The sequence below is a fragment of the Nothobranchius furzeri genome, unplaced genomic scaffold (assembly GCF_043380555.1).
Source record: "Nothobranchius furzeri strain GRZ-AD unplaced genomic scaffold, NfurGRZ-RIMD1 Scf054, whole genome shotgun sequence".
In the NCBI taxonomy this organism is placed as follows: Eukaryota; Metazoa; Chordata; class Actinopteri; order Cyprinodontiformes; family Nothobranchiidae; genus Nothobranchius; species Nothobranchius furzeri.
In genome coordinates, this window is record NW_027223071.1 from 169424 (window position 1) to 294382 (window position 124959).

The 124959-nt window shown below is 40.7% G+C and overlaps 5 protein-coding genes, 2 long non-coding RNA genes and 1 pseudogene across 16 annotated transcripts in view; 3 read left to right on the forward strand and 5 right to left on the reverse strand.

The window, feature by feature from the left end:
- The window catches only part of LOC139064852 (collagen alpha-1(XI) chain-like), a gene marked incomplete at its 5' end in the record, with an annotated part of 1749 nt that extends 1573 nt beyond the window's left edge, over positions 1-176 (forward strand). The window contains one exon of the mRNA XM_070547838.1: positions 150-176. Coding sequence (XP_070403939.1) covers positions 150-176 — 27 coding nt within the window. The remainder of the gene's footprint in view (positions 1-149) is intronic.
- Positions 57-23729, reverse strand: LOC139064853 (collagen alpha-1(V) chain-like; annotated as a pseudogene).
- A 16736-nt stretch (positions 23730-40465) lies between these two features.
- Positions 40466-44760, reverse strand: LOC139064855 (E3 SUMO-protein ligase ZBED1-like). Of its 4 annotated transcripts, none has more exons than XM_070547847.1 (6): positions 44620-44760; positions 44399-44521; positions 43757-43828; positions 43059-43169; positions 41853-41930; positions 40466-40794 (listed from the first exon to the last, which is right to left on the reverse strand). In XM_070547847.1, the coding sequence occupies exons 2-6, from the start codon at positions 44438-44440 to the stop codon at positions 40705-40707; spliced, it is 393 nt and encodes a 130-aa protein (XP_070403948.1). In that variant the 5' UTR covers positions 44441-44521; positions 44620-44760; the 3' UTR covers positions 40466-40704. The 4 variants fall into 4 exon arrangements, with proteins under 4 accessions (XP_070403948.1, XP_070403947.1, XP_070403945.1 ...); XM_070547846.1 differs by having other exon boundaries at positions 41658-41930; XM_070547844.1 differs by having other exon boundaries at positions 40713-41930.
- A 2384-nt stretch (positions 44761-47144) lies between these two features.
- On the reverse strand, positions 47145-91205 carry LOC129164608 (collagen alpha-2(XI) chain). Its single transcript, XM_070547839.1, is given in 67 exon segments — positions 47145-47448; positions 47530-47766; positions 47837-47905; positions 47985-48091; positions 50519-50804; positions 50870-50923; positions 51006-51041; positions 51113-51166; positions 51235-51396; positions 51487-51540; positions 51620-51727; positions 52604-52657; positions 52751-52804; positions 52880-52933; positions 53011-53064; positions 53144-53251; positions 53327-53380; positions 53466-53519; positions 53625-53678; positions 53747-53800; positions 53908-54015; positions 54096-54149; positions 54239-54292; positions 55200-55307; positions 55413-55520; positions 56436-56489; positions 56599-56796; positions 56880-56933; positions 57005-57058; positions 57161-57214; positions 57309-57353; positions 57512-57565; positions 58252-58296; positions 58420-58473; positions 58547-58600; positions 59657-59764; positions 59878-59931; positions 60016-60060; positions 64577-64630; positions 64763-64807; positions 64891-64944; positions 66276-66320; positions 66579-66632; positions 67253-67297; positions 67735-67788; positions 68504-68548; positions 68654-68707; positions 68832-68885; positions 69019-69072; positions 71044-71097; positions 71182-71235; positions 71465-71521; positions 71845-71918; positions 71921-71930; positions 72182-72256; positions 72391-72453; positions 72586-72627; positions 72930-72983; positions 74939-75154; positions 76507-76626; positions 77705-78712; positions 80581-80676; positions 88459-88581; positions 88713-88875; positions 89044-89254; positions 90775-90936; positions 91163-91205. Coding segments are annotated over 67 exon segments (6342 nt in total). The 3' UTR covers positions 47145-47301.
- A 16714-nt stretch (positions 91206-107919) lies between these two features.
- LOC139064856 (E3 SUMO-protein ligase ZBED1-like) lies at positions 107920-112220 on the reverse strand. Of its 4 annotated transcripts, none has more exons than XM_070547851.1 (6): positions 112080-112220; positions 111859-111981; positions 111217-111288; positions 110519-110629; positions 109307-109384; positions 107920-108248 (listed from the first exon to the last, which is right to left on the reverse strand). In XM_070547851.1, the coding sequence occupies exons 2-6, from the start codon at positions 111898-111900 to the stop codon at positions 108159-108161; spliced, it is 393 nt and encodes a 130-aa protein (XP_070403952.1). In that variant the 5' UTR covers positions 111901-111981; positions 112080-112220; the 3' UTR covers positions 107920-108158. The 4 variants fall into 4 exon arrangements, with proteins under 4 accessions (XP_070403952.1, XP_070403951.1, XP_070403949.1 ...); XM_070547850.1 differs by having other exon boundaries at positions 109112-109384; XM_070547848.1 differs by having other exon boundaries at positions 108167-109384.
- Positions 112221-114604: 2384 nt separating this feature from the next.
- Positions 114605-124918, reverse strand: LOC107394850 (collagen alpha-2(XI) chain-like). 4 transcript variants are annotated; one of them, XM_070547842.1, is made up of 30 exons: positions 124621-124918; positions 124465-124518; positions 124340-124393; positions 124059-124256; positions 123896-123949; positions 122873-122980; positions 122660-122767; positions 121699-121752; positions 121556-121609; positions 121368-121475; positions 121207-121260; positions 121085-121138; positions 120926-120979; positions 120787-120840; positions 120604-120711; positions 120471-120524; positions 120340-120393; positions 120211-120264; positions 120064-120117; positions 119080-119187; positions 118947-119000; positions 118695-118856; positions 118573-118626; positions 118466-118501; positions 118330-118383; positions 117979-118264; positions 115445-115551; positions 115297-115365; positions 114990-115226; positions 114605-114908 (listed from the first exon to the last, which is right to left on the reverse strand). In XM_070547842.1, exons 1-30 carry the CDS (start codon positions 124690-124692, stop codon positions 114762-114764), a joined length of 2718 nt encoding a protein of 905 aa, XP_070403943.1. In that variant the 5' UTR covers positions 124693-124918; the 3' UTR covers positions 114605-114761. The 4 variants fall into 4 exon arrangements, with proteins under 4 accessions (XP_070403943.1, XP_070403942.1, XP_070403944.1 ...); XM_070547841.1 differs by having other exon boundaries at positions 120926-121138; XM_070547843.1 differs by having other exon boundaries at positions 120787-120979; positions 121085-121260; positions 124621-124674; positions 124769-124835.
- Positions 118741-119193, forward strand: LOC139064857 (uncharacterized). The gene is made up of 2 exons (XR_011517855.1): positions 118741-118878; positions 118952-119193. It is a non-coding gene; the product is annotated as an uncharacterized lncRNA (long non-coding RNA).
- On the forward strand, positions 120637-122818 carry LOC129164612 (uncharacterized). Its single transcript, XR_008564150.2, has 3 exons — positions 120637-120778; positions 121374-121501; positions 122680-122818. It is a non-coding gene; the product is annotated as an uncharacterized lncRNA (long non-coding RNA).
- Positions 124919-124959: the final 41 nt, after the last annotated feature.

A 124959-nucleotide genomic window follows, 5' to 3' on the forward strand; every position in this document is an offset into this window, starting at 1 on the left:
ATCAATATCTATAAAGTTCTGCTGTATTATTCTGATTCATGAAAACAAGATAAAAACAAAACAAAAAAGTCACACTACACTAAACAGCTCTGTTAGATATAAATATATGGCGTAGATGTCAAAAATGGCTGCCAGAATCCTCCCTTCAGCAGAAACTGAAGAACATCACATCCTAATTTCTGGATCAGTAGCTTTCCCGGCCGTCATATCAGGATACAGACTGTTGCTTCAGGCATGGCTGTGGGTGTTGTGTGGTTTACTTACAGGAGGTCCAGAGATTCCTGGAGGACCTTTAGGCCCGAGCAGACCACGGGGTCCCTAAAGACAAAGACAGAAACACATCTAGGGTAAGATAAAACTCAGTAACAGGGAAAACTCAAGGTCTAAAACAATACTCTCAAATTCAACTACCGTATTTTCCGCAGTATAAGTCGCACCAGCCATAAAATGTATAATGAAGAAAAAAACATATATAAGTCGCACTATAAGTCGCATTTTGGGGGGAAACTTTATTACTTTTCTTACAAAATCTGAGACCAAGCGTTTCACATTGCAAGACAAGTACCGGTAATAATAACAGAATAAACAATCAGGGCGCAGCAGCGCGCCACGGTCTCCAGCAGAAGATGGCGGTGTTTCAAACCCTCCCAGTGGGTGGGGAGAGCGCCCGCAGTACCCCGCACGCCACAGGCTGCAGCAGGTGATGGCGGTGTTTGAAACCCTCCCAGCGGGGCAGAGGAGCTGAAACCTGGACCGGAGCCGGCCCGCAGCAGCGCGCAACGGTCTCCAGCAGGTGATGGCGGGGCAGGGGAGCTCATTCCTGGTCTGGAGCCGGCCCGCAGCAGCACGGTATACATAATTTGGTACATAAGTCACTTTGGTATATAAGTCGCAGGACCAGCCAGACTATGAAAAAAAGTGCAACTTATAGTCTGGAAAATACGGTATGTGAATAAATTATGTGTAAATATGCACAGCCAATAAAAATCAAAATGAGCTGTTAAATCTCTTTGGTTGCCATGGAAACACTCACGGGTTCACCTGGGAGACCCCTGGGTCCGACGTCTCCATCGTCTCCCTACAAACAGAAACAAGAGTGAATAAATGCTGACAAAACTGATATAAAGTAACACAAAGTAAGATTACTGAAGTATTTTAGATGTTTTTCTGTTTCAGTGCATACCCTCTCTCCATCTTCTCCTTGAGATCCTGGTGGTCCCATTGGTCCCGGGTCACCCTGACAAGATCCAAAGCAGAAGAAATCAGAACACAGAAAACTTCATCTACTTCCAAAAAACCCAAACAGTTATTCAAGCGTCGATGATATCACATGGATACATTACACATTACCAAGAACTTACCCTGTGTCCTTTGTCACCAGGCAAACCAGGAAGACCATCAAAGCCACGATCGCCCTGAGACGAACACACAAACCATAAGGCACAACGACTACACCAAACAGAATAGATAAAAAACACAAATAATTATTATTTAGGGAATAACCTGTGTTTTTATTTGACAAATATGATAACAGAGTGAATACTTTACTTTAGATCCGGGCTCTCCGGGCATTCCCCGAGGCCCATCAGCACCAGCGCGACCCTGAGAGCACAAGCAGACAATATTAAAATGTTTTAAAACAAACTTTAAATGTAAAGTTTGTTTTTACCAACTAAAACAACCCAAATAAGATTCTGTTTGGTCGTGTTTGCAAAAAAAGATTACAGGACCAAAACGACCTTATAAAAAAAAACACAGAGCTATCCTGGACCTCTGAAAAAACACAAGTGTTTGTTACAAATTATAATCTCTGTGTTAGCATGTGTAGAATCTGTGATAACAACTAGGGCTGCAACAAACGATTATTTGGATAATCGATTAATCGGATGGGGTCTCGACACGATTAATCGGATTACATAGGGACATTTTTAAAAACTGCTAGGGAAACGTTATTTTTCTCTTTCCTTCACTTTATTAAACACAACATTATTAGAAAACAGTTCAATAGCAGAAAAACAACATGCCATCACCTAAATTGTCTTATAAGGTGTATAGACAGAGACCCTAAGCTACACCTATCTGTGACCTAAAATGCTTGGTCCAAGTTAAACAGCTTAAAGAGCAAGTCAACCCCTACCAGAGTCTAACTCCACTCCCACTTCATGTTTGAAAAATGCAACACATGCTGTTGCCTGGCAGACCGAGAGGGCGGAGCCGCTAACAAATACACACACACTAAGGCTCACGACAGCATTGTGACATCATAATGTACCAGTTTACATCATAGCATACTTCTTAGCCAATAGCGGTGGCTGATTTAAATTAAAATACAGTGCAGAGTTTTTACCTGACAACGGCACAACACTGCCAGTTTTAGGCAGAATATTTAAATTTTAACTAAGATGCACTGAAGTGCCAAATTATTGACGATACGTGTCTGCAGCACGATTAGACACTCGTTTATTTAGTTTATCAGCAAAAAAAAAAGTTTATTTGGGGGTGACTTGCTCTTTAAGGGCAATTCTCATCTGTTTTGTTTGATCTCATCTGTAGACATTTATTATAATTGGGGATGTCAAACAACTAATTTTTAAATGTAATTAAACATAGGCTGTGAATTAATCAAAATTAATCACTATTTCCAAAAATGACTGAAAAAAACCCCAAATAAAACAAAAGTAAATGAATGCCATCCTCCTTGTGATGATGCCCTGGGCAACTGCCATAAAGTCACATCAAGAAATGCTGCTGATCATTCCAATGATCCCAAATAGACTCACATTAGGCCACATGAAAGCAACTGAACCCAAAAATATATTAACCAGTATATAACTGCACTCTCACACAACACGCCTGCAGCAACAGTTAGGACTCCTCCCTCCCTTTTAAAAGCGTTTTCGCTTCTGAGGACATTGTGAAGCCACATGTTAGTAGTCTGGCCCCGGTGTGATCAACCAGTTTCTGCGGGAATGTGACGGCGGAACCGGTTCGCAGCGGCGCGAGTCCAGTCCGTCCCCCCCCCCCCGCCTATCTAATAGCGTCGCGCTTACAATTTTATAGACTTTTTTTAACGAGCTTAGAGCATGTCTAGCCTGTGTAATAATCCGGGGCTTGGGTGAATCACTTTTGAAAAGTTTTTAACTTACCCGGACACCGAGCTCTCGCCTTCCTCGCTGATGATTCTGACATGCTTGCGTTTAAGACGCTGCATCATCACCGTTGTATCCCCGTGCCATGCTAAGTCTGACCTACAAACGTTGCATGTCTTCGCCTGATTTAACTGAAAATGCTCCCAAACTTTAGAAATTTTTACTTTTTGGGGGTCTCGCTGCTTCTGCCATGTTCCTCTTACAAACACCTGCCGGCTCTGCACCGGTCTGCGCGCAACGGCGGGCAGGAGGGGAGGGGGCTTTTGGAAGAGTTGCGCAACACAACGAATCGATGACGCAATTCGTTGCCAACGCTTTTAGTAATCGATTTTCATCGAATTTATCGATTCGTTGTTGCAGCCCTAATAACAACAAATACAACAAATAAAAACTAAACAGAAACAAAGTGGCTGTTTCTACTCACTCTTCTTCCTGATTTACCCGGAGGACCCAGCAACCCCTGTGATCCTCTGGGGCCCTAAAAACAAACAAACAAACAAATGTCTGTGATTGGTGGCCGGTATAAATGATCAACACCAGTTTGGAGAAGCGACTGGTTTACCTGAGGACCAGGATCTCCACTTTCTCCCTTCAGCCCAGAGCTTCCTGGACTTCCCTACAACAAATGAAACAATTAATTTGTTGACATCCATATTTAAATGAAAACAATTACATTTGCAACACAAAACAAAATCATAAAAAAATATATGTGTCTGAAATCTTTGGGCGGGCGCAGTTCAATGAAACATAACAATAAAGAGTTCATGAATAATCTGTTGAGTAAAACATTGTTAACAATAAAAAAAAACCTCTTGGTATAAACAACAAAACAAAGGGAAACATACCACAGGTCCAGGGCGCCCGGTGAATCCCATTGGTCCAGGAGGTCCTTTCAGTGCCATCTAAAGAAAGTTACATCTCTAAATCAATAGTGATGATGTGGCTGTTTATCAGGAATCTGTGGCAGAAATCTTCTTTCTAAATCAGAAATATTTTCTGTAGGTTTTACGTTAGCAGCCTGTATTAAACTTTCAGCCCAAGTTTCAATTGTCACAAATTTAATTTGTATTTTGGTGCATTTTTCTAATTAAAATGGCTTTTTCTATGCAAGGAAAAATAAAACCTGCCCAAAATGGTATAAATCTATTTCTAACTGGGTAACAGTAAAGCATCAGACATCCCCTAAGTGCACAGTGAACAGGTGACATAAAAGTTTCTGACTGACCCTAGCCTGAGACAAGATGGCGGCTGCCTGGGCCTCCTGTGCAGAGACAACGGGACCCTTATCGCCGCCGCCCTGCCAAAACGGAACTGCAAAGAAAGGAAGAAAAACAGAAGATATGAAGCAGATCCGTGTGTCGAATCGGAGAAAATATAACTGAACAACAAAAACTAACAAACAGAACCCAAAATGTCTTTGTAAGATGTAGCTGATTGACCAAATTGTTTGGTTGAGCGACCATAATGAAAATTCCATATATCAGTCCGAGTTAAACACAAAACGACTAAATCTAGTGAAAATGCAGAATCACACCCATGATCAAAAGGTACAAGTGACTCACAGGAAGCATGACTGAGGTTCCAGGAGGTCCAGGGACTCCATCAGCCCCAGGCAGACCAGCTTTACCAGGAGGACCCTGCAGGGTGAAGAGGATTGATGAAGCTGACAGAAGTGCAGAAAAAGCTCTAAAATAGCAGTAATTACACATTCCTCAGAACTACTGATGCACAAATCTGCCCTGAATAGAATAAAGAAGAAAATATTACTTACCCTCTCTCCAGGGTCTCCCACAGAACCAGGAGGTCCAGATGATCCAGGTGGTCCAGACGGTCCCTTGAAAAGGAAATGTAGGATTTTTATATTTTTCAGCAGAGTAGAAGTGCAACTTAAAAATACCAGTTGAAATGAGGAAAATCATAAGGTCTAATAATTTTCATAAAGACTAAATAAATATGACGGACTTACTGCAGGCCCTTCAGGCCCTGGGGGACCTTCTATTAACATGCCCTAAAATGGACAAAATAAATAAAACAACTGAGAATTAAAAAAAGAAAGAAAACAGAATGCACCTTGCAGAAATCTAATAATAGGAAATAATTTAAAATATAAACACAATAAAACAGAATACTTCTCAAATATGAGCTGAATAAATAACTGGCCAAAAACCTTGGAGTCTTTCTCCAATTTTAACTTCTAATTATTGGCTCCTTTAAAAACCCAGAATTCATATCTTATGATGGAGTAAAGTTTTCATCATTTAACAAAATCAGACCCTCTAAATAAAAAGCTCAAGAGAATTTGCGACTCACAGGCTCCAAAACAGCAGGTTCTCCCTTTTCTCCTTTCTGGCCTCTAAAGGCGGCCTGAGGGAAAACACAAGTACCCAGGAACATAGTTCTGTCATTATAAACATACTTACACAGGAAACTGCAAAGCAAAACAAAAGTCTAGTTCATTCAAATATACGACAGGCACCAAGAAAATAAACTAAAACGTTTCCTGTATTATAGTAAAAGAACAAATTTACAACCTGTGTTGTTGTGAAAGGCATGAAAGCCTTCCTTCAAACATCATTGACTATTATGTTTTCCACCGAGCGGGTCCATTACTTTTCAACACTTATTGCATGAAAAAGCTTAGCAATAACAATAAAAAGCCATACACTGAGAAAATGACATTATTGACAGTTTTACTTAAAAATGCCTTTTTTTCAGTGTATGTGAGAGCTACTGCTTACATTTATTAGTATTCCCAACAGCTTTTACTTTGGTAACAGCTAAAGCATTATTGTCATTGAAAAAGTCAGTTTCAACCACTAACACACCTTCAAGGTCTTGAATTGCATTCAAATATGTGTTCCTCTTTGACTGATTGAGCTTGCCGTAGAAACAACTGAAATTTAAAGTTGAACATTTTTAGCTTAAAAAACAAATTTTATTTAGTAAAATTTAACTAGAGCAATATCGTATGGACATCGGGGACAGTTCAACTGGATTGGCAGACCGGGGTGGTGGTCCCTCTATTTAACCCTCCCACTGTCCTAATGGGTATGACCCCGCGAGGAAAGTTGACCATTGAGCAGGGTTGATGGTTTATCCCTTGAGGTCCACGTGACGGGGGTGAGGAGTGAGCACCACCTCACCCCCGTCACGTGGACCTCAAGGGATAAACCATCAATCCTGCCCAATGGTCAACTTTCCTCGCGAGGTCACCCATAAAGACAGTGGGAGGGTTTAAAAGGGGGACCGCAGAATGTGTTCCAACTACAGAGGGAGGAGCAATATGGTTTCCATTCTAGCTTTGGAACACTGGACCGGCTCTTTACCCTTAGGGCATCCTGGAGGGTGTGTGGGAGTTTTCCCAACTAATCTACAAGTGTTTTGTGGATTTGAAGGTGTTCGACCGCGTACCTTGGGGGGGCCCTGTGGGGGGTACTTTCGGAGTATGGGGTACAAGACCCTCTGATACGAGCGGTTAGGTCCCTGCATGACCGGTGTCAGAGCTTGGTACGCATTTCCCACAGTGTCAGGCTCGTTTTCCGTGAGAGTTGGACTCCGCCAAGGCTGCCCTTTGTCACCGATTCTGAAGCTCTTGATTTACTAGTTGATCTACGTTCCTACCCTCATCTATGGTCACAAGCTTTGGGTAGTGACCTAAAGAATGAGACTGCAGATACGAGCGGCCAAAATGAGTTATTTCCACAGTGTCTGGGCTCTCCCATAGAGATGGGGCGAGAAGCTCGGTCATCCGGAAGGGGCTCAGCGGTGTAGACCCGCTGCTCCTCCACATCACGAGTAGCCAGTTGAGGTGGCTCGGGCATCTGGTTAGGATACCCTCTGGTGAGGTATTCTGGGTAAGTCCAACTGGGAGAAGATTCAAGGGAACACCCAGGACACGCTTGAGGGACTATGTCTCTCAGCTGGTCAGGGAAGTCCTTGGGATTCCCTCGGAGCAGCTGGCCGAAGTTGCTAGGGAGGGGAAAGTCGGGGCCTCCCTGCTTAGGCTACTGCCCCCGCGACCCAACCCCGGATAAGTGGACGATAGTGAACGATTAAACAAAGCTTGTTGACATTATCGCTACTATGGCAGGTTTTGGAAAGAGGGGGTGGGGGAACACAATTTAAAGGCAAGTGTGGTGTTGTTAACCACTACAAATAAGAATTTCTGTCTCATTAAAAAAAACTTAGTAAATTTAAAAAATATTTTCCTGTATTGAACTGTGACAGGTAAAAAACTCAATATCATCTTGGAGGACACTGAAAACAATTTGTTGGTTGAAACTGATTTTTCTTTTTGCCTCAGCAGCAAAATGACTTACGCCTCCCTCATCCGTCACAGCGGACAAGGCGGGCCCCATGTAGGCATCGACCTCTCCGGTCTCTGGTAAGGGCTCATTGTAGTCTCTGTAGGCATAGTCGTATTCCTTAAGGCCCACATCTCCAGTCACATACTCCTCAGTGAAGACTTCTTCACCAACATCGCCCGCTTTGGTGGCATCTACCTCCTCTCCCACCAAGGCTGGTTCGACCTGGGGCTACGATGGGTTCAGTAAAGCCGCAATAGGAAGGATACAGAGGTCCGAAAAGGAAGAATTAAACAAGGGAAGAAAAGGATGGAAGAAGCAGTAAGGAGATGAGCAGGATGGAAAGATGTTAGTAAAAGAAGATGAACAGCAACAACAAGAAGGTATGAAAGAAAGGAGCACATTCAAATAAATTAATCTTACCTTTTGCAAATATAATGTGACATTAGGACAAAAAAAGACATGTAGAGCTCAGAGATAGTGCCTAATGTTGATCCAGGCTGACTTTTTCAGATGTGTCCTGTCACTTTAAGTCTTATGTCAATTACTTAATATTCTCTAACAGCAGCAGGTTTTCACCAAAGCCTTTCATTATCGATCCATGAGTATTCATATTTATTTATGAGTTTGAAAATAAAAGTACATTCTAATCAACTTAACTTAGGTTCAAGATATCACAGAAGAGATAAGAACAAACTTTGTGAAAACGGGCTTCTTCTATCTGCTGTACCATGCAAAGCCAAAAACGGTATCTTGCGTCTGTACTTACCATACATGGTATACTACAAATAAAAATCCATTGGGAATATATATTACATTTTCTCAAAAATAAACAGGCAGAATGTAGCACATTCAAAGCCTTTTGAACACAAACATGTTAGATTTTTCTTTTTGTTGTTTTTACCCGAGTAAACATAGCTAAACATTGTAGCATTAAAACGTAATATCAAAATAAATCCAACAAACTAAAAAAATACAAACGTGCTTTATGTTGCAAATGAGCTGTCAGATACCCATCTTATTTCTAAACATAAATACAACGAAGTAACTCATTAACAACTGTGTTCTGTTAAGTACTTTCAAACAAGAATGCATTATATTCATCTGCTTTTGTTTCTGTGGTTAAATATGAACATCAAATACTCACATGTGGACCTGTTTTCCACAAGATTTTTGTTCTCATCTCAAGATGCCAACAATATCAACCAAGATTCTTGAGATGAGAACAAACAGCAAATCTTGTTAGAGAAAAAGAGAACCACATAAAAATATCTGATGATAAACGCAGATGAATGTGGTACATTCTTTTTTAAAACACGTTTTCTCTCACATCTTGTTACAAGGCATCGGTGCCTTTAATAGATTAGTGTGTGTTAGAAGAGTAAAGAGGAACAGAGGTATTACTACTTTGTTAATCTACTTAAGACTGGGCTCACAGTCATACAGGTACACCGTTTTCATTTGATTCAGTTGGTTCAGTTGTATTGGTTAACTTTAGAGATCCTGGATTTTACTAACCTAATCCTATCTTATTCTCTAAGATATGTAAAAGCTAGATTTGATGTGTGTCCGTTTCTTTTTACCTGTACAGGTATTTCTTCTTGTCCAACCACCTCACCGTCTGGCTGTGGGACCATCTCTTCATAGTAATAATCAGTCTCTGTAGGGGTGTGGCCAGCCTCAGAATATTCTGTGTCTACATCCTGATTGGTCAGGTAGACAGGAAGTGGTGAGCAGGGAGGAAGTAAGCAGATTTGATTGAGAGCAGGGTTAGTTTATAATCTGCTTGTAAATCATGAGTAAAAAAGAAGAAATTGGAAAGCAAAATAAAATTGTGATTGCCAGACAGACACATTTTTGTTTCACTGGCAACTCACAATTTTAAACCTGTAAAAATTAATTTTAGAAAAGAAATTTCAATTAGGCTTGGATTGAATTATCAATGACTTTAAAATTTGCCAGATGCAGAATTTTAACAGTTATTGACTTTTCTCATCTGAAATTTCTTTTCATGCTTTTGTTAAACCATTTTCACTGTTTTAAGCTCACAAGCCAAGTTTCCAAAAAGGGTAAATATCCATCCCTTAAGATGGAAACATTACAGCTTGATGCTTCAGCATGTTTAGTTTCATCCATTGAAGACCAAATAACACAGAAACCAACAGCCTCACAGAACATTAACCAGCAACACATTTAACTTGATCAACTCCTGAACATACACATTTTTCACCTTAAAAAAAGAGGTCAAACTATGTAGTGTCATAAAGTTAAGACTCAAAAGTTCTCTAGATTCTGTGAAGCTGTTTTTAAGAAAGACGTTTCTTAACCATAGAAATCCATGCTCATTTGTTTGACCATTACTTTAACTGTTTCCATAAAGAAGAAAAACAGAGTCCTCTAGCTGCTCAGGTTTTAAGATCCAGTTTTAGTATGAGATCAAGTAAAGAACAGTGAAGCCATGCTTCAATGTGCACCGCTGGATCATATCATACAAAGAAGTTGGGAAGGTTGTCAGAATGATAGGATATATGGAAAGATGAGAACGCAGTCAGCTTGTTAGCCTGATTTGAACCAACTTCCAATCTGACATCCAACTTGTGCATCATCAAAATGTGCATGGCTGTCGACCTAAAGCAGGATCGACTAGTCATGAAACACGACAAAAATAAAGAGGCATATAAAGATTTTACTTTGATGATGGTCAAGGCTGATAAACAGACTGGGAAGACGGGACAAACATCTCTGGACATGTTGACCCAAACATGAATCTTCATGTTGTACCTGTTGGGGAATGTCGGTTCTCTTAGCTGGGACCGAAGCTCCCCGCAGTGCAGTCTCACCAAACGGTGGGAAAGGTCTGTGGTGGGACTTAACGTTGTTGTCCATGTCCTTGAACTTTGTGGGTCTGAGCAGCGTAGGTCGAACAGGGGCACGTGTTGGAGCTTCTTTTGTTGGGACAGAAAACTTTTTGGTTGTTGGTTTGATCGGAGGGACTTTGTTGAACACACTTTTAGCTATTGTCTTCTCTTTCAGCTCTGCTTTTTCTTCGATGTTTGCTTTTGGAGATTTGGTGGCAGAAACCTTTGTAGGTTCTGGTTTTGTTATTTTTGTGGGTTTCGGTGCTTTAGTAGCGACTACATTAACAGCTGACTTGGCCGTGCTATCTACAGAGTTCATTTTTGTAGTGGTTTCACTTTTTGCCTTATTTCCAGCCACTTTGCTAACATCTTTCTTTTTGGCTTCTGAAGAAACTTTGTTGTTCCCATTTGCTTTTGCTGCACCATTGACTTTATTTTCAGCTTTGCCATTGACTTCAGTGGTAGTTTTGCCATTTCCATTGGCTTTCTTTGTTGTAGTTTTACCTCCGCCATTTCCATTCACCTTAGACCCAACCGTAGCTTTTCCATTTCCATTGGTTTTCTTCTCGGCAGAGGCTTTTCCATTAACTTTTGTTTCACCTACAAGCTTCCCATTTTTGGCCTCAGTTTTGGCATTGCCATTACCTTTAGATGCACCACTGGGTTTCTTTGGAGAAGCTGTTTTACCATTGCCATTCTTAACTGGGACAGCTGTGGTTTTGGCTTTAGTTGCTGTTGTTGGTTTGATCTTTGACAAGAAGATGCCTGCAGCAGTGGGTTTAGCTTTGGATGGCTTAGCTGTAGAGGACTTGACAGCTTTGGTGGGCATGGGTGGCTTGACGACCAGTTTGTAAGGTCCAGACTTGGCTGACTTAGCTGGAGTGGGTTTAGTTGATTTAGTGGGAGCTGCTTTCCCACTGGGTGCCTTCTTCTAATATCCACGATTATAATGTTTAGTATGAAGAAGTGCATAGACAAAAAACATAGAGAGGGTAGAAAATGACAAAGATACACAGAGGGATTGGGAGGGAGATGAAAAGCACAAACAAGGGATTGACAGAAAGAGAAAAAGACAAGAGTGGATGTTTTGAGACACAGTGACATAAAGATGGCTAAGGCTTGGACGATTTGCTGAGACTGTGCAGGCATTACTGGATACAGCAGACGATCAGGTTTTAAAATACATCTAAAATAAACAATATTATGAAAAACAAACCTATAATGCACAATAAACAATACAATTTCATTACTTTGACTTAAGTTCTAAACTGGTATTTTTGCTGTTCTCTCCAGTAATGCCATTCCCACTGTCACATGATAAAGCAGCATCTTTGTTCAGTTAGGAACTGGGCACCATGGTTTAGTAGAGGCACTGAGGATGTGAATGGTCAGGTAAAGGTGGCTGTTTAACACACACACACACACACACTAGTCACACAACACAAAAAGCTCACAAATTATTCACCTGTTGGGTAATAAAGCATGAAACAGTTGAACTGGAAAACAGAAAAGGTTCCAGCTGTTCAGCCATGCAAAAGAAACAACTCAGAAGACATGCAAACACGTGCTTTATAAAATGATAAAATGTGGGAAAAAAGACCATACACAGGTATTTTTTGTAAATCATGCCACTACTAATAAAAAGATAATATAGTTTAAGATCTAAACAAGCTTTCAAGGTGAAATGACAACCCATAGATGTAATACAGCACCAATGGATTTTTAAACTAGTATATAAGCATTCACAGTCCATCATACAAACCTTTGATGTAAAACTAGGCATTGAATATATCTCTATTTTGAAATCTATAAAAAAGATAATCAGATGATGCAAAACTAAAGTAAGTGCATGCGGTGTTCTTAAATCTCCGTCACAAACATGCAAGTAGCAGGACAATAAGGATCCTTCATTAAACAATCGTGCAAAATTAAGAACCCAAACAGAATAAGTTTATTTTAAAATAACATGCAAGGAAAGCAAGTAAAATGTGTGAAACACCAGAAAGAATCAGAAAACCAAAAGTATTAGTGTCTTCTTGTGTGGTTATGAAATGGTATTTATGTATAATGTAAAAAGGAAGATCAAATAACTCAGGTTTTCTAAACTTAGTTGTATTTGCATATTCTCTTTTTATATTACATTATATGATGGAAACTGTAATTATATTTTCTCAGAAATTTAATTTCAAAGACTTTTAGTTTAGGTCTAAATTGTAAAAGAACAAAATAAAATAGTTGGACAAATTACTTCTACAAGAGGGAGTAATAAAAAAACATAGAAAGTGTGTGTGTGTGTGTGTGTGTGTGTGTGTGTGTGTGTGTGTGTGTGTGTGTGTGTGTGTGTGTGTGTGTGTGTGTGTGTGTGTGTGTGTGTGTGTGTGTGTGTGTGTGTGTGTGAGACACAGCTGGACCTTCAGTTCCCCAGTGCCCTCACATGGCCACGTGTGAACACACATACTTAAAAGACAACATGTGGATGACATAAGGACAAAAATATCACAAGGTGCAAAAGTAATCCTGTGTGACACAAGTAGATGAAATAAGGCGAATGTGTAGGAGATCATTCTTAATGAGGAAATGAGACATTAAATAAAAGGGAAGTATGAAGTGATGAGAGGCTTTCAGAAGTTAAATTTAAACAACTTTTATAAACATTTCCAAAGAATTTTTTTCAGCAATTATGATAATTTGAATTATATTTAAATGATCAGAATGTGTTTTTGTTTGAATGCTCCTCTCATTCTCTCATTGCCCTTCCCTTCCACAAACCCAACTAGTGTCTTCCCTCTCTCTTGCTCCCACTTTACCTGCTGCTTGTGGTCCCCTGGTTGGGGAGAGGGGGATGAAGATGAGGAGGGAAGGCCTGTGGTTTCCTCATAATAATATGGATATTCATGGTCATCCTGCTCCTCATCAAAGTACCAAAAAGAAAGAAAAGGTGGAGGTTTTGTTTGGTTGTAAGCAAACAACCAAAGCAGTGGGTTGAATGGGGCAGGAGGATTCATGAAAGCAGGTGAAAAGCAGAAAGAATGAGAGACTGCAAAGGCCAAAGGTGAAAGACCAAAGTCATGTGTTGAAAGACTGCACCAGACAGCAAAATAGACAGACACAAATTAAAGCTGTAATTTCTCAGTTCATCAGAGTCTGCACAAGTAGCTTATAGGTGTTGACAAAAAGATGTCAGCAGAAAATCAACCCTGATGAAAGAGAAAATCATAAACAAACAAAGCCAATGAATATAACCACACTAACTTATATCCATTCAAGAAGCAGTCATCTCAACAGATTCAACATGACAGAGTAAGAGTCCTCTAGCAACCAAACGTTTATACTGGGTGTTTCTCAATGTCAAGGCGCCTGGCCTTGCGAGGCGATGTCTTGCGAGGGCAGGCGCCTTACTTACGAGGACGCTGCCCTTCCTTGGTCAACGAAAACGGTTAAATGGAACACAGTGTTTCCCTTACATAGGCATAGCCGTGGCAGCCTGCCATGGCTGAAATCCCAGCGCCACTCCTACAAGATCCTAAGTTTTATTGAAATTTTTTTGCGCTGTTTCCCAAAGAAGCAGCGGGAACTACTCTGTTGTTGCTTGTGATCACAGCCGGCAGGCAGCAAGGAGGAGGAGGCAGGGCAGGGTGGTTACAGCTAGGGATGAGCCGGATCCGGTATGCTCTAAGTGTTTTTCTCCCCAGAAGAAGCTACAGTGATGTTCTACTGAGCTGTGGTGGCCTCATGGAGGGGGCCATCGACTAGCACACTGCTGCTAACCACTTAAACATTCTCCCTCTCCTGATGATAACTTTTTGCTTTCCTTGACGTTGGATGTGCTACTACTAGTTTACCCGTTTAATTATAGATTCACTAGGATAAATACAATAAAGTTTATCTCTCACCAAGTAGAATATTTACTAAGAAATCACAATGTAACCACAGACACATTGTTTGGTGTGTGTGTGTGTGTGTGTGTGTGTGTGTGTGCGCGCGCGCTCTGTCTTCTCGATCCCCAGTGAGTCGTGGTGGATGGCTGCTTATACTGAGCCAGGATTCTCTGGAGATTTCTTCCTGTTAAAAGGGAGTTTTCCTCTCCACTGTCGCTATATGCTTGCTTAGTATGAGGATTGCTGTGAAGTCACTGACCCTAGTCAGTGACTTGATGCAATTTGCTGGGTTCCTTATATAGGAAACATTTTTTCTGATTGGCTTAATGAACTGACCTGGATTGGAATGTTTATTATGTGAAGAGCCTTGAGACGACTCTTGTCGTGATTTGGCGCTTTATAAATAAAATTGAATTGAATTGAATAAAGCATTTTTGACGAATACGAGCATTAAACAAGTAAAACTCGTAAAAATCTGTAACCGTGCTGAAGGAAAATCCTGATTGGGTAACTGACTGTCTTCACGCTCTGTGATTGGCCAGTCACATCGAGCGCCCGCCACGCACGCACACAGACAACGGATCTCTCTGCGCTTGCTTCACTGTTGCACATGTTTCTTCTGAACTCCCTAGGTTTTCTTCAGCTCGCCTCTTTTTCGGTTGAATATTTAAAGCTACTTTTTTTTTTGTAACGTATGTGGTGCATTTGACAAGACAGAGCTAAAAACGGATTGCGTCGCGTCAGTCACTGCCTCCGCTCCGGTCGGGTTTTTTAAATTTTAACTCTCTCTCTATCTCTCTTACACACACACACGCACGCGCGCACACAAACACACACACACCTTAATAAACATTGTTTTGTTTAACTGTGTGTGGGAAAAATGCCAACAACGTTAGGAAAAACTTCTGTTTAATCAAATTAAAATAAAAACAAAATTAAAAAGTTGTGTCTGGTTCTAGTATTTCATATTTCCTAGTTCCTACTGCATGAGTTCAGATGTATTAATTCATGCACTTAAATATTAATGTTCTTATTTAATTGAAAAACTTGTTCTGTAATAGTTCCTTTACTATTGTGATAAAAATGTTTAATCTCAATTCTGAGGCTGCTCTGTAAACTCTGTAAATAGTTTTCAAATAAACAATAGCTTATAAATAAACAACTTCTGATCAATCCATATCAATTTCAGATTTAAAATAATGTATTGATGTATACCACACCCACTAATTTCCAAATTATAAATAGGAGGTGCATTCATCGATGTCCTTTGATCCGCATTAGTGATGTTTTCAGCACCAGAACAATGAAGCAAAGAAACAGATTCCTGAGTTTGTTAGTTGTTAGTAATTTTATTTATTAGGTGCATCTGACCTGTTCTATTTTTCTCTGAAATGAGAACAAATCAGTGCTTCTATGGGTTGTTTCCTCTCGGCACTAGAAAAATGTACTTTATTATAATGTTCACTGTTATGTATCTTGATGTTCTTAACAAATAAATTAAATCAAAGGTATTGGTCAATAATGCCTAGGGCTGTAGCGAAGCCTTGACGAAGTCGACGGCTCGATTCTAAAAATTTGTCGACGTCAGATCCGGAAGTCGACGCACCGCGCTCACTTGTTGCATCCCCAGGAGTTTGTAAATAGAGGAGGAATCTGCCTGTTTTTCCTCTAGTTCGCCCTCTTCTCCACCTTCACTAACATCTCCGCCAAATACAGAAGACCCGGAACAACGTCCGTCCACTACTAGATTATTTTCCTGTTTTGCCCCTTCGTCTCCCAGCAACGGACAACTTCCGGGGTCAGATGCGCTGCTTCGTGTCTACCGCAGATGTAGAAAATCACCGGGAGTGCTTCTCCCTTCATTAAGGAGCTTCTTTCAGACACGAGGAGAGCTGTTTTGGTGGTAGCAGTCTCTCCTCCGTGCTGGTCTGTTTGCTGCCGGGTGTTTTTGGTTTATTTAAACTTGGTAACTTGAACTTAATGTTGGTAAAGCTACTGTTAGCATCTTCGCTAACAGCTTCTTGCGTTGGGATAAGCTGTTACGTTTTGGTTTAGAGTTCATCTTTTTTGTGGTGTAGATCTCCCTTTTATTACATTTAGAGTGTTGTGGGTTTTCGGTTTAGTGTAAAATATCACCTGAGTTTGGTTTAACCCGTAAGACCACTCGCCTCACGCACATAAGTGACCAAAACAAAGCAGCATGGAGACACTATATCTTCTACCACCTCTCAGGCAGCAGCCTGCACTCCCAAGTTCTACACGTCATCAGAACATAACCAACCAACACAAAAAAAGCAGTGTTATACAAAATGGAAGGCCTGTAGTGTTTATTCTCTTACAGTAAGAATTTATCAATTTTTTTGAGGAATTTATTTGAGATTTTCTGGTTTTTGTTAATTGTGCAATAGAAAAATAATCATTAGATTAATTTTCTAAATAGTCATTAGAATAGTCGACTATTCGATAAAATAATCGTCAGAATAATCGTTTTAAAAATAATCGTTTACCCCCAGCCCTAATAATGCCAAACATGTACATTTGTGTTTCAGTCATTTTTATACTGGCTTAAAAATACTTCATTAAGTCTACTAAGCATGGGTGTAGAAGGTTTTTAAGAGGGCCAGCCCAGTAATGATCTTGGACCAAAATAAAGGGGGCAGAAAGTCAAATAAAGGGGGCAGAAGGAGATGTTTTTCCCGACACCAAGAAAAATTAAACGCCAAATCCCCCTGCAAAGTGTGTCACAGAGTTTAAAACAAAAATTATTCTTGTGCAAATATTGGTGTAATCACCTTTAATACTAGTTATTAAAATGCAGCAGTTGCTGGATTGGTGCAGTTCAAAGTGGAGTGCATCAAATAAAACAATATTAACATAAAGGTGAGACGTGTCATAATTTCACCCCTCCCACCACCACCACCACAGCTGGAAAAATTCCTAGGGGAAAGACTAGAAAAGACTTGCATCACGTGACCGCAGCTTCCACAGCGGTCACGTAAAGTCATGTGGCACAGGAGATTACATTATATTTTATACGTATTAGTTTCAATATAAATATATAACGACTCGAGCCTTTTACTTTTTAAATTGTGTATATATTTGTTAAATAAAAAATATAAGTGAGTTACTAACTGCTAGCCACCGAAGCTGCAACTACTAAGCAACTAACCAACCATAGATAACTTCTTTGTAGGGCTGCTCGATTATGGCAAAAATAATAATCACGATTATGGTGACTGAAATTGAGATCACGATTATTTAGGACGATTTTTCAATTTATGTTGATTTTATTTGTTTTTATTCAGTCATAAAATTGCTCAGGGCACAATCAGGACAAAAATAAGAAACAAGATGATCACTAAAATAACTCCTGATTCCCAGTATAAAAAGACCAATATACTTATAGCTCATAGTTTATGACCCAAGGTCTATAGACCTTGGTTTAACTCATTTAAGTCTAACCAGTACAGACCCAAATACCAATATCTTGCAAATACTGACAGCAAGAATTATACAGTGGCATTTATAACAAATAAACACAAATAAATTGATGTTCACAAAATGTTGCATAATACGTTTTTAGTCGTGTCAAGGTGCTGCTGGAGAGTGCACTAGCACCGTGTCCTCAGAGAGATTAGTTATTATTTATCAGCGTGAGGAACTTATTTCTATCTATTTCTACCTTATTTATAAACTATTTATTTACAAGTCCATCAATTAATGTAATAATTGTCCCAACCACAGCTGCACCCCCCACCCCCCAACCCGGTCTCACAGCAATCAGGGCAAGCTGCTCGTGTGTTTAGCACGCCGCACGCGCACATTTAGCCGTTTTAGTGGCTCAGGAGTCCGCAGGTGCGGTGTGTGTGTCACTCGCTCTGGTTACTCCAACAGGGAGCCGGCTCTGAGAGCCGTCTCTTTAGCGACCGACACATCACTACATCATTCCCTTTCCTAATGTCCTGAAGAACGGTCCGGAGAGCAGGCGGAGTGTTTAGCTAACCTGCAGGAAATGTCGACGACAGTTATCCAGAAAGTAGCTAAGGGTTACCAGAGATGTTTCTGAGGTTTTCGCTAGGTACTTTTAAGTTAAAAAGTCAAGAAGGGGGTCTGAAAAGCTGCTAGAAATAGCGTCAAAGTCACAAAGTTGGCAACACTGTGGGAGGAGCGCTTAATTTGCAACTCGGCGCAGCGCAGGCGGGAGGAGCAAATAATCGGCTTGTTTTGTTTTTTATAATCGTTCAAAACTCAGATCGTAATCGTGATTAAAATTCGATTTATTGAGCAGCCCTACTTCTTTGGATCTAAAAAAAACATTTAAATTAGCGGACTTACTTTTAAATTTGAAAATTGTCCCTGAAGTAGCTGCCGGCTTCTGGTCCGCCGTCTTTTTGAAAATGCAGAGGTGTATTGTGGGCAATTTTTGACCAAGGCTAGGCTACAAGACACCTCCCGTGTATCCTGCTCAACTAGCGGCTAACAAACGGAGAACACACGCCTCGGTAGAACATGAACATTGGAACACGTCTTGGCGGCCGTTGATCAAATCAAATCAGATACTTTATTAATCCCAGAGGGAAATTAGAGTTTCAGTACACACAGTTCAAAGAGTTGGTGACTGTGGTCATTCGCAACCCTGAGTCGCGCTACCTTTCTATCTCCTAGGCAACCGGGGCGGGGCCAAGACATCAAGGCAAGGTTCCTTGGCATTGAGAAACACCCACTGATTCAGACCAGGCATGCAAGCTTGGAAACATGTATTTTGAATGAATGAATGCAGATGAAATTTATTTGTTTACATAAATCTGTGATAATGACGATGAGGAATGTCGACTCTGGGAAAAGCTTGCAAAGCCTATTATGCATGTGATGTGCACAACCAGTCTCAGAAGACCCCTCCTACATCAAACTTTAGCCAAATTTTATGTCACAACTTTACCAGAATAATCATCTGAATTTAATTTCCATAAATTATGTGTTCAGCTGGTTCTCTTCATTTCAATCTATCAGAATAAAACAAGGAGGGGTTCATGTTTTATTGTATCATCCTTTTCCCCTACCTTTCTGTGTTCCATTGCAGTAGAGCGGGAAACAGTGACAGCTAGTCCACTACTGAAAGTGTGTATCGTGATTAAAATGTCCATTATAGTGGGAAAAGTTTTGTAAGGAACATGACTATCCGGCTTTTCTAAATATCAGGAGCAAGCTTGTTTATGTGCAATATTTCAGTGATTACAATCTCAGATGATGTAATCACTGAAATATTGCACATAAATTCCCACTGCATGTTGGCAGTGTGCAGGAGTACTGTTCTGCCTCTTTGGATCTAGCTCGATCTGCATCTATTTGAAGTAAACGATGAGCAACATAAGTTTATTCTAAATACCACAGGACACACAGATTGTGATGGTGAGGGGAAAATCGGATGGATACAACCTGTTGCTGCTGATGAGACGAGGATGCACGAGGAAGACAGAAAGGGTGAGCAGGACTTTGATGATGTTATCAGATGACCCAATCTGAGCCTGAGGACCTTTTAACCAGCCTGTCCATCTGCTGAAGCTTTGTTACTAAATATAGTTAATGATAAATAAAAAATCTAAACAATTTTCCTTTAAAAAGGTAAAAGGAAAATGGCAAAATTACAAATATTTTTTTTTGTAATGGGAAACGTGAGTAAAAACCACTGGACCACACCACCAGTGGCAAAAAAGTGAATAGAAATGTCTACGCTGTTGGGTGGCCTCTGGTATTTTGTTGGACTTTTAACTTATTGTAAATATTTCTCTTCTTTTTTTTCCCCTGATCTTCCCTGGGGCCACACTGGGGGCATCAGTGGCGCTGAACAGCATCAGAACGTTGCAAATTCAAATATAATCCATACAGTCTATGGGTTTGATCCAAACTGGCAATGGCACCCAACTTTTCAGGTGGTGGTGTGCTGCTAAATGCATGACAGGGTTATATTTTAGCCGTGGGCCGCTTTTTGGGATGCGTCAATTTCAGCAAATAACACAGGGCTAGACAGGAATTCACACTTGGTATCAGTGTAATACGTCCGGTAATTTTCAAAATAAAAGCCTATTGCAGAGATGTGCTTTCTTATCTATGTAGATAAGATAACATCTATACGTGTGATCTCACGGCTTATTTAGTCCCAGTATCTTTCAAGAAGCGCAACAGCGTGTTTTTCTTCATGGATGTGATGTCCTTTTTCCTCTTCCTGCTTTAATGGTGAATTAAGTCTTAAGGGATTTGATGACTTCACAAGCCCAGCAAGGAGGACGTTAGAGATGCCGCATCGCTTGCAGTGTGGATTAACGCACCTAGTAAAAAAAAACGTCTTGCTGCAGTTTTGTGCCGCTGATGCCCCCGGTGTGGACCCAGGGTTACGCTACAAAAGCAGCCATTTATTTTCAAGGGAAAAAGGTTTAATAAAAAAATCCAATCTAGATGCAGTTAATTTTTGTCCTTACATTACTTTGTCATTCAAGTCTATGGAGAACATGACCCTCGTAAATAAAGTCCCCAGACTCTTATTGGGTCAGCTTTACTGGAGCTATAAATGAGCCTAAAATTAAAAGTGTACAGCGTACAATATCCGTCTGAGGATTTTTACTTTAGGTCAAATTACTCATTTGTCTTGCTAGTTCTAATTAGATTTCCATGTGGCTGTGTGACATTTTGTAACTACATAAATGTCGATCGAATTTGGGAAGAATAATGGTTATTCGAGCTATTCTACCTTGGTGAAACTTATATTTGCATGGACTTGTTCTGTGGTGTTACTCACGTATGTGTTTGGGTCCTGAGCCTGGGTCTTGGGAAGAGGGGAGTCACAGTCAGGACTGTAGTGTTCACAGAAGTCATAGGCCGCCTGAGGGTTGGAGGCAATTAACAGCTGCTGGATGTCTCCCTGTAAAACAAACAAAAACAATTATAATTTATTGATGATCTCAGACTCAACAGAAATGTTTAAACTTTGTAGAACCAGTGGAAGTGCTTTCAGTCACCTAACAATAAGGTTTACTTTCTCAAGATTCTGACCTGGAAAACCTCCTCATCAAGCAGACGAGCTCCAAACACTGTGATGCCATTGGTGTCAATCACAGCATTGTTGCCCCGGGGAAGAGGACGGGTCATCTTCTTCTTGCAGTCCAACAGCAGAGTCACGTTTTTCTTGGAAACGGAGAAGGCAATGCGATGCCACCTAGTGACAGAAGAAGAATCCGTGAGCAAACATTTATGTCAAATAAAGAATAAAGAAACCAACCATCTCCTACATCATGCAGATCATACTATTCCTAACCACCACCACCCACATAACCACAAATAACTCATCTCAATCAGTCACAAACTGGTGTTGCTGGTTACTGACTTGCCATCAGCCAGGTTGATGCCTTTGAAAAGCGGGTAGTCCTCAGGAGCTGGCTTTCCATTCTGGTCTTCGTACAGAAAAACAGGCGAGCGTCCCATTTCAATGCCCAGTTGCTGAATGCCCTGCTCACTGTAGATAGAGAGGAGGAAAGCTTGGAGACCAGCCTGGGCCTTTATCAGAGCCATGATGGAGAAGTTCTCTGGGAAACGCCCTAAAGGTGGAAGGAAAGATAAAAAACTTAATAAATATTAGCAGAAAAGGTAGAAATGCCCCAATAAAAAGATTTAATAAATCATATAAATGTGCCCTTTAGAAAAAAGTGTGTTTAGATTACCCATACCCTGTGTATAAAATATAGTGGCTCTCTGGTGCTGTGAATAAGTGACTATACTGAATACTTGAATAAGGGAAATAAAATAGAAAGAACTGATCAAAGATACAGGTAACATCTAAATGAGAAGTGATAGTTCACAAAAAAGTAGACAAGACACTAGGAGCTGTGTTTGGTGGCACCGCTGAAAATAAAGCAATGAGAGAAATTCACCCACACTAAAATGCATCAGAACGAATCAAGATGTGAGCTAATAATAACAGGCTGTACAAAAAAATAACAAACATAAAAAGAGCTGGAAATCATTTTGTACTTAAGAAGATTTTACTTAACATAAGTGAGGCTTTTTATTTTCTATTCACAAGTGCAGAATCACATAATTATCAAATTAACAAATCAGAACAAAGCACAAACTTTCTCTCTGAAATTTAAAAGGCTTCAAAATTAATTCAAAGCTAAGCTAGTTAGCAAGCTGCAATAATTACGTTTCACATTATAAAACAATCCAAATCAAATGTACGTTATTAATCCCAGAGGGAAATTAAGAGTATTCAAAATACTCTAGCCTCGAATTTATAAGCAAACCTTTGCTTCACAAAACAAACGTTCATCGTATCTTTCATCTAAATATATCATCATCATCAAAACTTACATGAATATATTAATGGGAGAAATCAGGACAAAGAAGGCGGAAAGTCGTTTAGCGATAGATAGCTAACATTAGCTGCTCGTTAGCTAGCTAGAAAGCATAAATGTTTGTATTCGCTACTATTTCCTGTCCTTTACTTAATATTACGCAGTTACTCACGGTAAAACAACAAAATAAATGTTAAAAAACCGCCAACTATCTATTATGACAAATATCTTGGCTTGTATCCGTGCCCATAAAAGCTAGCTTAGCCCTAGCCTGAAGTTGTCCTGAAGGTCACGTGCGCTTCCTCTGAAGTTCAACCAACGAATGAATGATTGAATGAATGAGGCGTTTTGATAAGATGTTTTTCATAATTCTTCTTACAAAAAAGTAAAGCATTACTGCACGTCTTAATGTTTATAAATATTAAATAACTTTTATTTTGACTCAAAAATTTTTTACTTAACAAAATTTCACATTTAAACTGGAATAGCCAGGTAATTTATGTTTTTCTATTTGTCATCCGTTCATATAAAGCATAAAGATTTGTTTCTATGACATTTAATGAGATTCACTACTTTGTCCACTACAAAAATAAAAATTCCATAAAAATTTTTACCATTAGAAAATATGAAGAAAAAACCATCAATTTAGTATCTCTTTATGTGAAATCATGAAACCTATATTAAAACATGACTTAGTATATACAAATAAATATCTTTATTGTGAAGCAGTCACCTTAAATACTATGCATCAGTCTGAGAACTACCTGAGAAGAGCTGCTTGGTGGGGGCAGAGATCTGGGCCTTCTTGGTGATGCGGTAAGCATGATCAGGGCTGCTGGAGCGACGGGATGTGCAGAAGCCAGGGACTTTCTTCACACCCTCGGGGAGAGAGGGAACCTGCAGAGCCCGCAGCACATCAACTGGATCTGATAAAAGAGAAACAAGTGAAGAAATTAATTTTATTGCTAAATAAACAAACAATGAACACTTAATCAAATGTTATGTAGCTTAAACTTGACGTACAATTACAATTTCATACATACCATTAAGCAAGCTATAGTTTGATGAATAATGCAGCTATTGTTTCCAACAACTTTACAGCTCTACTGACCCTGCTTTTAATAAAGTTGATGTTAAATGTTTCAGCTGTACTAATGTGATACGGGATGTAGTATGGGAGGTGTTCACTGAACATTTAGGTAAACTATAAGAAAGGATGCTCTGTGCTGGAGGAGATGGGCAACAGTCCAACCACCATTTATGAGCGAGTGCACGGTGGGCACAGCAAAGCTCAGCTTCCATCTGAATGAAGACGATCTCGTCTGTTAGCAGCTGGGACGAGTGGCTGTTGATGTGATAAAGTACTGAGTCAAATTAATATTTATTTGGTATCACAGTCATGTTACTATTCATATGACATAAATATGGGATCTAAAATGTTGAAATCCACACAAACTCCTGTGATGCTCTAATATAACACTAATACAGAGTTAGACAGTGAGCCAGTCTATCATCCTGTCACACTCTAAACTAGTTTGCTTACCCACCTCCAGTCTGAGCTGCAGCCTCCTGACACACTTCAAATAAACAATACCGACTCTTTAAAAAAGACAAATTTTATTTACACACAAGTGCTGACATAAAACAAAACATGCATCTCAGAACTAACTTGAACACACATTCCCATATTAACGCTGTTTTTTAAATAATTGCTCATTCTAACATGAATAGTTTCATCAGTATCTCTTCATGGCTACTCTGCCCTGCTGTCTAGGAACATCACTAATAACTAAAGCAAAATCAACAAAGGTTTAAAAACCAAACACTGGCATGCATTACAAAAGTATAACTTAGGTCGTCGTCGTCTTCCTCCGCTTATCCGGGTCCGGGTCGCGGGGGCAGCATCCCAACTAGGGAGCTCCAGACCGTCCTCTCCCCGGCCTTCTCCACCAGCTCCTCCGGCAGGACCCCAAGGCGTTCCCGGACCAGATTGGAGATGTAACCTCTCCAACGTGTCCTGGGTCGACCCAGGGGCCTCCTGCCGGCAGGACATGCCCGAAAAACTTCCCCAGGGAGGCATCCAGAAGGCATCCTGACCAGATACCCAAACCACCTCAACTGACTCCTTTCGATCCGGAGGAGCAGCGGTTCTACTCCGAGTCCCTCCCGAATGTCCAAGCTCCTCACCCTATCTCTAAGGCTGAGCCCGGCCACCCTACGGAGGAAACTCATTTTGGCCGCTTGTATTCGCGATCTCGTTCTTTCGGTCATTACCCAAAGCTCATGACCATAGGTGAGGATTGGGACGTAGATCGACCGGTAAATCGAGAGCCTGGCTTTCTGGCTCAGCTCCCTCTTCACCACGACAGATCGGCTCAGCGTCCGCATCACTGCAGACGCCGAACCAATCCGCCTGTCGATCTCCTGATCCCTCCTACCCTCACTCGTGAACAAGACCCCGAGATACTTAAACTCCTCCACTTGAGGTAGGACCTCTCCCCCGACCCGGAGGTGGCAAGCCACCCTTTTCCGGTCGAGAACCATGGTCTCAGATTTGGAGGTGCTGATCCTCATCCCAGCCGCTTCACATTCGGCCGCAAACCTACCCAGCAAGAGCTGAAGGTCAGAGCTGGATGAAGCTAGGAGGACCACATCATCCGCAAAAAGCAGAGACGAGATTCTCCTGCCACCAAACTCGACACACTCCACACCACGGCTGCGCCTAGAAATTCTGTCCATAAAGGTAATGAACAGAACCGGTGAAAAAGGGCAGCCCTGGCGGAGTCCAACCCTCACCGGGAACAGGTCCGACTTACTACCGGCTATGCGGACCAAACTCACGCTCCTCTGGTAAAGGGACTGAATGGCCCTTAACAGAAAGCCACCCACCCCATACTCCTGGAGCGTCCCCCACAGGGTGCCCCTGGGGACACGGTCATAAGCCTTCTCCAAATCCACAAAGCACATGTGGATTGGTTGGGCAAACTCCCATGCCCCCTCCATCACCCTTGCAAGGGTGTAGAGCTGGTCCACAGTTCCACGGCCAGGACGAAAACCACATTGCTCCTCCTCAATCTGAAATTCAACTATCGATCGGACCCTCCTCTCCAGTACCTTGGAGTAGACCTTTCCAGGGAGGCTGAGGAGTGCGATCCCCCTATAGTTGGAACACACCCTCAGGTCACCCGTCTTAAAGATGGGGACCACCACCCCGGTCTGCCACTCCACAGGAACTGCTCCCGATGACCACGCAATGTTGTAGAGACGTGTCAACCATGACAGCCCTACAACATCCATAGCCTTGAGATACCCAGGACGGACCTCATCCGCCCCCGGGGCTCCGCCGCTGTGTAGTTGTTTGACTACCTCAGCAACTTCTGCCCCCGAGAATGGACAGTCCATCCCCAGGTCTCCCGGCTCTGGTTCCTCCTCGGAATGCGCGTAGGTGGGATTGAGGAGCTCCTCAAAGTATTCCTTCTATCGTCCGACCATAGCCCCAGTTGACGTCAGCAGCTCCCCATCCCCACTGTAAACAGTGTGAGCGAGTTGCTGCCTTCCTCTCCTGACAGTTTGCCAGAACCTCTTTGGAGCCGATCGATAGACTTTCTCCATGGCCTCACCAAACTCCTCCCACGCCCGAGATTTTTCCTCGGCAACTGCCACTACTGCACCCCGCTTGGCTATCCGGTACCTGTCTGCTGCCTCAGGAGATCCACAGACCAGCCACGCCCTGTAGGCCTCCTTCTTCAGCCTGACGGCTCCCCGAACCTCTGGTGTCCACCAGCGAGCACGGGGGTTGCCACCACGACTGACACCGGCCACCTTGCAACCACAGCTAGCAACAGCCGCCTCAACAATCGCAGAGTGGAACAAGGCCCACTCGGATTCGATGACCCCCACTGCTCTTGGGACGCGGTCAACGCTCTGCCGGAGGTGGGAGTTGAAGACCGTCTTAACAGGTTCTTCTGCCAGGCGTTCCCAGCAGACCCTCACTATGCGTTTGGGTCTGCCAGGTCTACGCAGCATCTTCCCCTGCCATCTGATCCAACTCACCACCAGGTGGTCAGTTGACAGCTCCTCTCTTCACTTGAGTGTCCAAAACATACGGCCACAGGTCAGATGATACGACTACAAAGTCTATCATCAACCTGCGACCTAGGCTGCCCTGGTACCAAGTGTACCGATGGGCATCCTTATGTTCGAACATGGTGTTCGTTATGGGAAAACTGCAGCTTGCACAGAAATCCAATAACGAAACACCACTTGAGTTCAGATCAGGCGGGCTGTTCCTCCCAATCACACCCCTCCAGGTCATGCTGTCATTGCCCACGTGAGCATTGAAGTCCCCCAGCAGCTCTAACCACTGTGCCACTGCGCAGCCACTAAATCTAATTATCCCAGTTAAACCAGTTACGGACAGGTTTAAAGTGAGGCAGCCATAGAACTAAAACAGGAACCTGTATTCACATTTTCCCAGTTTTCCTCCCTCGGTCTGTGTTCGAGCTGCAGCAGAGAGCCAGTTTAGTTTTTAACAGTCAATTAAATCCATTTGCAGCCAGCCCTGCTGCGGCACTCCCCATAATAAACTTACAGGGTCACTGATGCTTTTCTCTGGTTAAATCAATGCAAGATCTAAAGCCACAATAATAAACTCTAGTGCCCCAAAAAGCTAAATATTTATATAGAAATGAAGTAATTTGACCTTGAGATGTGTAAAATCACAGCTAGCACAGCTGTTAGGGACCCCCTTTACCACCGAGGACACCGCTGGGTTAAGTATAACAAACTCTTGTAGAAAGTCAGAAAGTTAAAAGTGAAAATCCACCAAACTTATTTTAGCTACAAAACTTAACTCAGGATTTCTTCAAAGCAGATTCTGAAAAAAAGAGTTGAATCCACCTGCAACCCTGACAATAAAAGATGGATGAACGTAGTAATGCTATAACATCGGATGGAGTGAACATTTTACAGGAAAATAGGATAAAATTTGATGCGATGTTTCCTTGTTTTTGTTCTCATTTCCTGCAAATCCCTTCAGAGGTGCTTATGTTTGGGTAACCCCCAGTGTTTCAGAGCTAACAGTTATTCAGATGGGTCTGCAGATGATAATATTTACCCAGAGAGGCCAAATGGTGCATTCATATGGGTGCCTAGACCTCCGCCAAATGTAACTCTACACCAGAGAGAAAAGGGGAGAGAAGCATCAGCGAGGGGAAGCAGGTAGGGGGAAAGGGGAGGGTGCAAGATGAAGAAATTAAAATTATGCAGGTAAAATGGGTAATGTGAGTTTAAATGAACAAGCTCACGCAGAAATGTGAGAAAAGGTTATCTGAATGGGTTTTTTAACAGAAGACTTGGTAGAGAGTGTGGAGTTATGATCAATGGAGATTTTATGTCGATTTAAGATCTGTTTTGAAACAGAATTTTTAAGAATTTTGCAGATTTAGAAGAGAACATTATGTCTGAAGCATGGAAGGAAGTGTGTGTGCGTGCGTGTGTGTGTGTGTGCTTGCGTGCGCGCGTGCGTGTGTGTGTGCTGGGGTGGGAAGGTTTGTGGAAGGTTTCAGAAATATCTGAATAAAGCCATTAAATAAATGAAATGTGCTCACATTTAATTTAAACAGATTCTAACATTTCATTTGTTCATTAAGGTTTATTCTCATTCAGCTGAGCTATTAATAAAAATAGCTTTAAAAGGTAAAGCTAAATTATGATGTGTTGGTGAATAATAGAACACTAAACTATGGGATTAGCTTAATGAACTGACCTGTACCGGAATGTTTGCAGTGTGAAGTGCCTTGAGACGACTCTTGTCGTGATTTGGCGCAATAGAAATAAACTTGGATTGAATTGGGGTCAGTGAGACTTTAAACAATGTTTTAATGACTGAAGTTATCTCAGAGCTGTTCTCCAGACAACACCAGCCACATAACAACATTTACACATGGAGGCAGGTTCCTTATAAAAGGAGAAACTACTAAAGTTTGATGTTTATTTAACTGAAATTCGTCAAAATGACCGCTATATGGCAGTAAAACTGATTTAATTAACCCTTGTTGCATGGAAGGTTGCAGCCACACACACACACACACACACACACACACACACACACACACACGATGCTTCCGGTTAAATGACAAAAGTGTAAATTTAATAGCAAGAACATGTCAATAATTGAGATTAGCGCTCCATCTAGAGAAAGGTTTGATCGATTATGTAAAAATGATCAGAGATCATCAATTAAATCAGAAAATAGTCATACCACTTTATTTGTCGAGCACATTTCAGTACAACATGAGAGACAACCAAAGCTCCTTACGTACAGAAGTACTAAAACATGGATCATATCAAAAACAGAGCAAAGGATAAAACAAGTAAAACTGCCAGAATGGCCATTCTAAAAAATGAGTTAAACCTAATAAAAATATGAATGAAAACAACTAAAAGTAATACTTTAACAAGGAACAAGTCAAGATGTAAATAAAAGTGGGTTTTTAGTCATGACTTTAAGGCTTCAATAGAAGCTGACTGGCGGATCGTAAGGTAAGGCGTTCTAAAGAACAGGCGCCGCATGTAGAAACAAAAGGGGATGTGGCTATCCATCAGCTAACATCTCAACATTCCTAAAATTATGAATAGAAGAATGTAAAGAGGCTAATTTCATTGTTCAAATTATAATAATGATAATGTCAATCTGCAAATCTTAATATCTTAGAGAACTTTTTCCGGCTCTTGGAGAGCACATATGCTTTTTTCCTCCTCTCCTCCCTATCTTATCTTACAAGGCTCTTTGTCTGTCTTTGGGTGGACGGCGCTTCTGCATTCTTTCTGGAAACTGGAAATTATTAAAAATGGATCTGGTCAGTTGGTCTCTCAACGCGAATGACAAGATTTTTTCAACGATGAGAACGGGAGAAGGGGCTCCCAGATGCCCCTCTGGGACAGAGCCAGCTGGGCATATCATGGACTCCTGGAAACAGTGGAACCTGATCTGCCTTTCTCAACTGTCTGTAGAGGATTCTGAAGACGTCTGGATATTCGTGGTGTTGGCCTCAGGTTTCCTGCTTTTTGGCCTGAGTGGTTACCTGGCTTACCGGAAAATTAACGAGCTGTTGAGAATTGGCTCAATCCTGGAGCTCAGGGATGGATTGCACCGCGCTGTGAATGCACAAACTCATATAATTGTCAAGATGAGTCGTAAGCTTGGAACTTTGGCTGAGATTCAGGCTCTGGCACAGAAGGTGAATTCGATCAAGGAGAAAGTGGATGGATCAACACGGATTGGGATAGATTAATTACGCCCTTATTGGATTTAGAGGGGTTGAGGACCAACGGAACTTTAAGACAGAGAGGAAATTATGTCTGGCCCCAAAACAATTTCTATCTGAATCTGGTGTCCTTGAGCCTGCGAAGCTGAAGTGATTACTCCCCCTCAGAAGAAATGTGGAATGCTGCCGTCGCCATGGCAACTCTGTCTCCCTATCCCAGCCTGGGCGGGACTGCGACCGGTGAAGGCCGTTGAATCGTTCCAGGAGTCACTGTGCTCTCTAAACCTAACGACCTCCCTCCCCTGTCCAAACGGAGGTGACGAGCGCTGCTCACCGCGGCTGCATGCACTGATGTGTGGAGAGTCCACAACCCTACCTCCCCACCTAGTGGACACTTATTTTGTGTGATGTCTGAAGTCTGTTGCATTTCTGTCTGAGGTGTTTTTTTCATAGCAAAGCTGCCCTCCCTGTGGAGGGTAACTCTGAAGTGCCTTTTTTTCCTCCACCTGACCCAATCCTCCTGTAAACCCCTCTGATCTCTATTAAGGTAGTGCGACTCGGGTTGCGAATGACCACAGTCACCAATTCTTGTCATGTGTCTTTGCCTATGTATGTATGTCTGATCTCAGACTTGTGTGTACTGAAACTCTAATTTCCCTCTGGGATTAATAAAGCATCTTTGAATTGAATTGAACAACTGGCCTGATGTCAAAAAGACAAACAAAAAACAAACCTGGCAAATTCATGAATAAATATTCTTGTTCATGACTTCAATAATTAGAGTTTAGTTTAAAAATTTCTTTAAAAATGTTTTATGCTTTCCAGTTTTAACATTAAACTGAGGTGTGTGTGTGTGTGTGTGTGTGTGTGTGTGTGTAGCGTTGTTGTAAATATAACACGTTCTTCCTGCTCTGTGTGAATAACAATATGGTTGTTGTGTAAAGGTGAGAGGTGACGAGGTCAACGTGTCAGCTGGAGTGTGTGTCTGGTATTTGGCAAAGTTCTGCCAAGAAAAGACGTGTGAGTACACACAAGCACACACACACACAAACACACACACAAGCACACACACACAAGCATACATACACAAGCGCACACACACACATGCACACACACATTCAAGCACCCACACACAAACACACACACAAGCACACACACATGCACAAGCACACATGCACATGCACACACACACGCACGCACACATACACACACACAAGCACACACACTCGTACATTTGCAGGTGCACAACGACCTCCCTAAGCTGTAGCACGGAGCATCTCAGGCCCATCAGAGAATGCAGAGTTTTTTCTAAGTGAACTTTGATCTCAGCTCTGCCTTCATCCTCCCAGCCGACCACAGCGGTAAAAGTATGAGCAGCTCTCAAACTGCAGGTTATAATTTTCTAAACGGATTCTATAGTTATGACTTATTTATAAAGCCTCATACACACAGACAGCAAAGCTATTATGAGTGTCCACGCTGGACAGAAGGAGTTATTAAAACTTACACGACTTAAACCAGGGTTTGGTTTGTCGTTGTGGCTTTAATTATCATGCAGACGTTCCACCATGTGACAAAAGCTTCAGATTTAAGCAGGAGTTTGTCAGAAAGCCTCTGTTGTTTCATCTGTATATAAATAAAGGTTGATCTGACTAATTTACATATTATTGCTTTTCATCAGTTACATTAATGTTTAAAGAAAATACATTTGTAATTTTTTTTAATCTAAAAAAAACGTATTTAGTTACTAACTGTGTTTGCGGAATTATTTGTCACTTATCTTCCTCGGGGTTTTTTTTTTGCACAAAATATAATGTACAACAATTATAACAATCTCTACAAAGAATCAGTTTTACCAACATGAGATAGTACCAGAACAGGCTGAATTCCAACATATAGAAGAAGGATAATGAACAGGAAGTACTAACAACAACATATAAATAAACAAAATAAAAACAAACCCCAAACAGAACAAATAAGCAAACAAATGAACAAAAAGACTGATAATTAATTAAATCTTCCTCGGGTTTCATCGTGTCAAGTTAAATGTGTTACTTCCTGCCAGTAGTTTCAAAATAAAACTGGCAGACCGGGCCGGTGGTCGCCTTGGGCGCCCTCTGCTGGAGGGAAGCTGTCAGTCATCCTTTGTGACGTTGCTCTCTTCCTTCAGGTTAAAATAATAAATAATATAAATGACAGCTGAGACACGTGAGATTTAAAATATGTATTTTTAAATTATTGATTTTCTAAAAGGATATTAAATAGAAATGAATGGTGAAACTGATTTATTATTACCCTCTGGCGGGCCGAATTAAAAGCTAACGTTTATGTTTTATTAGCTAAATAAAACAGGTGAAATGTTTTACAAAAATCCGTGTTTGTTCAGCCAAAATGTATTTGTTTAACTAAAACAAATATAATTTTATTTATCAGTCTGCTTTTCCCGGTTGAGCCTCAAATTACCAAAACGTATTAAAATTACTTTACCAATAATTGAAAAACCTTTAGGATGGGAGTGTTTAAAGATGAAACCATTTCCATCTAGTTTGCGCTGCCCACATTAACGACACAGGACTCCGAATATGAACATTCGTGTGGGGATCAGGGGTTTTCTGCCCTCTTGTGGCGAGAAAGGAGAACTGCAGCATTGATGTCAAGTTGGCCAAGACATGTAGAAGGTTCGCTTCCTGTTGGTGCCTTCCAAATAAAACAGATTTGACGCGAGAGTTGAGACATTTTGTTGACTTTAACGTTGTTTATTTCACTTAGTAAGCGGTAAAATATGCACACATTAAATAAATTACGATGACTAGCCTTCACCAACCTAGAAAACCGTCGTACCAGACTCATAGGAAGGTTGACAAGGATTACACAGGTTAGTTTGTAATGTTTAATAATTTTATAAATGCTTGTTGCCTGGTTTTATATCCACTCAGACCACAGTAAAAATACCAGAGAAACTACCGGCATGGTCCATCAAACTTGCAGAAAAAAATCTTTTCTTGTTTCCAAAAAGCCTTCAGTATTTTATAAAACTGAAATTAAAAGTTTATAAAAGTGTCAAATGTTTGTACTTATTAGATCTACAGAAAGTTGAGTTAACACGATTTCTTTTTCTCCACAGCTGAAGGACGAAGAGGAGTACTACCAAAAAACGTCCGCTAGATGGCGCCAATCCGCTGGATATTAAAGGTGAGCAGTAACGATTTCGTACATTTTTACATAAACATGAGTGACTAATTTATTTACTTTCCTTCTGACATAAAACGTTGTTTCTCTGACTGAAGTAAAGAATCTTTTATTGTCATTTTTACAGCTGGGTTAACTTTAGTTGTGGGTTTGTTTAGCTCTACCTGTGTAAATGGTACAGTCTAAGGGAGCCCACCTGGGTCATTAGGATAATTACTTGAACCTGTGCAGGAAGGAGGAAAAGCAGGTTGGTGTAGCTTTGTGCTTTTCATATTCGTATTTGTTATTTTAACTTTATTTGTGTCGAATGAACATTTAAATTAGGATCTTTCTCATTTTTGAACATAGTTTGTTGGTTTAGTTGTAAAACTGAACACTTGATTCACTCCTGCTAATTCTCCACCACTTAAGTCGAGTTGCTACCCTCCATGATCACAGTTAGACCAAAAACAGGAAAAATAAATGATTTGAAGTTACACTAGATATACAGAACAGCAAACATGTCTATTCCTAACATCTGTGAGTTGATTTGAGCAATGATGATAAAATATAGATAGATAGATAGATAGATAGATAGATAGATAGATCATCTTTATTGACAGACTCTTAGGTCCAGATAAAATGTATATAAAACAACAGATCAATGAAACAAAATAGATAAAATAGAAATAAAAAGATAACAGCATAAAACTGAATAAAAATCTAAATGTAATTTAAAAACTTTACTATAAACTGTTCCACACAAGGTTAACCACACAAACACTTCAACCAGTATTTCCTTATACTGGACAAATAGAGACAACTGCTCACAGTAGGATCAGTGATTGCTAAAATTATACTGTTGGCAGAGCTATCCAGTCGGCCTGTAAAAGTGAATATGAGTTTTCTTAAAAGTGCTTTAAAAGTACAAACGCCTGCTGTTACAAACATCTGACTGGCACTGCCCCCTCTGGGTATTTTAAGTATGATTCTTAAGGCATCGTTGTGTGCAACTTGCAGCTTATTCATGCTGCTTTGATTGTAGGATGACCACAGTTGGGCTGTGTAGAGCGGAGTACAATATGCTTTAAATAAAGCCACCTTAACTGGAGGTGAACAAAAACTAAACTTACGTGCTATAGTGTTAGCTTGTGCATACAGCTTACAGCACTGTCTGTGGATGTCAGCATCATCACGCATTTGATCGGTTATAAAGTGGCCAAGGTATTTCACATTCTCACACACATTAATATCACTATTAGACAGTCTGAACACAGGAAAGTTTAACTTTTTATCTGCTTAGTTCTACATATCAAGATAGCACTTTTAACAGCATTATACTGAATATCGTACTGCACACCATATTCAGAGCAGATATTTAGGAGCTGCTGTAAACCAGTATATATATATACTGTATATATATAATAATAATAATGATAATGATAATATTGCACATATTCAGTAACTGAATGCAGAACATAAACAAACCCAGAGGAGTTCATGTTGTCTGCAGACCACAGAATAAAAGTAACCTGGTTAAACAGGAACTAGTTAGTTAAATGAGATTAAACTGGTGACTGTTCTCACCCACTTTATGACATGGTCTGACCCCCAGTCTGAAGTCTGAAACACATCACATGTTTAACAGGAAAAGTGGAAGTTTGGGGTTTACAATAAAATATGTGTTTAAATATATTCTGGATTATTCATTTCCAGTATGTAGATGTAAAAAAACTGTCTTGGGGCAGCAGCAGCTCAGCAGGTAGAGTGGATTGTTCAGTAATCGGAAGGTTGCAGGTTCGATCCTGACTCTGGACAGAGATTTCTGCTTTTGTGTCCTTGGGCAAGACACTTAACCCGCCTTACCTGCTGGTGGTGGTCTGAGGGACCGGTGGCGCCTCTGTCAATGCGCCCCAGGGCAGCCGCTCTACAACGTAGCTCATCACCACCGAGGTGTGAATGGATGAATGATACTCTGTGTAAAGCGCTTTGGTGTCCTCATTCTAGATATTGTGTGTGTGTGTGTGTGTGTGTGTGTGTGTGTGTGTGTGTGTGTGTGTGTGTGTGTGTGTACACCAGATATCCCTCAGGATGACTTCCTGCTCAACACGACAAGGAGCAAAGGGTCAACCTGAAGATAGGAGAGCTTTGAGACGCTCCACTGAGTGTCTAAAAAAACAGACTCAGAATTCAGGATAAAAGAAATTTAACATCAAAACACAGATTTAGATTTAACATCAAATCTAAAAGTACAACCAGTGATTAGAAACAACACATTCATTTCCTCATCTTTCCTTTCAGGGTTCATTCTTGGTGGCTCCGGCTCTGGTGGCCCGTGGAGCTCCTAAAGCATCCATCATTACTTTGGGAAGCGTCGTTGCACAGGCGAGGAACCAGCAGGTGTGGCGAGTCTCGTGTCTTTACTCCACATTCAGTCATAATTAGATGTGTTTCTGGTTATGGTTCAGAGGAAAAACAAAACGAGTTCTGATCCGTAGTAGTGCTGGAGCTCAGTAGGGCAATAAAAATGTCATCATGAAGTTTATAATAAAAATTCAAATAAGTTATTTCTTTATTTGTCCAGATTTAGGATTTGTTCAAACTGAGCTGTGTGAAGTTTCAGCATGGTCCAACAGATGTAGAAAAATAACTGTTTATAATAATAATATTAATAAAAATAAAACAATACTATTATTATTATTGTTATTATTATTATTGAGTTATTTTTCTACATATGTTTGTTGGACCATGCTAACGACTTTACAATAATTGTATTTTTTTATTATTATTATTATTATTACTGATTAAAACTGTAAAATGGTTTAATCGGTTCACAGGACATTGTTTTGATAGATTTTTAATCAATCAAATCTAAAAATGTGGTACAAATATTGTACTTTAGGTCTGGTTTCACTAAACTTGTCATAAAACCAGACAAGAGGAGAAAGATCAGTTTAGCAAGCTTCGGTGCAAACAGAAAACAAGTGTTACTCTGCCTCCTTGTGGCCACGATGGAAATATCAAGTTACCAAGAAAGTAAAGGGCTCGTTTCCTGTTAGTAACTTAAGCATGTTTGGTTGGAGTTGAGACCTTTTGTTGATTTAAGACTTGTTTGGATCTCTTTATAACTAGCAAACTATAAACATATTAAAGTAAAAAATAAACAATAAAAAATGGTCGTAAAGGTAACAGACGCCCTCTAGCGGACAACTGAATATTACATAAACCACAAAAAACTGTCATGGCGGCTACCGCCAGGCTGACTGGTCGCCGGTTAGTTTAAATTTAACAGAGGTGCTTTTATCAGATCAAGAGCGAAATGGCTTGAGGAAGGTGAACGCAATACCGCATACTTTTGTGGACTTGAAAAAAGACGACAGGAGAGGAATTTAATTAATTCACTTATCATCAACAATGTAGAATGCACGGATACCAAAATTATTGCTGAAGAAGTTTATACATTTTATAAAGACCTCTATTCATCATCTAGTGGCAATGAATAAAACCTATTGGATAATATTACACATCTCATCCCAAAAATCAGTCAGGAATTTAAAATGATATGTGATGCAGAGATTGAGATTTTTGAAGTAGAGGCAGCAGTCAAACAACTTTCCGTTGGGAAATCCCCTGGTCAAGATGGTCTGACATCTGACTTTTATAAACATTTTTGGAATAATATTAAAGATCAAACAAGGACTCATCTCTTTGATTCTGAAGAATGGCAAAGATAAAAAAAATTCTAAGCAATCTAAGACCAATTACGCTCCTTAATGTGGACTACAAAATACTCGCTCATGTTGTGGCTAATAGGCTCAAAGAAGGTATTTTACAAATCATCAGCGATTCCCAATCTGGGTTTATCAGGGGTCGCTCCATACATAACAACATTAGGTTGGTCCTAGATTTGTTAGATTACAGGGACACAATTGAGGATGATGGCTTTGTTCTTTTTTTGGATTTCTGCAAAGCCTTTGACCGAGTCAACCATTCCTTCATGTTAGACACGTTACACCATTTTGGCTTTGGAACAAAGTTGTGTGAAATTGTTCAAACCTTATACAGGGATATTAATAGTACTGTACTGTTGCCATCTGGAACCTGCAAACATTTTAACATTGAAAGAGGCATCCGACAGGGGTGTCCAGCCTCCCCTCTTCTTTTTATCATGGTCGTGGAAATTCTCAGCATCATGATTAAGAATAGTCAGATAGAGAAATTAGATGTTTTTGGTAATTCATTAGCTATAATTCAACTGGCAGACGATACTACGCTCTTCCTTAAAAATAAGGAACAGATCCCAATTGCTTTACAAGTAGTTAGTTGTTTTTCAGAAGCCTCAGACCTTTATTTAAACATAGATAAATGTGAATTAATGGCCATTCATAATCATCCTCAAATAACTGCATGGCATACCTGTTAAAGATCAAGTCAAGTATTTGGGCATTACAATCTCAAAAAACTTAGAAATGAGAGAAAAATGTAATTTTGAGAGCTTAATTAAAAAGAGTAAAAGTATTTTAAACATATGGCTACAAAGAGATCTCTCAATTTTTGGTAGATTACTTCTATCCAAGATGGAAGGATTGTCAAGAATTATCTATCCGGTTTATTCTCTAAGAATTCCTCAAAATATTATTAAAGAAATTAACCAAAACAATTTTAACTTTATATGGAAAAACAGACATCATTATATAAGAAGGAATGACATCATCAAATCAATAGAGGAAGGGGGTCTCAATGCAATCGATTTTGATATAATCAATGGTGCACTTAAGTTAAAATGGCTACAAAATTTTATAAAGAATATACATATGTTGTGGTTTAATCTTCCTGCTAAAATTTTCTCCAGTGTAGGCGGAATCCAATTGCTTCTTCAATGTGACTTTGAATTATCCAAACTCCCTATTAAGTTATCCAAATTTCACGAGCAAGTTCTACAATATTGGAAATTAATGTATACACATAACTTCACACCGCACAACACGCCAGTATGGAACAACCGTTATATCCTGATTAAAAGGAAATCTTTTTTTTTAATGATTGACATCTCCATGGAGTATGGTCCATTTTGCATTTGATGGACCAGAATGGAGAATTTCTTAATTTTACGGCTTTCAATCGCAAATTTAACCTAACTTGTTCTTCTAAGCAATATGCCGAGGTAATCAAGGCAATCCCACCAGCTATATATGCTAATTTGAAAGGCACTTTGTTGTACTCTCGCCTTATTCCAATAATGCCTCCTTTAACAATTAAGAACTGTTCTTTTGTGGACAGGAACTGCAATAATAAAATCCTTAGATGTTGGCTCACTGACGTCCTCTTTCCCTTACCTCTTAGAAGACAGGAATTAGTACGTCAATTTAGTAATTCTGATGTTAAAAACATTAGAGGCAACTATCTCAAATTCTCAATCCCTCCTAAAGCCAAGGAAGTTCATTTTAAAACTATAAACAGTATTTATCCTTGCAAAGATTTCTTGCAGTCTAAATTTAATATTGGAGAGAACGACTGTGCCTTTTGCACTTCTAATATAGAAACTGAGATACATTTATTCTTCACATGCATCTTTACCAAATGTTTCTGGGATAGTTTTCACTCGTGGTTAACGCATAACAATTTCATTATACGCTCCTTATCTTTTTCTGACATCAAGTATGGTATTATTTTGGAAAATAAAATGCAGCAATTCACTGTCAATGATTTGATTATTTTCGCTAAATTCTTAATACACAAATGTAAATTTGGCAATATCAAACCGATCTTTATTGTTTTTTTAAAAGAACTTGCATACTTTATGGATTCTCTTAAATTATGTAGTTCCAAGAAATCCATTTGGCTCTATAACAATTTGGTGAATGTTTCCTTTACCCCTAATGTTGTTTGATGTAATATATAATTTTTTTTTGGTTATGATTTCTGCAGGTTGATATTGAGCTAGGTTAATATTATTGTTTCTGTTTGTACACCTGCTTTTTTTTTTTGTTTTGTCATGCTCAGAATTCAACTGTAAATACTGATTCTTATGTAAGCCTGTAAGCTTCATTGGTTAAATAAAACTTGTTTAAAAAAAAAGTTTATATTTAACTATATTTAAACAGCTTGTTTCCTGGTTTAATATCGAGTCCAATTACGGAAAGAACAGCGAAAGTAATCAGCAAGGTCTAAAAAAAACAAGTAGAAAAATATTTATTTGTTGTGTTCAAAAAGCTTTTGGTTTTTATTAAGTTTTGAAATCGCTAATTGTAAAATATGTAAACTACCATATGTATTTACATCTTAAAGATTAACAGAAATATATTTGATCGTTTTCCACTGTTTTTACAATTTTTTTTTTATCAGCTCCAACAAATTGAAACAAGGAGCTGTGCCGCTGAATGTCCACCAGATGGCGCCGTTTCACCGTCTAGTAAAGAAAAGCAGACCCTTTCAGCCAGTGGAGACAAAAAATCCCTTCAGGACAATGAAGAGCAGTAGAAACTAATGTCGAGGAAAAAGCTAAAGCTAGCTTCTGTGTGACGAAGATGAGTCTAACACTCTAGGCTCGTGATTTAAGACTTGTTTGGGTAACTTAAAACTAGTAAACTATAAACATTAAAGTAAAATATAAACAATAAAAAATGGTCGTAAAGGTAACAGACGCCCTCTAGCGGACAACTGAATATTACATAAACAACAAAAAAACTGTCATGGCGGCTACCTCCAGGCTGACTGGTCACCGGTTAGTTTATATTTAACTACTTTATTTAAACAGCTTGTTTCATGGTTTAATATCGAGTCCAATTACGGAAAAAACAGCGAAAGTAATCAACAAGGTCTAAAAAAAACAAGTAGAAAAATATTAGTTTATTTGTTGTGTTCAAAAAGCTTTTGGTTTTTATTACGTTTTGAAATCGCTAATTGTAAAATATGTAAACTACCATATGTATTTACATCTTAAAGATTAACAGAAATATATTTGATCGTTTTCCACTGTTTTTACAATTTATTTATTTATTTATCAGCTCCAACAAATTGAAACGAGGAGGAGCAGTGCCGCTGGATGTCCACCAGATGGCGCCTTTTCACCGTCTAGTAAAGGTAAGCAGACCCTTTCAGCCAGTGGAGACATAAAAATCCCTTCAGGACAATGAAGAGCAGTAGAAACTAGTGATGGGTAGATGAAGCCTCATGAAGCGTTTCAGCACATTCCCCAAATAGTATTGATACTGTGTCGACACAGTGCTGCTGTTGTGCTCTATAATGACACCTACTGGACTTTAAATATCATTGCAGGCAACATACTGGAGACACAACAGACGCTGATTCAATGACCTAATCATACTTGTATACACTGTGAGCTATTGTAGGCCTACTTCATATGGTATTATTTTAAACTTCTAAATTTAAAATATATACACCTCAAAATATTCTGTGAATGATACCAAGTGACAATTAAAGTGACAGTGTTGTGAATGTGATATTACCCATTTCAGTGTCATTGACTCAAAAGTTTTTTTTATTTTTATAAATTTTTATTAAGAAAAATAAGTTTATCCAATGTTTTGGCATTTAGTCTATTACGTTTTTTGGACACTATTTCACCAGCTTTCGAAAACACACGTTCACAGGGCACAGAAGAAGCTGGGGTACACAAAAACTGTAAAGCCAGGTGGAAAAGGTGTGGGTAGGATGTCTTCCGGTTCCCCCAGTATGTTAATGGATCTTCTTGTCTTGAGATGTTTCCCTCTGCTAAGTAGCGCTGGACCTCAATGATCGAGTCAGCTGTTGCATTGGTGGTTTGTCTGCCAACCTCTTGATCAAGCTGCTGCCACAGATTATCTGAAATAATAAAAAATACATAGAAGTTTTAGTTTTTGTTAGCAACAAAACAAAATGTGAAAATAAACTGATAATACTGAACATCTTGCCTGAACTGGGTATCTGCTCTAATGAAGGTCCAGGCTGTGGCTCAGATGTTGTGTGACCAATTACTGCAGCACACTCCTTTTTCAGGCGATTGACAGCCTCACTACACTTGGAGGAACTACGAAATCCGAGTGTTTTAAATCTGGGGTCTAAAAGTGTTGATAGGGTCAACACGCTTAATGACTCCAGATTAGAAGCAGTGTCTGTGACGCGACGTCTAAGTTGGTCATGGAGACGTGTGGCTGCTTGTGTGTGTAGATGCAAAGAGTTCCGCTCAAGTGCACAATTTAGCATTTTCATCATCAGGATGACCTTTGATCCTGAAACTCTCCTCAGACAACTCCACTGTGGCCTGATGGAAAGGGGCCAGCACAAGAAGTGCTTCCCTTAAGATGTTGAGCTCATCAGCTGTGAGTGGAGTTAAATCTGTTTGGAGAGGCAAGAGACACCCACACTGGTTCTCTCTCATCATGTAGCCGTGACAGCATCTGATATGTGCTGTTCCAACGTGTTGGTACCTCATTGACAAGTTTCAAGGTGGGCCGTCCCATCTGTTGCTGCACTTGAGCTAGCTTCTCTTTTGCTGTGGTGCTGGATCTGAAGAATGATACAATTTGCCTAGATTTGTGTCTTATGGATGGAAGTTCAGGGATCTGATCACAGGATTTTTTGACTATTAAATTTAGTTTGTGTGCAATGCAGATTGAATGTCGAATTTGAAGAGTTCGTGTTGCTGCCATCATGTTTGGTGCTGCATCGGTCACAAGACACCTTACCTTGTTTGTTATGGCCCAGTCGTCCTTCATGCCCCTTTTGACTTGGGTCAGATTGTCAGCAGTGTGACTTTGTGGAAAGTGTTTGACTCCCAACACAGATGTACACAACTGCATATTATCATTGATGTAGTGACAGGTAAGAGCTAAGTAAGCCTCCATGTTCAAGGAGGTCCACATGTCAGCTGTTATACTCACTGCCACAGCTTGCTGTACTCCCCTTTTTACTCGTTCGAGTTCCTCCGCATGCTTTTTGGCCATCATTTCCTTAACCGTCTGAAAATGAATCAAAATCAAATCAGTCTAGTACTCAACACATTAATTAGACCACCTGTCATTAAAGCAAGAAAAACATCCAGCTATGAAGTTCTCTGTGTTTTGCCCTGCTGAATAGAAGGTAGGAATTTAAAACTGAATCCAGTTTTATACCCAAATGTGAGCTGACACACCGGACAGAAATTATTCAAGCATGCATGATATTTGAATCACAAGTGTTTATTTTTGTTTGCCGTGTCATAAACCTTAAATCAGACGATGGTCTAATACATTTGTTAAGCACTGTATTTATTACATGAGTAACAGCAGCTATCTGAGACATTGTGTATACAAACCTTTCTGGTTGGCAAAGCGTAAGATGGATCAAGGACCTGAATCAAGCCCCTGAACCAGGGACGAAATTTTGATTTCAGAAGTGGGGGGGACACACCAGGCTTGTGCGGATTTGGGGTGGGGGTGTTATGTAAAGACCCTTTGACACGTCACATGCCCATCTCAATAATTTTTCCATCCTCTATATATATATATATATATATATATATATATATATATATCAAAGTTAAAAAATGTACAACTCTATTATCATTAATATTTATTATCATTATTGAAGTGCAGTTTTGGCTGTTGACAATGGATAGGCCATTGTATTTATTGTTTTGGGTCTTTTTTTATTGTTTTTGGTGCAACATTTTCTAACAGGGAGTGAGATTCTTTTTTTTATTTAATTTTTGTTTGTTATTTTTATTCATTTAGAAGTTCTGGTTCTGGACATTTCAATGTTAAATGAAGGTTTATTTGTTGCATTTTAAAGGGTGTACTTGCATTATTATGACATATTAACATTATATTAGTGGTTATTTTGGTCTAGATAATGTTGACAATGATATTGTTTATCATCAACAATTTTTTTGGACAAAATATCATCCAGCAAAATTTGTTACTTTCCCAGGCCTAGTCAAAAGTATAAAAAGTATTTATACATAAACGGTCCCTCCTGAGATCTGGCCGTTATTTCATTTGCTGTGTTAGAGGACATGCTGAACTAATGTTTTACACATGATCATCACCCTAACATTTGTCACAATGATCAATTTTATGTCTATCGTATCTTCATTATTTCAACCTCACCTGTGAGCCTCCAGCCTCTGCTCCATCTCCTCCAGGCTCTCGTCCTCCATCTCCTACAGCCTCTCCTGCTGTACCTTCACCGGTCTCTCCTCCTGCATCTCTGTCAGTCACCTGAAAAAAAGATGCATGAACTATAAACAGTGGGAGATTTTGGAATGGAACAAACAGGAATATTTACAGGATGGTTCTAGTATGATTCACAATTATTATTAATATAATGTGTAAATTATTCATTACCAATTTGAGTGTATAAAAACATATTAAATATGTTTTTTCCCTTAAAAGTGTTTAAACAGTTGTTGCATTTCAACACACAAAAAATAAATGGAAAAAATAAGATAAATCTAATGAAAAGTGTACATCTTTGACATTAAGCTTAAAAAAATCTGTTGACGATGATACTGTTCATTTTTCAGAGCTTTTTAATGTGAAAATATGCATTGCAATAGATAAGTTTACAATAAAGTTAAATGATAAAAGTTTTGAAGTTACACTTCTACTACTACTACTACTAGTAATAATAATTATGATGATAATAGTAATAATAAAAACATAATAATTATAATAATACGAATAAATTGTGTCTGAGGAGTCAGTTATGTGGAGGAGATGAGTTTGTAAAAGTTAGTTTTGAGTATGTTTGTGAAGGAGGAGGTGAGTCTGAGCTTAATGCAGGGGTGTCACATGTTCCAACTTACGTTTTGACTTTGAAAGAAGTCTCTTATATCCACTTTCGTTTTCTTGACATGCTGCCGCCTGGCTGTGCATAACTACCAAAGACTCACAAATGAACACTTATTCAAATGTTATATAATGGAAGCTGAGCTGAGCTCTGATATTACACAGCGTCTAGTTGACGATGTGACTCAGTACCGGTGTTCCCTAGCGGCTCCAAACTAGCAAAACAACGTGAGCACGTTCTGTTTACTACTTGGAGTGACAGCAGCAACAGCCAATAATACGTTAGCAAGTATCAGCAGAGCCAATAGATTAGCTTTTGGGTGGGTCTAATAGGAAACCGGTTTCCGTTTCGGTCCTAGTGCTCAATCAAATCCATTTAATGGAGCGTAACATTGTTTTTGGACGGAAAAAAGTGAAGGGGACCGAAACTGCCTTTTGAAAAAGTGGGGGGGACATGTCCCACCCGTCCCCCCCCAAAATTACGTCCCAGCCCTGAACCCCTCACTCTCCACAATACTCAGGGGTTGGCAGTCCTTTATAATAAAATTCAGGACTGCTTGGTCCAGAGCAATCTTCCTAGATTCTAGATTTCAAAATAATAAAACATATATTAGTAAAACAAATGAGACAAAGCACGCCCAGTGTCTATATAGGTCTACCTGTGTTCGTTCTTGGTGTATTTGCTTCCTCTTCGTTTTCATGCTTGACTCTTAATGTCTCAGCATTGAGGAAGTGCTCTTATTTGTATAAGACAACTCGGCTGAGCAGATCCGACATTTAACCTAATAAAATTAAATAAATAATTTACACTGAGAGTCAGTCACATTGCTGTTTTCAACTCTTGACAGATGCGCAGAAACAAGGAAAGACAAACACGTACCTTATTTGCTGTTCAAAGATCAAAATGATCCCACACAGCAGAAACTTTTCTTTTCCTCTCTGGCTCCATTTTCTTGATGTGAAGAGGGATGTCTTGTTTTATCTTGGAAATGGTATTTTTTTCGCGACGACTCATCCCGTTGACAGATGCAGAGTCGATACCATAAACACAGTTTGGCGCCTTGGCAATGAGCGACACAGCAGCAGTGTTGGTCACGTGACTTTTTCTTAAAGCAACACACGCGTCGACACCGATATATGTATATGTACAGTCTATGGTCGACACAGGTTTCGCTCCATGAGCCTGACACATGCGCCGGTGTGTCGGTGTTGCTGGACCCATCACTAGTAGAAACTAATGTCGAGGAAAAAGCTAAAGCTAGCTTCTGTGTGATGAAGGTGAGTTTAACACTCTAGGCTCGTGATTTAAGACTTGTTTGGGTAACTTAAAACTAGTTAACTATAAACATTAAAGTAAAAAATAAACAATAAAAAATTGTCGTAAAGGTAACAGACGCCCTCTAGCGGACAACTGAATATTACATAAACAACAAAAAACTGTCATGGCGGCTACCGCCAGGCTGACTCTGGTCACCGGTTAGTTTATATTTAACTACTTTATTTAAACAGCTTGTTTCATTGTTTAATATCGAGTCCAATTACGGAAAAAACAGCGAAAGTAATCAACAAGGTCTAAAAAAACCAAGTAGAAAAATATTAGTTTTTTTGTTGTTGTGTTCAAAAAGCTTTTGGTTTTTATTAAGTTTTGAAATCGCTAATTGTAAAATATGTAAACTACCATATGTATTTACATCTTAAAGATTAACAGAAATATATTTGATCGTTTTCCACTGTTTTTATCATTTTTTTTATTTATCAGCTCCGACAAATTGAAACGAGGAGCAGTGCCGCGGATGTCCACCAGATGGCGCCGTTTCACCGTCTAGTAAAGGTAAGCAGACCCTTTCAGCCAGTGGAGACATAAAAATCCCTTCAGGACAATGAAGAGCAGTAGAAACTAATGTCGAGGAAAAAGCTAAAGCTAGCTTCTGTGTGATGTGAGTCTAACACTCTAGGCTCATGGAAATTACACATTACAAATTCTTTAAAGTACATTTTCTTAAATTGACCCAAATTTAGTCAGAAGTTTTGATAAACTCAAAATAGCAACACTTAAAATTTTATCACTTCCACATTAAGTGTTAATAAAAACAAGAGTCAAGCAGCTCTTTTTAAAAAGATGATATATTACAGAAACACGATTTTAAAATTACTTACAGACGTAAAATACTTTTTTCTTCAGCACCATGTTTGTGTTGAAATGTCTTCAACACAATGAAAACAAATAGTTGAGGTCATTTTCTTTAAGGGACAGATTCTTTATGTTCTAACTGTCCCACCAGTTAATTATATAAAAAATTAAAACAAATAAAACTAAAACGGCCCCGTAGAACCAGAAATCACTTTTCACTCAGTCCCTGCTGACGGATGTTCATCTCCACCGTGTCACTGCCCTTCTCTCACCCTCACTCCTCTCTAAATATTAAAATAATTAAGATTTTATTTAATAAATGTAGTTCGGTTTCACTAAACACAGGAACAAACCTGTTGAGTCAAACTGCAGCAAGAAAACAGGAATGTGAGAAGTGGAGTCACCGTTTAATCATGGCAGTGGAAACAGCACAGTACAGATGAAACTAGATAAGGGAGGGATTACAGTTTTAGTCACGGCCAGATTCTTTGGTTGGTGGAGGTGTGAACAGAAGCATCACAGCTGTGCAGTCGAGCTGCATCAAATAAATACAACTGAAAGTCACGTCTGCTAGAAATAATCCTCGGTTCTTATTTTAATCTCAAAGCACCCAGTTGGTTTTAAATAAATACAATAGAATATCACTATTTCTGTACAAATGTAATGCACATTTCCCTAGAAGAGACTAAAATGGAGGACTTTATTTTATAGAATTAGCACCTTTCCACAGTTTCACTCAGTAACGTGTGCATTTTTATTCTCTGCTGCAGGAACAGAAAACATCGGGTCGGGATCAGCACCGGAATACTGAAGTGGTGTCTGGAGGCCACTCAGGTACGTGATGGCTTTAGTCTCGCTTCACCGTCTCTCTGGTCTCACTAATCTTTAAAAAGCACCACATATATATATTCTAATGATCCGTTTGAGCTCTGAGGCACACTGTTAGATAATAAAGCTTTTAGAGCAGAAAGACGACTCCGATCAGAGCCTGATGGTGGTATGTGGTCCGTTCCTTGCTTGCTTTATTAGAAGTGACAGGATGTGACGTAACCGATGCTTAGATTAGGACAAATCTGGCTTTAGAAGAATAGATTCGGGTGTGAAACTGTTGGTCCTGTTGCTGCATGTGGGAATTACAGAAGTTGGATAACGTCTGATCGTGGACCTTTTCTTAAAGAGGAGGGGAGGTGGAGCAGGAAGTGGATGAAGGTGTCAGCAGGGAGGAGTAAGCCTGGGTCCAGGCCCGTTGAAGAACACTTTGTTTGATTCCCAGGAACGTCGTTCTTCCTGTTTATTTTCCTCCCAGTCGATGTTTCCTCTGTTTGGTCCATGTTTTGCTGGGAGGGCTCCAGAGGCACGTAGGCGAGTGTGTGTGTGTGTTTATATCATTTACAAGTTAATTTACAAATTACTGGGCCTGTGTGTGTGTGTTCAGCCTTGGAAACAGACAGGTCCAACTTCAAACCCAAACTGCTGGTTGCTCTCCCCAAAGTCTGACACCTTGATGTCCAGCAGAGGGAGGTGCTCCACCTGAGGCGTGTTGATCTCCAGGACCGTCCTGTCGAAGCCTTTCCGGTACTGTGGAGAGAGACGGGGACACGCGTCAGATTTCCAGGTAACCCGCCCAGAACACGCACTCAGAATCAGCTGTGAACTCACGGAGCAGCCGTCCACCAATGCTTTGATGTAAGGGCTGGTCTCGTAGCTCAGCTCTTCCTCGTTGGCGCCTCTGAAGTGCAGCGCCCTCTTGTGGTTGTTCTTGGCGCTTCGGTCGGCCCAGGCCACGGAGCGGTGGCAGTGGTAGGTGAGGTTCTGACGGGCCTGGACGCTCAGGAGGTGCAGGAAGCCCAGCTGGACCACGCCCACGGGCTCGCCGTTCAAATCCACGTAAGAGAACTGAGATCAGGAAGTAAACGAGTGAAGGTCATGGCGGCGGCCATTTTTAACCTCTCCGAGTGTTACTGACCTTGCTACCAGTGGTGAACTGACTGTACCACGACCCTGGAGTCTCTTTGTCCCAGGAGCTCATCTTCACCTGCAGTCAGAAAGGTTCCCGTGGCATCAGTTAAACCAGTTTAGTTTGATGTTTCTATGATGATTTAGGTCTGACTGACCGTGTCGACGTCTCTGGGGTACAGGCACGTCTCTCCTTTAGTGAAATTACAGAAGACCTTGAAGGAGTCTCTGGAGCAGCCTTGGTTTGGGTCAATCCAGTACTCTCCTGCAGAAAGGTGAGAAGTTACAGAAGCTCTGGTGGTGTTTGTGTTGGTGGCTTTTACTCTAAAGGAAACCGAAAACAACCCGAACTAGAACTGCAAGCAGTTATCAACGGGTTCCAAGCCCCCAGCGCCAGTTGCCCACCCGGCCCCGCCCTCACCTTCGCCAGTCCTCACGCGGTCCCGCCCCAAAAACACGTTCTCCCGCCGGCGTCCCGTCAGCTCACTTCAACCGGCGCAATGAAAGTAACACTCAGGATACGTCATTAAACCTGCAAATCCTATACACATCTTTCAGAGGCATGGCTGACTTCTCAATCGTGATTACAATGGAATTCCACTGTTTCCTTATTAAAGAACGTGAAGATTTAATGAGTGAGATTATCAAACAATAATCTATACATCAACAGAATGTTACAAATAACATAAATACTTGATAATAACTTTAGATTTAATAGATTTTCAACAAAAACTATGAGTTTCATTTTGTGACTTACTGACCAAATGTTTTAAAAAATCATGAAAAATACAAAAATCATCATAAAATTACCAAAATATTCTCACAAGGCAGAGTTAACATGCGGAATATTATGATGTTGTTTTTAAATCAGTAGACTCAAAGCTTTTTTGAAGAAAAATCGGTAAATATAACTGTAAGGGTCACAGGCAAAATTAAAATATTCATTAAAAAATAGTGCTACTTTCTAAAATTAGGAGAAAAATCTCAGATCACCATAGGTACATGTTGAATGTTGTAATTGGTTTATATTTACTGTATAGCTAAAAAAAACTTTCTAACAAAAATTAATTACGTTGTTGTCCAACTATACAGAAAAACTGGCAAAAAGTTAAAAATTCATTAAAAATCTATGCTTTTGTACAAAAATCTCAAAATATTCCCAGCTTGCCTCTGTGATGTGAGAATTCTTCTTATATTTTTGTTGGGGTCATAAATCTAAAACTGTACCTACAATAAAATAATATTTGCGTTAGTTGCTGTAGACAAATATATGTCCTATAATTAAACACAAGGGGAGCTCAAATCAAGACGACATTTTTTTTGTTTCATAAACCACCTAAGAGTGAACTTTGTGGCAAATGTCAAGAAGATTAGGAAAACAGAATTTGCGCTACAATTGCTAGCCTAAAAATGTATTTTCGTAAATTTAAAGCGCAAACCTCTTTGTGGAGCTGCGGTTTTCATTATCTAAGCTCATGGCTATCCAGTTAACACAATCTGGGAAATGTAGCTTCTTACATGAAAATAATGATTTTTAGGAAATTTTTCAAATTTGAAATTTTAAATGACCATAAACCACGCCCACTTTGACAAATCATTACCATATTGATATTGTAGTCTAAAGGGTCTATAAAGATGACAACCACTAAGTTTCGTGTAGATCCATTTAGCCAGTTCAGCAGTATAATTTCTTCCTAGTTATAGCGCCCCCTGTTGTCGAATCAAGCTTAAAATCAAGATATACACTTGAATTGACCTTATGTATGGTGGTTAAGAACAGCTTTGAAAAAAGTCTAAATTTTTTGAAGTTATGCTAAAAAAACTTTTTCATTCCAAAAAAATTATTTAAAAAAATCATATAAAAACAAAGAAGCAAATTATCCAAAATCCCTTCACAACTTTTGGTCAGCCGCTCCTCCTCTCTTGTCAGGCCATGTTTGGATTTGATTGTGTTTGACGGCCGGGAGGAGTTAACGAAAGTACGTTTGACTTACTATACAAATTTCTACTAATTAGCATAAGTTTAAATTATTTTTTTAAATACTCTTCTAAATTTGACTGACTCAATGAACATACTGGATGAGACCATTTGTTTTTTTACGAAAGAAATGGGGAAAAACATGCCAAAAACATTTTTGGGGTACAACAGCGCCACCTATTGGTCAAAATTCAAAGTTTTTTCTGCGATTGTAGATGTCGATATGACTGATATGAATTGTAATTTTCTGTATAGAATATGTATTTTTCATGAGTAAAAGGGCGAAAAATTTTAAAGCCTATAAGCCACGCCCACTTTTTAATCATTTTCAAAATATAGCTTAAGGGTCCGATGATTAACATATGTGCCAAGTTCTGTGGAAATCCATCAAGCCGTTTAGCTGAAACAAACTTTTTGACTCTTTAGCGCCCCCTATTGGTGAATCCAAACAAAATGGGGTAGATAGGGCTTACCACTCATACTTCATAAGATTCTAGAGTCTCATCAATTTATCCTGAGAAATGGTGAAGATATCATCAATTACCACATGTGCTAGCTAGCACACTGATTTTGACATGGTGTCATTAGAAGAAGAATAATAATAATAATAAATAATAATAAATAATAATAAATAATGAAAAATCCGTAGAAAAACAATAGGGTTCCCTGCCCTTTGGGCTTGGAACCCTAATAAGCAGCATGTGATCCTCTCACCATCCTGGAGGTCCGGCTGGCTGAGCTGCAGGTCCTGGCAGGTGCGAGCCGGACTGTCCCGAGTCCCCAGAGGGAAACGCATCGTCTCGATCTCCTGCCTTAGTGAGTTCAGGGATCCGAAGATCTCCTCCATGCCTTCACTGCCCATCAGGAACTCTGTACCAGCGGTGTCGGAGGCTGGCGCGTCGGGGTCGAACTCAGGCAGCAGCTGGCTGGCATCGATGGAGCGTTTAGTCTTGGGACTCCTCAGAATGGGCAGAGGCTGAATGGCCTCGCCTGGGGGACCCTGCCACAGAAGAATCTAATTTAACTCCGATTTTTATGAAGTATTTAAACAAGTATTAAACTTACAGGAGGCCCAGGAGGTCCTTGCACACCCTTCTCTCCCTTTGGACCTGCTCCTCCCTAAAGCAGAAAGATTTTAGAATCAGCCATTTAAACAGTTTGTTAACACGCCTCAACTAAAGCCGTGCAAACACCAACTCACACTGGAGCCCTTTGCTCCTTTGACACCTTGCGGACCCTGAAAAACAGAGCAGACGTCAGTTTTCCAACAATGACAAGAAGATCTGAATAAGATGGTAAAAAACTCACAGGAAGCCCAGGAGGACCAGCAGGACCCAGAGGTCCAGTACCTCCAGCCATCCCCTGTAGGGAGACACGTTTTATAATAAATGATAACCGGCGTGGAGCTGCTGCTCATGACTTTAACTCACAGGTTCTCCTTTAGGTCCGGTGGATCCATGAGGCCCAGGCATGCCCCGGTCTCCTTTCTCTCCCTGCTCTCCTGAAGGTCCGATCAGACCGATGAGACCCTGGTGACCCTTCTCACCCTTTGCACCAGGATCTCCACGCAGGCCAGGTAGACCGGGAGGTCCCTGCAGCACATCAGAGGAGGAGGTGAGGAAAAGGTAAACTCACATTTAACCAACCAGCTTTAGTGAATAGTGATGATGTCATTGACTTACGATAGGTCCAGGTGGGCCCGTCTGTCCAGCAGATCCTGGAGATCCTTGCTCTCCCTGAAACATCAAACAGGATCAGCTGCTGGATTCTAACTAAATACAAACGCTGCTGATTCTGACTCCCAGGAAAACCCACCACTGATCCTGGAAGTCCTCTGAGACCTTCTGTTCCCGGTTTTCCCGGCTGACCCTGAGGACCAACAGGGCCGGTCTTCCCTGGGGGCCCGACGGCACCTGGATCCCCCTAAAGGTGACGAGAACCATCAGCGTGTTAATTTTCCACTTCTGCATGAGAAACTCTGTAGGCTTAAAGTGTGTTTTATGTTGTAATCCAGGTCCTCCACTACCCAGCATGTTTTAGTTGTTTCTCTGCTCCAACATCTGATTTTAGTCAGCAGGGAAACACCTGAAACACGCTGGTTAGCAGACCTCCAGGAGCAGGAATAGCCATCACTGCTTTGGAGGCTGATCTGAATCTAAATGTGCTGAAATGTATAATTTTATTTTGACGTTAGTTTGAGTAATAAAATCACAAAATTAATGTAATTTATTAATTTGACTGAAGCTTAGAACAATGAAGCTGTTTAAACAAAGCTCATAATTCCCAGCTTTACTTTTGTAAATGTAAAATTACTATTTTTATGGATGGAAATGATTTACTTAACGGGATCAGGAGACTTGTCCTCTTTAACTCATTCACTGCATGTTTTTACTGTGTGGGCGTCGGACGAGCCCCCGCTCCGTGAGAACAAACATCTCAGCTCTAAAGCCGATCTTCATCCGCGTACGTCACACGTCACGTGATCAGGAAGCAGAACATCCATGCGTTAGATCGTTTTGGGCCGCTGATGTAAAAAAAGTGAGGCACGAACCGGAAAAGCTTCTGCCGATCACAATTCAACAACGGATTATGAAAGAAAGGATAACGCTCGAAACGCGCGGACTCTTCCTGATGTAAGAGGCGGGTCTCCGCTTTGTTTTGGTAGCTTTGGCGTTGACATCATCCTAGCGCGCAACGTCCTGTGACTCTTAAAAAACGGTGAGAAACGCTGGCAGCGAATGAGTTAAGGGTTTTCTAGTGTTTAAATCTGCATGTTGATCATCTGTAAAAACGACTCACTTTGGTTCCCTTCTCTCCTTGTCGGCCCTCCGGTCCTCTGGTCCCAGCAGGTCCCTGATGAATAAAATAGTTTAGGAATAATTTATCTATCGGATGCTTATTTAAAAGCGATAGGCGGATCCATCCATCTGGGCTATCAAACTTTACCCTTTTTCCTGGAGGACCAGGTGGTCCGTTCTCACCGGGAGGTCCTGGAGAACCCTGTAACAGGAAATGGATCCATGAGATTTAGGGGACAAACCGTGTTTGATGTTCCTGTTGCATCGTTTTACTCACCGACTCTCCTGCTTCACCGTCCTCTCCTCTCTCTCCTTTGGCGCCATCTTGACCCTGAAGTCAAAGCCGATCAGGATTAGATGAGATGTTCGGTGGTGCAGAAGATGGTCTGTAAAACTAAAGACACTTACTCTGGGTCCAACCTCACCAGGAGCACCAGGATCTCCAGGGGAACCAACTGGGCCCTGAAATTACAAAACCAGTCACGATAAGTGACAGGTCTGGGTGTCTGGATGGTAGAAGAACTGCTTCACTGCGTCTTACTGGGTTTCCTTTGGGTCCATCATCTCCAGGTCGTCCTCGTCCTCCAGCAGGTCCAGCAGTTCCAGGTTGTCCAGCTTCTCCCTTCTCTCCGCGTTCTCCACGAAGACCCTGACAACGAGAACACGGCTGTTAGCTAACCGGTCAGCGGGGCATCAGAAGACTTTGGCTCACTCAGGTACTCACCTTCTTTCCTGGTTCTCCAACAACTCCAGGTGCTCCCGCCTCACCAGGCTCTCCCTGTGGAGCAAACACTGAATGTCTTATAGCAGCTATTTTATGAGAGACCATTAAAGTCATGCAGGAAAATCCTCCAATGCTGCACCTTCTCTCCAAGAGGTCCAGGATTACCCAAACCACCAGGAGGACCTTGAGGTCCCTGAAACGCAACCATGAAACAAATGTAATGAGAGACAAAGTTCCTACTAACAGACCTGACTTGGTAAAAATTACAGAAGCAACTAGAAGAGCTCCAAGCACTCACGTCGGCTCCGTTGGGTCCAGCAGGTCCGCGGGGTCCCGGAGGTCCAGGAGGACCCTGGAGACATAAAAAAGTTGTATTGCTGTAGAAGAAAGAAGCCACATCTCCAGTTGTTTTAAGCTCACCAATGGCCCAACGTCTCCAGTCTCTCCCTTCTCACCCGATGGTCCAGGCAGGCCCTGTAGACCAGAAGAAGTTTAACCAAAAACTGGTTAGCAGCTTAGCTCAGGAACCTAAACACGAGCGACTCCAACAGAAAACTGTTTATTGGTTTTTCTTCTTTCACCTGAAGTCCGATAGGTCCTGGAGCTCCCGGGAATCCTCGAGTTCCTTCGTCACCTTTAGCTCCAAAAGGTCCCTGCTGCCCCCTTGGTCCCAGCTCTCCATCTGCCCCCTGCCCCACAGAGGAGATAAGAAATGGTATGCAGCCCACATCCAAGCACCAAATCAGCATTTTGATCTGTTTCTACTCACAGCAGGACCGGGTTGGCCAACTGGACCGTTTGGGCCAGGTGGACCAGGAGGACCCTAACATGAAAACACGCATTTTAGCTTTAAAACATGAATATTATTAATAATAATAATACGACACACGAGGGCTTCACTAAGTCACTCACATGCTCTCCTTTCCCCCCCTTGGCTCCCTTCTGACCGTGTTCTCCAACTTCACCCTGAAGACACGTTTTATCAAAGTTTGAGCACATACGACTATTATTGGTCAGGATAATAGATGCACGTTCATTTAGAATATTTAATGAGGAATATTAGAGGAGGTTCTTTTTGCTTCGGACATGAAGGTGTTTCTAGTTTCGACCGTTGTCTGCGGTCTTCTTCAGAAGTCTCACAGATGTTTGTGTGACGCGTCTTTATCAGCTGTTCTTCCGGTGGGCGTGGCCAACCCGGAGCGGGCTGGTCTTTGGAGAAGGGAATCCCAGGTGCGAGACAGCTGATAGGCTCCCTCGTCTCTGTTCATGCTCCCGTTTCCTTATTTCTATTGCCTCCCTGACCCAACGTTTGAACCGGTTGTTCTCGGTGTTGATAATTTTCCCTTGATCCCAGTCCATGATGTGATTATTTCGTTTGCAACAATCTGACATGGCTGACTTGAGGGTTTGCTCCTCTGCTTTTTTTTTGTTGTCCTTGTGAGGCAACAGAAATAAGGAAACGGGAACATGAACAGAGACGAGGGGGCCTATCAGCTGTCTCGCACATGGGATTGCCTTCTCCAAAGACCAGCCAGCGGAGGTGGGCGTGACCGACCCGGCGGATCTGACAGATCCGGGTTGGCCACGCCCACCGGAAGAACAGCTGATAGACGCGTCACACAAACACCTGTGACACTTCTGAAGACCGCAGACGACGGTCGAAACATGTAAAGGTAACTAGAAACACCTTCATGTCCGAAGCAAAAGGAACCTCGTTTAATATTTAAAAAGAGGACATAATGAACACTGTAAAGGATTTAATAAGGAATATCTATAATTAGGATCTAAAATGTCCCATAACTAAAATAATGTAGAAGTCGGTTTTGTGTCGACTGTGACTAAAGTCTTGGGACGGTCATGTGGAGTTACTCACCTTATCTCCATCCTCTCCAGGTACTCCGGGTGATCCAGCAGGGCCGGGCAGACCCACTGGACCCTGGACTCCATCCCGCCCTGCTGGGCCAATGGGGCCTTTCTCGCCCTGTAAAGGAGAACGTCTGAAGTTATTCTGTCTTTAGCTCGCCACGCCGAGTTAAAGGATATATTTTAGGTTTGTGTTACTGATAAAAACGTCCTGATAACTCACTGGAACGCCCTTCTCTCCAGCTTGTCCTGGTGGTCCTTGAGGACCTGGTCTGCCAGGAGGTCCCACAGGTCCAGCGGTTCCAGCAGAACCTCTCTCACCAGGAGAACCCTAGAAAGTACACATGTTGGTACACTTAACAGTGAGCGAGTACTTCTACCTTTGATTGGGTCTTCTGACATCAACATCAGCCTGACTGACAGAAACGACCTTAACCCTCAGGCTTCACTTTAACTTTCATACAAAAGAGTCATTAGAGGGCAAAAACGTCCGCTTGTAAGGGTTTTTAGCTTTCTCGCCTGGGCAACGTATGGAGAAATGACAGAATTTGGTGGTGAACAGTAAAAATCATAAATTTGACTACTTTTGTCCAAAATGAAACCATAACATCACAGAAAGCATGATTACTTGCTGCAGATGATGCAGGATCAAAAACTGTGGTTTGCATTGAAGTCATTGGGACGTTTTTGCCTCTAATGGCTCGAGTGTATAGTGAATTTTAAATCTGTTGCTATGTAAAAACTATAAATGCAAAAAATTCAAAATTTTAGATATTTCATAACATAATCAAGACTGATTGGAACTAAACACCCCCAGGCAAAAAAAATGTCTTTTAGAAAATAACTCAGTTTTAGTGTTTTTTTCTTCTTCATAAATTACATCAATGACTGAGTATTTAAACTGGCATTTCAAGGGTTAAAAGCCTCAAAATGACTGAATTTTTTTTAATGTTTGAGCAGGGCTGAAGTTGTTCAACAGATGTGTGAAAAAAAAGTAATTCTTTTTATAGCCACTATTACAAGCAGCTGTTTTTGTCCTCTAAAGTCTCAAGTGTTTCTTTCATAGTGTTCCCTTGGTCTATTTTAAAAATTCCAAATTTGTCCAGAGAGCGGTTTTGCGACAACATTTTTTACCGTATGCACAAACGGTGGTGAAATGGTGTCAAAACGAAAAACAAAAAACTGCCCAAATGGACAAAAAAGTCCCTAACGAAGCCTAAGTTTCATAAGATTGTTCAAAACATACAGCAGGTCCAGGAGGTCCAGCAGGTCCTTCGCTTCCCTTCAGTCCTCCACCACCCTGGAAGGAAACATCAAAAGATCTCATCACGGTTTCACCTGAGCTCCACTAAACCCTCTAGAGAAACATAAAGCATCAAACTCTGATGGTCTGAACTCGTTTCACTCACAGGGGTTCCAGGAAGTCCTCTCTCTCCAGGGAATCCTCTCAGACCAGGAGGCCCATCTTTACCAGGGCCTCCTGGAGGTCCGGGGTCTCCCTTGGTGCCCTCTTTTCCTGACGGACCAGAAAGTCCCTGCTCTCCTGGAGGACCTGGAGGTCCAGGGTGCCCACGCTCACCCATGGGGCCCGTTTCACCTGATGGACCCTAGGAGGATGGAGGGAAAAGACTAAATATGACTGAGTTGTTGCAAAAGCTGTGAAATGATGGAACCGGATGGATTAACCCACCTGAGGTCCTACAACTCCAGGAGGCCCAGGTGGACCCACTTTACCTTGGAACCCCTGTAGAAGAAGACTTGGTGAACCTAAAGATGCAGCAGAACACCTTAAACTAAGTTTATCTACAAACTTACGACTTCTCCTCTCTGTCCAGGATGTCCAGGCAGTCCGTCCTTTCCTGGTGGTCCCTGTGAAGTATTAGTTTACCTTAATTCCCCAAAAACTTCAGCTCCCATTTCAAAACAATAACCTAAAAGTCTTCAGCAGCAAAAAGCAGAAACCAGACTTACTGGAGGTCCCTTTGGTCCGGGGAAGCCGTTGGCTCCTTGAGGTCCGGGTAATCCCTGATCAGACCATGACATCGTATAAAATTAGAACATAAATTATAACCTAATTAAAACGTTTCATGATTTCCTGTAGCAGCAAATAAGAACTCACCCTCTCTCCAGGAGGACCAGGAGGGCCGTCACTTCCAGACGTTCCCTATGAGGAAATATAATATTTTAGGTCTGTCTGACACACAAAAATACTTTTAGATTATTGTATAAATAAGAAATTATTCATATGAAGATTTGATAAAAGGGAAAAGCGTACATTTGGAGAACGTTGCTAAGCCTGGGTGTTTCGATGTTTAGACAAACCTTTGCTCCTAGTTTTCCTGTTGATCCCCTCGGTCCTCTCTGCCCTCGAGGACCCTGGTGATCACAGACAAGAGTTAAAATAGATTTCCTGATCCAGAAAAAAATATATATTAATGCAACCAAATTAACACGTTAAACCATGATGTGCTACTACTAGTTTGCCCGCTTTATTATAGATTCACTAGGAGAAATACAATAAAGTTTATCCCTCACCAAATAGAATATTTACTAAGAAACCACAATGTAACCATTGTGTGTGTGTCTGCTCTGTCTTCTCGATCCCCAGTGAGTCGTGGAGGATGGCTGCTTACACTGAGCCAGGATCCTCTGGAGGTTTCTTCCTGTTAAAAGGGAGTTTTCCTCTCCACTGTCGTTGCATGCTTGCTTAGTATGAGGATTGCTGTAAAGTCACTGACACTAGTCACTAGAACCTGCTGGGTTCCTTATATAGGAAACTTTTTTCTGATTGGCTTAATGAACTGACCTGGATTGGAATGTTTACTGTGTGAAGGTCCTTGAGACGACTCTGGTCGTGATTTGGCGCTTTATAAATAAACTTGAATTGAATCATTATAAGCACAGTGCAACACCACCTAAACTGTTACTGACCAAAGGTAGTCTCTGCTGACCCCCAGTGGTTATAATTGTAACTGCACTGGTGCTAAATGATGTCGACACAAATCAGCTTCTGTTTAGTTCCTCTGGTCTGACTAGGAGCTCTGAGTAAATGAGAACTTTACCGTTGGTCCTCTTTGTCCTCTTGGTCCTTGTTTTCCAGAAACACCCTGATTTAAAAAAGAAAACATGTTATAAACTAATAAAGCACGACTACGTCTGGGTAAAATCATCACTCGTTTTAATGTTTCAGGAAGGTAACTCCTGCTTTGATAACAAGTATAACAGCTCACCCGCGTTCCCTTCTCTCCATTAGAACCAGGAAATCCAGGGAATCCAAGAGATCCCTAAAAACAAACATCTTTATATCAGTAATTATAGAAACATTAACTAACTTCTGATGTACAAGTGTTTATTTACCTTGGGTCCTTGTCTTCCAGGGTATCCAGGAAGTCCAGGTACACCAAGTTTACCCTGGAAAAATGTCAACGATGTCATAAAATGCACAAAAAGTATATTAGCGGGTTTCAGGTAAATGTTTAGGTAGAAAAGGAGACAAGCAGCTAGTTTTACTCTCAGAAGCTGTAGTTGTGTTATTGTGTCCTGCAGTAAATTTAGAGGAAACATGTTTAGTTTAATAAAGCTAAAATAAAACATTTAGAACAGGGGTGGGCGACATATTCTTATCTTATTTTCCACATCTGTTGATACTGATATACATCACCATATAAAACTAATCAATATTTATCTACCTTTAATGTTCCTGTTTAACCTGTTAAACCCTAACACCCCCCAACTGGGGGCCTCTACAGTTTCATGTCCCAGACATCTACAACTGTCCACATTCTCCAAACAACTACAACCACAATCAAACAGCTCAGATGGGAAGCATGGCCATTTTAAATTGTAATAAATTAAGAAACAATGATGTTTGAACTTTATTTTAGAAGAGCATCTGGCCTTCTCTGGTCTCTGCTGAAAAAAAAAACTTGAACAAATGTAGTTGAGGATCCCTGGAATAAATAAAACAATTGACTAAATTTTCTAAATGGAATTTGAACTCACAACCTCCATCCTGTCAGCACGTTCACACAGGGCAGCTCTTCTAAAATAAAGTTCAAGTATTATTTTATCTTAATGTATCAGAAACCAAAAAGAGCTTTGTTTACAATCTAAACTGTTTTGATTGTAGCTGTGCTCGGGTAATGCAAACAACCACTGACACTTGGGACATGAAACTCCAAAGGCCCCTGATTGGGAGGCGCCAGGGCCCAAAGAAAAAAGGCCTAGGGCCTAAAGTTATTTTTGATTTAAAGCTGCAGCGCGCACGTGTGGTCGTTAGAGGAACTGCAGTCAGCACAACGCACGCCCGTGACATTAAACCAGAAGTCCTGTATTATGTAACATCCTCTTTTAAAACTAATTAAAATGCCACAAAGTAAAAAATGTCACCCTTTTTTCCATAAACCACAAAAGGAAGTACAACAATGAGCTCATCTTTATATTCTTCTCTGATTTAAACGGTCGTACCTTCTCTCCAGCAAGCCCAATTGGTCCGAGTTCTCCAGGAGGTCCAACACGACCCTTTGGTCCCTCTGGGCCATCTTCTCCTCTGGGCCCTGAAACTCCAATCTCACCCTACCAGTGAGGAACATCAGATAACAACAGTCACAATAAAGCAAACATGAAACAGGACTGAAACATCATCTAATCTTATCCACCACAAACTTATTAGCCATCATTTATTTTACCCTCTCTCCCTTGATGCCAAAATCTCCCTTAATTCCTGGGAAGCCATCTTCTCCCTACAAACAAAAACAGTTATCTGTCAATCGAGGATATTTAGGACATTTCACATGACTGATTTTAGGCGGTAACGGAGGAGTTACCTTCTCTCCTTTGTGACCCTTTAGACCGCGGATTCCTTGCACTCCCTGCAATCAAAACAAAATGTTTGGTGGTTTAATCTTTTCAAATATGACATGAAAAAAACTTTAAAATATATCATTAACTCATTCGCTGACAGCGTTTCTCGCCATTTTTTAAGAGTCACAGAACGTTGCGCGCTAGGATGATGTCGACGCCAAAACAAAGCGGAGACCCACCTCTTACATCAGGAAGAGTCCGCGCGTTTCGACCGTTATCCGTTCTTTCATAATCCGTTGTTGAATTGTGATCGGCAGAAGCTTTTCCAGTTCGCTCCTCACTTTTTGTTTTTTTACAGCAGCGGCCCAAAACGATCTCCTAACACCTGGATGTTCTGCTTCCTGATCACGTGACGTACGCGGATGAAGATCGGCTTTAGAGCCGAGATGTTTGTTCTCACGGTGCGGGGGCTCGTCCGACGCCCACACAGTAAAAACATGCAAATGGCAGTGAACGGTTGGATTTAAAATGTTGACTTTTGTCATCATTGGCAGTATATGAGTTAATACACTGCTCAAAAAATAAAGGTAACACAAAAATAAGACTAGATCTGAATGTTCTTTAGCTGAACGTGCCGACAACAAACACAAAAATTATCAATGGAAATCAAACGTAACCCACGGAGGTCTGGATTTGGAGTCGTACTCAAAATAAAAGTGGAAAAACAACAGGCTGGTCCAGCTTTGATGTCACGTCCTTAAAACAAAAGAAAATGAGGCTCAGTAGTGGGTGTGGCCTCCACGTTTGTACGATCTCTACAACTCTTGGGCATGCTCCTGATGAGGTGGAGGATGGTCTCTTGAGGGATCTCCTCACAGGGTTCTACAACCTCACAACATAATCGGTCATTCACTCATTCACACGCTGGTGATGATGAGCTATATTGTAGCCACAGCTGCCCTGGGGCGCATTGACGGCAGAGACTGCCACACACTGGCACCACCAGTCTCTCCAACCACCACCATCAAGCAAGGCGGGTTAGGAGTTTTGCCCAGGGACACAACAGCAGCATTCTCTGGTGGGAGCCAGGATTGAACCTTGTAACTTACCAAAAGGTCAAATATTTCATCAAAAATTACCAGAAATTTACTTGTAGACACAAACTGCATCCCACATCCAGGAATGCATCACATCTGTCTGGCAACGCCTTTAAACGTGTCAAATTCTGATTTGTTAACATTTGATATAGACAAGGATCACTTCCTGATCTAGTTAGTTCTTCAGAGTTCACTCGGTTTAGGCCGACCAGTGAGCAGATGTAACCCAGAAGCTAGAACCTTAATGAGGTATTAACTAATTGGCTTACTAATATGATCCATCCTCAATTTAGATAAAATATAAAATATAAATTAAGGAAATTAACAATACTAATTAATAGATATCTAATTAACTAATAGATAATTTCATAATGAATTATTGGAAGAGTGAATAACTAAAATAACGAGTTTAATATTAAACATCGGTTAAAACAAGAATCTTGAACATCACTAACAGAAACAGAAGAGGAAAGCTGTATACTATTGGTCCAGGTGGGAATCTGAAATTTCATTGGCTGAGAGAAATAAGTCCCGCCTCCGCGAAATAAAACCGTGCAACGCAGCTGAGCGAGAGGAGAGACAAACGGCTGTGCAGCACGCAGATACAGAAAGCAAAGACTGAGCGGTTAGAGAGAGAGAGAGAGAAAAAAAAAAAACAACGGTCGAGGCCGTGAAGAACCCTGATTTGGGTGCCGCATAGATAGAGGGAGAGGCGGACTTGACTCCTTCTAATAAGAGCTAGGAACTTGGAACCAACGCGATTTGTGTGGAGACGACAGAGTGAACCAATCCTCTGTAGGAGGGAACCGTTGGAGCGCGTTGGCTGGGTTTTTTTTTCCTTGGGTTTGATCCCGACTCCTATGATCACTCACTTGGAACGAGAACTGGATTTCTTCCTGACGAGGGAGATGGCGAGCCTTAACCACTGAACGAACCAGGACATCTCAAGTAACTGAAGAGCAGACTGCTCTCTTCTGTGAACAATCTCAACGGTGCGGTAGGAAAAAATCGCACCACCGGACTCTGACTTTCACCCCAAGCGTGGGGATTTGACTTGACGCCGGCTGACTTGTGACTCATATGATCAAATCTCATACCGAGCATTTTACTATTGTCGATTGTTTTCATCTGTTTTTGTGTGTTATCTTTATGTGTTATATTTCCCATTATTATTAAAATTTAGTATATAAACCGTTTCATGCTATACCCGTGACTCCAGTCATTCTTAAACAACCTCCAATTCTCCCCGAACCTAATTATTGGCCCATTTGTTTATTTTTTCTTTTAATTATCTTATTGTATCCTGTAATCCGGTTACACAAGCATTTGGGACCACCCTCTTATCTGACCTCAGGTCAAAACATTGCTCTGCAAAGCTTGCAAGTGACATCAGACACAACAGCCTCAGATGCAAAATAGACACTCCAGCTTCCTGCCGTCATCTGAAGGTATCTCAGACTAGATGGGTCATGCTTGGAGGTAGGGCTGCTCGATTATGACAAAAATAATAATCACGATTATTGTGACTGAAATAGAGATCTCGATTATTTAAGATGATTTTTCAATTTATGTTGATTTTATTTGTTTTTATTCTGTCATAAAATTGCTCAGGGCACAATCGGACAAAAATAAATAACAAGATGATCACTAAAATAACTCCTGATTCCCAGTATAAAAAGACCAATATACTTATAGCTCATAGTTTATGACCCAAGGGCTATAGACCTTGGTTTAACTCATTTAAGTCTAACCAGTACAGACCCAAATACCAATATCTTGCAAATACTGACAGCAAGAATTATACAGTGGCATTTATAATAAATACATGCAAATAAATTGATGTTCATAAAATGTTGTATAACATTTATTTAGTCATGTCAAGGTGCTGTAGGAGCGTGCACTAGCACCGTGTCCTCAGAGAGGTTAGTAATTATTTATCAAGAGTGAGGAACTTATTTCTACCTTATTTATAAACTATGTATTTACAGGTCCATCAGTTAATGTAATAATTGTCCCAACCACAGCTGCACCCCCCCAACCCGGTTTCACAGCAATCATGGGCAAGCTGTACGTGTGTTTAGCACGCAGCACGCGCACATTTAGCTGTTTTTAGCAGCTCAGGAGCCCGCAGTTACGGTGTGTGTCACTCACTCTGTTTAATCCAACAGGGAACCGGCTCTGAGAGCTGTTTCTTTAGCGACTGACACATCACTACATCATTCCCTTTCCTAATGTCCTGAAGAACGGTCCGGAGCGCAGGCGGAGTGTTTAGCTAACCTGCAAGAAATGTCAACGACAGTTATCCAGAAAGTAGCTAAGGGTTACCAGAGATGTTTCTGAGGTGTTCGCTAGGTATTTTTACGATTTAAAAAGTCAAGAAGGGGGTCTGAAAAGCTGTTAGAAATAGCGTTTAAGTCGCTAAGTTGGCAACACTGTGGGAGGAGCGCTTCATTTGCAACTCAGGGCAGCGCAAGTGGGAGGAGCAAATAATCGGCTTGTTTTGTTTTTATAATCGTTCAAAACTCAGATCGTAATTGGGATAAAAATTTGATTAATTGAGCAGCCCTACTCGGAGGTCTCCATCCTGACCTCTTGACCCCCTGGATCTCACGTGGACCTTCATACAAGGGTGCGTAGACTCAGCACAAATGGCATCGGATGGTTTTATGAACAATCTAGCTTATTAAACCATACAGCCAAACTGATTTTAAAACTCAGACATCTGAAACATGTAGCTCACATTCCACCATCTCATTCATCATCTGTTATCCTGTACAACCATCATCCATACTTTGTCATGTTTAATCATTAGTTTAGAAAATACAATTAAACTCATTTTTATAAACTATATCCTTGACTCTGTCTGAATGAATATGAAGTGTGTGTTCCCTGAAGAGTCAAAGAACCTAAAGGAACGTTAGTTCAAATATTCAAAGATCAATCAGATTGATATTTCATATTTATATGAAACACCACATCTTATTGATCATTTAATAAATACGAAGTCAATCCACACCGCTACAACCTTCTGATAACTGGACAACCCCCTCAACCTCCTGAGCTACTGCTGCTACCTGGACTAAAACATCTGCCAGCTCCTGGACTGTCTGTGGTGCAACGTGGTGTTGGTGGATGGAGCGAGACATGATGTCCTAGAAGTGTTCAACTGGACTCGGGTCTGGGAAACGGGCGGAGCAGTCTATAGCATCAATGCCTTGCTCTTGCAGAAACTGCTGACACACTTTAGCCATGGGGTCCAACATTGTCTCACATTAGGAGGAACCCAGGGCCAACCGCATCAGCATGTGGTCTCACGGCAGTCTGACCACCTCTGGTGAGCACAACTCAGGTGTGTTCCCCCGTTTTCTTATTTGAATGCATTTTTAAAGTATTGGATATCGGCAGCCACTCATAATTAAGTGACATGAACAGAAAATGTGTTGGTATCTATGAACATTTTGATAAAATATTAAATAAATGTTCCGACCTTGATGCCACGAGGGCCAGGATAGCCGATGGCTCCTTGAGGACCGTTGGGACCCTGGAGATGATCAGGAAGATGAGTTAAAAGCATAAGACAACTAAAACCACAAAGATCTACTCTAATTATTCTAAATACACACAGAAAAAAGTTTAGGATGAAACAGATTAGGTGGTTTAAATCGACACCTACCTGGTTTCCTTTAGTGCCTGATGGACCCTCCTTTCCTGGGTGACCCTGAGAACAGAAAATGGGGCTCAAGTCTCTGGACAAATAAAAATACATAAAATCATATTTAATATTTTAAAAGGGAAACTTACAGGAGGGCCGTCCGCTCCAGGCATTCCTGGTAAACCCGGTTTTCCAGTGGGACCCTAGAAAGAAACACAAAGTGGTCATGAGCTTAATCCGAGTACCGTATTTTCTGGACTATAAGCCGCTACTTTTTTCCCACGCTTTGAACCCTGCGGCTTATAATGAGGTGCGGCTTTACTGCAGATTTTCCTTCACCTGCCACTAGGGGGCGCTTTAGCAGAAAGTGAAACAGGTGGAAGTCAAAAGTGGAAATCGAAGAAAGTGCTCATTTTAATTTAGCACATGCAAGCAGCCGGCACGATCCATACCCCCTCATCATGGTAACTACACGTATGAGTTCATATGATGCCGCATTTAAGCTGAAGGCCATTGATCTGGCAGTAAAGGAGGGAAACAGTGCTGCCGTACGTAAGCTTGGCATGAATGAATCCATGGTTCGGCGCTGGAGACGGCAGCGGGAAGAACTCATTCAAGCCAGCTTCACCCGGGGATGATGACAGCAACACGGACAGCGACACTGACATCGCCACAGAAAAGGTATGTGACGAAGCTCTTCTGAGGCTGTCCAACTCCGACACTGAAGAAGAGGACTTTAATGGCTTTAGTGCGCAAGAGGAAGATGAGAGCGAATTACTTCTTCTGGTAGGCAAGTGTGTTTTATTTACTAACCAGGCATGTTTTGTGTGCAGTTTTTATTTTCTAATCATCCAGGCCTTATTAATGCTGAGTCAGCGCTGTTCTTTTCTTCTAAACATGCAAATTACGGTAATAACGTGTCAGTGCTGTTTTTATTTTATAACCATCCAGAAATATGAATGCTATCAGTGCTGTTCTCTTTTCTAAACTTGCAGGCACGTTCACCCGTGTTTAAAATTCGTTTTGTTGAATTAAAACAACGATGAAAAACCTCCGTGTAGCGACTTTCTGTCTAATTATCTCATGTTATGGCCGTACATGCGCTGTGCGCCAGAGACCTGCATGTGGCTGCTGTGCCGCAGCTTGTATTTGAGTGCGGTGTGTGTAGAAAACCTTTTTTTTTGTTGGTGGGCTCTATAGTCCGGAAATTACACTAACTATATAATCCAAGACTAATCCTAATTTCTAGCATTCCCAGACCCAGTGGATATAGAGTCTCACATTCCTTAGTGGATATCAGTATTTCTATTCTTTTTGTGAAACCAGTTTAACATCTATACTGCTGCTGGTTTGTCCAAAATACAAGCTGAAAAATAAGGTTCATGGATATTTTAGATTTTTGTTATTGGGGCCTCTGGTTTATGAAGACAATAGTTAAACATGAGGAAGATCTGGAACTAGCAGCAGGGTCGTTGAGGATTTCACCATTTTAATGTAATTCTAGTATCTAGGACACAAATTCTGGGTTACTTACTTTCTCTCCTGGAGGTCCAATAGCTCCCTGAGGTCCTGGCATTCCCTGCAAAAACAACAAATATAAAACCAATTATGTATTCTTTACTCTAAACGTCGTATGCAAATGCAGAAAAGACACACTGCTCTCCCCAAAGGGGATGCAGCCTGTAAATTACTATAGAGCACACTAGAGCTGGGGATTCTTCAGCAACACAGGAACAATAAAACTGCAGAAACGTCGGTCTGTCACATAAAGGCAATGATACCAGTGATGCAGCTTCTTACTCCTAAAAAACATCAAATGGCAGGTAGGTTGTCTCACCTGAGTTCCTGGAGTTCCCTGCTGGCCTGGAGGTCCGGGCTCACCTTGAGGACCCTGAGAGATAAAATAAAAAGTGACTGGAAGGTACAAAAGGAGTAGTAAAATGTATGAAATTACTGGTTGTACAGTTCAGATCCTACTTGTAAATAATCTGATAATTTCATGATGACATGTTAAAGTTGCTTTCCGGAGTTTTCCCGTTTCAGAAATGATGTATAACTTGTCAGAAATCCGTAAAAGTGATTGTCTCATCCTGTGATAAAATGTAAGCGATACATCTTGTTTTTTGTTTTTTTTTGCTAACCACGCCCCCTGCCCTGCAGAGCGCCGTGCAATAGGAAACTGAGCGCCAACCAGAACTAACCAATAGCGTTAGACTACCGCGTACGTGCTTCAAATTTAAGGAATACCTCGGCTGATGCAGAGTTGAGGAACTTTTCACGGACAAGAAAGTCTCTAAAATATAAATATGTGAGACCACAAAGGAGAATAATACTCGTAAAACAACGTGTTTTTGCTGTTTGTCGCTACAGAAGCACATTTATAAACAGAAATGTGAAGTCGCCATCTTAAAAAAACAGGAACAGCGTTCTTGAGTGATATGCTTGTCAGCCACTAGATGGTGCCATCGGATAAGAGAAATACTCCGGAAAGAAGCTTTAACCATTACTGACCAAATTTCCTTTGGGACCATGAGGGCCATCATTTCCTCGTACACCCTGGAAGGAGAGAGAGAGAGCATACAGTAAAAAACATTTGCTGCCCATGTGAACAACTTCCTCACTGGTTTATATCAGAGCACTTTTTTGCAGGTAGAAAGTGAAAATGCCCTTTTTATTCTTTAATCGCAGCAAATCAGACACTGGTGATGAGAAAGTCCATCATTTTGAACATCAATATCTATAAAGTTCTGCTGTATTATTCTGATTCATGAAAACAAGATAAAAACAAAACAAAAAAGTCACACTACACTAAACAGCTCTGTTAGATATAAATATATGGCGTAGATGTCAAAAATGGCTGCCAGAATCCTCCCTTCAGCAGAAACTGAAGAACATCACATCCTAATTTCTGGATCAGTAGCTTTCCCGGCCGTCATATCAGGATACAGACTGTTGCTTCAGGCATGGCTGTGGGTGTTGTGTGGTTTACTTACAGGAGGTCCAGAGATTCCTGGAGGACCTTTAGGCCCGAGCAGACCACGGGGTCCCTAAAGACAAAGACAGAAACACATCTAGGGTAAGATAAAACTCAGTAACAGGGAAAACTCAAGGTCTAAAACAATACTCTCAAATTCAACTACCGTATTTTCCGCAGTATAAGTCGCACCAGCCATAAAATGTATAATGAAGAAAAAAACATATATAAGTCGCACTATAAGTCGCATTTTGGGGGGAAACTTTATTACTTTTCTTACAAAATCTGAGACCAAGCGTTTCACATTGCAAGACAAGTACCGGTAATAATAACAGAATAAACAATCAGGGCGCAGCAGCGCGCCACGGTCTCCAGCAGAAGATGGCGGTGTTTCAAACCCTCCCAGTGGGTGGGGAGAGCGCCCGCAGTACCCCGCACGCCACAGGCTGCAGCAGGTGATGGCGGTGTTTGAAACCCTCCCAGCGGGGCAGAGGAGCTGAAACCTGGACCGGAGCCGGCCCGCAGCAGCGCGCAACGGTCTCCAGCAGGTGATGGCGGGGCAGGGGAGCTCATTCCTGGTCTGGAGCCGGCCCGCAGCAGCACGGTATACATAATTTGGTACATAAGTCACTTTGGTATATAAGTCGCAGGACCAGCCAGACTATGAAAAAAAGTGCAACTTATAGTCTGGAAAATACGGTATGTGAATAAATTATGTGTAAATATGCACAGCCAATAAAAATCAAAATGAGCTGTTAAATCTCTTTGGTTGCCATGGAAACACTCACGGGTTCACCTGGGAGACCCCTGGGTCCGACGTCTCCATCGTCTCCCTACAAACAGAAACAAGAGTGAATAAATGCTGACAAAACTGATATAAAGTAACACAAAGTAAGATTACTGAAGTATTTTAGATGTTTTTCTGTTTCAGTGCATACCCTCTCTCCATCTTCTCCTTGAGATCCTGGTGGTCCCATTGGTCCCGGGTCACCCTGACAAGATCCAAAGCAGAAGAAATCAGAACACAGAAAACTTCATCTACTTCCAAAAAACCCAAACAGTTATTCAAGCGTCGATGATATCACATGGATACATTACACATTACCAAGAACTTACCCTGTGTCCTTTGTCACCAGGCAAACCAGGAAGACCATCAAAGCCACGATCGCCCTGAGACGAACACACAAACCATAAGGCACAACGACTACACCAAACAGAATAGATAAAAAACACAAATAATTATTATTTAGGGAATAACCTGTGTTTTTATTTGACAAATATGATAACAGAGTGAATACTTTACTTTAGATCCGGGCTCTCCGGGCATTCCCCGAGGCCCATCAGCACCAGCGCGACCCTGAGAGCACAAGCAGACAATATTAAAATGTTTTAAAACAAACTTTAAATGTAAAGTTTGTTTTTACCAACTAAAACAACCCAAATAAGATTCTGTTTGGTCGTGTTTGCAAAAAAAGATTACAGGACCAAAACGACCTTATAAAAAAAAACACAGAGCTATCCTGGACCTCTGAAAAAACACAAGTGTTTGTTACAAATTATAATCTCTGTGTTAGCATGTGTAGAATCTGTGATAACAACTAGGGCTGCAACAAACGATTATTTGGATAATCGATTAATCGGATGGGGTCTCGACACGATTAATCGGATTACATAGGGACATTTTTAAAAACTGCTAGGGAAACGTTATTTTTCTCTTTCCTTCACTTTATTAAACACAACATTATTAGAAAACAGTTCAATAGCAGAAAAACAACATGCCATCACCTAAATTGTCTTATAAGGTGTATAGACAGAGACCCTAAGCTACACCTATCTGTGACCTAAAATGCTTGGTCCAAGTTAAACAGCTTAAAGAGCAAGTCAACCCCTACCAGAGTCTAACTCCACTCCCACTTCATGTTTGAAAAATGCAACACATGCTGTTGCCTGGCAGACCGAGAGGGCGGAGCCGCTAACAAATACACACACACTAAGGCTCACGACAGCATTGTGACATCATAATGTACCAGTTTACATCATAGCATACTTCTTAGCCAATAGCGGTGGCTGATTTAAATTAAAATACAGTGCAGAGTTTTTACCTGACAACGGCACAACACTGCCAGTTTTAGGCAGAATATTTAAATTTTAACTAAGATGCACTGAAGTGCCAAATTATTGACGATACGTGTCTGCAGCACGATTAGACACTCGTTTATTTAGTTTATCAGCAAAAAAAAAAGTTTATTTGGGGGTGACTTGCTCTTTAAGGGCAATTCTCATCTGTTTTGTTTGATCTCATCTGTAGACATTTATTATAATTGGGGATGTCAAACAACTAATTTTTAAATGTAATTAAACATAGGCTGTGAATTAATCAAAATTAATCACTATTTCCAAAAATGACTGAAAAAAACCCCAAATAAAACAAAAGTAAATGAATGCCATCCTCCTTGTGATGATGCCCTGGGCAACTGCCATAAAGTCACATCAAGAAATGCTGCTGATCATTCCAATGATCCCAAATAGACTCACATTAGGCCACATGAAAGCAACTGAACCCAAAAATATATTAACCAGTATATAACTGCACTCTCACACAACACGCCTGCAGCAACAGTTAGGACTCCTCCCTCCCTTTTAAAAGCGTTTTCGCTTCTGAGGACATTGTGAAGCCACATGTTAGTAGTCTGGCCCCGGTGTGATCAACCAGTTTCTGCGGGAATGTGACGGCGGAACCGGTTCGCAGCGGCGCGAGTCCAGTCCGTCCCCCCCCCCCCGCCTATCTAATAGCGTCGCGCTTACAATTTTATAGACTTTTTTTAACGAGCTTAGAGCATGTCTAGCCTGTGTAATAATCCGGGGCTTGGGTGAATCACTTTTGAAAAGTTTTTAACTTACCCGGACACCGAGCTCTCGCCTTCCTCGCTGATGATTCTGACATGCTTGCGTTTAAGACGCTGCATCATCACCGTTGTATCCCCGTGCCATGCTAAGTCTGACCTACAAACGTTGCATGTCTTCGCCTGATTTAACTGAAAATGCTCCCAAACTTTAGAAATTTTTACTTTTTGGGGGTCTCGCTGCTTCTGCCATGTTCCTCTTACAAACACCTGCCGGCTCTGCACCGGTCTGCGCGCAACGGCGGGCAGGAGGGGAGGGGGCTTTTGGAAGAGTTGCGCAACACAACGAATCGATGACGCAATTCGTTGCCAACGCTTTTAGTAATCGATTTTCATCGAATTTATCGATTCGTTGCTGCAGCCCTAATAACAACAAATACAACAAATAAAAACTAAACAGAAACAAAGTGGCTGTTTCTACTCACTCTTCTTCCTGATTTACCCGGAGGACCCAGCAACCCCTGTGATCCTCTGGGGCCCTAAAAACAAACAAACAAACAAATGTCTGTGATTGGTGGCCGGTATAAATGATCAACACCAGTTTGGAGAAGCGACTGGTTTACCTGAGGACCAGGATCTCCACTTTCTCCCTTCAGCCCAGAGCTTCCTGGACTTCCCTACAACAAATGAAACAATTAATTTGTTGACATCCATATTTAAATGAAAACAATTACATTTGCAACACAAAACAAAATCATAAAAAAATATATGTGTCTGAAATCTTTGGGCGGGCGCAGTTCAATGAAACATAACAATAAAGAGTTCATGAATAATCTGTTGAGTAAAACATTGTTAACAATAAAAAAAAACCTCTTGGTATAAACAACAAAACAAAGGGAAACATACCACAGGTCCAGGGCGCCCGGTGAATCCCATTGGTCCAGGAGGTCCTTTCAGTGCCATCTAAAGAAAGTTACATCTCTAAATCAATAGTGATGATGTGGCTGTTTATCAGGAATCTGTGGCAGAAATCTTCTTTCTAAATCAGAAATATTTTCTGTAGGTTTTACGTTAGCAGCCTGTATTAAACTTTCAGCCCAAGTTTCAATTGTCACAAATTTAATTTGTATTTTGGTGCATTTTTCTAATTAAAATGGCTTTTTCTATGCAAGGAAAAATAAAACCTGCCCAAAATGGTATAAATCTATTTCTAACTGGGTAACAGTAAAGCATCAGACATCCCCTAAGTGCACAGTGAACAGGTGACATAAAAGTTTCTGACTGACCCTAGCCTGAGACAAGATGGCGGCTGCCTGGGCCTCCTGTGCAGAGACAACGGGACCCTTATCGCCGCCGCCCTGCCAAAACGGAACTGCAAAGAAAGGAAGAAAAACAGAAGATATGAAGCAGATCCGTGTGTCGAATCGGAGAAAATATAACTGAACAACAAAAACTAACAAACAGAACCCAAAATGTCTTTGTAAGATGTAGCTGATTGACCAAATTGTTTGGTTGAGCGACCATAATGAAAATTCCATATATCAGTCCGAGTTAAACACAAAACGACTAAATCTAGTGAAAATGCAGAATCACACCCATGATCAAAAGGTACAAGTGACTCACAGGAAGCATGACTGAGGTTCCAGGAGGTCCAGGGACTCCATCAGCCCCAGGCAGACCAGCTTTACCAGGAGGACCCTGCAGGGTGAAGAGGATTGATGAAGCTGACAGAAGTGCAGAAAAAGCTCTAAAATAGCAGTAATTACACATTCCTCAGAACTACTGATGCACAAATCTGCCCTGAATAGAATAAAGAAGAAAATATTACTTACCCTCTCTCCAGGGTCTCCCACAGAACCAGGAGGTCCAGATGATCCAGGTGGTCCAGACGGTCCCTTGAAAAGGAAATGTAGGATTTTTATATTTTTCAGCAGAGTAGAAGTGCAACTTAAAAATACCAGTTGAAATGAGGAAAATCATAAGGTCTAATAATTTTCATAAAGACTAAATAAATATGACGGACTTACTGCAGGCCCTTCAGGCCCTGGGGGACCTTCTATTAACATGCCCTAAAATGGACAAAATAAATAAAACAACTGAGAATTAAAAAAAGAAAGAAAACAGAATGCACCTTGCAGAAATCTAATAATAGGAAATAATTTAAAATATAAACACAATAAAACAGAATACTTCTCAAATATGAGCTGAATAAATAACTGGCCAAAAACCTTGGAGTCTTTCTCCAATTTTAACTTCTAATTATTGGCTCCTTTAAAAACCCAGAATTCATATCTTATGATGGAGTAAAGTTTTCATCATTTAACAAAATCAGACCCTCTAAATAAAAAGCTCAAGAGAATTTGCGACTCACAGGCTCCAAAACAGCAGGTTCTCCCTTTTCTCCTTTCTGGCCTCTAAAGGCGGCCTGAGGGAAAACACAAGTACCCAGGAACATAGTTCTGTCATTATAAACATACTTACACAGGAAACTGCAAAGCAAAACAAAAGTCTAGTTCATTCAAATATACGACAGGCACCAAGAAAATAAACTAAAACGTTTCCTGTATTATAGTAAAAGAACAAATTTACAACCTGTGTTGTTGTGAAAGGCATGAAAGCCTTCCTTCAAACATCATTGACTATTATGTTTTCCACCGAGCGGGTCCATTACTTTTCAACACTTATTGCATGAAAAAGCTTAGCAATAACAATAAAAAGCCATACACTGAGAAAATGACATTATTGACAGTTTTACTTAAAAATGCCTTTTTTTCAGTGTATGTGAGAGCTACTGCTTACATTTATTAGTATTCCCAACAGCTTTTACTTTGGTAACAGCTAAAGCATTATTGTCATTGAAAAAGTCAGTTTCAACCACTAACACACCTTCAAGGTCTTGAATTGCATTCAAATATGTGTTCCTCTTTGACTGATTGAGCTTGCCGTAGAAACAACTGAAATTTAAAGTTGAACATTTTTAGCTTAAAAAACAAATTTTATTTAGTAAAATTTAACTAGAGCAATATCGTATGGACATCGGGGACAGTTCAACTGGATTGGCAGACCGGGGTGGTGGTCCCTCTATTTAACCCTCCCACTGTCCTAATGGGTATGACCCCGCGAGGAAAGTTGACCATTGAGCAGGGTTGATGGTTTATCCCTTGAGGTCCACGTGACGGGGGTGAGGAGTGAGCACCACCTCACCCCCGTCACGTGGACCTCAAGGGATAAACCATCAATCCTGCCCAATGGTCAACTTTCCTCGCGAGGTCACCCATAAAGACAGTGGGAGGGTTTAAAAGGGGGACCGCAGAATGTGTTCCAACTACAGAGGGAGGAGCAATATGGTTTCCATTCTAGCTTTGGAACACTGGACCGGCTCTTTACCCTTAGGGCATCCTGGAGGGTGTGTGGGAGTTTTCCCAACTAATCTACAAGTGTTTTGTGGATTTGAAGGTGTTCGACCGCGTACCTTGGGGGGGCCCTGTGGGGGGTACTTTCGGAGTATGGGGTACAAGACCCTCTGATACGAGCGGTTAGGTCCCTGCATGACCGGTGTCAGAGCTTGGTACGCATTTCCCACAGTGTCAGGCTCGTTTTCCGTGAGAGTTGGACTCCGCCAAGGCTGCCCTTTGTCACCGATTCTGAAGCTCTTGATTTACTAGTTGATCTACGTTCCTACCCTCATCTATGGTCACAAGCTTTGGGTAGTGACCTAAAGAATGAGACTGCAGATACGAGCGGCCAAAATGAGTTATTTCCACAGTGTCTGGGCTCTCCCATAGAGATGGGGCGAGAAGCTCGGTCATCCGGAAGGGGCTCAGCGGTGTAGACCCGCTGCTCCTCCACATCACGAGTAGCCAGTTGAGGTGGCTCGGGCATCTGGTTAGGATACCCTCTGGTGAGGTATTCTGGGTAAGTCCAACTGGGAGAAGATTCAAGGGAACACCCAGGACACGCTTGAGGGACTATGTCTCTCAGCTGGTCAGGGAAGTCCTTGGGATTCCCTCGGAGCAGCTGGCCGAAGTTGCTAGGGAGGGGAAAGTCGGGGCCTCCCTGCTTAGGCTACTGCCCCCGCGACCCAACCCCGGATAAGTGGACGATAGTGAACGATTAAACAAAGCTTGTTGACATTATCGCTACTATGGCAGGTTTTGGAAAGAGGGGGTGGGGGAACACAATTTAAAGGCAAGTGTGGTGTTGTTAACCACTACAAATAAGAATTTCTGTCTCATTAAAAAAAACTTAGTAAATTTAAAAAATATTTTCCTGTATTGAACTGTGACAGGTAAAAAACTCAATATCATCTTGGAGGACACTGAAAACAATTTGTTGGTTGAAACTGATTTTTCTTTTTGCCTCAGCAGCAAAATGACTTACGCCTCCCTCATCCGTCACAGCGGACAAGGCGGGCCCCATGTAGGCATCGACCTCTCCGGTCTCTGGTAAGGGCTCATTGTAGTCTCTGTAGGCATAGTCGTATTCCTTAAGGCCCACATCTCCAGTCACATACTCCTCAGTGAAGACTTCTTCACCAACATCGCCCGCTTTGGTGGCATCTACCTCCTCTCCCACCAAGGCTGGTTCGACCTGGGGCTACGATGGGTTCAGTAAAGCCGCAATAGGAAGGATACAGAGGTCCGAAAAGGAAGAATTAAACAAGGGAAGAAAAGGATGGAAGAAGCAGTAAGGAGATGAGCAGGATGGAAAGATGTTAGTAAAAGAAGATGAACAGCAACAACAAGAAGGTATGAAAGAAAGGAGCACATTCAAATAAATTAATCTTACCTTTTGCAAATATAATGTGACATTAGGACAAAAAAAGACATGTAGAGCTCAGAGATAGTGCCTAATGTTGATCCAGGCTGACTTTTTCAGATGTGTCCTGTCACTTTAAGTCTTATGTCAATTACTTAATATTCTCTAACAGCAGCAGGTTTTCACCAAAGCCTTTCATTATCGATCCATGAGTATTCATATTTATTTATGAGTTTGAAAATAAAAGTACATTCTAATCAACTTAACTTAGGTTCAAGATATCACAGAAGAGATAAGAACAAACTTTGTGAAAACGGGCTTCTTCTATCTGCTGTACCATGCAAAGCCAAAAACGGTATCTTGCGTCTGTACTTACCATACATGGTATACTACAAATAAAAATCCATTGGGAATATATATTACATTTTCTCAAAAATAAACAGGCAGAATGTAGCACATTCAAAGCCTTTTGAACACAAACATGTTAGATTTTTCTTTTTGTTGTTTTTACCCGAGTAAACATAGCTAAACATTGTAGCATTAAAACGTAATATCAAAATAAATCCAACAAACTAAAAAAATACAAACGTGCTTTATGTTGCAAATGAGCTGTCAGATACCCATCTTATTTCTAAACATAAATACAACGAAGTAACTCATTAACAACTGTGTTCTGTTAAGTACTTTCAAACAAGAATGCATTATATTCATCTGCTTTTGTTTCTGTGGTTAAATATGAACATCAAATACTCACATGTGGACCTGTTTTCCACAAGATTTTTGTTCTCATCTCAAGATGCCAACAATATCAACCAAGATTCTTGAGATGAGAACAAACAGCAAATCTTGTTAGAGAAAAAGAGAACCACATAAAAATATCTGATGATAAACGCAGATGAATGTGGTACATTCTTTTTTAAAACACGTTTTCTCTCACATCTTGTTACAAGGCATCGGTGCCTTTAATAGATTAGTGTGTGTTAGAAGAGTAAAGAGGAACAGAGGTATTACTACTTTGTTAATCTACTTAAGACTGGGCTCACAGTCATACAGGTACACCGTTTTCATTTGATTCAGTTGGTTCAGTTGTATTGGTTAACTTTAGAGATCCTGGATTTTACTAACCTAATCCTATCTTATTCTCTAAGATATGTAAAAGCTAGATTTGATGTGTGTCCGTTTCTTTTTACCTGTACAGGTATTTCTTCTTGTCCAACCACCTCACCGTCTGGCTGTGGGACCATCTCTTCATAGTAATAATCAGTCTCTGTAGGGGTGTGGCCAGCCTCAGAATATTCTGTGTCTACATCCTGATTGGTCAGGTAGACAGGAAGTGGTGAGCAGGGAGGAAGTAAGCAGATTTGATTGAGAGCAGGGTTAGTTTATAATCTGCTTGTAGGTCATGAGTAAAAAAGAAGAAATTGGAAAGCAAAATAAAATTGTGATTGCCAGACAGACACATTTTTGTTTCACTGGCAACTCACAATTTTAAACCTGTAAAAATTAATTTTAGAAAAGAAATTTCAATTAGGCTTGGATTGAATTATCAATGACTTTAAAATTTGCCAGATGCAGAATTTTAACAGTTATTGACTTTTCTCATCTGAAATTTCTTTTCATGCTTTTGTTAAACCATTTTCACTGTTTTAAGCTCACAAGCCAAGTTTCCAAAAAGGGTAAATATCCATCCCTTAAGATGGAAACATTACAGCTTGATGCTTCAGCATGTTTAGTTTCATCCATTGAAGACCAAATAACACAGAAACCAACAGCCTCACAGAACATTAACCAGCAACACATTTAACTTGATCAACTCCTGAACATACACATTTTTCACCTTAAAAAAAGAGGTCAAACTATGTAGTGTCATAAAGTTAAGACTCAAAAGTTCTCTAGATTCTGTGAAGCTGTTTTTAAGAAAGACGTTTCTTAACCATAGAAATCCATGCTCATTTGTTTGACCATTACTTTAACTGTTTCCATAAAGAAGAAAAACAGAGTCCTCTAGCTGCTCAGGTTTTAAGATCCAGTTTTAGTATGAGATCAAGTAAAGAACAGTGAAGCCATGCTTCAATGTGCACCGCTGGATCATATCATACAAAGAAGTTGGGAAGGTTGTCAGAATGATAGGATATATGGAAAGATGAGAACGCAGTCAGCTTGTTAGCCTGATTTGAACCAACTTCCAATCTGACATCCAACTTGTGCATCATCAAAATGTGCATGGCTGTCGACCTAAAGCAGGATCGACTAGTCATGAAACACGACAAAAATAAAGAGGCATATAAAGATTTTACTTTGATGATGGTCAAGGCTGATAAACAGACTGGGAAGACGGGACAAACATCTCTGGACATGTTGACCCAAACATGAATCTTCATGTTGTACCTGTTGGGGAATGTCGGTTCTCTTAGCTGGGACCGAAGCTCCCCGCAGTGCAGTCTCACCAAACGGTGGGAAAGGTCTGTGGTGGGACTTAACGTTGTTGTCCATGTCCTTGAACTTTGTGGGTCTGAGCAGCGTAGGTCGAACAGGGGCACGTGTTGGAGCTTCTTTTGTTGGGACAGAAAACTTTTTGGTTGTTGGTTTGATCGGAGGGACTTTGTTGAACACACTTTTAGCTATTGTCTTCTCTTTCAGCTCTGCTTTTTCTTCGATGTTTGCTTTTGGAGATTTGGTGGCAGAAACCTTTGTAGGTTCTGGTTTTGTTATTTTTGTGGGTTTCGGTGCTTTAGTAGCGACTACATTAACAGCTGACTTGGCCGTGCTATCTACAGAGTTCATTTTTGTAGTGGTTTCACTTTTTGCCTTATTTCCAGCCACTTTGCTAACATCTTTCTTTTTGGCTTCTGAAGAAACTTTGTTGTTCCCATTTGCTTTTGCTGCACCATTGACTTTATTTTCAGCTTTGCCATTGACTTCAGTGGTAGTTTTGCCATTTCCATTGGCTTTCTTTGTTGTAGTTTTACCTCCGCCATTTCCATTCACCTTAGACCCAACCGTAGCTTTTCCATTTCCATTGGTTTTCTTCTCGGCAGAGGCTTTTCCATTAACTTTTGTTTCACCTACAAGCTTCCCATTTTTGGCCTCAGTTTTGGCATTGCCATTACCTTTAGATGCACCACTGGGTTTCTTTGGAGAAGCTGTTTTACCATTGCCATTCTTAACTGGGACAGCTGTGGTTTTGGCTTTAGTTGCTGTTGTTGGTTTGATCTTTGACAAGAAGATGCCTGCAGCAGTGGGTTTAGCTTTGGATGGCTTAGCTGTAGAGGACTTGACAGCTTTGGTGGGCATGGGTGGCTTGACGACCAGTTTGTAAGGTCCAGACTTGGCTGACTTAGCTGGAGTGGGTTTAGTTGATTTAGTGGGAGCTGCTTTCCCACTGGGTGCCTTCTTCTAATATCCACGATTATAATGTTTAGTATGAAGAAGTGCATAGACAAAAAACATAGAGAGGGTAGAAAATGACAAAGATACACAGAGGGATTGGGAGGGAGATGAAAAGCACAAACAAGGGATTGACAGAAAGAGAAAAAGACAAGAGTGGATGTTTTGAGACACAGTGACATAAAGATGGCTAAGGCTTGGACGATTTGCTGAGACTGTGCAGGCATTACTGGATACAGCAGACGATCAGGTTTTAAAATACATCTAAAATAAACAATATTATGAAAAACAAACCTATAATGCACAATAAACAATACAATTTCATTACTTTGACTTAAGTTCTAAACTGGTATTTTTGCTGTTCTCTCCAGTAATGCCATTCCCACTGTCACATGATAAAGCAGCATCTTTGTTCAGTTAGGAACTGGGCACCATGGTTTAGTAGAGGCACTGAGGATGTGAATGGTCAGGTAAAGGTGGCTGTTTAACACACACACACACACACACTAGTCACACAACACAAAAAGCTCACAAATTATTCACCTGTTGGGTAATAAAGCATGAAACAGTTGAACTGGAAAACAGAAAAGGTTCCAGCTGTTCAGCCATGCAAAAGAAACAACTCAGAAGACATGCAAACACGTGCTTTATAAAATGATAAAATGTGGGAAAAAAGACCATACACAGGTATTTTTTGTAAATCATGCCACTACTAATAAAAAGATAATATAGTTTAAGATCTAAACAAGCTTTCAAGGTGAAATGACAACCCATAGATGTAATACAGCACCAATGGATTTTTAAACTAGTATATAAGCATTCACAGTCCATCATACAAACCTTTGATGTAAAACTAGGCATTGAATATATCTCTATTTTGAAATCTATAAAAAAGATAATCAGATGATGCAAAACTAAAGTAAGTGCATGCGGTGTTCTTAAATCTCCGTCACAAACATGCAAGTAGCAGGACAATAAGGATCCTTCATTAAACAATCGTGCAAAATTAAGAACCCAAACAGAATAAGTTTATTTTAAAATAACATGCAAGGAAAGCAAGTAAAATGTGTGAAACACCAGAAAGAATCAGAAAACCAAAAGTATTAGTGTCTTCTTGTGTGGTTATGAAATGGTATTTATGTATAATGTAAAAAGGAAGATCAAATAACTCAGGTTTTCTAAACTTAGTTGTATTTGCATATTCTCTTTTTATATTACATTATATGATGGAAACTGTAATTATATTTTCTCAGAAATTTAATTTCAAAGACTTTTAGTTTAGGTCTAAATTGTAAAAGAACAAAATAAAATAGTTGGACAAATTACTTCTACAAGAGGGAGTAATAAAAAAACATAGAAAGTGTGTGTGTGTGTGTGTGTGTGTGTGTGTGTGTGTGTGTGTGTGTGTGTGTGTGTGTGTGTGTGTGTGTGTGTGTGTGTGTGTGTGTGTGTGTGTGTGTGTGTGTGAGACACAGCTGGACCTTCAGTTCCCCAGTGCCCTCACATGGCCACGTGTGAACACACATACTTAAAAGACAACATGTGGATGACATAAGGACAAAAATATCACAAGGTGCAAAAGTAATCCTGTGTGACACAAGTAGATGAAATAAGGCGAATGTGTAGGAGATCATTCTTAATGAGGAAATGAGACATTAAATAAAAGGGAAGTATGAAGTGATGAGAGGCTTTCAGAAGTTAAATTTAAACAACTTTTATAAACATTTCCAAAGAATTTTTTTCAGCAATTATGATAATTTGAATTATATTTAAATGATCAGAATGTGTTTTTGTTTGAATGCTCCTCTCATTCTCTCATTGCCCTTCCCTTCCACAAACCCAACTAGTGTCTTCCCTCTCTCTTGCTCCCACTTTACCTGCTGCTTGTGGTCCCCTGGTTGGGGAGAGGGGGATGAAGATGAGGAGGGAAGGCCTGTGGTTTCCTCATAATAATATGGATATTCATGGTCATCCTGCTCCTCATCAAAGTACCAAAAAGAAAGAAAAGGTGGAGGTTTTGTTTGGTTGTAAGCAAACAACCAAAGCAGTGGGTTGAATGGGGCAGGAGGATTCATGAAAGCAGGTGAAAAGCAGAAAGAATGAGAGACTGCAAAGGCCAAAGGTGAAAGACCAAAGTCATGTGTTGAAAGACTGCACCAGACAGCAAAATAGACAGACACAAATTAAAGCTGTAATTTCTCAGTTCATCAGAGTCTGCACAAGTAGCTTATAGGTGTTGACAAAAAGATGTCAGCAGAAAATCAACCCTGATGAAAGAGAAAATCATAAACAAACAAAGCCAATGAATATAACCACACTAACTTATATCCATTCAAGAAGCAGTCATCTCAACAGATTCAACATGACAGAGTAAGAGTCCTCTAGCAACCAAACGTTTATACTGGGTGTTTCTCAATGTCAAGGCGCCTGGCCTTGCGAGGCGATGTCTTGCGAGGGCAGGCGCCTTACTTACGAGGACGCTGCCCTTCCTTGGTCAACGAAAACGGTTAAATGGAACACAGTGTTTCCCTTACATAGGCATAGCCGTGGCAGCCTGCCATGGCTGAAATCCCAGCGCCACTCCTACAAGATCCTAAGTTTTATTGAAATTTTTTTGCGCTGTTTCCCAAAGAAGCAGCGGGAACTACTCTGTTGTTGCTTGTGATCACAGCCGGCAGGCAGCAAGGAGGAGGAGGCAGGGCAGGGTGGTTACAGCTAGGGATGAGCCGGATCCGGTATGCTCTAAGTGTTTTTCTCCCCAGAAGAAGCTACAGTGATGTTCTACTGAGCTGTGGTGGCCTCATGGAGGGGGCCATCGACTAGCACACTGCTGCTAACCACTTAAACATTCTCCCTCTCCTGATGATAACTTTTTGCTTTCCTTGACGTTGGATGTGCTACTACTAGTTTACCCGTTTAATTATAGATTCACTAGGATAAATACAATAAAGTTTATCTCTCACCAAGTAGAATATTTACTAAGAAATCACAATGTAACCACAGACACATTGTTTGGTGTGTGTGTGTGTGTGTGTGTGTGTGTGTGTGTGCGCGCGCGCTCTGTCTTCTCGATCCCCAGTGAGTCGTGGTGGATGGCTGCTTATACTGAGCCAGGATTCTCTGGAGATTTCTTCCTGTTAAAAGGGAGTTTTCCTCTCCACTGTCGCTATATGCTTGCTTAGTATGAGGATTGCTGTGAAGTCACTGACCCTAGTCAGTGACTTGATGCAATTTGCTGGGTTCCTTATATAGGAAACATTTTTTCTGATTGGCTTAATGAACTGACCTGGATTGGAATGTTTATTATGTGAAGAGCCTTGAGACGACTCTTGTCGTGATTTGGCGCTTTATAAATAAAATTGAATTGAATTGAATAAAGCATTTTTGACGAATACGAGCATTAAACAAGTAAAACTCGTAAAAATCTGTAACCGTGCTGAAGGAAAATCCTGATTGGGTAACTGACTGTCTTCACGCTCTGTGATTGGCCAGTCACATCGAGCGCCCGCCACGCACGCACACAGACAACGGATCTCTCTGCGCTTGCTTCACTGTTGCACATGTTTCTTCTGAACTCCCTAGGTTTTCTTCAGCTCGCCTCTTTTTCGGTTGAATATTTAAAGCTACTTTTTTTTTTGTAACGTACGTGGTGCATTTGACAAGACAGAGCTAAAAACGGATTGCGTCGCGTCAGTCACTGCCTCCGCTCCGGTCGGGTTTTTTAAATTTTAACTCTCTCTCTCTCTATCTCTCTTACACACACACACGCACGCGCGCACGCGCGCACACAAACACACACACACCTTAATAAACATTGTTTTGTTTAACTGTGTGTGGGAAAAATGCCAACAACGTTAGGAAAAACTTCTGTTTAATCAAATTAAAATAAAAACAAAATTAAAAAGTTGTGTCTGGTTCTAGTATTTCATATTTCCTAGTTCCTACTGCATGAGTTCAGATGTATTAATTCATGCACTTAAATATTAATGTTCTTATTTAATTGAAAAACTTGTTCTGTAATAGTTCCTTTACTATTGTGATAAAAATGTTTAATCTCAATTCTGAGGCTGCTCTGTAAACTCTGTAAATAGTTTTCAAATAAACAATAGCTTATAAATAAACAACTTCTGATCAATCCATATCAATTTCAGATTTAAAATAATGTATTGATGTATACCACACCCACTAATTTCCAAATTATAAATAGGAGGTGCATTCATCGATGTCCTTTGATCCGCATTAGTGATGTTTTCAGCACCAGAACAATGAAGCAAAGAAACAGATTCCTGAGTTTGTTAGTTGTTAGTAATTTTATTTATTAGGTGCATCTGACCTGTTCTATTTTTCTCTGAAATGAGAACAAATCAGTGCTTCTATGGGTTGTTTCCTCTCGGCACTAGAAAAATGTACTTTATTATAATGTTCACTGTTATGTATCTTGATGTTCTTAACAAATAAATTAAATCAAAGGTATTGGTCAATAATGCCTAGGGCTGTAGCGAAGCCTTGACGAAGTCGACGGCTCGATTCTAAAAATTTGTCGACGTCAGATCCGGAAGTCGACGCACCGCGCTCACTTGTTGCATCCCCAGGAGTTTGTAAATAGAGGAGGAATCTGCCTGTTTTTCCTCTAGTTCGCCCTCTTCTCCACCTTCACTAACATCTCCGCCAAATACAGAAGACCCGGAACAACGTCCGTCCACTACTAGATTATTTTCCTGTTTTGCCCCTTCGTCTCCCAGCAACGGACAACTTCCGGGGTCAGATGCGCTGCTTCGTGTCTACCGCAGATGTAGAAAATCACCGGGAGTGCTTCTCCCTTCATTAAGGAGCTTCTTTCAGACACGAGGAGAGCTGTTTTGGTGGTAGCAGTCTCTCCTCCGTGCTGGTCTGTTTGCTGCCGGGTGTTTTTGGTTTATTTAAACTTGGTAACTTGAACTTAATGTTGGTAAAGCTACTGTTAGCATCTTCGCTAACAGCTTCTTGCGTTGGGATAAGCTGTTACGTTTTGGTTTAGAGTTCATCTTTTTTGTGGTGTAGATCTCCCTTTTATTACATTTAGAGTGTTGTGGGTTTTCGGTTTAGTGTAAAATATCACCTGAGTTTGGTTTAACCCGTAAGACCACTCGCCTCACGCACATAAGTGACCAAAACAAAGCAGCATGGAGACACTATATCTTCTACCACCTCTCAGGCAGCAGCCTGCACTCCCAAGTTCTACACGTCATCAGAACATAACCAACCAACACAAAAAAAGCAGTGTTATACAAAATGGAAGGCCTGTAGTGTTTATTCTCTTACAGTAAGAATTTATCAATTTTTTTGAGGAATTTATTTGAGATTTTCTGGTTTTTGTTAATTGTGCAATAGAAAAATAATCATTAGATTAATTTTCTAAATAGTCATTAGAATAGTCGACTATTCGATAAAATAATCGTCAGAATAATCGTTTTAAAAATAATCGTTTACCCCCAGCCCTAATAATGCCAAACATGTACATTTGTGTTTCAGTCATTTTTATACTGGCTTAAAAATACTTCATTAAGTCTACTAAGCATGGGTGTAGAAGGTTTTTAAGAGGGCCAGCCCAGTAATGATCTTGGACCAAAATAAAGGGGGCAGAAAGTCAAATAAAGGGGGCAGAAGGAGATGTTTTTCCCGACACCAAGAAAAATTAAACGCCAAATCCCCCTGCAAAGTGTGTCACAGAGTTTAAAACAAAAATTATTCTTGTGCAAATATTGGTGTAATCACCTTTAATACTAGTTATTAAAATGCAGCAGTTGCTGGATTGGTGCAGTTCAAAGTGGAGTGCATCAAATAAAACAATATTAACATAAAGGTGAGACGTGTCATAATTTCACCCCTCCCACCACCACCACCACAGCTGGAAAAATTCCTAGGGGAAAGACTAGAAAAGACTTGCATCACGTGACCGCAGCTTCCACAGCGGTCACGTAAAGTCATGTGGCACAGGAGATTACATTATATTTTATACGTATTAGTTTCAATATAAATATATAACGACTCGAGCCTTTTACTTTTTAAATTGTGTATATATTTGTTAAATAAAAAATATAAGTGAGTTACTAACTGCTAGCCACCGAAGCTGCAACTACTAAGCAACTAACCAACCATAGATAACTTCTTTGTAGGGCTGCTCGATTATGGCAAAAATAATAATCACGATTATGGTGACTGAAATTGAGATCACGATTATTTAGGACGATTTTTCAATTTATGTTGATTTTATTTGTTTTTATTCAGTCATAAAATTGCTCAGGGCACAATCAGGACAAAAATAAGAAACAAGATGATCACTAAAATAACTCCTGATTCCCAGTATAAAAAGACCAATATACTTATAGCTCATAGTTTATGACCCAAGGTCTATAGACCTTGGTTTAACTCATTTAAGTCTAACCAGTACAGACCCAAATACCAATATCTTGCAAATACTGACAGCAAGAATTATACAGTGGCATTTATAACAAATAAACACAAATAAATTGATGTTCACAAAATGTTGCATAATACGTTTTTAGTCGTGTCAAGGTGCTGCTGGAGAGTGCACTAGCACCGTGTCCTCAGAGAGATTAGTTATTATTTATCAGCGTGAGGAACTTATTTCTATCTATTTCTACCTTATTTATAAACTATTTATTTACAAGTCCATCAATTAATGTAATAATTGTCCCAACCACAGCTGCACCCCCCACCCCCCAACCCGGTCTCACAGCAATCAGGGCAAGCTGCTCGTGTGTTTAGCACGCCGCACGCGCACATTTAGCCGTTTTAGTGGCTCAGGAGTCCGCAGGTGCGGTGTGTGTGTCACTCGCTCTGGTTACTCCAACAGGGAGCCGGCTCTGAGAGCCGTCTCTTTAGCGACCGACACATCACTACATCATTCCCTTTCCTAATGTCCTGAAGAACGGTCCGGAGAGCAGGCGGAGTGTTTAGCTAACCTGCAGGAAATGTCGACGACAGTTATCCAGAAAGTAGCTAAGGGTTACCAGAGATGTTTCTGAGGTTTTCGCTAGGTACTTTTAAGTTAAAAAGTCAAGAAGGGGGTCTGAAAAGCTGCTAGAAATAGCGTCAAAGTCACAAAGTTGGCAACACTGTGGGAGGAGCGCTTAATTTGCAACTCGGCGCAGCGCAGGCGGGAGGAGCAAATAATCGGCTTGTTTTGTTTTTTATAATCGTTCAAAACTCAGATCGTAATCGTGATTAAAATTCGATTTATTGAGCAGCCCTACTTCTTTGGATCTAAAAAAAACATTTAAATTAGCGGACTTACTTTTAAATTTGAAAATTGTCCCTGAAGTAGCTGCCGGCTTCTGGTCCGCCGTCTTTTTGAAAATGCAGAGGTGTATTGTGGGCAATTTTTGACCAAGGCTAGGCTACAAGACACCTCCCGTGTATCCTGCTCAACTAGCGGCTAACAAACGGAGAACACACGCCTCGGTAGAACATGAACATTGGAACACGTCTTGGCGGCCGTTGATCAAATCAAATCAGATACTTTATTAATCCCAGAGGGAAATTAGAGTTTCAGTACACACAGTTCAAAGAGTTGGTGACTGTGGTCATTCGCAACCCTGAGTCGCGCTACCTTTCTATCTCCTAGGCAACCGGGGCGGGGCCAAGACATCAAGGCAAGGTTCCTTGGCATTGAGAAACACCCACTGATTCAGACCAGGCATGCAAGCTTGGAAACATGTATTTTGAATGAATGAATGCAGATGAAATTTATTTGTTTACATAAATCTGTGATAATGACGATGAGGAATGTCGACTCTGGGAAAAGCTTGCAAAGCCTATTATGCATGTGATGTGCACAACCAGTCTCAGAAGACCCCTCCTACATCAAACTTTAGCCAAATTTTATGTCACAACTTTACCAGAATAATCATCTGAATTTAATTTCCATAAATTATGTGTTCAGCTGGTTCTCTTCATTTCAATCTATCAGAATAAAACAAGGAGGGGTTCATGTTTTATTGTATCATCCTTTTCCCCTACCTTTCTGTGTTCCATTGCAGTAGAGCGGGAAACAGTGACAGCTAGTCCACTACTGAAAGTGTGTATCGTGATTAAAATGTCCATTATAGTGGGAAAAGTTTTGTAAGGAACATGACTATCCGGCTTTTCTAAATATCAGGAGCAAGCTTGTTTATGTGCAATATTTCAGTGATTACAATCTCAGATGATGTAATCACTGAAATATTGCACATAAATTCCCACTGCATGTTGGCAGTGTGCAGGAGTACTGTTCTGCCTCTTTGGATCTAGCTCGATCTGCATCTATTTGAAGTAAACGATGAGCAACATAAGTTTATTCTAAATACCACAGGACACACAGATTGTGATGGTGAGGGGAAAATCGGATGGATACAACCTGTTGCTGCTGATGAGACGAGGATGCACGAGGAAGACAGAAAGGGTGAGCAGGACTTTGATGATGTTATCAGATGACCCAATCTGAGCCTGAGGACCTTTTAACCAGCCTGTCCATCTGCTGAAGCTTTGTTACTAAATATAGTTAATGATAAATAAAAAATCTAAACAATTTTCCTTTAAAAAGGTAAAAGGAAAATGGCAAAATTACAAATATTTTTTTTTGTAATGGGAAACGTGAGTAAAAACCACTGGACCACACCACCAGTGGCAAAAAAGTGAATAGAAATGTCTACGCTGTTGGGTGGCCTCTGGTATTTTGTTGGACTTTTAACTTATTGTAAATATTTCTCTTCTTTTTTTTCCCCTGATCTTCCCTGGGGCCACACTGGGGGCATCAGTGGCGCTGAACAGCATCAGAACGTTGCAAATTCAAATATAATCCATACAGTCTATGGGTTTGATCCAAACTGGCAATGGCACCCAACTTTTCAGGTGGTGGTGTGCTGCTAAATGCATGACAGGGTTATATTTTAGCCGTGGGCCGCTTTTTGGGATGCGTCAATTTCAGCAAATAACACAGGGCTAGACAGGAATTCACACTTGGTATCAGTGTAATACGTCCGGTAATTTTCAAAATAAAAGCCTATTGCAGAGATGTGCTTTCTTATCTATGTAGATAAGATAACATCTATACGTGTGATCTCACGGCTTATTTAGTCCCAGTATCTTTCAAGAAGCGCAACAGCGTGTTTTTCTTCATGGATGTGATGTCCTTTTTCCTCTTCCTGCTTTAATGGTGAATTAAGTCTTAAGGGATTTGATGACTTCACAAGCCCAGCAAGGAGGACGTTAGAGATGCCGCATCGCTTGCAGTGTGGATTAACGCACCTAGTAAAAAAAAACGTCTTGCTGCAGTTTTGTGCCGCTGATGCCCCCGGTGTGGACCCAGGGTTACGCTACAAAAGCAGCCATTTATTTTCAAGGGAAAAAGGTTTAATAAAAAAATCCAATCTAGATGCAGTTAATTTTTGTCCTTACATTACTTTGTCATTCAAGTCTATGGAGAACATGACCCTCGTAAATAAAGTCCCCAGACTCTTATTGGGTCAGCTTTACTGGAGCTATAAATGAGCCTAAAATTAAAAGTGTACAGCGTACAATATCCGTCTGAGGATTTTTACTTTAGGTCAAATTACTCATTTGTCTTGCTAGTTCTAATTAGATTTCCATGTGGCTGTGTGACATTTTGTAACTACATAAATGTCGATCGAATTTGGGAAGAATAATGGTTATTCGAGCTATTCTACCTTGGTGAAACTTATATTTGCATGGACTTGTTCTGTGGTGTTACTCACGTATGTGTTTGGGTCCTGAGCCTGGGTCTTGGGAAGAGGGGAGTCACAGTCAGGACTGTAGTGTTCACAGAAGTCATAGGCCGCCTGAGGGTTGGAGGCAATTAACAGCTGCTGGATGTCTCCCTGTAAAACAAACAAAAACAATTATAATTTATTGATGATCTCAGACTCAACAGAAATGTTTAAACTTTGTAGAACCAGTGGAAGTGCTTTCAGTCACCTAACAATAAGGTTTACTTTCTCAAGATTCTGACCTGGAAAACCTCCTCATCAAGCAGACGAGCTCCAAACACTGTGATGCCATTGGTGTCAATCACAGCATTGTTGCCCCGGGGAAGAGGACGGGTCATCTTCTTCTTGCAGTCCAACAGCAGAGTCACGTTTTTCTTGGAAACGGAGAAGGCAATGCGATGCCACCTAGTGACAGAAGAAGAATCCGTGAGCAAACATTTATGTCAAATAAAGAATAAAGAAACCAACCATCTCCTACATCATGCAGATCATACTATTCCTAACCACCACCACCCACATAACCACAAATAACTCATCTCAATCAGTCACAAACTGGTGTTGCTGGTTACTGACTTGCCATCAGCCAGGTTGATGCCTTTGAAAAGCGGGTAGTCCTCAGGAGCTGGCTTTCCATTCTGGTCTTCGTACAGAAAAACAGGCGAGCGTCCCATTTCAATGCCCAGTTGCTGAATGCCCTGCTCACTGTAGATAGAGAGGAGGAAAGCTTGGAGACCAGCCTGGGCCTTTATCAGAGCCATGATGGAGAAGTTCTCTGGGAAACGCCCTAAAGGTGGAAGGAAAGATAAAAAACTTAATAAATATTAGCAGAAAAGGTAGAAATGCCCCAATAAAAAGATTTAATAAATCATATAAATGTGCCCTTTAGAAAAAAGTGTGTTTAGATTACCCATACCCTGTGTATAAAATATAGTGGCTCTCTGGTGCTGTGAATAAGTGACTATACTGAATACTTGAATAAGGGAAATAAAATAGAAAGAACTGATCAAAGATACAGGTAACATCTAAATGAGAAGTGATAGTTCACAAAAAAGTAGACAAGACACTAGGAGCTGTGTTTGGTGGCACCGCTGAAAATAAAGCAATGAGAGAAATTCACCCACACTAAAATGCATCAGAACGAATCAAGATGTGAGCTAATAATAACAGGCTGTACAAAAAAATAACAAACATAAAAAGAGCTGGAAATCATTTTGTACTTAAGAAGATTTTACTTAACATAAGTGAGGCTTTTTATTTTCTATTCACAAGTGCAGAATCACATAATTATCAAATTAACAAATCAGAACAAAGCACAAACTTTCTCTCTGAAATTTAAAAGGCTTCAAAATTAATTCAAAGCTAAGCTAGTTAGCAAGCTGCAATAATTACGTTTCACATTATAAAACAATCCAAATCAAATGTACGTTATTAATCCCAGAGGGAAATTAAGAGTATTCAAAATACTCTAGCCTCGAATTTATAAGCAAACCTTTGCTTCACAAAACAAACGTTCATCGTATCTTTCATCTAAATATATCATCATCATCAAAACTTACATGAATATATTAATGGGAGAAATCAGGACAAAGAAGGCGGAAAGTCGTTTAGCGATAGATAGCTAACATTAGCTGCTCGTTAGCTAGCTAGAAAGCATAAATGTTTGTATTCGCTACTATTTCCTGTCCTTTACTTAATATTACGCAGTTACTCACGGTAAAACAACAAAATAAATGTTAAAAAACCGCCAACTATCTATTATGACAAATATCTTGGCTTGTATCCGTGCCCATAAAAGCTAGCTTAGCCCTAGCCTGAAGTTGTCCTGAAGGTCACGTGCGCTTCCTCTGAAGTTCAACCAACGAATGAATGATTGAATGAATGAGGCGTTTTGATAAGATGTTTTTCATAATTCTTCTTACAAAAAAGTAAAGCATTACTGCACGTCTTAATGTTTATAAATATTAAATAACTTTTATTTTGACTCAAAAATTTTTTACTTAACAAAATTTCACATTTAAACTGGAATAGCCAGGTAATTTATGTTTTTCTATTTGTCATCCGTTCATATAAAGCATAAAGATTTGTTTCTATGACATTTAATGAGATTCACTACTTTGTCCACTACAAAAATAAAAATTCCATAAAAATTTTTACCATTAGAAAATATGAAGAAAAAACCATCAATTTAGTATCTCTTTATGTGAAATCATGAAACCTATATTAAAACATGACTTAGTATATACAAATAAATATCTTTATTGTGAAGCAGTCACCTTAAATACTATGCATCAGTCTGAGAACTACCTGAGAAGAGCTGCTTGGTGGGGGCAGAGATCTGGGCCTTCTTGGTGATGCGGTAAGCATGATCAGGGCTGCTGGAGCGACGGGATGTGCAGAAGCCAGGGACTTTCTTCACACCCTCGGGGAGAGAGGGAACCTGCAGAGCCCGCAGCACATCAACTGGATCTGATAAAAGAGAAACAAGTGAAGAAATTAATTTTATTGCTAAATAAACAAACAATGAACACTTAATCAAATGTTATGTAGCTTAAACTTGACGTACAATTACAATTTCATACATACCATTAAGCAAGCTATAGTTTGATGAATAATGCAGCTATTGTTTCCAACAACTTTACAGCTCTACTGACCCTGCTTTTAATAAAGTTGATGTTAAATGTTTCAGCTGTACTAATGTGATACGGGATGTAGTATGGGAGGTGTTCACTGAACATTTAGGTAAACTATAAGAAAGGATGCTCTGTGCTGGAGGAGATGGGCAACAGTCCAACCACCATTTATGAGCGAGTGCACGGTGGGCACAGCAAAGCTCAGCTTCCATCTGAATGAAGACGATCTCGTCTGTTAGCAGCTGGGACGAGTGGCTGTTGATGTGATAAAGTACTGAGTCAAATTAATATTTATTTGGTATCACAGTCATGTTACTATTCATATGACATAAATATGGGATCTAAAATGTTGAAATCCACACAAACTCCTGTGATGCTCTAATATAACACTAATACAGAGTTAGACAGTGAGCCAGTCTATCATCCTGTCACACTCTAAACTAGTTTGCTTACCCACCTCCAGTCTGAGCTGCAGCCTCCTGACACACTTCAAATAAACAATACCGACTCTTTAAAAAAGACAAATTTTATTTACACACAAGTGCTGACATAAAACAAAACATGCATCTCAGAACTAACTTGAACACACATTCCCATATTAACGCTGTTTTTTAAATAATTGCTCATTCTAACATGAATAGTTTCATCAGTATCTCTTCATGGCTACTCTGCCCTGCTGTCTAGGAACATCACTAATAACTAAAGCAAAATCAACAAAGGTTTAAAAACCAAACACTGGCATGCATTACAAAAGTATAACTTAGGTCGTCGTCGTCTTCCTCCGCTTATCCGGGTCCGGGTCGCGGGGGCAGCATCCCAACTAGGGAGCTCCAGACCGTCCTCTCCCCGGCCTTCTCCACCAGCTCCTCCGGCAGGACCCCAAGGCGTTCCCGGACCAGATTGGAGATGTAACCTCTCCAACGTGTCCTGGGTCGACCCAGGGGCCTCCTGCCGGCAGGACATGCCCGAAAAACTTCCCCAGGGAGGCATCCAGAAGGCATCCTGACCAGATACCCAAACCACCTCAACTGACTCCTTTCGATCCGGAGGAGCAGCGGTTCTACTCCGAGTCCCTCCCGAATGTCCAAGCTCCTCACCCTATCTCTAAGGCTGAGCCCGGCCACCCTACGGAGGAAACTCATTTTGGCCGCTTGTATTCGCGATCTCGTTCTTTCGGTCATTACCCAAAGCTCATGACCATAGGTGAGGATTGGGACGTAGATCGACCGGTAAATCGAGAGCCTGGCTTTCTGGCTCAGCTCCCTCTTCACCACGACAGATCGGCTCAGCGTCCGCATCACTGCAGACGCCGAACCAATCCGCCTGTCGATCTCCTGATCCCTCCTACCCTCACTCGTGAACAAGACCCCGAGATACTTAAACTCCTCCACTTGAGGTAGGACCTCTCCCCCGACCCGGAGGTGGCAAGCCACCCTTTTCCGGTCGAGAACCATGGTCTCAGATTTGGAGGTGCTGATCCTCATCCCAGCCGCTTCACATTCGGCCGCAAACCTACCCAGCAAGAGCTGAAGGTCAGAGCTGGATGAAGCTAGGAGGACCACATCATCCGCAAAAAGCAGAGACGAGATTCTCCTGCCACCAAACTCGACACACTCCACACCACGGCTGCGCCTAGAAATTCTGTCCATAAAGGTAATGAACAGAACCGGTGAAAAAGGGCAGCCCTGGCGGAGTCCAACCCTCACCGGGAACAGGTCCGACTTACTACCGGCTATGCGGACCAAACTCACGCTCCTCTGGTAAAGGGACTGAATGGCCCTTAACAGAAAGCCACCCACCCCATACTCCTGGAGCGTCCCCCACAGGGTGCCCCTGGGGACACGGTCATAAGCCTTCTCCAAATCCACAAAGCACATGTGGATTGGTTGGGCAAACTCCCATGCCCCCTCCATCACCCTTGCAAGGGTGTAGAGCTGGTCCACAGTTCCACGGCCAGGACGAAAACCACATTGCTCCTCCTCAATCTGAAATTCAACTATCGATCGGACCCTCCTCTCCAGTACCTTGGAGTAGACCTTTCCAGGGAGGCTGAGGAGTGCGATCCCCCTATAGTTGGAACACACCCTCAGGTCACCCGTCTTAAAGATGGGGACCACCACCCCGGTCTGCCACTCCACAGGAACTGCTCCCGATGACCACGCAATGTTGTAGAGACGTGTCAACCATGACAGCCCTACAACATCCATAGCCTTGAGATACCCAGGACAAACCTCATCTGCCCCCGGGGCTCCGCCGCTGTGTAATTGTTTGACTACCTCAGCAACTTCTGCCCCCGAGAATGGACAGTCCATCCCCAGGTCTCCCGGCTCTGGTTCCTCCTCGGAATGCGCGTAGGTGGGATTGAGGAGCTCCTCAAAGTATTCCTTCTATCGTCCGACCATAGCCCCAGTTGACGTCAGCAGCTCCCCATCCCCACTGTAAACAGTGTGAGCGAGTTGCTGCCTTCCTCTCCTGACAGTTTGCCAGAACCTCTTTGGAGCCGATCGATAGACTTTCTCCATGGCCTCACCAAACTCCTCCCACGCCCGAGATTTTTCCTCGGCAACTGCCACTACTGCACCCCGCTTGGCTATCCGGTACCTGTCTGCTGCCTCAGGAGATCCACAGACCAGCCACGCCCTGTAGGCCTCCTTCTTCAGCCTGACGGCTCCCCGAACCTCTGGTGTCCACCAGCGAGCACGGGGGTTGCCACCACGACTGACACCGGCCACCTTGCAACCACAGCTAGCAACAGCCGCCTCAACAATCGCAGAGTGGAACAAGGCCCACTCGGATTCGATGACCCCCACTGCTCTTGGGACGCGGTCAACGCTCTGCCGGAGGTGGGAGTTGAAGACCGTCTTAACAGGTTCTTCTGCCAGGCGTTCCCAGCAGACCCTCACTATGCGTTTGGGTCTGCCAGGTCTACGCAGCATCTTCCCCTGCCATCTGATCCAACTCACCACCAGGTGGTCAGTTGACAGCTCCTCTCTTCACTTGAGTGTCCAAAACATACGGCCACAGGTCAGATGATACGACTACAAAGTCTATCATCAACCTGCGACCTAGGCTGCCCTGGTACCAAGTGTACCGATGGGCATCCTTATGTTCGAACATGGTGTTCGTTATGGGAAAACTGCAGCTTGCACAGAAATCCAATAATGAAACACCACTTGAGTTCAGATCAGGCGGGCTGTTCCTCCCAATCACACCCCTCCAGGTCATGCTGTCATTGCCCACGTGAGCATTGAAGTCCCCCAGCAGCTCTAACCACTGTGCCACTGCGCAGCCACTAAATCTAATTATCCCAGTTAAACCAGTTACGGACAGGTTTAAAGTGAGGCAGCCATAGAACTAAAACAGGAACCTGTATTCACATTTTCCCAGTTTTCCTCCCTCGGTCTGTGTTCGAGCTGCAGCAGAGAGCCAGTTTAGTTTTTAACAGTCAATTAAATCCATTTGCAGCCAGCCCTGCTGCGGCACTCCCCATAATAAACTTACAGGGTCACTGATGCTTTTCTCTGGTTAAATCAATGCAAGATCTAAAGCCACAATAATAAACTCTAGTGCCCCAAAAAGCTAAATATTTATATAGAAATGAAGTAATTTGACCTTGAGATGTGTAAAATCACAGCTAGCACAGCTGTTAGGGACCCCCTTTACCACCGAGGACACCGCTGGGTTAAGTATAACAAACTCTTGTAGAAAGTCAGAAAGTTAAAAGTGAAAATCCACCAAACTTATTTTAGCTACAAAACTTAACTCAGGATTTCTTCAAAGCAGATTCTGAAAAAAAGAGTTGAATCCACCTGCAACCCTGACAATAAAAGATGGATGAACGTAGTAATGCTATAACATCGGATGGAGTGAACATTTTACAGGAAAATAGGATAAAATTTGATGCGATGTTTCCTTGTTTTTGTTCTCATTTCCTGCAAATCCCTTCAGAGGTGCTTATGTTTGGGTAACCCCCAGTGTTTCAGAGCTAACAGTTATTCAGATGGGTCTGCAGATGATAATATTTACCCAGAGAGGCCAAATGGTGCATTCATATGGGTGCCTAGACCTCCGCCAAATGTAACTCTACACCAGAGAGAAAAGGGGAGAGAAGCATCAGCGAGGGGAAGCAGGTAGGGGGAAAGGGGAGGGTGCAAGATGAAGAAATTAAAATTATGCAGGTAAAATGGGTAATGTGAGTTTAAATGAACAAGCTCACGCAGAAATGTGAGAAAAGGTTATCTGAATGGGTTTTTTAACAGAAGACTTGGTAGAGAGTGTGGAGTTATGATCAATGGAGATTTTATGTCGATTTAAGATCTGTTTTGAAACAGAATTTTTAAGAATTTTGCAGATTTAGAAGAGAACATTATGTCTGAAGCATGGAAGGAAGTGTGTGTGCGTGCGTGTGTGTGTGTGTGCTTGCGTGCGCGCGTGCGTGTGTGTGTGCTGGGGTGGGAAGGTTTGTGGAAGGTTTCAGAAATATCTGAATAAAGCCATTAAATAAATGAAATGTGCTCACATTTAATTTAAACAGATTCTAACATTTCATTTGTTCATTAAGGTTTATTCTCATTCAGCTGAGCTATTAATAAAAATAGCTTTAAAAGGTAAAGCTAAATTATGATGTGTTGGTGAATAATAGAACACTAAACTATGGGATTAGCTTAATGAACTGACCTGTACCGGAATGTTTGCAGTGTGAAGTGCCTTGAGACGACTCTTGTCGTGATTTGGCGCAATAGAAATAAACTTGGATTGAATTGGGGTCAGTGAGACTTTAAACAATGTTTTAATGACTGAAGTTATCTCAGAGCTGTTCTCCAGACAACACCAGCCACATAACAACATTTACACATGGAGGCAGGTTCCTTATAAAAGGAGAAACTACTAAAGTTTGATGTTTATTTAACTGAAATTCGTCAAAATGACCGCTATATGGCAGTAAAACTGATTTAATTAACCCTTGTTGCATGGAAGGTTGCAGCCACACACACACACACACACACACACACACACACACACACACACGATGCTTCCGGTTAAATGACAAAAGTGTAAATTTAATAGCAAGAACATGTCAATAATTGAGATTAGCGCTCCATCTAGAGAAAGGTTTGATCGATTATGTAAAAATGATCAGAGATCATCAATTAAAACAGAAAATAGTCATACCACTTTATTTGTCGAGCACATTTCAGTACAACATGAGAGACAACCAAAGCTCCTTACGTACAGAAGTACTAAAACATGGATCATATCAAAAACAGAGCAAAGGATAAAACAAGTAAAACTGCCAGAATGGCCATTCTAAAAAATGAGTTAAACCTAATAAAAATATGAATGAAAACAACTAAAAGTAATACTTTAACAAGGAACAAGTCAAGATGTAAATAAAAGTGGGTTTTTAGTCATGACTTTAAGGCTTCAATAGAAGCTGACTGGCGGATCGTAAGGTAAGGCGTTCTAAAGAACAGGCGCCGCATGTAGAAACAAAAGGGGATGTGGCTATCCATCAGCTAACATCTCAACATTCCTAAAATTATGAATAGAAGAATGTAAAGAGGCTAATTTCATTGTTCAAATTATAATAATGATAATGTCAATCTGCAAATCTTAATATCTTAGAGAACTTTTTCCGGCTCTTGGAGAGCACATATGCTTTTTTCCTCCTCTCCTCCCTATCTTATCTTACAAGGCTCTTTGTCTGTCTTTGGGTGGACGGCGCTTCTGCATTCTTTCTGGAAACTGGAAATTATTAAAAATGGATCTGGTCAGTTGGTCTCTCAACGCGAATGACAAGATTTTTTCAACGATGAGAACGGGAGAAGGGGCTCCCAGATGCCCCTCTGGGACAGAGCCAGCTGGGCATATCATGGACTCCTGGAAACAGTGGAACCTGATCTGCCTTTCTCAACTGTCTGTAGAGGATTCTGAAGACGTCTGGATATTCGTGGTGTTGGCCTCAGGTTTCCTGCTTTTTGGCCTGAGTGGTTACCTGGCTTACCGGAAAATTAACGAGCTGTTGAGAATTGGCTCAATCCTGGAGCTCAGGGATGGATTGCACCGCGCTGTGAATGCACAAACTCATATAATTGTCAAGATGAGTCGTAAGCTTGGAACTTTGGCTGAGATTCAGGCTCTGGCACAGAAGGTGAATTCGATCAAGGAGAAAGTGGATGGATCAACACGGATTGGGATAGATTAATTACGCCCTTATTGGATTTAGAGGGGTTGAGGACCAACGGAACTTTAAGACAGAGAGGAAATTATGTCTGGCCCCAAAACAATTTCTATCTGAATCTGGTGTCCTTGAGCCTGCGAAGCTGAAGTGATTACTCCCCCTCAGAAGAAATGTGGAATGCTGCCGTCGCCATGGCAACTCTGTCTCCCTATCCCAGCCTGGGCGGGACTGCGACCGGTGAAGGCCGTTGAATCGTTCCAGGAGTCACTGTGCTCTCTAAACCTAACGACCTCCCTCCCCTGTCCAAACGGAGGTGACGAGCGCTGCTCACCGCGGCTGCATGCACTGATGTGTGGAGAGTCCACAACCCTACCTCCCCACCTAGTGGACACTTATTTTGTGTGATGTCTGAAGTCTGTTGCATTTCTGTCTGAGGTGTTTTTTTCATAGCAAAGCTGCCCTCCCTGTGGAGGGTAACTCTGAAGTGCCTTTTTTTCCTCCACCTGACCCAATCCTCCTGTAAACCCCTCTGATCTCTATTAAGGTAGTGCGACTCGGGTTGCGAATGACCACAGTCACCAATTCTTGTCATGTGTCTTTGCCTATGTATGTATGTCTGATCTCAGACTTGTGTGTACTGAAACTCTAATTTCCCTCTGGGATTAATAAAGCATCTTTGAATTGAATTGAACAACTGGCCTGATGTCAAAAAGACAAACAAAAAACAAACCTGGCAAATTCATGAATAAATATTCTTGTTCATGACTTCAATAATTAGAGTTTAGTTTAAAAATTTCTTTAAAAATGTTTTATGCTTTCCAGTTTTAACATTAAACTGAGGTGTGTGTGTGTGTGTGTGTGTGTGTGTGTGTGTAGCGTTGTTGTAAATATAACACGTTCTTCCTGCTCTGTGTGAATAACAATATGGTTGTTGTGTAAAGGTGAGAGGTGACGAGGTCAACGTGTCAGCTGGAGTGTGTGTCTGGTATTTGGCAAAGTTCTGCCAAGAAAAGACGTGTGAGTACACACAAGCACACACACACACAAACACACACACAAGCACACACACACAAGCATACATACACAAGCGCACACACACACATGCACACACACATTCAAGCACCCACACACAAACACACACACAAGCACACACACATGCACAAGCACACATGCACATGCACACACACACGCACACACACTCGTACATTTGCAGGTGCACAACGACCTCCCTAAGCTGTAGCACGGAGCATCTCAGGCCCATCAGAGAATGCAGAGTTTTTTCTAAGTGAACTTTGATCTCAGCTCTGCCTTCATCCTCCCAGCCGACCACAGCGGTAAAAGTATGAGCAGCTCTCAAACTGCAGGTTATAATTTTCTAAACGGATTCTATAGTTATGACTTATTTATAAAGCCTCATACACACAGACAGCAAAGCTATTATGAGTGTCCACGCTGGACAGAAGGAGTTATTAAAACTTACACGACTTAAACCAGGGTTTGGTTTGTCGTTGTGGCTTTAATTATCATGCAGACGTTCCACCATGTGACAAAAGCTTCAGATTTAAGCAGGAGTTTGTCAGAAAGCCTCTGTTGTTTCATCTGTATATAAATAAAGGTTGATCTGACTAATTTACATATTATTGCTTTTCATCAGTTACATTAATGTTTAAAGAAAATACATTTGTAATTTTTTTTATCTAAAAAAACGTATTTAGTTACTAACTGTGTTTGCGGAATTATTTGTCACTTATCTTCCTCGGGGTTTTTTTTTTTGCACAAAATATAATGTACAACAATTATAACAATCTCTACAAAGAATCAGTTTTACCAACATGAGATAGTACCAGAACAGGCTGAATTCCAACATATAGAAGAAGGATAATGAACAGGAAGTACTAACAACAACATATAAATAAACAAAATAAAAACAAACCCCAAACAGAACAAATAAGCAAACAAATGAACAAAAAGACTGATAATTAATTAAATCTTCCTCGGGTTTCATCGTGTCAAGTTAAATGTGTTACTTCCTGCCAGTAGTTTCAAAATAAAACTGGCAGACCGGGCCGGTGGTCGCCTTGGGCGCCCTCTGCTGGAGGGAAGCTGTCAGTCATCCTTCGTGACGTTGCTCTCTTCCTTCAGGTTAAATAAATAATATAAATGACAGCTGAGACACGTGAGATTTAAAATATGTATTTTTAAATTATTGATTTTCTAAAAGGATATTAAATAGAAATGAATGGTGAAACTGATTTATTATTACCCTCTGGCGGGCCGAATTAAAAGCTAACGTTTATGTTTTATTAGCTAAATAAAACAGGTGAAATGTTTTACAAAAATCCGTGTTTGTTCAGCCAAAATGTATTTGTTTAACTAAAACAAATATAATTTTATTTATCAGTCTGCTTTTCCCGGTTGAGCCTCAAATTACCAAAACGTATTAAAATTACTTTACCAATAATTGAAAAACCTTTAGGATGGGAGTGTTTAAAGATGAAACCATTTCCATCTAGTTTGCGCTGCCCACATTAACGACACAGGACTCCGAATATGAACATTCGTGTGGGGATCAGGGGTTTTCTGCCCTCTTGTGGCGAGAAAGGAGAACTGCAGCATTGATGTCAAGTTGGCCAAGACATGTAGAAGGTTCGCTTCCTGTTGGTGCCTTCCAAATAAAACAGATTTGACGCGAGAGTTGAGACATTTTGTTGACTTTAACGTTGTTTATTTCACTTAGTAAGCGGTAAAATATGCACACATTAAATAAATTACGATGACTAGCCTTCACCAACCTAGAAAACCGTCGTACCAGACTCATAGGAAGGTTGACAAGGATTACACAGGTTAGTTTGTAATGTTTAATAATTTTATAAATGCTTGTTGCCTGGTTTTATATCCACTCAGACCACAGTAAAAATACCAGAGAAACTACCGGCATGGTCCATCAAACTTGCAGAAAAAAATCTTTTCTTGTTTCCAAAAAGCCTTCAGTATTTTATAAAACTGAAATTAAAAGTTTATAAAAGTGTCAAATGTTTGTACTTATTAGATCTACAGAAAGTTGAGTTAACACGATTTCTTTTTCTCCACAGCTGAAGGACGAAGAGGAGTACTACCAAAAAACGTCCGCTAGATGGCGCCAATCCGCTGGATATTAAAGGTGAGCAGTAACGATTTCGTACATTTTTACATAAACATGAGTGACTAATTTATTTACTTTCCTTCTGACATAAAACGTTGTTTCTCTGACTGAAGTAAAGAATCTTTTATTGTCATTTTTACAGCTGGGTTAACTTTAGTTGTGGGTTTGTTTAGCTCTACCTGTGTAAATGGTACAGTCTAAGGGAGCCCACCTGGGTCATTAGGATAATTACTTGAACCTGTGCAGGAAGGAGGAAAAGCAGGTTGGTGTAGCTTTGTGCTTTTCATATTCGTATTTGTTATTTTAACTTTATTTGTGTCGAATGAACATTTAAATTAGGATCTTTCTCATTTTTGAACATAGTTTGTTGGTTTAGTTGTAAAACTGAACACTTGATTCACTCCTGCTAATTCTCCACCACTTAAGTCGAGTTGCTACCCTCCATGATCACAGTTAGACCAAAAACAGGAAAAATAAATGATTTGAAGTTACACTAGATATACAGAACAGCAAACATGTCTATTCCTAACATCTGTGAGTTGATTTGAGCAATGATGATAAAATATAGATAGATAGATAGATAGATAGATAGATAGATAGATAGATAGATCATCTTTATTGACAGACTCTTAGGTCCAGATAAAATGTATATAAAACAACAGATCAATGAAACAAAATAGATAAAATAGAAATAAAAAGATAACAGCATAAAACTGAATAAAAATCTAAATGTAATTTAAAAACTTTACTATAAACTGTTCCACACAAGGTTAACCACACAAACACTTCAACCAGTATTTCCTTATACTGGACAAATAGAGACAACTGCTCACAGTAGGATCAGTGATTGCTAAAATTATACTGTTGGCAGAGCTATCCAGTCGGCCTGTAAAAGTGAATATGAGTTTTCTTAAAAGTGCTTTAAAAGTACAAACGCCTGCTGTTACAAACATCTGACTGGCACTGCCCCCTCTGGGTATTTTAAGTATGATTCTTAAGGCATCGTTGTGTGCAACTTGCAGCTTATTCATGCTGCTTTGATTGTAGGATGACCACAGTTGGGCTGTGTAGAGCGGAGTACAATATGCTTTAAATAAAGCCACCTTAACTGGAGGTGAACAAAAACTAAACTTACGTGCTATAGTGTTAGCTTGTGCATACAGCTTACAGCACTGTCTGTGGATGTCAGCATCATCACGCATTTGATCGGTTATAAAGTGGCCAAGGTATTTCACATTCTCACACACATTAATATCACTATTAGACAGTCTGAACACAGGAAAGTTTAACTTTTTATCTGCTTAGTTCTACATATCAAGATAGCACTTTTAACAGCATTATACTGAATATCGTACTGCACACCATATTCAGAGCAGATATTTAGGAGCTGCTGTAAACCAGTATATATATATACTGTATATATATAATAATAATAATGATAATGATAATATTGCACATATTCAGTAACTGAATGCAGAACATAAACAAACCCAGAGGAGTTCATGTTGTCTGCAGACCACAGAATAAAAGTAACCTGGTTAAACAGGAACTAGTTAGTTAAATGAGATTAAACTGGTGACTGTTCTCACCCACTTTATGACATGGTCTGACCCCCAGTCTGAAGTCTGAAACACATCACATGTTTAACAGGAAAAGTGGAAGTTTGGGGTTTACAATAAAATATGTGTTTAAATATATTCTGGATTATTCATTTCCAGTATGTAGATGTAAAAAAACTGTCTTGGGGCAGCAGCAGCTCAGCAGGTAGAGTGGATTGTTCAGTAATCGGAAGGTTGCAGGTTCGATCCTGACTCTGGACAGAGATTTCTGCTTTTGTGTCCTTGGGCAAGACACTTAACCCGCCTTACCTGCTGGTGGTGGTCTGAGGGACCGGTGGCGCCTCTGTCAATGCGCCCCAGGGCAGCCGCTCTACAACGTAGCTCATCACCACCGAGGTGTGAATGGATGAATGATACTCTGTGTAAAGCGCTTTGGTGTCCTCATTCTAGAGATTGTGTGTGTGTGTGTGTGTGTGTGTGTGTGTGTGTGTGTGTGTGTGTGTGTGTGTGTGTGTACACCAGATATCCCTCAGGATGACTTCCTGCTCAACACGACAAGGAGCAAAGGGTCAACCTGAAGATAGGAGAGCTTTGAGACGCTCCACTGAGTGTCTAAAAAAACAGACTCAGAATTCAGGATAAAAGAAATTTAACATCAAAACACAGATTTAGATTTAACATCAAATCTAAAAGTACAACCAGTGATTAGAAACAACACATTCATTTCCTCATCTTTCCTTTCAGGGTTCATTCTTGGTGGCTCCGGCTCTGGTGGCCCGTGGAGCTCCTAAAGCATCCATCATTACTTTGGGAAGCGTCGTTGCACAGGCGAGGAACCAGCAGGTGTGGCGAGTCTCGTGTCTTTACTCCACATTCAGTCATAATTAGATGTGTTTCTGGTTATGGTTCAGAGGAAAAACAAAACGAGTTCTGATCCGTAGTAGTGCTGGAGCTCAGTAGGGCAATAAAAATGTCATCATGAAGTTTATAATAAAAATTCAAATAAGTTATTTCTTTATTTGTCCAGATTTAGGATTTGTTCAAACTGAGCTGTGTGAAGTTTCAGCATGGTCCAACAGATGTAGAAAAATAACTGTTTATAATAATAATATTAATAAAAATAAAACAATACTATTATTATTATTGTTATTATTATTATTGAGTTATTTTTCTACATATGTTTGTTGGACCATGCTAACGACTTTACAATAATTGTATTTTTTTATTATTATTATTATTATTACTGATTAAAACTGTAAAATGGTTTAATCGGTTCACAGGACATTGTTTTGATAGATTTTTAATCAATCAAATCTAAAAATGTGGTACAAATATTGTACTTTAGGTCTGGTTTCACTAAACTTGTCATAAAACCAGACAAGAGGAGAAAGATCAGTTTAGCAAGCTTCGGTGCAAACAGAAAACAAGTGTTACTCTGCCTCCTTGTGGCCACGATGGAAATATCAAGTTACCAAGAAAGTAAAGGGCTCGTTTCCTGTTAGTAACTTAAGCATGTTTGGTTGGAGTTGAGACCTTTTGTTGATTTAAGACTTGTTTGGATCTCTTTATAACTAGCAAACTATAAACATATTAAAGTAAAAAATAAACAATAAAAAATGGTCGTAAAGGTAACAGACGCCCTCTAGCGGACAACTGAATATTACATAAACCACAAAAAACTGTCATGGCGGCTACCGCCAGGCTGACTGGTCGCCGGTTAGTTTAAATTTAACAGAGGTGCTTTTATCAGATCAAGAGCGAAATGGCTTGAGGAAGGTGAACGCAATACCGCATACTTTTGTGGACTTGAAAAAAGACGACAGGAGAGGAATTTAATTAATTCACTTATCATCAACAATGTAGAATGCACGGATACCAAAATTATTGCTGAAGAAGTTTATACATTTTATAAAGACCTCTATTCATCATCTAGTGGCAATGAATAAAACCTATTGGATAATATTACACATCTCATCCCAAAAATCAGTCAGGAATTTAAAATGATATGTGATGCAGAGATTGAGATTTTTGAAGTAGAGGCAGCAGTCAAACAACTTTCCGTTGGGAAATCCCCTGGTCAAGATGGTCTGACATCTGACTTTTATAAACATTTTTGGAATAATATTAAAGATCAAACAAGGACTCATCTCTTTGATTCTGAAGAATGGCAAAGATAAAAAAAATTCTAAGCAATCTAAGACCAATTACGCTCCTTAATGTGGACTACAAAATACTCGCTCATGTTGTGGCTAATAGGCTCAAAGAAGGTATTTTACAAATCATCAGCGATTCCCAATCTGGGTTTATCAGGGGTCGCTCCATACATAACAACATTAGGTTGGTCCTAGATTTGTTAGATTACAGGGACACAATTGAGGATGATGGCTTTGTTCTTTTTTTGGATTTCTGCAAAGCCTTTGACCGAGTCAACCATTCCTTCATGTTAGACACGTTACACCATTTTGGCTTTGGAACAAAGTTGTGTGAAATTGTTCAAACCTTATACAGGGATATTAATAGTACTGTACTGTTGCCATCTGGAACCTGCAAACATTTTAACATTGAAAGAGGCATCCGACAGGGGTGTCCAGCCTCCCCTCTTCTTTTTATCATGGTGGTGGAAATTCTCAGCATCATGATTAAGAATAGTCAGATAGAGAAATTAGATGTTTTTGGTAATTCATTAGCTATAATTCAACTGGCAGACGATACTACGCTCTTCCTTAAAAATAAGGAACAGATCCCAATTGCTTTACAAGTAGTTAGTTGTTTTTCAGAAGCCTCAGACCTTTATTTAAACATAGATAAATGTGAATTAATGGCCATTCATAATCATCCTCAAATAACTGCATGGCATACCTGTTAAAGATCAAGTCAAGTATTTGGGCATTACAATCTCAAAAAACTTAGAAATGAGAGAAAAATGTAATTTTGAGAGCTTAATTAAAAAGAGTAAAAGTATTTTAAACATATGGCTACAAAGAGATCTCTCAATTTTTGGTAGATTACTTCTATCCAAGATGGAAGGATTGTCAAGAATTATCTATCCGGTTTATTCTCTAAGAATTCCTCAAAATATTATTAAAGAAATTAACCAAAACAATTTTAACTTTATATGGAAAAACAGACATCATTATATAAGAAGGAATGACATCATCAAATCAATAGAGGAAGGGGGTCTCAATGCAATCGATTTTGATATAATCAATGGTGCACTTAAGTTAAAATGGCTACAAAATTTTATAAAGAATATACATATGTTGTGGTTTAATCTTCCTGCTAAAATTTTCTCCAGTGTAGGCGGAATCCAATTGCTTCTTCAATGTGACTTTGAATTATCCAAACTCCCTATTAAGTTATCCAAATTTCACGAGCAAGTTCTACAATATTGGAAATTAATGTATACACATAACTTCACACCGCACAACACGCCAGTATGGAACAACCGTTATATCCTGATTAAAAGGAAATCTTTTTTTTTAATGATTGACATCTCCATGGAGTATGGTCCATTTTGCATTTGATGGACCAGAATGGAGAATTTCTTAATTTTACGGCTTTCAATCGCAAATTTAACCTAACTTGTTCTTCTAAGCAATATGCCGAGGTAATCAAGGCAATCCCACCAGCTATATATGCTAATTTGAAAGGCACTTTGTTGTACTCTCGCCTTATTCCAATAATGCCTCCTTTAACAATTAAGAACTGTTCTTTTGTGGACAGGAACTGCAATAATAAAATCCTTAGATGTTGGCTCACTGACGTCCTCTTTCCCTTACCTCTTAGAAGACAGGAATTAGTACGTCAATTTAGTAATTCTGATGTTAAAAACATTAGAGGCAACTATCTCAAATTCTCAATCCCTCCTAAAGCCAAGGAAGTTCATTTTAAAACTATAAACAGTATTTATCCTTGCAAAGATTTCTTGCAGTCTAAATTTAATATTGGAGAGAACGACTGTGCCTTTTGCACTTCTAATATAGAAACTGAGATACATTTATTCTTCACATGCATCTTTACCAAATGTTTCTGGGATAGTTTTCACTCGTGGTTAACGCATAACAATTTCATTATACGCTCCTTATCTTTTTCTGACATCAAGTATGGTATTATTTTGGAAAATAAAATGCAGCAATTCACTGTCAATGATTTGATTATTTTCGCTAAATTCTTAATACACAAATGTAAATTTGGCAATATCAAACCGATCTTTATTGTTTTTTTAAAAGAACTTGCATACTTTATGGATTCTCTTAAATTATGTAGTTCCAAGAAATCCATTTGGCTCTATAACAATTTGGTGAATGTTTCCTTTACCCCTAATGTTGTTTGATGTAATATATAATTTTTTTTTGGTTATGATTTCTGCAGGTTGATATTGAGCTAGGTTAATATTATTGTTTCTGTTTGTACACCTGCTTTTTTTTTTTGTTTTGTCATGCTCAGAATTCAACTGTAAATACTGATTCTTATGTAAGCCTGTAAGCTTCATTGGTTAAATAAAACTTGTTTAAAAAAAAGTTTATATTTAACTATATTTAAACAGCTTGTTTCCTGGTTTAATATCGAGTCCAATTACGGAAAGAACAGCGAAAGTAATCAGCAAGGTCTAAAAAAAACAAGTAGAAAAATATTTATTTGTTGTGTTCAAAAAGCTTTTGGTTTTTATTAAGTTTTGAAATCGCTAATTGTAAAATATGTAAACTACCATATGTATTTACATCTTAAAGATTAACAGAAATATATTTGATCGTTTTCCACTGTTTTTACAATTTTTTTTTTATCAGCTCCAACAAATTGAAACAAGGAGCTGTGCCGCTGAATGTCCACCAGATGGCGCCGTTTCACCGTCTAGTAAAGAAAAGCAGACCCTTTCAGCCAGTGGAGACAAAAAATCCCTTCAGGACAATGAAGAGCAGTAGAAACTAATGTCGAGGAAAAAGCTAAAGCTAGCTTCTGTGTGACGAAGATGAGTCTAACACTCTAGGCTCGTGATTTAAGACTTGTTTGGGTAACTTAAAACTAGTAAACTATAAACATTAAAGTAAAATATAAACAATAAAAAATGGTCGTAAAGGTAACAGACGCCCTCTAGCGGACAACTGAATATTACATAAACAACAAAAAAACTGTCATGGCGGCTACCTCCAGGCTGACTGGTCACCGGTTAGTTTATATTTAACTACTTTATTTAAACAGCTTGTTTCATGGTTTAATATCGAGTCCAATTACGGAAAAAACAGCGAAAGTAATCAACAAGGTCTAAAAAAAACAAGTAGAAAAATATTAGTTTATTTGTTGTGTTCAAAAAGCTTTTGGTTTTTATTACGTTTTGAAATCGCTAATTGTAAAATATGTAAACTACCATATGTATTTACATCTTAAAGATTAACAGAAATATATTTGATCGTTTTCCACTGTTTTTACAATTTATTTATTTATTTATCAGCTCCAACAAATTGAAACGAGGAGGAGCAGTGCCGCTGGATGTCCACCAGATGGCGCCTTTTCACCGTCTAGTAAAGGTAAGCAGACCCTTTCAGCCAGTGGAGACATAAAAATCCCTTCAGGACAATGAAGAGCAGTAGAAACTAGTGATGGGTAGATGAAGCCTCATGAAGCGTTTCAGCACATTCCCCAAATAGTATTGATACTGTGTCGACACAGTGCTGCTGTTGTGCTCTATAATGACACCTACTGGACTTTAAATATCATTGCAGGCAACATACTGGAGACACAACAGACGCTGATTCAATGACCTAATCATACTTGTATACACTGTGAGCTATTGTAGGCCTACTTCATATGGTATTATTTTAAACTTCTAAATTTAAAATATATACACCTCAAAATATTCTGTGAATGATACCAAGTGACAATTAAAGTGACAGTGTTGTGAATGTGATATTACCCATTTCAGTGTCATTGACTCAAAAGTTTTTTTTATTTTTATAAATTTTTATTAAGAAAAATAAGTTTATCCAATGTTTTGGCATTTAGTCTATTACGTTTTTTGGACACTATTTCACCAGCTTTCGAAAACACACGTTCACAGGGCACAGAAGAAGCTGGGGTACACAAAAACTGTAAAGCCAGGTGGAAAAGGTGTGGGTAGGATGTCTTCCGGTTCCCCCAGTATGTTAATGGATCTTCTTGTCTTGAGATGTTTCCCTCTGCTAAGTAGCGCTGGACCTCAATGATCGAGTCAGCTGTTGCATTGGTGGTTTGTCTGCCAACCTCTTGATCAAGCTGCTGCCACAGATTATCTGAAATAATAAAAAATACATAGAAGTTTTAGTTTTTGTTAGCAACAAAACAAAATGTGAAAATAAACTGATAATACTGAACATCTTGCCTGAACTGGGTATCTGCTCTAATGAAGGTCCAGGCTGTGGCTCAGATGTTGTGTGACCAATTACTGCAGCACACTCCTTTTTCAGGCGATTGACAGCCTCACTACACTTGGAGGAACTACGAAATCCGAGTGTTTTAAATCTGGGGTCTAAAAGTGTTGATAGGGTCAACACGCTTAATGACTCCAGATTAGAAGCAGTGTCTGTGACGCGACGTCTAAGTTGGTCATGGAGACGTGTGGCTGCTTGTGTGTGTAGATGCAAAGAGTTCCGCTCAAGTGCACAATTTAGCATTTTCATCATCAGGATGACCTTTGATCCTGAAACTCTCCTCAGACAACTCCACTGTGGCCTGATGGAAAGGGGCCAGCACAAGAAGTGCTTCCCTTAAGATGTTGAGCTCATCAGCTGTGAGTGGAGTTAAATCTGTTTGGAGAGGCAAGAGACACCCACACTGGTTCTCTCTCATCATGTAGCCGTGACAGCATCTGATATGTGCTGTTCCAACGTGTTGGTACCTCATTGACAAGTTTCAAGGTGGGCCGTCCCATCTGTTGCTGCACTTGAGCTAGCTTCTCTTTTGCTGTGGTGCTGGATCTGAAGAATGATACAATTTGCCTAGATTTGTGTCTTATGGATGGAAGTTCAGGGATCTGATCACAGGATTTTTTGACTATTAAATTTAGTTTGTGTGCAATGCAGATTGAATGTCGAATTTGAAGAGTTCGTGTTGCTGCCATCATGTTTGGTGCTGCATCGGTCACAAGACACCTTACCTTGTTTGTTATGGCCCAGTCGTCCTTCATGCCCCTTTTGACTTGGGTCAGATTGTCAGCAGTGTGACTTTGTGGAAAGTGTTTGACTCCCAACACAGATGTACACAACTGCATATTATCATTGATGTAGTGACAGGTAAGAGCTAAGTAAGCCTCCATGTTCAAGGAGGTCCACATGTCAGCTGTTATACTCACTGCCACAGCTTGCTGTACTCCCCTTTTTACTCGTTCGAGTTCCTCCGCATGCTTTTTGGCCATCATTTCCTTAACCGTCTGAAAATGAATCAAAATCAAATCAGTCTAGTACTCAACACATTAATTAGACCACCTGTCATTAAAGCAAGAAAAACATCCAGCTATGAAGTTCTCTGTGTTTTGCCCTGCTGAATAGAAGGTAGGAATTTAAAACTGAATCCAGTTTTATACCCAAATGTGAGCTGACACACCGGACAGAAATTATTCAAGCATGCATGATATTTGAATCACAAGTGTTTATTTTTGTTTGCCGTGTCATAAACCTTAAATCAGACGATGGTCTAATACATTTGTTAAGCACTGTATTTATTACATGAGTAACAGCAGCTATCTGAGACATTGTGTATACAAACCTTTCTGGTTGGCAAAGCGTAAGATGGATCAAGGACCTGAATCAAGCCCCTGAACCAGGGACGAAATTTTGATTTCAGAAGTGGGGGGGACACACCAGGCTTGTGCGGATTTGGGGTGGGGGTGTTATGTAAAGACCCTTTGACACGTCACATGCCCATCTCAATAATTTTTCCATCCTCAATATATATATATATATATATATATATATATATATATATATATATCAAAGTTAAAAAATGTACAACTCTATTATCATTAATATTTATTATCATTATTGAAGTGCAGTTTTGGCTGTTGACAATGGATAGGCCATTGTATTTATTGTTTTGGGTCTTTTTTTATTGTTTTTGGTGCAACATTTTCTAACAGGGAGTGAGATTCTTTTTTTTATTTAATTTTTGTTTGTTATTTTTATTCATTTAGAAGTTCTGGTTCTGGACATTTCAATGTTAAATGAAGGTTTATTTGTTGCATTTTAAAGGGTGTACTTGCATTATTATGACATATTAACATTATATTAGTGGTTATTTTGGTCTAGATAATGTTGACAATGATATTGTTTATCATCAACAATTTTTTTGGACAAAATATCATCCAGCAAAATTTGTTACTTTCCCAGGCCTAGTCAAAAGTATAAAAAGTATTTATACATAAACGGTCCCTCCTGAGATCTGGCCGTTATTTCATTTGCTGTGTTAGAGGACATGCTGAACTAATGTTTTACACATGATCATCACCCTAACATTTGTCACAATGATCAATTTTATGTCTATCGTATCTTCATTATTTCAACCTCACCTGTGAGCCTCCAGCCTCTGCTCCATCTCCTCCAGGCTCTCGTCCTCCATCTCCTACAGCCTCTCCTGCTGTACCTTCACCGGTCTCTCCTCCTGCATCTCTGTCAGTCACCTGAAAAAAAGATGCATGAACTATAAACAGTGGGAGATTTTGGAATGGAACAAACAGGAATATTTACAGGATGGTTCTAGTATGATTCACAATTATTATTAATATAATGTGTAAATTATTCATTACCAATTTGAGTGTATAAAAACATATTAAATATGTTTTTTCCCTTAAAAGTGTTTAAACAGTTGTTGCATTTCAACACACAAAAAATAAATGGAAAAAATAAGATAAATCTAATGAAAAGTGTACATCTTTGACATTAAGCTTAAAAAAATCTGTTGACGATGATACTGTTCATTTTTCAGAGCTTTTTAATGTGAAAATATGCATTGCAATAGATAAGTTTACAATAAAGTTAAATGATAAAAGTTTTGAAGTTACACTTCTACTACTACTACTACTAGTAATAATAATTATGATGATAATAGTAATAATAAAAACATAATAATTATAATAATACGAATAAATTGTGTCTGAGGAGTCAGTTATGTGGAGGAGATGAGTTTGTAAAAGTTAGTTTTGAGTATGTTTGTGAAGGAGGAGGTGAGTCTGAGCTTAATGCAGGGGTGTCACATGTTCCAACTTACGTTTTGACTTTGAAAGAAGTCTCTTATATCCACTTTCGTTTTCTTGACATGCTGCCGCCTGGCTGTGCATAACTACCAAAGACTCACAAATGAACACTTATTCAAATGTTATATAATGGAAGCTGAGCTGAGCTCTGATATTACACAGCGTCTAGTTGACGATGTGACTCAGTACCGGTGTTCCCTAGCGGCTCCAAACTAGCAAAACAACGTGAGCACGTTCTGTTTACTACTTGGAGTGACAGCAGCAACAGCCAATAATACGTTAGCAAGTATCAGCAGAGCCAATAGATTAGCTTTTGGGTGGGTCTAATAGGAAACCGGTTTCCGTTTCGGTCCTAGTGCTCAATCAAATCCATTTAATGGAGCGTAACATTGTTTTTGGACGGAAAAAAGTGAAGGGGACCGAAACTGCCTTTTGAAAAAGTGGGGGGGACATGTCCCACCCGTCCCCCCCCAAAATTACGTCCCAGCCCTGAACCCCTCACTCTCCACAATACTCAGGGGTTGGCAGTCCTTTATAATAAAATTCAGGACTGCTTGGTCCAGAGCAATCTTCCTAGATTCTAGATTTCAAAATAATAAAACATATATTAGTAAAACAAATGAGACAAAGCACGCCCAGTGTCTATATAGGTCTACCTGTGTTCGTTCTTGGTGTATTTGCTTCCTCTTCGTTTTCATGCTTGACTCTTAATGTCTCAGCATTGAGGAAGTGCTCTTATTTGTATAAGACAACTCGGCTGAGCAGATCCGACATTTAACCTAATAAAATTAAATAAATAATTTACACTGAGAGTCAGTCACATTGCTGTTTTCAACTCTTGACAGATGCGCAGAAACAAGGAAAGACAAACACGTACCTTATTTGCTGTTCAAAGATCAAAATGATCCCACACAGCAGAAACTTTTCTTTTCCTCTCTGGCTCCATTTTCTTGATGTGAAGAGGGATGTCTTGTTTTATCTTGGAAATGGTATTTTTTTCGCGACGACTCATCCCGTTGACAGATGCAGAGTCGATACCATAAACACAGTTTGGCGCCTTGGCAATGAGCGACACAGCAGCAGTGTTGGTCACGTGACTTTTTCTTAAAGCAACACACGCGTCGACACCGATATATGTATATGTACAGTCTATGGTCGACACAGGTTTCGCTCCATGAGCCTGACACATGCGCCGGTGTGTCGGTGTTGCTGGACCCATCACTAGTAGAAACTAATGTCGAGGAAAAAGCTAAAGCTAGCTTCTGTGTGATGAAGGTGAGTTTAACACTCTAGGCTCGTGATTTAAGACTTGTTTGGGTAACTTAAAACTAGTTAACTATAAACATTAAAGTAAAAAATAAACAATAAAAAATTGTCGTAAAGGTAACAGACGCCCTCTAGCGGACAACTGAATATTACATAAACAACAAAAAACTGTCATGGCGGCTACCGCCAGGCTGACTCTGGTCACCGGTTAGTTTATATTTAACTACTTTATTTAAACAGCTTGTTTCATTGTTTAATATCGAGTCCAATTACGGAAAAAACAGCGAAAGTAATCAACAAGGTCTAAAAAAACCAAGTAGAAAAATATTAGTTTTTTTGTTGTTGTGTTCAAAAAGCTTTTGGTTTTTATTAAGTTTTGAAATCGCTAATTGTAAAATATGTAAACTACCATATGTATTTACATCTTAAAGATTAACAGAAATATATTTGATCGTTTTCCACTGTTTTTATCATTTTTTTTATTTATCAGCTCCGACAAATTGAAACGAGGAGCAGTGCCGCGGATGTCCACCAGATGGCGCCGTTTCACCGTCTAGTAAAGGTAAGCAGACCCTTTCAGCCAGTGGAGACATAAAAATCCCTTCAGGACAATGAAGAGCAGTAGAAACTAATGTCGAGGAAAAAGCTAAAGCTAGCTTCTGTGTGATGTGAGTCTAACACTCTAGGCTCATGGAAATTACACATTACAAATTCTTTAAAGTACATTTTCTTAAATTGACCCAAATTTAGTCAGAAGTTTTGATAAACTCAAAATAGCAACACTTAAAATTTTATCACTTCCACATTAAGTGTTAATAAAAACAAGAGTCAAGCAGCTCTTTTTAAAAAGATGATATATTACAGAAACACGATTTTAAAATTACTTACAGACGTAAAATACTTTTTTCTTCAGCACCATGTTTGTGTTGAAATGTCTTCAACACAATGAAAACAAATAGTTGAGGTCATTTTCTTTAAGGGACAGATTCTTTATGTTCTAACTGTCCCACCAGTTAATTATATAAAAAATTAAAACAAATAAAACTAAAACGGCCCCGTAGAACCAGAAATCACTTTTCACTCAGTCCCTGCTGACGGATGTTCATCTCCACCGTGTCACTGCCCTTCTCTCACCCTCACTCCTCTCTAAATATTAAAATAATTAAGATTTTATTTAATAAATGTAGTTCGGTTTCACTAAACACAGGAACAAACCTGTTGAGTCAAACTGCAGCAAGAAAACAGGAATGTGAGAAGTGGAGTCACCGTTTAATCATGGCAGTGGAAACAGCACAGTACAGATGAAACTAGATAAGGGAGGGATTACAGTTTTAGTCACGGCCAGATTCTTTGGTTGGTGGAGGTGTGAACAGAAGCATCACAGCTGTGCAGTCGAGCTGCATCAAATAAATACAACTGAAAGTCACGTCTGCTAGAAATAATCCTCGGTTCTTATTTTAATCTCAAAGCACCCAGTTGGTTTTAAATAAATACAATAGAATATCACTATTTCTGTACAAATGTAATGCACATTTCCCTAGAAGAGACTAAAATGGAGGACTTTATTTTATAGAATTAGCACCTTTCCACAGTTTCACTCAGTAACGTGTGCATTTTTATTCTCTGCTGCAGGAACAGAAAACATCGGGTCGGGATCAGCACCGGAATACTGAAGTGGTGTCTGGAGGCCACTCAGGTACGTGATGGCTTTAGTCTCGCTTCACCGTCTCTCTGGTCTCACTAATCTTTAAAAAGCACCACATATATATATTCTAATGATCCGTTTGAGCTCTGAGGCACACTGTTAGATAATAAAGCTTTTAGAGCAGAAAGACGACTCCGATCAGAGCCTGATGGTGGTATGTGGTCCGTTCCTTGCTTGCTTTATTAGAAGTGACAGGATGTGACGTAACCGATGCTTAGATTAGGACAAATCTGGCTTTAGAAGAATAGATTCGGGTGTGAAACTGTTGGTCCTGTTGCTGCATGTGGGAATTACAGAAGTTGGATAACGTCTGATCGTGGACCTTTTCTTAAAGAGGAGGGGAGGTGGAGCAGGAAGTGGATGAAGGTGTCAGCAGGGAGGAGTAAGCCTGGGTCCAGGCCCGTTGAAGAACACTTTGTTTGATTCCCAGGAACGTCGTTCTTCCTGTTTATTTTCCTCCCAGTCGATGTTTCCTCTGTTTGGTCCATGTTTTGCTGGGAGGGCTCCAGAGGCACGTAGGCGAGTGTGTGTGTGTGTTTATATCATTTACAAGTTAATTTACAAATTACTGGGCCTGTGTGTGTGTGTTCAGCCTTGGAAACAGACAGGTCCAACTTCAAACCCAAACTGCTGGTTGCTCTCCCCAAAGTCTGACACCTTGATGTCCAGCAGAGGGAGGTGCTCCACCTGAGGCGTGTTGATCTCCAGGACCGTCCTGTCGAAGCCTTTCCGGTACTGTGGAGAGAGACGGGGACACGCGTCAGATTTCCAGGTAACCCGCCCAGAACACGCACTCAGAATCAGCTGTGAACTCACGGAGCAGCCGTCCACCAATGCTTTGATGTAAGGGCTGGTCTCGTAGCTCAGCTCTTCCTCGTTGGCGCCTCTGAAGTGCAGCGCCCTCTTGTGGTTGTTCTTGGCGCTTCGGTCGGCCCAGGCCACGGAGCGGTGGCAGTGGTAGGTGAGGTTCTGACGGGCCTGGACGCTCAGGAGGTGCAGGAAGCCCAGCTGGACCACGCCCACGGGCTCGCCGTTCAAATCCACGTAAGAGAACTGAGATCAGGAAGTAAACGAGTGAAGGTCATGGCGGCGGCCATTTTTAACCTCTCCGAGTGTTACTGACCTTGCTACCAGTGGTGAACTGACTGTACCACGACCCTGGAGTCTCTTTGTCCCAGGAGCTCATCTTCACCTGCAGTCAGAAAGGTTCCCGTGGCATCAGTTAAACCAGTTTAGTTTGATGTTTCTATGATGATTTAGGTCTGACTGACCGTGTCGACGTCTCTGGGGTACAGGCACGTCTCTCCTTTAGTGAAATTACAGAAGACCTTGAAGGAGTCTCTGGAGCAGCCTTGGTTTGGGTCAATCCAGTACTCTCCTGCAGAAAGGTGAGAAGTTACAGAAGCTCTGGTGGTGTTTGTGTTGGTGGCTTTTACTCTAAAGGAAACCGAAAACAACCCGAACTAGAACTGCAAGCAGTTATCAACGGGTTCCAAGCCCCCAGCGCCAGTTGCCCACCCGGCCCCGCCCTCACCTTCGCCAGTCCTCACGCGGTCCCGCCCCAAAAACACGTTCTCCCGCCGGCGTCCCGTCAGCTCACTTCAACCGGCGCAATGAAAGTAACACTCAGGATACGTCATTAAACCTGCAAATCCTATACACATCTTTCAGAGGCATGGCTGACTTCTCAATCGTGATTACAATGGAATTCCACTGTTTCCTTATTAAAGAACGTGAAGATTTAATGAGTGAGATTATCAAACAATAATCTATACATCAACAGAATGTTACAAATAACATAAATACTTGATAATAACTTTAGATTTAATAGATTTTCAACAAAAACTATGAGTTTCATTTTGTGACTTACTGACCAAATGTTTTAAAAAATCATGAAAAATACAAAAATCATCATAAAATTACCAAAATATTCTCACAAGGCAGAGTTAACATGCGGAATATTATGATGTTGTTTTTAAATCAGTAGACTCAAAGCTTTTTTGAAGAAAAATCGGTAAATATAACTGTAAGGGTCACAGGCAAAATTAAAATATTCATTAAAAAATAGTGCTACTTTCTAAAATTAGGAGAAAAATCTCAGATCACCATAGGTACATGTTGAATGTTGTAATTGGTTTATATTTACTGTATAGCTAAAAAAAACTTTCTAACAAAAATTAATTACGTTGTTGTCCAACTATACAGAAAAACTGGCAAAAAGTTAAAAATTCATTAAAAATCTATGCTTTTGTACAAAAATCTCAAAATATTCCCAGCTTGCCTCTGTGATGTGAGAATTCTTCTTATATTTTTGTTGGGGTCATAAATCTAAAACTGTACCTACAATAAAATAATATTTGCGTTAGTTGCTGTAGACAAATATATGTCCTATAATTAAACACAAGGGGAGCTCAAATCAAGACGACATTTTTTTTGTTTCATAAACCACCTAAGAGTGAACTTTGTGGCAAATGTCAAGAAGATTAGGAAAACAGAATTTGCGCTACAATTGCTAGCCTAAAAATGTATTTTCGTAAATTTAAAGCGCAAACCTCTTTGTGGAGCTGCGGTTTTCATTATCTAAGCTCATGGCTATCCAGTTAACACAATCTGGGAAATGTAGCTTCTTACATGAAAATAATGATTTTTAGGAAATTTTTCAAATTTGAAATTTTAAATGACCATAAACCACGCCCACTTTGACAAATCATTACCATATTGATATTGTAGTCTAAAGGGTCTATAAAGATGACAACCACTAAGTTTCGTGTAGATCCATTTAGCCAGTTCAGCAGTATAATTTCTTCCTAGTTATAGCGCCCCCTGTTGTCGAATCAAGCTTAAAATCAAGATATACACTTGAATTGACCTTATGTATGGTGGTTAAGAACAGCTTTGAAAAAAGTCTAAATTTTTTGAAGTTATGCTAAAAAAACTTTTTCATTCCAAAAAAATTATTTAAAAAAATCATATAAAAACAAAGAAGCAAATTATCCAAAATCCCTTCACAACTTTTGGTCAGCCGCTCCTCCTCTCTTGTCAGGCCATGTTTGGATTTGATTGTGTTTGACGGCCGGGAGGAGTTAACGAAAGTACGTTTGACTTACTATACAAATTTCTACTAATTAGCATAAGTTTAAATTATTTTTTTAAATACTCTTCTAAATTTGACTGACTCAATGAACATACTGGATGAGACCATTTGTTTTTTTACGAAAGAAATGGGGAAAAACATGCCAAAAACATTTTTGGGGTACAACAGCGCCACCTATTGGTCAAAATTCAAAGTTTTTTCTGCGATTGTAGATGTCGATATGACTGATATGAATTGTAATTTTCTGTATAGAATATGTATTTTTCATGAGTAAAAGGGCGAAAAATTTTAAAGCCTATAAGCCACGCCCACTTTTTAATCATTTTCAAAATATAGCTTAAGGGTCCGATGATTAACATATGTGCCAAGTTCTGTGGAAATCCATCAAGCCGTTTAGCTGAAACAAACTTTTTGACTCTTTAGCGCCCCCTATTGGTGAATCCAAACAAAATGGGGTAGATAGGGCTTACCACTCATACTTCATAAGATTCTAGAGTCTCATCAATTTATCCTGAGAAATGGTGAAGATATCATCAATTACCACATGTGCTAGCTAGCACACTGATTTTGACATGGTGTCATTAGAAGAAGAATAATAATAATAATAAATAATAATAAATAATAATAAATAATGAAAAATCCGTAGAAAAACAATAGGGTTCCCTGCCCTTTGGGCTTGGAACCCTAATAAGCAGCATGTGATCCTCTCACCATCCTGGAGGTCCGGCTGGCTGAGCTGCAGGTCCTGGCAGGTGCGAGCCGGACTGTCCCGAGTCCCCAGAGGGAAACGCATCGTCTCGATCTCCTGCCTTAGTGAGTTCAGGGATCCGAAGATCTCCTCCATGCCTTCACTGCCCATCAGGAACTCTGTACCAGCGGTGTCGGAGGCTGGCGCGTCGGGGTCGAACTCAGGCAGCAGCTGGCTGGCATCGATGGAGCGTTTAGTCTTGGGACTCCTCAGAATGGGCAGAGGCTGAATGGCCTCGCCTGGGGGACCCTGCCACAGAAGAATCTAATTTAACTCCGATTTTTATGAAGTATTTAAACAAGTATTAAACTTACAGGAGGCCCAGGAGGTCCTTGCACACCCTTCTCTCCCTTTGGACCTGCTCCTCCCTAAAGCAGAAAGATTTTAGAATCAGCCATTTAAACAGTTTGTTAACACGCCTCAACTAAAGCCGTGCAAACACCAACTCACACTGGAGCCCTTTGCTCCTTTGACACCTTGCGGACCCTGAAAAACAGAGCAGACGTCAGTTTTCCAACAATGACAAGAAGATCTGAATAAGATGGTAAAAAACTCACAGGAAGCCCAGGAGGACCAGCAGGACCCAGAGGTCCAGTACCTCCAGCCATCCCCTGTAGGGAGACACGTTTTATAATAAATGATAACCGGCGTGGAGCTGCTGCTCATGACTTTAACTCACAGGTTCTCCTTTAGGTCCGGTGGATCCATGAGGCCCAGGCATGCCCCGGTCTCCTTTCTCTCCCTGCTCTCCTGAAGGTCCGATCAGACCGATGAGACCCTGGTGACCCTTCTCACCCTTTGCACCAGGATCTCCACGCAGGCCAGGTAGACCGGGAGGTCCCTGCAGCACATCAGAGGAGGAGGTGAGGAAAAGGTAAACTCACATTTAACCAACCAGCTTTAGTGAATAGTGATGATGTCATTGACTTACGATAGGTCCAGGTGGGCCCGTCTGTCCAGCAGATCCTGGAGATCCTTGCTCTCCCTGAAACATCAAACAGGATCAGCTGCTGGATTCTAACTAAATACAAACGCTGCTGATTCTGACTCCCAGGAAAACCCACCACTGATCCTGGAAGTCCTCTGAGACCTTCTGTTCCCGGTTTTCCCGGCTGACCCTGAGGACCAACAGGGCCGGTCTTCCCTGGGGGCCCGACGGCACCTGGATCCCCCTAAAGGTGACGAGAACCATCAGCGTGTTAATTTTCCACTTCTGCATGAGAAACTCTGTAGGCTTAAAGTGTGTTTTATGTTGTAATCCAGGTCCTCCACTACCCAGCATGTTTTAGTTGTTTCTCTGCTCCAACATCTGATTTTAGTCAGCAGGGAAACACCTGAAACACGCTGGTTAGCAGACCTCCAGGAGCAGGAATAGCCATCACTGCTTTGGAGGCTGATCTGAATCTAAATGTGCTGAAATGTATAATTTTATTTTGACGTTAGTTTGAGTAATAAAATCACAAAATTAATGTAATTTATTAATTTGACTGAAGCTTAGAACAATGAAGCTGTTTAAACAAAGCTCATAATTCCCAGCTTTACTTTTGTAAATGTAAAATTACTATTTTTATGGATGGAAATGATTTACTTAACGGGATCAGGAGACTTGTCCTCTTTAACTCATTCACTGCATGTTTTTACTGTGTGGGCGTCGGACGAGCCCCCGCTCCGTGAGAACAAACATCTCAGCTCTAAAGCCGATCTTCATCCGCGTACGTCACACGTCACGTGATCAGGAAGCAGAACATCCATGCGTTAGATCGTTTTGGGCCGCTGATGTAAAAAAAGTGAGGCACGAACCGGAAAAGCTTCTGCCGATCACAATTCAACAACGGATTATGAAAGAAAGGATAACGCTCGAAACGCGCGGACTCTTCCTGATGTAAGAGGCGGGTCTCCGCTTTGTTTTGGTAGCTTTGGCGTTGACATCATCCTAGCGCGCAACGTCCTGTGACTCTTAAAAAACGGTGAGAAACGCTGGCAGCGAATGAGTTAAGGGTTTTCTAGTGTTTAAATCTGCATGTTGATCATCTGTAAAAACGACTCACTTTGGTTCCCTTCTCTCCTTGTCGGCCCTCCGGTCCTCTGGTCCCAGCAGGTCCCTGATGAATAAAATAGTTTAGGAATAATTTATCTATCGGATGCTTATTTAAAAGCGATAGGCGGATCCATCCATCTGGGCTATCAAACTTTACCCTTTTTCCTGGAGGACCAGGTGGTCCGTTCTCACCGGGAGGTCCTGGAGAACCCTGTAACAGGAAATGGATCCATGAGATTTAGGGGACAAACCGTGTTTGATGTTCCTGTTGCATCGTTTTACTCACCGACTCTCCTGCTTCACCGTCCTCTCCTCTCTCTCCTTTGGCGCCATCTTGACCCTGAAGTCAAAGCCGATCAGGATTAGATGAGATGTTCGGTGGTGCAGAAGATGGTCTGTAAAACTAAAGACACTTACTCTGGGTCCAACCTCACCAGGAGCACCAGGATCTCCAGGGGAACCAACTGGGCCCTGAAATTACAAAACCAGTCACGATAAGTGACAGGTCTGGGTGTCTGGATGGTAGAAGAACTGCTTCACTGCGTCTTACTGGGTTTCCTTTGGGTCCATCATCTCCAGGTCGTCCTCGTCCTCCAGCAGGTCCAGCAGTTCCAGGTTGTCCAGCTTCTCCCTTCTCTCCGCGTTCTCCACGAAGACCCTGACAACGAGAACACGGCTGTTAGCTAACCGGTCAGCGGGGCATCAGAAGACTTTGGCTCACTCAGGTACTCACCTTCTTTCCTGGTTCTCCAACAACTCCAGGTGCTCCCGCCTCACCAGGCTCTCCCTGTGGAGCAAACACTGAATGTCTTATAGCAGCTATTTTATGAGAGACCATTAAAGTCATGCAGGAAAATCCTCCAATGCTGCACCTTCTCTCCAAGAGGTCCAGGATTACCCAAACCACCAGGAGGACCTTGAGGTCCCTGAAACGCAACCATGAAACAAATGTAATGAGAGACAAAGTTCCTACTAACAGACCTGACTTGGTAAAAATTACAGAAGCAACTAGAAGAGCTCCAAGCACTCACGTCGGCTCCGTTGGGTCCAGCAGGTCCGCGGGGTCCCGGAGGTCCAGGAGGACCCTGGAGACATAAAAAAGTTGTATTGCTGTAGAAGAAAGAAGCCACATCTCCAGTTGTTTTAAGCTCACCAATGGCCCAACGTCTCCAGTCTCTCCCTTCTCACCCGATGGTCCAGGCAGGCCCTGTAGACCAGAAGAAGTTTAACCAAAAACTGGTTAGCAGCTTAGCTCAGGAACCTAAACACGAGCGACTCCAACAGAAAACTGTTTATTGGTTTTTCTTCTTTCACCTGAAGTCCGATAGGTCCTGGAGCTCCCGGGAATCCTCGAGTTCCTTCGTCACCTTTAGCTCCAAAAGGTCCCTGCTGCCCCCTTGGTCCCAGCTCTCCATCTGCCCCCTGCCCCACAGAGGAGATAAGAAATGGTATGCAGCCCACATCCAAGCACCAAATCAGCATTTTGATCTGTTTCTACTCACAGCAGGACCGGGTTGGCCAACTGGACCGTTTGGGCCAGGTGGACCAGGAGGACCCTAACATGAAAACACGCATTTTAGCTTTAAAACATGAATATTATTAATAATAATAATACGACACACGAGGGCTTCACTAAGTCACTCACATGCTCTCCTTTCCCCCCCTTGGCTCCCTTCTGACCGTGTTCTCCAACTTCACCCTGAAGACACGTTTTATCAAAGTTTGAGCACATACGACTATTATTGGTCAGGATAATAGATGCACGTTCATTTAGAATATTTAATGAGGAATATTAGAGGAGGTTCTTTTTGCTTCGGACATGAAGGTGTTTCTAGTTTCGACCGTTGTCTGCGGTCTTCTTCAGAAGTCTCACAGATGTTTGTGTGACGCGTCTTTATCAGCTGTTCTTCCGGTGGGCGTGGCCAACCCGGAGCGGGCTGGTCTTTGGAGAAGGGAATCCCAGGTGCGAGACAGCTGATAGGCTCCCTCGTCTCTGTTCATGCTCCCGTTTCCTTATTTCTATTGCCTCCCTGACCCAACGTTTGAACCGGTTGTTCTCGGTGTTGATAATTTTCCCTTGATCCCAGTCCATGATGTGATTATTTCGTTTGCAACAATCTGACATGGCTGACTTGAGGGTTTGCTCCTCTGCTTTTTTTTTGTTGTCCTTGTGAGGCAACAGAAATAAGGAAACGGGAACATGAACAGAGACGAGGGGGCCTATCAGCTGTCTCGCACATGGGATTGCCTTCTCCAAAGACCAGCCAGCGGAGGTGGGCGTGACCGACCCGGCGGATCTGACAGATCCGGGTTGGCCACGCCCACCGGAAGAACAGCTGATAGACGCGTCACACAAACACCTGTGACACTTCTGAAGACCGCAGACGACGGTCGAAACATGTAAAGGTAACTAGAAACACCTTCATGTCCGAAGCAAAAGGAACCTCGTTTAATATTTAAAAAGAGGACATAATGAACACTGTAAAGGATTTAATAAGGAATATCTATAATTAGGATCTAAAATGTCCCATAACTAAAATAATGTAGAAGTCGGTTTTGTGTCGACTGTGACTAAAGTCTTGGGACGGTCATGTGGAGTTACTCACCTTATCTCCATCCTCTCCAGGTACTCCGGGTGATCCAGCAGGGCCGGGCAGACCCACTGGACCCTGGACTCCATCCCGCCCTGCTGGGCCAATGGGGCCTTTCTCGCCCTGTAAAGGAGAACGTCTGAAGTTATTCTGTCTTTAGCTCGCCACGCCGAGTTAAAGGATATATTTTAGGTTTGTGTTACTGATAAAAACGTCCTGATAACTCACTGGAACGCCCTTCTCTCCAGCTTGTCCTGGTGGTCCTTGAGGACCTGGTCTGCCAGGAGGTCCCACAGGTCCAGCGGTTCCAGCAGAACCTCTCTCACCAGGAGAACCCTAGAAAGTACACATGTTGGTACACTTAACAGTGAGCGAGTACTTCTACCTTTGATTGGGTCTTCTGACATCAACATCAGCCTGACTGACAGAAACGACCTTAACCCTCAGGCTTCACTTTAACTTTCATACAAAAGAGTCATTAGAGGGCAAAAACGTCCGCTTGTAAGGGTTTTTAGCTTTCTCGCCTGGGCAACGTATGGAGAAATGACAGAATTTGGTGGTGAACAGTAAAAATCATAAATTTGACTACTTTTGTCCAAAATGAAACCATAACATCACAGAAAGCATGATTACTTGCTGCAGATGATGCAGGATCAAAAACTGTGGTTTGCATTGAAGTCATTGGGACGTTTTTGCCTCTAATGGCTCGAGTGTATAGTGAATTTTAAATCTGTTGCTATGTAAAAACTATAAATGCAAAAAATTCAAAATTTTAGATATTTCATAACATAATCAAGACTGATTGGAACTAAACACCCCCAGGCAAAAAAAATGTCTTTTAGAAAATAACTCAGTTTTAGTGTTTTTTTCTTCTTCATAAATTACATCAATGACTGAGTATTTAAACTGGCATTTCAAGGGTTAAAAGCCTCAAAATGACTGAATTTTTTTTAATGTTTGAGCAGGGCTGAAGTTGTTCAACAGATGTGTGAAAAAAAAGTAATTCTTTTTATAGCCACTATTACAAGCAGCTGTTTTTGTCCTCTAAAGTCTCAAGTGTTTCTTTCATAGTGTTCCCTTGGTCTATTTTAAAAATTCCAAATTTGTCCAGAGAGCGGTTTTGCGACAACATTTTTTACCGTATGCACAAACGGTGGTGAAATGGTGTCAAAACGAAAAACAAAAAACTGCCCAAATGGACAAAAAAGTCCCTAACGAAGCCTAAGTTTCATAAGATTGTTCAAAACATACAGCAGGTCCAGGAGGTCCAGCAGGTCCTTCGCTTCCCTTCAGTCCTCCACCACCCTGGAAGGAAACATCAAAAGATCTCATCACGGTTTCACCTGAGCTCCACTAAACCCTCTAGAGAAACATAAAGCATCAAACTCTGATGGTCTGAACTCGTTTCACTCACAGGGGTTCCAGGAAGTCCTCTCTCTCCAGGGAATCCTCTCAGACCAGGAGGCCCATCTTTACCAGGGCCTCCTGGAGGTCCGGGGTCTCCCTTGGTGCCCTCTTTTCCTGACGGACCAGAAAGTCCCTGCTCTCCTGGAGGACCTGGAGGTCCAGGGTGCCCACGCTCACCCATGGGGCCCGTTTCACCTGATGGACCCTAGGAGGATGGAGGGAAAAGACTAAATATGACTGAGTTGTTGCAAAAGCTGTGAAATGATGGAACCGGATGGATTAACCCACCTGAGGTCCTACAACTCCAGGAGGCCCAGGTGGACCCACTTTACCTTGGAACCCCTGTAGAAGAAGACTTGGTGAACCTAAAGATGCAGCAGAACACCTTAAACTAAGTTTATCTACAAACTTACGACTTCTCCTCTCTGTCCAGGATGTCCAGGCAGTCCGTCCTTTCCTGGTGGTCCCTGTGAAGTATTAGTTTACCTTAATTCCCCAAAAACTTCAGCTCCCATTTCAAAACAATAACCTAAAAGTCTTCAGCAGCAAAAAGCAGAAACCAGACTTACTGGAGGTCCCTTTGGTCCGGGGAAGCCGTTGGCTCCTTGAGGTCCGGGTAATCCCTGATCAGACCATGACATCGTATAAAATTAGAACATAAATTATAACCTAATTAAAACGTTTCATGATTTCCTGTAGCAGCAAATAAGAACTCACCCTCTCTCCAGGAGGACCAGGAGGGCCGTCACTTCCAGACGTTCCCTATGAGGAAATATAATATTTTAGGTCTGTCTGACACACAAAAATACTTTTAGATTATTGTATAAATAAGAAATTATTCATATGAAGATTTGATAAAAGGGAAAAGCGTACATTTGGAGAACGTTGCTAAGCCTGGGTGTTTCGAT

Bases quoted from the DNA above. Each gene is read 5' to 3' on its own strand.
- LOC139064855 (XM_070547844.1), bottom strand. From the start codon at position 44,440: ATGAAAACGAAGAGGAAGCAAATACACCAAGAACGAACACAG. The intron at 43,829-44,398 runs GTAGACCTATAT...AGTCTTTGGTAG, and splicing joins TACACCAAGAACGAACACAG to TTATGCACAGCCAGGCGGCA. The intron at 43,170-43,756 runs GTAAGTTGGAAC...TCTTTTTTTCAG, and splicing joins ACTTCTTTCAAAGTCAAAAC to GTGACTGACAGAGATGCAGG.
- LOC139064856 (XM_070547848.1), bottom strand. From the start codon at position 111,900: ATGAAAACGAAGAGGAAGCAAATACACCAAGAACGAACACAG. The intron at 111,289-111,858 runs GTAGACCTATAT...AGTCTTTGGTAG, and splicing joins TACACCAAGAACGAACACAG to TTATGCACAGCCAGGCGGCA. The intron at 109,385-110,518 runs GTGAGGTTGAAA...ATTCATTTTCAG, and splicing joins CAGAGGCTGGAGGCTCACAG to ACGGTTAAGGAAATGATGGC.
- LOC107394850 (XM_070547840.1), bottom strand. From the start codon at position 124,692: ATGTCATGGTCTGATCAGGGATTACCCGGACCTCAAGGAGCCAACGGC. The intron at 124,394-124,464 runs GTAAGTTTGTAG...CTTCTTCTACAG, and splicing joins CTGGACAGAGAGGAGAAGTC to GGGTTCCAAGGTAAAGTGGG. The intron at 121,261-121,367 runs GTGAAAGAAGAA...TCTGGTCTACAG, and splicing joins CAGGACCTATCGGACTTCAG to GGCCTGCCTGGACCATCGGG.